The sequence below is a fragment of the Spermophilus citellus genome (assembly GCF_964194105.1).
Source record: "Spermophilus citellus genome assembly, chromosome: 15".
Lineage (NCBI taxonomy): Eukaryota > Metazoa > Chordata > Mammalia > Rodentia > Sciuridae > Spermophilus > Spermophilus citellus.
Window position 1 is genome coordinate 43303310 of NC_138195.1, and position 118748 is coordinate 43422057.

Genomic DNA, 118748 nt, shown 5'->3' on the forward strand with positions numbered 1-118748 from the left:
CAAGTGCAGAGCATTTCATTAAAGTCAGAAGAGAAGCAATTGATTCCAGCAGTAGATGCTATGGTTTTGGATAGGGGTTGGCTTATATTCTGTTACTCTTTTGTGGGGACTAAAAGTAAAAAATTTTTAACTTTTTGGTGGGGATTAAAAGTTACCAGGAGAGGGGCTGGGGATGTGGCTCAAGCGGTAGCGCACTCGCCTGGCATGCGTGCGGCCCGGGTTCGAGCCTCAGCACCACATACAAACAAAGATATTGGGGCTGGGGATGTGGCTCAAGTGGTAGCGTGCTCGCCTAGCGTGCATGCGGCCCGGGTTGGATCCTCAGCACCACATACAAACGAAGATGTTGTGTCCGCCGAGAACTAAGAAAAAATAAATAAATGTTAAAATTCTCTCTCTCTCTCTCTCTCTCTCTCTCTCTCTCTCTCTCTCTGTCCCCCCTCTCTCTCACTCTCTCTAAAAAAAAAAAAACAAAGATATTGTGTCCGCCGAAAACTAAAAAAAAAAATTAATAAATATTAAAATTCTCTCTCTCTCTCTCTCTCTCTCTCTCTCTCGCTCTCTTTCTCTCTCGTCTCTCACTTAAAAAAATAATAATTTACACCTATCATTCAAAGTTCTTTAAAAAAAAAAAGTTACCAGGAGACAAATTTAGAGTCTCAAAGCCATGAAGCTTCAAAATAGCATCTCACTAAGTGATTCTGTTCATTTTTCATGTTTTGACCAAGACCCTCCCACCACCAAAAAAATGCTTTAAGTCCAGTAAAAAATGAGAACCAGGCTGGGCACAGTAGCTCACACCTGTAATCCCAGCCCCTCAGGAATCTGAGGCAGGAGGACTGGGAGTTCAAAGCCAACTTCAGCAAAAGCGAGGTGCTAAGAAACTCAGCAAGACTCTATCTCTAACTAACATAGAAAATAGGGCTGGAGATGTGGCTCCGTGGTCGAGTCCCTGAGTTCAATCCCTAGTATTAAAAACTAAATAAATAATAAGAACCAACAACCTGGTTCAGTGGCACATGCCTGTAATCCCAGTGGTTTGAGAGGCCGAGGTAAGAGTATCACAAGTTCAAAGCCAGAACCAGCTACTTACTGAGAGCCTAAGCAATTTAGTGAGATCCTATCTCAAAATAAAAAATAAGAAAAAAGAAAAAGGACCAACAAATATGTAGTAACCTAATTGGTCAATGTGGTCAGCCCCCAGAGATGGAAATGAAGAGGCCATTGAAGATCTGGTGTTGATGGTCAGTGGTTACAAATGAAGGGGCAAGAATGTCGCTCTTCCCTAGTGAGAGATAACCTCAAATATAATGATGGGAAAGAAGTAGCCTAGGAAATGTTGTCCATGAGTTTGGGAACTTGGACTTTTTGTTCCAGAGGGAATTTAAGAGTATTGAGGTGGTAGAATTGATGGATGAGTTATAGGATTTGCTGGACTCAACAACCAAATTAGTTCCGGGGGCATCGATGGGGCCACATAGTACCACAGGCAGAGTATAAAAGCCACAAAGGGAGATAAAGGGAGTAGGGTGTGCCACTTTGAATTACCAAAGCAGGACATGGCTGCATGACAGCCGTGACAAGGTGACAAGGGATTGATCCTTTCTTTACATTTCTTCTTGTAATTCCTCAGCTGTCCTTACTATTTTTTTTTTATTTCAAAAAGATAATTAACTAGAGATATATAAAAATAATTGCAGAATAGCATTGATGGTGTAGCCCAGGAAAAAGGTAAGATCTCAGAAACCAAATAAAGACCACTTTTCTTTTCTAAGGGCCTAGTTTCCCCTCCCCCCACCTTCACTCCGGATCCCTTATGTGTGAAATTTACCCTTAGAGATTGGTTTCTAATATATTTGACTTGTGAAAGTATTCCCAAGAGAAGTTGCATATTCCCCTGTTTCCAGTTATTTATGTCAATAATATTCAGCAAGTGACTCTTCCATTGTAACGTTTAGCTCTTTGAATCCCTATGATTTTGGAATTGTGATTTCATACTTTACTAGACCCAAGTTTTTTTTATGCTTTTGTCCCTTTTTTTTTGTTTGTTGTTGTTGTTATCAGAGATTGAATCCAGGGGTACTTAAACATTGAGCCAGGCTGGGGATGTGGCGCGCTTGCCTGGCATGTGTGCGACCCAGGTTCGATCCTCAGCACCACATACCAACAAAGATGTTGTGTCCGCCGAGAACTAAAAAATAAATATTAAAAATTCTCTCTTCAAAAAAAAAAAATAAAAAAATAAAAAATAAATAACATTGAGCCACATGCCCTGCCAGTTATTTTTTCATTTTTTATTTAGAGACAGGGTCTTGATAAGTTGCTAAGAGTCTTTGCTAAGTTGCTGAGGCTGGCTTTGAACTTGTGATCTTCCTGCCTCAGCCTCCCAAACCACTGGTATTATGGGCATGTGCAACTGCATCCAGCTATGCCCCCTACCCTTTTTTTTTAATAGACTTTAAAAAATTATTTTAAACAGCAGTTTTCGAGGAGCCACATGGCCCAGCAGGGGACGCCCTTGAAAATGTGTCCACTCCCAGGGTACCCCTCTATGGTGCCTGTTCATTGTTTCTTGGTAAGGAGACCATGGACAAAATGGGAGCTGTCCCACTGGGCCAAGGCATCAGGATACTTTTTTATCTTGACTATGGTCTCCCCATACACTAAGGGAGAGCAGATGGGAAAGAGGAGAGAACAGAAAGAATGGGAAACTTCAAGGTGCCTGAGATCCTTTAATAGATGAGTCATCTTCTTTATTTTCTCTACTGCCCTGCTAATCAGGAGATGTTTTCAAGAACACCCTTTCATAATATGATTATCTATCTATCTATCTATCTATCTATCTATCTATCTCTATCTATCTATCTTTATGATACTGGGGATTGAACCCAGCAGGGATCTACCACTGAGCTATATCCCCAGTTCTTTTTCTCTTTCATTTTGAGACAGGATCTCCCTGAATTGCTAAGACTGGGCTCGAACTTGTGATCCTCTTGTTTCAGCCTCTGAAGTCATTGGGGTTACAGGTGTAAGCCACCATGCCTGGCTACATTTCCCTTGTAAGACCACCCTGAAATGAACAGGGAGTAAAAATTAATGTTTGTATTGCTTTTAGGAGTTACTTTTTTAGATTAGAAGGAATTAAATTGTCATGTTCAAGATATCTTAGTTTGTATTCTGATGTTGTCATTGAATTCCTAAGATTAGGTATAGGAAAATAAATTTATTTCTTATAGTTCTGGAGGCTGGAAAGTTGAGAAATGGAACTGGCATCTGCTCGGCATCTGGTGAGGGCCTTGTGCTGCATCGTAACATGGCGGAGGGCAGCACATGGTGAGACAGGGCAAGCATGCTGGCTTGGGTCTCTCTTCCTCTTCTTTTTTTTTTTTTTCTCTGATCTCTTCCTCTTCTTATAAAACCACCTATGCCATCATGGGTGCCTCACACTCATGTTATTTAATCCTAATTAATCCCAAAGGGCCCATCTGTAAATACCATGACTTCAGAGATTGAAGTTTCCAATACATGACTTTTGGGAGACATATTCAAACCACAGCTCAGGGTGCTTGTTAAGGAATAAGACTACTTACTTTATATGGAACTTAACTATCTGTGAAATAAAGTAGGTACTTTTAAGATTGCCTAGTAAATGCTGGGTGTAGTGGTGCACACCTGTAATACCAGCTACTTAGGATGCTGAGGCAGGAGGATCTCAAGTTTGAGGCCAATGTAGGCAACTCAGTATGTCTCAAAATAAAATGATAACAAAAACAAGGACTGGAGATGTAGCTCGATGGCAGAGCAATTGCCTAGCATGTCAGAGGCCCTGGGTTCAATGCCCAGAAACCCTCAGCCCCAGCAAAAAGAAAAAAAATATTGCCTGAGCCAGGCTCAGGGATGCATGTGTATAATTCAGGAGGCTGAAACAGGAAGATCACAAGTTTGAGGCCAGTCTCAGCAACTGTGTGAAACCCTGCCTCAAAATAAAAATAAAAAGGGGCTGAGGATGGGCTAGGGTTATGGCTCAGTGGTAGAGAGCTTGCCTAGCACATGTGAAGCCCTGGGTTCCATCCTTAGCACTACATAAATACAAATAAATAAAAATAAAGGTATTGTGTCCAACTACAACTAAAAAAAAAAAAGGGCTGAGGATATTGCTCAGTGGTAGAGTGCCCTTGGGTTAAATACCCAACACCAAAAAACAAAAACGAAAACCTGGCAAATAAAGGATTAAGTTTGGAGTACCTTTTGCCTTTTAAAATTGTGAAAAACATGTTTACTGCAGAAGTTGAGGTTTAGGAAGAGACACAGGTTCTCTTTAGTTAATGGAGGAAGCTTCAGGCAAGAAGATGGCCAGGGCCGAGAGAAGCACTGTCAGTGTGGACCCCCATACGCTCTCATGGACGCCCTCTAATTGGTTGCCCACACTGTCATCAGACCAAAAATGATTCTACTTAGCCCAGGCTGAGGCAGGAGGACAGCAAGTTCAAGGCCAACCTGGCCAATTTAGCCAGACCTTGTCTCAAACTTTTTTTTTTTTTTAAGGATTAGCTGGGCTGGGGATGTAGCTCAGTTGGTAGAGTGCATGCCTACCCTGCACAAGGCCCTGGTTCAATCCCTAGCACCACAAAAGAAAAAAAAAAAAGGGTTAGCTGGGCAGGGTGGCTCACACCTATAATCCCAGCAGTTTAGGAGGCAGAGGCAGCAGGGTTGCAAGTTCAAAGCCAGCCAAAGCAAAAAGTGAGGTGCTAAGCAACTCAGTAAGACCCTGTCTCTAAATAAAATACAAAATAGGGCTGGGGATGGGGTTCAGGGGTTCAGTGCCCCTGAGTTCAATCCCTTGTACCCTCAGCCCCAAAAAGGGGCTGGGTATTTATCTCAATCTCCAGTACTGGGAGCTGGGGGAGGGGAAGAACTCAAATGATAGAGATACAAAAAGAAAGAGTAAGTGACCAGCATCGCTCAGCTGGTAGGTAGGGTCATGAGCATTTGTCCTAGTCCTGTCTATCGCCTGAAAAGAAAATGACTAGAGAAATGAACTGGAGGAAGGCTCTTTGGAACAAGGAACCGTGGGCTGTCATGAACCAAGAGGAGAACAACTGCTTATGAACACTGCAGGTGTCTTTTTTAAAATCACCATGGCCCCAAAGGGGAAAAAGAATATCCAAAGAGAAAAGCCCCCCCAAATTACCATTTTCAGGCACAAATTCTAATGTTGCTCAGAGGCTCTGCAGAAAACTTGTTGAAGCTATTGACAGAACTATTGTTTTGGTGCCAAGGTTTTAAATTGGGAATTACAATGAAAAGGAACTACAGAGGATGACTAAAACTTCAAGCTGAAGCCAGAATTCCCTGGTGAAGAACTTGCTGGTGTGTGAGTTTGGGGGCTGATGACTATATTCTGAGGAACCCTGGGCTGCAGGACCCACTTCTGGCTGATTCTGACGAAAGTCAGACGTGCAGGCTTTTGTTCTTGAACCCCAGCTACACAGCGGTTAGATTCAAGGCCCAGTCCTTAGCAGGAAATGGTAAGGAATCAGCAGGAAACTCAAAACAAGGGAAGGGAAGCTCCTCCCTCTGTCACAGGACAGGCAGGGTGAGCAGGGAAGGGAAAGTGGGACCCGTGCTTTAAAGTGTCTGGGGAATGTTAGGGACAGGATACATGTTCCTAGGGTGACAATATGTCAGAAAACACTGTGGCTGTAATAAGGAGTCTCAGTCCTCCAGAAATCTGCACAGCATCCCCAGGACCAGGGAAAAATTCTACCCCTAATATGCCCAGGGCAGGGGTGGGGACAGTGGCTTACATGTTTTTACAGGCAATACCCAAGGCCGGGACAACCACCCCTTGTTCCTGATTTCTGGCTTATTCAAGGCCAGGAGACCCAAAAGCAAGTTGAACATTTTTACTTGGAGAAAAGATAAGGGTATGCATGGAACCAAATCATAATTGTTGGTATAAAGGAGCCAAGGAATGCAAGATAATTTTTTGTTTTGTTTTGTTTATTTAGCCAAGTTCTTTTTTTTTTTTTTGGTGTGTGTGTGTGTGTGTGTGTGTGTGTGTGTAATAAAAAATCCTCACCATACTTTTGGGGCAGAAGGGAAGCCAATGCAAAAACGGAGTGAAGAAGAGACTTCATCTGAATGAAACAACTCATTGTGGTGGATGAGGACCCAACGTGGAAGTTACACTTCTTGAGCTTGGCTCACGAGTTAGGCTGCTCCTTGATGAAACAGAAAATCGAGAACATTTTGTGTGGAAGGCACTTAGTGATGAGAAGGCAACACCTGGCTCTCTCCTCTCATCATTGGTGGCTCACTCCTACAGTCATCAACCTGTGTTTAGATTGTCACCTGAAGAAAGGAAAAACAAACCGTCCTGGATGTTGATTCTGCTGTTTTGATGGAAAAAGAAAAAAAAAATTTTTTTTAAAGGCAAATGGCAAACAACAAAACTTTAGAGAATGCAGGCGTGGGGAGAGCCCAGTGCAGTTTCATAATGGGTATGAATAGTTATTTTTGCTGCTTTCCTTTTCTTTCTTTCTGGGTTTTGATGTGGATCTCTTTCTATTTGTTCAGGAAACTGTGACGTGTGTTCTGGGCAGGGTTTGAGGTTTTGGAACCTTTTCTAAAAGGGACAGAGAGCACCCTGCTGCATTTCCTAATCGTGGGCTGGCGTGTTGGAGTAAGCTGGTCATGATGCAGAAGGTCCTCAAGTGCAGTAGCCTGGCCCTGGCTCTCGCCCTCATCCTGGTTTTGGAATCTCCAGTCCAAGGTAAGACCCAGGACACTTGTTCCCCTGTAACCTTTTCCATAAGCCCCAGGGACCATGCAAATGATAATGACTATTTTAATACAAGGTACTGACGGTATTATATTGTGGGAAAGGAGGCAAAGACTTGAACGTGACCAAACTCCTTTGTGTAAGTTCAGTTGAATCTGGCACCAAGAAAAATTAAACTCTGAGGCAGGTGCAGCCATATAAACTCTTACAACGATTGAAATGTGCTGTTTGTTTTTGGATGAAAATGTGTGGTTTATTAATTTTTTTTTAAAAGAGAGAGAGAGAGAGAGAGAGAGAGAGAGAGAATTTTTAATATTTATTTTTTAGTTCTCGGCGGACACAACATCTTTGTTGGTATGTGGTGCTGAGGATCGAACCCGGGCCGCACGCATGCCAGGCGAGCGCGCTACCGCTTGAGCCACATCCCCAGCCCTGGTTTATTAATTTTTAAAGCTCAGGAAAGGAATAAGGAAAAGGACTCACATGCCTGATCCATAGAGATGGCACCTTGGAATGTTCTGGAATTTCTACCTATTCCTGGATGTCAACACAAACCCCAAGTTGGAATGCACTGTGGTGGTGTCATCATTTTAACATTGGGAGATACTATTTTTTAATTAGGGTAAATTTGACAGTGTGTATTTTTTTTCTTTTTCTAATTTGTCACTGTAAATTCGATTATAGGTAGACATAGTTAATGTAAACCTTAGGTTTTAAAGAAAGCCCAAAGAATGTTAGGATTTGAGCTATTGCTCAGAGAAACATCACATTTGGAAATATCTTCTTAGTTTGATCTATCATTTGGGGCTCTTTAGTCGGACTGAAACAACTTCAAATCTTTTAATGACTAAGAAAACGAAAATGCTCAGTTTATAAGAAAAAGGCAATTTCTTTTGCTTTTGGTAAATAAAAAAAATCATAATAAGGAGAATGTCCCAGCCTAATAAGTAGATGACAGAATTTATAGTAGGAAAACATTAGGTTCCCCCAAATGGTAAAGGAAATGTTGAGTCACAGTGACATGCTTGTCCTGGATTTGTTTCTTCGAAGTGACTTCTAACTGTCATGTTCTTACTTCCTGTGGAAATGAAATCTTACCAATGATCTCAAAGAAATTCCTCAGATATTGGAAATTCATAAAGTTATCATCTTCTAGTTATTGCATTAGAGGAAAACCAGCAAGTAATGCTACTGCAACAGTTTCATTCATCTTCTTAGTTTTAAAGTGTAAAAGTAGAGAACGAGCTTTTCTTGGATCCTTTTGGGAAAAGCTACAGCCTGATGTAATGATTCCCTAACACCCGTGTGCTTTGACAAGATTAAACACAGTGAGGTTCATATTTGTGGCACAAACTTGGGTGAGTAGATCCCTACCTAAGTTTTTCTATCTTCAAAATTTCCCCAAAGTGTCACATTTTGCACTGACTCAATGGGTAAGACCAGAACAAAAAAAACGAAAACTTTCCTTTTATGTGTATGCAGAAGAAAGAAACCATCTTGAAATTGTTGAAAATACTAACATTTATGTAGATTTCGCTCTTCGTTAGAAAAGGAAACCAAAAAGAAGACAAATGAATGAACTGAAAAATGAGGCTATTTCTGAGGGGAACTTGGGCTTCGGCTCAAGGACGCGTGCTCACATTGAACTTGAGGGGAAAAGAGATGCCTTGTGCGTGTTAGTGATGCAATAAGAGGCCAAGGGCAGAGCCAGGACTCCATTTCACCACACCCCACCTGATGCCAGAGAGAGGAGATAACATCCTCCCCCAGCTTAAAAAAAAAAAAAAAAAAATTTACCATGCCCTGCGCATGCCTGTAATCCCAGCGGCTTGGGAGGCTGAGGCAGGAGGATTGCAAGTTCAAGGCCTGTCTCAGCAATTTAGTGAGGCCCTAAGCAATTTAGTGAGAGCCTGTCTCAAAATTTAAAAATATAAAGAGGGCTGGGGATGTGGTTCAGTGGTTAAGTTTAATCCCTGGTACAAAAAAAGAAAAGAAAAGAAAAAAAAGTTTACTGAATTTACTGGTTTCAGATTAGCAAGGCTTTTGGTGTGCTTTTGCTGAGCACCTTCAACCCCTCTTAGGTTCCTGCATTCCTCTGCTTGGCCCACCATAACAAAGTAACACAGACCACATGACTTACACAACAGAAATTAATTTCCTCACAGTTCTGGAGTCTAGCATCCAAGATCAAGGTATTGCTAGGTTGGTTTCCTTCTGACGCCTTTCTCTTTGGCTTATAGATGCTGCCTTCCCCTTTGGTCTTCACGTGGCCTCTCTCGCGCACATCTGTGTTCTAACGGTCTATTTTGATAAGCACACCAGTCATATTGGATTGGGGTCACCCTAATGACTTCATCTGAACCACATCTGCAATGATCCTCTTTCCAAATTATGTCACGTTATGAAGTTAGGACTTGAACATATGAATTCTGCAAGGGATATACTTCAGCTATCACATAATTGTTTTTAAAAACCCAATACACACATGAATGTAAAACTGTCCACTGAGTGGAAAGAAATGAAAGTGCCGTGACGTGGTGACAGAGGATGGAGAGCACAGACGGCTAATCTAGTTCATGTAGGCCTCCAGGGAGTTATTGATGAGGTCTGAATCCTAGCGTTGTGTTATAGCCTTTCTTTTCAAAGATGCCCGTAAATAAAGAAAATGGAACATTCGTGAGCAGGTGTGACCAAGGGACCAGGGCTAGCCCGTGTGTTCCCACTGCACTGTCTCCTAGAGCACAGTACTGATCCCACCCACATGTGCAGCTGTTTGTAAAGGGCATTCACACCCATTCTCTGGTAATGATCATCACATTCCTTGGGAGGAGGAATTAGCACCAATTGGTAGAGAAGAAAAACTGGACCTAAAATTCATCATCTCATTTGCTCTTTACATCAGCCTCTTGCAAAATATGTGTGGGTTTTGCCCAAGGCCCATTGCAACTGACTAATGGCAGAAGTAGTCATTCCAACGTCAAGTCTAGCATTAACTTGCTGTTGATTAGAGGTTTTTTTAAAATTTAAAACAAAAAAAGTATCACTGGGCATCATGGCGCCTGCCTGTCATCCTGGTAGGTTGGGAGGCTGAGACAGGAGAATTGAAAGTTCAAAGCCAGCCTCAGCAATTTAGTGAGGTCTTTTTTTTTTTTTTTTTTTTTTCAGAGTAGAAATTAGAAGTTTATTAGAGGACAGCAGAAAAGACTTCTCCCGGAGGAAGAAGGGGACCCAAGAGGTGGAATCCCTTAGTGAGGTCTTAAGCAACTTAGGGAGACCCTGTCTCTAAATAAAAAGGGGCTGGGGGAGGGGCTGGGGTCGTATCAAGGGTAGAGTGCTCACCTAGCACATGCAAGGCGCTGGGTTTGATCCTCAGTACCACATAAAAATAAATAAATAAAATAAAGGAATTGTGTCCATCTACAACTAATCTATATACGTGTGTGTGTGTGTGTGTGTGTGTGTGTGTGTGTGTGTGAGAAGGGGGGTGCTGGGGATGTGGCTCAGTGGCTGAGTGCCTCTGGGTTCAATCCCTAGTATTAAAACAAAAACAAAAAACAATCAAAAACACCAAAACCCTTTCTTTGACTATCACCCTTGCTGTGTTTACTACTGACTTGAGGGAGAAATTGAAACTAAACTTGGAGTTTTTTATAACTTGTCAAATCATGCAAGAGTCGGAAGTTTATCCATCTTGTGGAATTGTAGACCAGTAGGAAGTAACGTCAACTTAGATAATGACAGTTGCTTAAATGCACCCATTTTGAGTGAAGCAAATACCCCCCCTTTATGACAGTTTCTGCTTAAGCTTCTGTAACACACTTGCAATAGGTTTCCATTAAGAATAGGAAGTTAGTAAATTGTGATTATGTGAGGGGAAAAAGTGTTACTATCATATAAAAAAATATGGAGGAACTACTGGAGAAAGTTGCTTGATAACATTTACTCATAGAAAGTATGTTGATCAAGCAGAGCTAGTGAGGGTATGTGTGTGGGTGTGGGGGAAGTGGAGGACAGTGAGGGAACGGATTTTTTCTGTTTTTTTTTTTGCCGGTGGTACAGGGGATTGAACCCTTTTTATTTTTTGAGACAGGTCTCACTAAGTTGCTGAGGCTGGCCTCGAACTTGTAATCCTCCTTCCTCAGCCTCCTGAGTTGCTAGGACAAGGTGTGCACCACCTTGTCCAGCTGGAAGGAATTCTTAATAAAAATCATACCTTTCCCTGGAATCCACTACACAATGAACCAGCAGATCCTCTGTGAAGCAGATCCTTCTATGAAGATGTTTCTGACTAGGAAAGCATTTTATTTTTAAGATTATGATAATCGTAAGAAATTTATCTCAAGTAAAAGAAAGTCAAGGTACTCTCACAACTTCAGGAGTTAGAACCTTGACTTTTTACATCCTGCCAGCACCTGTGGATAACTATGTCAGGAATTTTGTGTCTATAACTGCTCCCTCTTTATTTTTTTAATTGTAGTCGGACACAATGCCTTTGTTTTATTTATTTACTTTTATGTGGTGCTGAGGATCGAACCCAGGGCCTTGCACGTGCTAAGTGAGCACTCTACTGCTGAGCCACAACCCCAGCCCTTGTTCTTTATTTTAAAATATCTTCAACAAATTCAATAGACTTTTGGAGTGGGAGACTTCTATCTCTGATTTTGTTTTTAATGTTTATTTTTTAGTTTTAGGTGGGCACAATATCTTTATTTATTTATTTATTATGTGGTGCTGATAATCGAACCCAGTGCCTCATGCATGCTAGGCGAGTGCGCTACCACTGAGCCACAACCCCAGTCCTATCTCTGATTTTTAACAGCTTTACTAAGAAGGAGTTCATATACCATACAATTCACATTTTAGGGTATATAGTTTAAGCCAGGGATGTGTCTTAGCAGTAGAGCACTTGCCTAGCATATAGAAGCCCTATGTTCAATCCCCAGCACTGCAAAAAAAAAAAAGTAAGGTCTATAATTCAGTTATTTTTAGTGTATTCACAGAACTGTGCAACCATCACCATAGTTGATTTTTAGAACATCTTCTAATCTGGGCACAGTCATGCATGCCTGTCATCCCAGCGGCTCTGGAGGCTGAGGCAGGAGGATCCAGAGTTCAAAGCCATCCTCAGCAACAGGGAGGAGGAGTTAAGCAACTCAAAGTTCTGAACTTGGGGGCTAATTTTGTATTTTAGAAATATATGTTGGGGGGGATTGGGGTTGTGGCTCAGCAGTAGAGCGCTGACTCGCACGTGCAAGACCCTGGGTTCGATCTTCAGCAACACATAAAAATAAATAAGTGAAATAAAGGTATTGTTTCCAACTACAACTAAAAAATAAATTAAAAAAATAAAAAAGAAATATATGTTATCAATTTGTCAAAGTTAGAGCTGCTCTACTAGTGAAAAGATGCAATATTTCACAGGGGTACCCCCTCAAAGCATTCATTTAGGGGTACGGGGGGAGTGCTTGCCTAGCATGCATAAGGCCTGGAGTCTGATCCCCAGCACCAGAAAAATAAATAAACTAAATAAATGTAATTTTTCTGTTTAACTTCCTATCCAAGAAAATATTTTCTCACCTTGCTATTCAATGTATTTCAAACTCTTGAAATATGACAAGTCCAAATTGACACATGTTGTGAATATGAAGTATATTTTATTTTGAAGACTTAGTTTGAAAAATAAAAATGTAAAATTCCCCGGTAATAACTGTTATCCTGGGGCTGGGGTGGAGCTTAGTGACCGAGCACTTGCCTAGCATATTCAAGTCCTTGGGTTCAGCCCCCAGTATTGAAAAAACAAAACAAAACAAAAAAACAACTTTTATATTGATTATGTGTTAAGTGATAATATCCTAAAACATGCGTTAAATAGACTATATTAAAATTAATTTTACCTGTTTTTAAAACATCTGTGTTAGCTGGCTTCATGTTTCAATTGGATAGTGAGGTCTGGACCCCATAGGTGTGAAGACATCGCCCTCTGCTGGGGGAGATGTTTGATTTTTTTTTTTTTTTTTGTCTCACCAACTAGGAGTTTCCTAAGCCCTAATTAGATGCCAAATTATTACTGCCTCAGGAAAGAATCAGAAAAGGAGATAAAATATATTCAATATCTATTATGTGCAAAAGCTTGTGTTAGATGCTTCACATAATTTTATTTCACAAACAGAAACTCGTATTTTTATTTATTTATTTATTTATTTTTAATTTTTGGTGTTGAGGATTGAGCTCAGGGACTCTTTACCATGGGAGCGATATCTGCAGTCCTTTTTATTTTTGAGACATGATCTTGCTAAATTGCTGAGGCTGGCCTTGAACCCGAGGTCCTCTGCCTCAGCCTCCCAAGTTGCTGGGATTACAGGTGTGCACCACCATGCTCAGCTAACTGGGAACTCTTTGCTGTGGTATTTCTCATATTTTTGTGTAATTTTCCCCAATATCTGTTTGAAAGCTGATAATTTGAGAATTTGAAAGGTACTAAGTTGTAGAATAGTAACTCAGATTCAAATTCTGGTCTCTCTACAAGTTGTCTACTATCAGAGGTAGGTTGTTGTAATTTTCATCAGAGAAACTAGCATTTGAAAAGCTCTGCCATGGTGCTAGTTGCCATTCTAAGAACCTAACATTCATATCTCACTGTTACATCCATGATGGTTCCCATTTTACAGATGAGGAAGTTGAGGTGTGGAGAGGTTAAGTTGGCCACCGTCATATGGCCAGTAATGGGCAGACTTCATGATGTCATCTTGCCTGCCTTATCCCCAGAGTGTTTTGGACAATTAGTTCCCACACCAGACTCTGTAAGCTCTACTTAGGAACCACGGGGAAGATTGTGATCGAATAGAGAAGAGAGAGGAAGCAAACTGGCTAACTAAATGTAGAATATTTACTCTCTTTCCAAGTCAGTCTTTTAAATGTTTATGTTTTAGAGGAATGTTATCTATTACAGCAAGTTAGAAAAGAAAAAAATCATCAAAGAGTCTACCACCAGTTATTTTTGTGTAATTTCTCCCATTTTCCACAGTATCTTTTCACTCATTTTTATTTATTTATTTGCTTACTTATTTATTTATTTTGGTACTTCAAATTGAACCCAGGGGTGCTCAACCACCAAGCCACATCCACAGTCCCTTTTTATTTTTATTTTGAGACAGTGTCTTCCTAAGGTGCTGAGGATCTTGCTAAATTCCTGGCTTTGAATTTACAATCCTCCTACCTCAGCCTCCGGGATTATAGGCACCTCAGCTCCTGGCAACAACTACTGTTTAGCTGTTTGGTTAGTGAGCACCTTGTCATTTTTCCAAGCATTTATATTGTTTTGTGCTGGGCTTTTCTGCTTTGCAAGAATTGCAGCCATGCTTCTTCTTGCTAGGTGATTACTAGTGCTCGAAGCACTTGTTTGAATAAAATGTGCGCTGGGGCGGGGAGATGAACTGTTTGCAGGATGGCGTGGTATTTCTCACCATCAAGCTTCTGTCCTTGCTAAACTGAGTCATGAAGAAGGTGTTTCATGAACTAATAAAGGGTCCCATATATAATATCACCTTAGAATACCAGATTTGTAGACTTTTCTATAGAAATTAAATTCAAAAGAAGCAGTGAGATATTTGACTATTGCAACCTCTCTGTTCCTCTGTGAATAGGCTAGTCTTCTTGTGAAATCTCTGAAGACAAAGAGTTTTGATTTACTTTTCATTCCCAAGAATCCTATATGGTCCTAAAACATAAGCGCCAGCACTCTCTAATGGTTTGGATACTTCTCAGTGCACTTCTTAACCTTTCTGAACCAGATTTAGCTCATCTCTCTAAAGAGGCTGACTTTGGGATTGGGTATAGGTTGGAATCCTGGATCTTCTACTAAGCTCCTTTGTGGCCTCAATTTTCCAATGTGAAAAGCGGAGATAATAGCACAAAAATAATAATAGTCCCAGGCATGATAGCACACACCTGGATTCCTAGCAACTTGGGAGGCTGAGGCAGGAGGATCACCAAGGTCAAGGCCAGCCTGGGGTACTTGGTGAGGCCCTAAGCAACTTAGTGAGACCCTGTCTCAAAATAAAAAATAAAAAGGATGGGGATGTGGCTCAGTGGTTGAGCACCTCTGGATTCAATCTCCAGTAAACCCTATACATAAATAATAATAATAATAATTAATGTTATCCATTGTTTACTATGTACCAGGCACTATGTTAAAGTTTTCTCATGATTGTTTTGATTTAATTTTTATTTTGGGGTGTACCAGGGATTGAACCCAGGGGCACTCAACCACTGAGCCACATCCCTAGCCCTATTTTATATTTTATTTAGAGACAGGGTCTCACTGAGTTACTTAGCATCTTGCTTTTGCTGTAGTTGGCTTTGAACTCACGATTCTCCTGCCTCAGTTTCCTGAGCTGCTGGGATTACAGGCATGCACCACTGCACCTGGCTTCAATTTATTTTTTGTGACAAGCTTATGATACTATTAAGACCTGCATTTTACAGTAGGGGTTCCAGGAAGTTTAGGTTTCATAACTGGCCAGTAGCAGAGCCGAGATTTGCTTGCAGGCAGCTGACATCAATATTAAGCTCTTTGCTACTTTATGGGAATGCTGTGGGGACAAAAAACATTTACAAAAGGCTAGTGCAGAGTGGGAGCTGCTATTTTGTTAATGGACATTAAACCTGTCTGTGCTGCACCTTCTACCAAATTTAGAATCCATTTAACTTAAAAACTTCTGGGTTTTAATCTATTTAATTAACAGCAGAGCAATTAAAAGCTGTGGAAGAGATACTTATATCTCACGGGTTCCTTGTTCGGGCAGGTTATCCTATGCGGAGAGCCAGGTACCAGTGGGTACGCTGCAGTCCTGACAGTAATTCTGCAAACTGCATCGATGAAAAGGGACCCCTGTTCAACCTTCCTCCAGGCGAATCTAACAGGATCCTCCCTGCAAGGACTGACCCTTTTCCGTAAGTGAACTTTGATTTTACAAAGGTTATAGTTTCACAATGTCTAGTGAAATCTTGAAGTGGAGGTTGGAGGACCTCCACACCAAGCTTTAAGCTTCTGCTTTGGAAGTTTGGATTTTACTGTGCAGTTTGGATTTTGCTGTGCAGTACTTGGTAGAACTGTACCATATATGTGGTATACGAGATGAGCAAGTATTTTGTCTTTTTGCAAGGTTTTGTTGTGGGTGACAGACAAGCATTGTGCTTTTCACCAACAGATATTAAAAATGACTAAAGATTGTTTTATTTATGTACATAGAGTATATTATATTAAAATTCAATTGGAGTCCATCAGGTATTCTAATAAATAAACAATGTGCTACATCAGTAAAATAGAATATTATTTAGCTATGAAAGAATGAAATACTGATATATGGCTGGGTGCAGTGATACATGCCTGTAATCCTATGGCTCAGGAGGCTGAGGCAGGAGGGTCACAAGTTCAAAGCCAGCCTCAACAGCTTAGTGAGGCCCTAAGCAATTCAGCAAGACCCTGTCTCTAAATAAAATATTAAAAAAAAAGGCTGGGGATGTGGTCAGTCGTTGAGCACCCCTGGGTTCAATCCCCAGTACCATAAATAAATAAATAAACAAACCGGGAAGTACCAATATCTGCTACAACATAGGTGAGCCTTGAAAACATTAAACAAAAGAAAGAAGCCAGTTACAAAAAGCCACATATTATATGATACTATTTACATGAAATGTCCAGAATAGGTAAATCCCTAGAGACAGGAAGTAGATTGCTGGTTGCCAGGGGCTGGGGAAAGGGATGACTAAGGAGTGATTGCTACTGGGTATGGTTTTGTGGGGGAGGATGATTAGAAATGTCCTGGAATTGGGGGTGATTAAAAAAATGGGAAAGAAAAAAATAAATGGCATGCCATGTAGAACAAAACCCAAACCGCTTCTTGATCAACGAATCCTGCTTAAACTTGCAAACAGTGCCAATAGGAATTCATAAGTAACCAAACGTTGAATTACATAAGTCATTTACTTTAGTGAATATCAAAATTATATAGTTTATAGCAAAGATGGATGAAAAAAATGATTATCATCAAAGTTTAAATCTTCAGGCTCAAACCTAGATCAGAATGAAACTTTGTAGTCCTGCCCTGTGTTCTTACTTTAAGTTTATAGCATGAAGTCTGAACTTAATATTGTAGCATCCTCCATTTCTTTAAGTCATAGGTTTCACTAATAATTCATTTAAATCTAAAATATTAGAAGAATAACTTAAATTCTCCAAAATAACAACTCTTCTTCTTCTTCTTCTTCTTCTTCTTCTTCTTCTTCTTCTTCTTCTTCTTCTTCTTCTTCTTCCTCTTCCTCTTCCTCTTCCTCTTCCTCTTCTTCCTCTTCCTCCTCCTCCTCCTCTTCTTCTTCCTCTTCTTCTTCCTCTTCTTCTTCTCCTCCTCCTCCTCCTCCTCCTCCTCCTCCTCCTCCTCCTCCTCCTCCTCCTCCTCCTTCTTTTCTTTCCCTTTAACTGGGAAAGGAACCAGGGCCTTACATGTGCCAGGCAACCATTCTACCGTTGAGCTACTTCTAGCCTCCTGCTTTTTAAAAATTTTGAGACAGGGTCTCCCTAAGTTGCTGAGGCTGCCCTTCCATTTGCAATCCTCCTGCCTCGGCCTCTCCAGTAGCTGGGACTACAGGTGTGAGCCACAACACCGAGCTCCAAAACCTCTCTTCACATCATTTCTTCTCTCCTATAACCTCTGTGATCTTCCCTTTCTGAAGCCAGTAACTTTGCTTCTCATTCCAACACTCTGATTTTCCTCCTGTCATTATGGATGAATGGTCTCTGCTTCTGTGCCTAACGCAGGCCCCTTGCCTTCTGATCTAGCCCTTGTCCTTCCTGGTCCTGCTCTGTGTGTGGGTGGGGGAGGGCTGATCCCTGTGGTCTGCTTTCCTGAAGCATTCAGGTTTGTGGCTGACTGTGGCCAATGGGAGGCACAAAAGAGAGATGGGGGAGGCCAGCAGGAAGAGAACTCAAGAGGCACCTCTGGCATGGGTTTGTCATATAGTGGCTTCATTTCCCACTGGATGCCCCTGGTCTCTGGGCTCAGATAATATCAGTCTTCCGCTATCCCTCTAACTCACTAGGAAAGTACTTTCTTGCTGTTGCTAATCTCTGAATTACCACATCATCCTCTATTTGGCTTCACTTCTCCTTGAACACATGCATAAGCAGTGCCCTTTGTATTAAATATTTAGAGAAGTTTCCCGATTGGGCCTTGGTTGTTGCAACTTCTAAGGTCAACCCTCTCTGTGTCTGGTATCCTATCCCCATTCATACCCATCTTCTCTACAACTTAAATTCTGCAGTTACCTCTCTGAACCCAGTATCTTCTTCCCAGCAGGCTTCAGGCATACTTTAGTGTCTCCTGTTTAGGCATCTTCTCTCTCTCTCTCTCTCTCTCTCTCTCTTTCTCTCGCTCTCTCTCTGGTACCAAAGGCTGAACCCAGTGGGACTTAACACCTGAGCCACATTCCCAGCCCTTTTATATATTTTTCATTTAGAGACAAGGTTTCACTAAGTTGCTGAGGCTGGCTTTGAACTCATGATCCTCCCGCTTCAGTCTCCTGAGCTGCTGGGATTACAGACGTGCACCGCCGCACCCAGCATCTTCTTTTGAAATTCTTGCTTCTCTTTGCTTCCATACCCTACCTTATCATGGTTTCCTCCTGCCTTCCCTGGCTGTTTTCTCTTATGCTGAATTTTTTATATACTGGTGTGGCCCCGGCTGTTGTGGGTCCTCCTCTCAATCTACATGTTTTCGCTAGGTGACCTCCTACTGTTACCTGGCTTTTAACACCATTTATATGTCAATAACTACCAAATCTGATCCCCCAGGCTGAAGTAGCCACATGGCATCCTCTGTGACATTACTCTATTTCATTTCTCTGCACCACTTAATGTTTTCTTGATTTTTAATTCACTTTTTGTTGTCTTTCCACTAAGTTAAAAGTTTCTTGAGTCAGGTGCACACCTGTAATCCCAGTGACTTGGGAGGCTAAATCAGGAGGATTGCAACTTCAAAGGCAGCCTCAGCAATTTATTAAGGACCCAAGCAACTTAGTGAGACCCTTTCTCTAGATAAAATATAAAAAAGGACTGGGGATGTGGCTCCATGGTTAAGTGCCTTTGGGTTCAATCCCCGGTACAAAAAAAAAAAAAAAAAAAGAAAAGAAAAAGAAAGAAAGAAAGTTTCTTGATCAGGGACCTCATCTATCTATTCCTGTTCTTTCCCAGACACTCAGAACAGGGATCTCTTCTATGGTTCTTATTCAACAGATATATTTATCAAATCCATGAATGATGAAAACTCCAATTGATTGTGACCTGGGTTTATTATTTTCATGGTGAAAATGATCCGCAGGATGTGATGCTCAACTTTAGTCTCTGATGCCATGCCCTGATCTCCTAAGGAGAGATGGCACCATTGCTTTGATCTTTGGTTGCTCACTTGACTTCTAAGGGGCACATTCAGATGCATAAGCCCCCACCCTTCAGCACCTTCAGCTCATGAATGCAGGTTGGAGGCAGATTAATTTGGGGATATACTGGGGGGTGATAAGTTGAATGTGAAGGATGGGCATGGTGGCACATGCCTGTTATCCCAGAAGCTCAGGAGGCTGAGGCAGGAGAATCAGAAGTTCAAGGCCATCCTCACTCAATAACTTAGCAAGACCCTGAGCCACTTAGTGAGACCCTGTGTCTAATAAAATATAAAAAAGGGCTGGGAATATAACTCAGTAATTAAACACCCTGTTTGACATGGTTTTTTGTTTTATAGCATTCAATAATTTAGAGACTTAAAGAGCTAAACTCTTAATTTGAGCTACTGGGTGGCTACATTTATTTCTTTATCATATAAATATTATGATTATATTCCCTATGAAACAAACTTTACTCTGTTTTTTTTTCTTTCATATTTCAGAATGAAAAGATTCCAGAACTTGAATGATGTTTTCCCCCTTTCTGAGGACTATTCTGGATCAGGCTCTGGGTCTGGTTCTGGATCTGGATCAGGATCTGGAAGTGGCTCTGGAAATGGTTTCCAAAATGAAGTGGAACAGGAATACCAACCAGTTGTTGAAAATGATGCTTTCTATTACAACTTCAGGTCTTTCGAGAGCAATCAGCCCTCAGACAACCACAACTTGGGTCAAGAAGGATTAGAAGAGGATTTCATTATATAAAAATGAGGGTTTCCCCACCTTGATGCCAGGCAATGTATTCAGTGTATTTTGTGTACCATGGTTAAATGATCAGTCTTGGGACAAAGAGTTTTATGGAAATTTTAAAACATCTGATAAAGAACCTTAAACTTTATCACCTTTATTTCTCATGAATTCTTAAAGGATTATGCTTTAATGCTGTTATCGGTCTTATTTTTCTGAAAAATATCTTCTTTTTTGGCACTGGGTATCACACATGAGAGGCAACTACTTTACCACTAAGCTACATCCCAGCCTAATACTTGCATTTTTTTGGTTATCTTGTTCAACCAACATCATTATGAAATGAACTAGACTCCCATTACATGAAGTTACTTTAAAGAAAAATAATTATACTGTTTTTAAAAAAATTCAGTCTGTGAAGCAAATTGATAGGCAATATTTCATACCTCAATCTTCAGGGCACCTGACTCTGATTATGAATTATAGATCTATCCCTTTTATTATGGGAAAAAAAAGATGAAACAGTACATTTATAGAGTTGATATTTGACATGGAGTACAGTGTTAAGGGTGGTATTGTACTGTTACTGTTGGGTGTGTTGCAAAGCTAGAGGACATTGTTCAGCTGAAGTGTGATTGTTATGATTAAAAACTTAGGACCCCAGTTAAAGCACAGTTGTGCTTCTCAGTATCGCATCCTGCTTTACCTTTTACCACTGGATATCTTCATTTTCAAATGTTATTCTATTAAAGCAGAAGTATAACCAAAGGGTTAAGCTGTCTGGGATCTCTTGTTGTAAACTGGGGAAATAATTATTTTTGATCAGATGTTTCTCTAAAAGTCTTAGATTTAAACTTTCAATCATGGCTTCCCTGTTGATGGGGGTGGATGATGGTCAGGTACTCAAATGGAATCTTGACCCAGGTCTGGCTCACAGGGATCATTTTTCCAATCCTTAAACATATCATTAAATGGATATGCTTGGTAGTTAACACAACCCCCACGCTGGTTTCTTTCTTTCTTTTTTCTTTTTTTTCTGTCAATAGAATTTATTTATTTATTTATTTTCGGTGCTAGGAATTGAACCCAGTGCCTCACTCATGCTAGGCGAGCCCTCTACCACTGAGCCACAACCCCAGCCCCCACACTGGTTGCTTGACCTGTGTAATAGGAGAAGACCAACAAGAAACTCCTGAAGCTGTCTCTCTCCCTGTATGCCAATAAATCAAAAACAGTCCTAGGGGAATGTCAGAGGTTAGTAGCATCTTTAAAAACCTAAAGAGTAAAGGAATGCTGGTCTCCAATGCGTTTCCATTTAATTCATCAGTCTGGGCCATGAAGAATCCAGGTGCATCCTGGAGGGTGACAGTAGGCTATCACAAGTCCAGGCAGATATGAGCTCTACTGTAGCAGCTGTGCCAGCTAGAGCAGTGGTACAGCTGCAGGAATGTGGTTGGCAGTCACTGATCTGGCAAATGCTTTTCTATCCCATAAATCTCCAAAAAAGAGGATCAGAAAGAGTTGACCTACTCTTAGAACCAGCCCCAGAGTACATTTACAGTCTCTTCCAAATGGTTGCTAATACTTCCACCCTGTCATAACATGAACTAAAAAGACCCGGACTGGCAGGACATTTCCCAGAATGTCACATCACAGTGGTCCATTGTATCAGTGGATCAGGAGTCCCTGACCAGACCTGTGTCATCACCCATGATGTGCCAACACCTCCCTCTCAGCTTACATCCATGGCCACCCATGGGGTTCCTTATGACCAACCATCAGAGTAGGATTGAGCTCAGGCTTTGTTCACATGGATTGGACTAGGATGTAGAAACAAGCCAAAAAGGGATGGCAGCTGTGCTACTGTTCCCATTAGGAGTGATTTTGAAAAACAGTCAAGGGAGGAAGTCTCCCGGTGGCCAAGTTTCAGGAATTATTCCAGGTCATCTCCTAATGTGGAAAGAAGAGCAGCTGGAGGTTGGGATACCTATGCAGTTTCATGGACAGTGGTGAACGTTTGTGTCAGTTGGTCAGGAGCCTTGAACAGAAAGAAGTCTGGGTTAAAGACATGTGTATGCGTCACTGAGTAAAGTCACAACGTGTGAAGACTTTTGTATTGGATGTTAATGCCTATCAGAAAATATCCACTGCAGAAAAGGCAGTAAGCTATTGGGTAGATAAGATGACTTGACAGACATCAGTCTCTGACATGGGTCACAATGAGCTCATGGAAATGGCAGGAATGGAGTCTCCCACTGACCGTCTAGCTATTGATGCTGCCAAATGTCCAATATACTAGCAACAGAGGTCACCTTGAGCCACTGATATGGTATAATCTCTGAAAGCCCTAGGTGGCAAGTTGACTATAACAGATCCCTACTCTCCTGGAGGTTCAAGGGATTTGTACATAGGGACAGACCTGTATTTCAGGTACAGGTTTGCCTTTCCTGCCCTAGGGGGTCTCTGGCGCATTACTACCTAAATGATTACAGAGTGATTCACTAACAGGATTTTTCATAGAACATTGCATCATGACATTACAAAAGGAGATGCAGCCCTGGGCATATGACTGTGGGACCCACTGGTTTCATCACATACCACATCACCTGACTTGGAACACCAACCTCCAGAATGCAGAGTATATATTAAATCAAAAATTTTACTGTGTCCTTAATAGATAGACTATGTGGGTCCAAGAACTAAGGAGTGAAAGTCGGAGAGGTTCACTTTGCATCAAACCTCACTTCCCATCACTGCAATGTTTTGCAGATTTAGATGTTATGGTTCTTTGGGGTATATATTTCCACCGGGGGGCACCATAAGAGTCCTACTGAATTCTAGGGACTCCGGAGGCTGAAGAAGGAGGATCACAAGTTCAAAGCCAGCCTCAGAAACTTAGTGAGGTCCTAAGCAACTCAGCGAGACCCTATCTTTAAATAAAATATAAAAAAGGGCTCAGTGGTTAAGCTTAAAGTATGGCACTTTAAACTCTTGTGTGCCAATGAATGAGTCAAGGAAAGTCACTATCTTGGTGGGGTTATAGACCTGATCATGAGTGGGAAATAAGGCCACTGCTACATGGTAGGAACAGAATGGACTGGGTTTACACTCAGGTGATGACTGAAGCTTCCTTTAGTACTTCCTTACCCAGTTCAGGTGATAAATGGGTAAATTCAGCAGCCAGGTCTGAGAAGAACCATCAGCTTAGATCCTCATGTTTGAAGATCTGGGTCAGCCCTCCAACCAAACAGAGGTGATAACCAAAGATGAGAAACAAAAACAGGTCATTTAAAATAGAGGAGAAATTTGATGAGTATCAGCTGTAGCTTTTTTTTCCAGAGGGGGTCACTAAGGATGGAAACCCAGGAGTGTTTTACAACTGACACACATCCTTAGCCTTTTAATATTTTGAGACAGAATCTGAGGGCCTCACTAAATTGCCAAGGCTGTTCTGAAATTTTCGATCCTCCTGCCTCAGCCTCCTGCATCACTGGGATTGTAGGCATGTGTCACAAGGCACACAACTATCAACTGTAGTCTTTTTTTTTTTTTTTTTTTTTTTTTTTGGTGAGGGCTGGGGATTCAACTCAGGGGCACTAGCCTACTGAGCCACATCCCCAGCCCTATTTTGTATTTTATTTAGAGACAGGGTGTCACTGAGTTGCTTAGTGCCTCACTTTTGCTGAGGCTGGCTTTGAACCATAATCCTTCTGCCTCTGCCTCCCAAACTGCTGGGATTACAGGTGTGCACCACATGCCCAGCTTAACTGTAGTCTTGATAGGAGCTGCAAAGGTAGCAGCCTTCACTGCCTTCCACTAAGCTTCCCCTCATTAAGTTTTTCCCAGGAAAAGAGTCCTCTAGTGTCTTGAAGGAGCTGAACTTATATGAAGCAAATAGTTTGGAGTGGCACAGGGATGAACTTGTATGGATGCTGGACTGTGTTGCTCAGATTCCCTCTTCAGGACTGGAGGACTTATTCCTCCAGCTTCTGGGAAGGTTGGCTGATGAAGAGAGCCACCTCATCCAATGTCATGGTCCCTTCTCTGGATAGCTCGAAGTTGCAGTCGAAGATTCATCAATGTAGGGGTAATAAAGGCTCAGAATTCATGCTCCAATTACAACAACTCTGAAGGGATAGCTCAGCTTCCAAACTCTTTATGGCATCAGCTGAAGCCTTGTTGTGATTATACTACAGCTCAATTTATTCCTGCCTAATCCTTCTTCCTTCTAATACTGCTTGGGTGTTGACCCTAAGACCACACCCTAATAAACATCCCCATGTTATTCTTCATCTGAGTTTGCCTCTCATAAAACCCAACTCATAGAAATTATCTTTATAACACCTTATTTATAGTGACAGGTGTTAAATTCTTTTTTTAAAATTTATTTTATTTTTTATTTTTTTAATATTTTGTTTTTAGTTGTAGATGGGCACAATACCTTTATTTTATTTATTTATTTTTATGTGGTGCTGAGGATTGAACCCAGTGCCTCACATGTACTAGACAAGCGTTCTACCACTGAGCTACAACCCCAGCCCCTAAATTCTTTTTTTTAATAATTATTTTTTTAGTTGACACAATACCTTTATTTATTTATATGTGGTGCTGGGGATTGAACCCAGGACCTTGCACATGCTAGGTGAGCACTCCACTGCTGAGCCCCATCCCCAGCTGACAGTTGTTAAATTCTATCCTGATCTTTCCATTAGTAAATCTGTTGTTGTTGTTATTATTTTGGGGTGTGGGGGATTGAACTTAGGGGCACTTGACCATTGAGCCACATCCCCAGCCCTATTTTATATTTACTTAGAGACAGGGTCTCTAGGAGTTGCTGAAGGTCTTGCTAAATTGCTGAGGTTGTCTTTGAACTTGCAATCCTCCTGTCTCAGCCTCCTGGCTGCTGGGATTATAGGCATGCGCCATTGCTCCCAGCTTACCCTGATTTTAAGAATTCTCTTTTTAGGGGCTGAGATGTAATTCAGTGACAATTGTCTCACATTCACAAAGCCCTGGGATCCATTGCCAGTTCCAAAAAAGACAAAAAAATAATTATTCTTTTGGGGGGGGGGTGGGAGGTGTTGGGTTGGCGGTGTCTTTCAATTTGTACTTTTTAAGTAACTCTAATTCATAGTCAGTTTTCTTCTCTGATATTTTATAATCAACAAAACCCCACTGAAGACCAAGCCACCAGGAATGAACTGTCCAGACTACTCACCATTTAATGGAAGAAAAACAAATAACTGCAATACATTTTATGTTATAGATATTTTTCAAATCTGTAATAATTATAAACAAAAACGCCAAGGCAGCAAAGAGAAGGGAATGATTGATTGTACAGGAATGTTTTGTCTTTCTTTCCTCAGCATGTTGTTGGTTTTACTGTTTGAGTCACTATTTAAAATATTAATACAATTGATCTTTCAGAACTCTATTTGTCTTCTCAGATTTTTACTGAACCAGGGCTTCTTAGCCTAGTCATTATTGGCATTTTGGACAGGATATTCCTTTGTTGTACAGGACTGCCCTGTTTCTTTTTTTCTTTTCTTTCTTTTCTTTTTCCTTTTTCTTTTCTTTTTTTTTTTTTTTTTTTTTTTTTTGTGTGTGTGTGTGTGTGTGTGGAATGTCTAACAACATTCCTGATCTCTACACTCATTCAAAGCTGCTCGGTTGCACCCTGCCCCTAGATCTGACAATCAGGATGTCTCCAGATGTTGCCAAACATCTACTAAGGAGAAGACTCTTCCCTCTTGAGAACTACTTGCACCAAACTTATGATTATTTTTGGACTGAAGTCCTATCAATTGTAAGTCCTATTACCATAAAATGGTATAGTGTGATCTATCATTAATCTATGGGAAGTAGGAACTTGATTTATTTATGTTTTTAGTATGGGGGATCAAACCCAGGGGCGCTTAGCCACTGAACCACATCCCCAGCCCCTTTTAGTTTTTATTCAGAGACAGGATCTGGCTAAGTTGCTGAGGCTGGTTTTGAACTTGCAATCCTCTTGCCTCAGTTTCTTGAACCACTGGGATTACAAGCATGCACCACTGCACCCGGCTAGGAACTTTATTATCAAAATATCTCAGCTGGCTGGGGTTGGAGCTCAGTGGTTGAGCGCTTGCCTGGCATGCATGAGGCACTGGGTTCAATCCTCAGCACCACATTAAAAAAAAATAAAGATATCGTTAAAAAAAAATCTCAGCTACTTATATAATTTGTTATCAGTGGCTTATGTACAAATCTACATTTTTAGATGTTTGTATGTCAATTATTGGATATTTTGTTTCTTTATATTCACATGGACAAAATGTTAATTAAATAGGACTTTCAGAGAATAAGAAAGAACTCTGGGAAATTTAAAATGTAAAAATATGCATTAGTTAACATGCTCTGTGCAATAAATTACCAAAAATCTTAGTGGCTTAAAACAGTAAACTTTTTTTTTTTTTAATTTCATACTTTCTGTGGATCTGAAGTTGGGGAGATTACTTGGGTGGTTCTGTTAAGGTGGTCTTTCATGGAATGTCAATCAGGATGTCAGCCGGGGTTTTGGTTATCTGAAGACACCATTAGGGAGGGAGGTCAGTTTCTAAGACGGTGCACTCATGTTACTTGCTATTCACAGGAGGTCTCAGTTCTTACTTGGACCTCTCCATTGGGCCATATGACCTGGGCTACTTGACTTCTCTAGGAATGAGTGATCCAAGAGAAAGTAAGCCAGAAGCTGCCTTAGAAGTTGCACATCATCCCTTCCACCTTATTCTGTTGGTTACATAAAGCAACCCTGACAGAATTTGAGAAGCGATTATATGATGGTATAAATACTGGAAGGCAAAGTCATTGAGGACCATATTAGAAGAGGGCTATCATAATACAGAATAAAAGTCATTACAGGGTTTGGATCATGAAATTAGAAAAATCATGTAGAAGGGAGAATAAAAAGACAGAAAATAGGAAAAATAAGAAACTAATAATTCAGAAAAACCAATATGTGACTAGCAGAAGATTGAAGAAAAAACCAGGCATGGTGGCACATACCTGTAATCTCAGTGACTCAGAAGGCTGAGGCAGGAGGACAGCAAGTTTAAGACTAGCCTTCGTGAGGTGCTAAGCAACTTAGTGAGATTGTGTTTCAAAATAAAAAATAACAAGGGCTGGGGATGTGGCTTAGTGATTAAGGGCCCTTGGTTTCAATCCCCAGTACCTAAATAAATAAAATTTAAAAAATAAAGATGATTCAAGAAAAGAGGGGAGAGAAAAACCACACATACACAAATACACACATAAGCTCAAACAATGAACAATTGAAAAATAGAAAATTTAAATTCCATTTATGAGTATCAAAAATACAAATGCTTAGAGATAAATTTAGCAAAAGATATATAAGGCACTGAAAACTACAAAATGTTGCTGAGAGAAACTTAAAAAGACCTAAATAAATACAGAAATAGACAATATTCATGGATTGGTAGGTCCACCATTGTTAAGGTACCGATTTTCATTTTAAGAACTCCAGTGAAGCCATGGACTCAACTCAATCCCAACCAAACTCACAGCAGATATTTTTTTCTTTTCTTTTTTTTGGGGGTGGTGGTGGTGGAGGTAGAAGTGTACTGACAATTCAAAAATGTATAATGACATACAAAGAACTTAGAATAACCAAATCATTCTTGAAAAAGAATAAGTTGGAGTAGTTACATTTCCTAAGTACAAAGCTTACTACAAAACTTTACTTATCAAGAGAGTATGACATTGCATAAAGAAACAAAAAGATCAATGTAACAGAATCAAAGTCCAGAAATAGACCCATCATTATATATTCAATAGATTTTTGACAGACATCAAGCAATTAAATGGGAAAGGAAAGTATTTTAAACAAATGGTGCTAAGCTGAGCACAGTGGCACATGGTAGTAATCCTGGCCACTTGAGAGGCGGGAGGCAGCGGGATCCCAAGTTTGAGGATGGCTTGGGCAATTTAGTGAGAACTTGTTTCAAAATAAAAAGTAAAAAGGGATAGGGATGTAGCTTAGTGGCAAAGCACACACCTGGGTTTAATCTTCAGTACCGGAAACAAAAACAAAAAATATGGGCTGGGGTTGTAGCTCAGTGGTAGAGTGCTTGCCTAGCACATGTGAGGCACTGGGTTTGATCCTCAGCACCACATTAAAAAAAATAAATAAATAAAATAAAGGTATTGTGAAAAAAATAGATGATTCATTAAAACAACAACAACAAACCCTCCTAAAACAAAAACAAAACAAACAACAAAACAACAACAAAAATGGTTTTGGAACCACTTGGACTCAAGCCCTCAAATATTATTTTACACTATTTGCAAAATTTAATTTGGGATGGATCACACACCTAAATGTAAAAGTCAAAATTCTTGAGTCATCAATAAATATTGTTAGGAAAACAAACAGGTGAGCGACAGACTAGGAGAAAATATTTGCAATTAATACATGATATAGGACTTGTATCAAAAATACTTAATAAACTATAACTCAATAACAAGAAAACAAATATCCCAAATAAAAATTGTCAAAGGGAGGTTCATAAGCATGAAAAAGAGCTCAATATCATTGATTATTAAGAAAATGCAAATTAAAATCACAGCAAGATAATTATATCAAGAATGGATGATATTGAAAATATTGACAACACTAAATGCAGATGTAGAGATACTTAATTTTCATACACTGCTGATTGGGGGTAAATTGGCACAACCTTTTGAAAAATAATGATTGATTGTTTCGTTCTTTTTTTCCCCTAATACTGGGGATTGAACCCAGATGGTTGTGCATGCTAGGCAAGCACCCATCACTGTGCTACCTCCCCTGTAAAATTTCTTATAAAATTAAATGTATTCCTATCCTACCCAGAAATTCCACTTTGTTATATTGAAGAAACATTTGTACATGAATGTTAATAGCCATTTATTCACAATAGGGAAAAAAAACTGGTGAAAACAGATGTCCATTAATAAGAAAATAGGTAAATGTTCTGTGGTTGGTTCACACAGTAGGATACTCCTAAGCAATGAAAAGGACCAAAGTATTGATACATAGAACAAAATAAATACATTTCAAATTCATGATTGGGCTGGAGCACTCACCCAGCATGTGTGAGGCCCTGAGAGATAGTTCCTAGGTAACACACACACACACACACACACACACACACACTAAAAGAAAAACAAAAAACAACATTATGATTAATGAATGAAATGAGACACAGAAGAGTTCCTTACATATAAGTATATAAAAAAATATATGTACAATTTCTCTTTCCTATTCCATAAGTTGCCTTTTCATTCTGTTGATTAGTGTCCTTTTAAATTTTTTTTAAAAATTTGTTTGTTCCAGTTATACCTGACAGCAGAATGCTTCGATTCACTGTACACAAATAGATCACAATTTTTCACTTCTCTGATTGTACACAAAGCAGGGTCACACCATTCATGCAATCATACATGAACCTAGGGTAATGATGTCGGTCTCATTCCACCAACTTTCCTATCTTGCTCAGCCCTCCCTATCCCTCTTTCCCCTCTGCCCCATCCAAATTTCTTCCACTCATCACATGCCCCCCACCCCTACAGATTAGCATCCATTTATCAGAGAAAACACTCAGCCTTTGGTTTTTTGGGATTGGCTTACTTGGCTTGATTGTGTCTTTGATGCACAAAAGTTTTAAACTTTTATGTTGTCCTACTTGGCTGTTTTTGCTTTTATTGGCTTGTGCATATGGTGTCATATCCAAGAAATCATTTAAGTCCAAAGTCACGAGGCCAAGGCTTTCCTCCTGTGTTATTATAGGAGCTTTTTGGTTTAGAAATGATGTTTGTGGATTTAATCTATTTAATTATTTGTACATAGTGCAAAATAAGAGTCTAAGTTTATTCTTTTCCATATGAATATTCAGTTTTCCCAGCATTACTTTTGAGGAAACTATCATTTCCTCAGTGTTTTGGAACTCTTGTCAAAGCCCTCGGATGAAAGAGATTTTCTTAAAAAAAAAAAAAGATGTTATATATAGATTTTATATATAGACTGCACTGTGGTGGTTCAACAGTTTTGAGACTCTGAACATCTTTCCATTCATCTGGAGATGTTCCAGGCTTACTTTATAATGACCAGGACACAGTTAAAGCCAGAGAAGTCTTCCGCAGCCTCGCTGCAATTTAGGAAGCAACGGATGTTGTACTCAAGATTTTTCCCCTATTGGTCTCTTCAGAGGCAAGAAATTAATAAGTTATCAAAACTCAGAAGCCCGGGGGTAGGATGGGGAGCTGGGTTGTTCCAGAAGTCCCGGTCAAATCTACATTCAGACAGCACGTGTCTTGCGAGGCCTAGGGAAGCGGGGTCTCGGGTAACATTTCTCCTTGGCCTCGGCGGCCCAGCACCCAGTGAAGGAAAACGCCAGGCACGAAGCCTCCCGAGTCTCTCAAACTTCCACAAGGGAAAGGAACTGGGTGTGCCCAAGCAGTCCGACCGCTCACTGCCAGTCATGTGATGCAACAGCGAGCAAGGAGGACCGGGAAACCTACCCTCAACCGGGCCCCGCCCACACGACGTCATCCGCGGTGGCCCCGCCCCACCCTCTGGAAGAAGGAGCACCAGGCCCCGCCTTCAAACGGCCTCTCCTGGAGGGCCAGGCCGGCCAGCGGGGCGGAGGGAGGCCGGGAAAGGCGCCGGTGCAGGGGGAGGGGAGTAAAGGAAGGGGGTGGTCACGTGTGGCGGGCGGCTGGAGGTCACGTGACGGGGCGCCGGGCGGAGGGAGCCGGGGCTGGGAGTTCTCCTGAGAGAAGAGGAGTGAAGTGGCGGGGACGCGGCGGCGGCAGTGCTGACAATGGTGAGTGCGCGGCGGCCGGTGCGCTAGTCTCCCGCCTTCAGCCCGGAGCGCGCGGCGCGACGGCCAATGGCGGGCGCGGCGTCGCGTAAGGAAGGGGCGGGCGGGGAGCAGGGAGCAGGTTAGGCCTGTCCGGCTACCCCGGGTTCGGGGGAGTGCGAGCGGCGCCGCCTCTTCCCGGTCTCGACGAGGCCCGAGGACCGGCAGGCGGCCGTGCCTCTCCTGGTCATGTCGGAGCCTCTGCCGGCGTTCCTCGACCGGCTGTGGGGGCCCTGGCTGGGCACCCGGACCCCGCCCCTGCGGGGGCCCGCGGCCGCCTCCCCGCCCAAGGTAGCGGGTCCCTGCGCTCCTCCCCGGCAACCTCGCTTCCATGCAGGTTGGGTGACCCAGCGTCCCCCAGTTCCGGACTCTGGTGGACTTGGTCACTCTCCCTGTGTTATGAGCTTGATAAACTCCCCTATTTTTTATCCTGGATACGGTGACTGTGATATCATGATCCTACTTGAGGGTGGAGGTTGACACTTGTAGAATGGGAGAGAAAGGGGTGTCTGAATGGGGTGACGTTTTTAACTCCGAACACTTGAGTTTCGTGTCCGCGGATTTCAGCGTTGACTTCGTTTCCTTCCCTAAGCCGTTTCTTTAACTTAACGCTTCGGGATGTTGAAATGGCCTAGGAAGCAGAGAAGGGAGGGAAATCAGTTTTCTAACCCCAGTTTGTGGGAAGCACAAGCGTGGGCACGGTGGTGGTTAACTTTGAGTGTCGGCAGCCTCCTCTAGATTGGATCTCATTGGGCTCATTTTACGGTAGCATTCGTTTATTCGTTTCATTTGCTCTGCATGCTTTGAGTGTCTACTGTGTGCTTTCCATGTCCTACCTCCTTTCCCAAAGCTTGCCTTTTAAATAAACTGAAACTTTTGGCTAACGGTCAAGCCAGTTTTTTTTTTTTTTAAGTTACTTTGAATAAATAACTTCTAAAGTCAGAAATTGCTTTGCTTTCATGTAAAGAAAAAAAAAAGATGTATTCATTTTTGGAGTTTTTTCCTTTCATTTATTGTCCAGGGGCCATAAACAAAACTGCTTGCTTTCTTTTAGCATACAGTCTAAGGATAAACATTAATTTGTATAAACTGATTGTGTAACGTGGAAATTACAATTGTGATAAATACTGAGAAGGAATTACTGGAGGACTTCACCTAGTCAGGGAGTTGGGGAAGCCTTCTCTGATTATAATTTGAAAAGAAACTTTATAAAGCTCTCCAATTTTTTGCTTATATGTGTAATTAGTGCTTTTACTAAGCTTTCTGCGATATGTTAAAGAACGGGTTTATTTTCAAGTTACTTGTCAAACAAATGAAATTGTAAAACTTTGAAACGTTGAAATGGCACAAATGTATGTGTGAAAATATGCTGTTTCATTGTGTGTAGGCTAAGCAAATAAATTTTGAGAGTCTCCCTTCCACCTCACCTTGATCTACATTTCATCCACTGGTTTTGGTGCACTTTGTTCTATTAGGACTAAAAAATGTCTTTTATGTATCCACATGTAATTTTGCTACATGATAATGCTTAATGTGGGGTTTACACATTGTATGAAAAATCTTAAATTAACCCAAAGTTAGTGATTAATATGAGGTTTAGGCCAAGATTAGAAAACAGAAAACAATCGCTATAATGTTTTACTAAGAACATATTGCAGTCTAGTTATTTAAAAGTGACCTAGAAGTTTTATTATTTTCTTTTTTGTTTTGCTGATACTGGGGATTGAGCCCAGGGCCTCACATGTACTAGGCAAGCCTCTACCATTGAGCTACATTACTAGCCCTAAGAGTTTTTTTTTTTTGTTTTTAATATTTTTTTAATTGTCATTGGAGTTTATTTTATTTATTTATATATGATGCTGAGAATCGAACTCCAGTGCCTAGGCAAGCGCTCTACCACTGAACCACAACCCCAGCCTTAGCCCTAAGAGTTTTAACTTGTATTATTAATTGTGTAGTATTGTTTTTGAACATTCTTTTTTGGGGATACTTGTAAAGACAAGTGCTCTGCCACTGAGCCATATCCCCAACCTAAAAATCTCATACTCCTATTGCTCACTTGAAGTTGTCTTTGAAAAGAAGATCTCAATAGTATTCTTTCAAAACTGCCTTCTGTTATTTCAGCAAGTCTAAAGTATCCTTTTTATTACATTGTCTTTTTCCTATTTTTATACTGGGGATTGAGCCACATCCCCTGCCGTTTGTTTTTAAAGTTTTTTTATTTTGAAACAGGGTCTTGCTAAGTTACCTAGGGCCTCCCTAAGTTGCTGAGGCTGGCTTTGAACTTTCAATCTGCTTGCCTCAGCCTCCCTAAAGTTTTGGGATTACATGTGTGCACCACTGCATTGGGCTGTTTTTACAATTTTTATTCCCTTCCTTTCTTGTATTTTACTTTCTCTTTAACATATCAGAAGTATTATAATTTGATTGTGAATAATTAGAATTAAATATCATGACTTTTTATTTGAAATGTGAGAATATATAATCTTGAAATAAAATAAAACCAAGACCTTGGGTAAAGAATCTTTTACTTTCAACTGCTTTTAGAAAACAAAAAAGACAAATTCTTTTCTCAGTTTTTTTTTTTTCTGTTGTTGACTTGTGAAATATAACACTTTTTTGGAGTGTTCTTTTGAGTAAAACTATAGGTTCATTTTTGATATGTCTCAATATTAAAAAAAAAAAAGCTGTATGTTAACCCAATGCTAAAATCTTATGGCATGGTTAACTTGTTAAAATGCTATAGTTTATTACTCAACCTAACTCTTTGGCATATGCTATTTTTTGTTATACTTTTTTTTTTTAGTTGTAGTTGGACACAATACCTTTATTTCACTTATTTATTTTTATGTGGTGCTAAGGATCGAACCCAGGGTCTCACAAATGTGAGGTGAGCGCTCTACCACTGAGCCACAACCCCAGCCCCTTGTTATACCTTCTGATTCCTCACCATTTTAACTTTAAAAAAATGTTTTATTAATTATTGATGGACCTTTATTTATTTATTTGTTTAAATGTGGTGCTGAGGATTGCACTCAGTGCCTTACACATGCGAGGCAAGTGCTTTACCACTGAGCCACAACCCCATCCCCATTTTAACTTTTTTTTATTGTATTGAGAAGGAAGTCTGTTTTTTTTTTTTTTTCCATTTTTAGTTCTGAAATAGTTAATGCATACAGAAAATAATGTAGTACATAACACCTAGGTTTTTCTTTTTCTTCTTTTGGTATTGGAAATGCACTCAGGATTGTTTAACCACTGAGCCACATCCACAGATATTTTTATTTTTATTTTATTTTTTAAATTTTGAGACAGGATGTCACTAAATCCTGAGAGCCTCAATAATTTGCTAAGGCTGGTCTTGAACTTGCAATCCTCCCGTCTCACCCTCCCAAACTGGGATTACAGGTGTATGATACCATGCCTAGCCACATGTATTTTTAATGCCTAGGAATTTTTAATTTTTAAGAATTGGTATCAGGACAAGACTTTTTGTGTATGATTATTAATTGTGTAGTTTTCTAAAACTAAGTCTTTTGGCAATTTTAATTAGTGCTGATTTTAATTTTGCCAAAATTGTTTTTATTTATTTTGGGAGGGGGAACTGGGGATAGTACTCAGGGACACTTGATCACTGAGCCACGTCCCCAGACATTTTTTTTTTTTTTTTTTAGAGAGGGGGGGAATTTTAATATTTATTTATTTATTTTTTAGTTATTGGCGGACACAACATTTTTGTATGTGGTGCTGAGGATCGAACCTGGGCCACACGCATGCCAGGCGAGCGCGCTACTGCTTGAGCCACATCCCCAGCCCCCCCAGCCATATTTTGTATTTTATTTAGAGACAGGGTTTCACCAAGTTGCTTAATGCCCCACTTTTGCTGAGGCTGGCTTTGAACTCATATCCTCTCTTCTCAGCCTCCCGAGCTGCTGGGATTACAAGCATGTGAAACGGTGCCCAGCCAAAATTGTATTTAATTTTTGATTATTTGATTTTTGTTATTTTTCAAATGCCAAGTGCAGCTCTGTTAAATATTATAATAATATATAATGATATAAAAAACTGTTAGAAAACAGTTTTTATAGTTTTTACAATTTATTTTTCCTTGAAGTAGCTTTGGTAAGTGTCGGGTTAAAAATTAATATTTCTGCCTTAATTTTGTAACTCAAATGAATTGATGTTGTGGGTGTCACAAGGGAGAAGAACTCATTTTCTTCTTACCCTCACTGTCAATTGGTGTTCTCTTTTTCTGCACCTGACTTTGTTTCCCCAATTAAAATAGCTACTTGGAGATGTTGCTTTTATCCTTTCATAAGTGATCTATCCTCAGTAGTCTCCTCTCTTGTTGGCTCAGTGGTTTGCACATAGTTAATAATTAGTGGATTGATTTTGAACTGTTGTACATCTTTTTTAAAAAAAATTTTTAGTTGTTGATGGACCTTTATTTATTTTTTATTTATTTATATGTGGTGCTGAGAATCAAACCAAGTGCCTCATGCATGCTAGGCAAGCTCTCTACCACTGAGCCACAACCCCAGCCCCCCCCCCCCCCCCCCGAACTGTTGTACATCTTATCTGTAGTTTTCTCTTAGGAGAACATGTAGAACATGTAGTATTTTAAAATTTGCCATTTTTGAGTAGATTTTGAGTTTTAAGACTTGGAGTGTGAACACTAACTAGGAATAGATAATGCAGGTAACCTATCATTGAAGTTTTTCTCTAGATTAGTTCATTGTAGTTTTCTGATAAAAATTTTGAGTTTGTTGTTCTCAGAAAAGACTAAAACATCACGTCAAAAAGAAAATTTGGGGGGATGGGAGTTGTAGCTTAGTGGTAGGGGGCTTGCCTAGCGTGTGTGAGGCACTGGGTTCAATCCTCAGCACCACATAAAGATAAATAAATAAAGGTATTGTGTTCATCTAAAGCTAAAAAAATATTAAAAAAAAGAAAATTTGCTATTTGGAATATATCAAAAACACTAATTTGGCAATTCTTGTAGTTTCTTGAAATTATAAGCCCACCCATTTAATATAGGAGTAATGAAAACAAAGAAGCAAGTCCACATTTTGGGAAAACACTGTCTCATCTGATCATAGTATCATTTGTGACCTACAAAGCCTTTTGGAGGCTCATTATCTTGCTTGCCATTCCCTGGCCACCTCAGGACAGAGCTGACCTTGTCTGTGCTTAAGTTCCATGCTCTAGGCTTCGCTATTACACCAGTGCTAATTTGCTGGGAAAGGGCTGGCATTACCACCTATTCTAGATATCATCCAACTTCTTTTGTATAGTCAGTTTTTTCCCTATTATTAGAATGGTATGTGTATGTTTAAATTTAACATTCCAATAGGTATTTCAGTGCCTTCTATTAAATGCCACTACTGCTCTAGGTCCTGTCTCTTCAGTGAGGAATAAAGGATATGTTGTCCTCACATAGTTTACAGTGTAGTAGGAGTGTCAGGCAGTAAGATCAGCCTTGCGACACCTAACTTTGAAGAATCCAGTTTGGATTAGGGAGTTAGGGAGAGTCTTATGAAAATGACTCAAACTTAAATGGATGAGTTAGGTTAAGGTACTTTGCTTGACTCTAGGACAAAGAATTTGGCAAATGTGATGAACTTTTGCAGAAAAATCTTAAGATCATTTGAGGCTGATGTAACTCAAGAGATGTATAGAGCTAGATATATGTAAGATGTTATAGAATGCAGTGTGTGTGTGTGTACTATTGAAGTTAACATTATGTATAAGGATATAGCTTGATGAATTTCATAAAGTGTACATGCCTGTGTGTCAAGTGCTCAGAACAGAGAACAGTACTAGCACCCCACTTATTTTATTCTTCCTCCCACTTCTTAAATTCTAATATTACAATGTACATTACATGTTTTTGACTTATATGTATATGAGATCGAAACAGAATGTATTCTCCTGTGTGGCCTCTTGGACTCTTTCATTCAACTTTTTTTGTTGTTGTTGTTGATAGATATTTGGATTGTTTCCATTGGAGGCTGTTATAAACATATTTGTCTCCTGTAAGTTTCTGTTTAGGAATATATCCAGGGATGGAATTGTTGGGTTATGGGATGTATACATCTTCAGCTTTACTAGATCATGCCAAACTATTTCCTAAAGTAGTTCCAATTTATAAGTTCACCAGCCCATGGAAATATTTTATAAACAGGAAATTATATGATCAAATTTTATGTTTTTTAAAGACTACCCTGCTTGTTGTATAGGGTAAGTTAAGAAGGGATATAGTACATGATAGAAGACTATTATCTTGTAAATTAAAAAAAACCAAAAAACCAAAAATAGACTAGAAGACTGGCTTTCCTTAGTGACAAAATAATTTTTGGCTTGTTTTGGTACTGGGGAATTGAACCTAGGGGTGCTTTATCACTGAACTACATCCCTAGTCTTTTTCTTTTTTCTTTTGAGACAAGGTCTTTCTAAGTTGCTAAGGGTCTTGCTGTGTTTCTGATGCTTCCCTTGAGCTTGTGAACCCACTGCCTCAGCCTGTCAAGTCACTGAGGGTAGAGGCCTTCACCAATATGCCTGGTGACAAAAATAATTTTTAATTATATCCTATACTATAGTTGCTAATGGTTTCTGTTCATATTACTTGATTATTACCAACTAATATGTTTTGGCATTGATAAGCAATTGATTTTTGTTCTTTATAGTTCTGTCATATCGAGGATTTACAGATTAAGGCTTGTATAAATTGGAGAAATTTCATTGGTTTCCTCAGAGCCAGCTTTTGCGCGCGCACACACACACACACACACACACACACACACACATTTTTAGTAGTAGGTGGACACAATTCCTTTATTTTATTTGTTTTTATTTTTATGTGGTGCCAGGGATCGACCCCAGTGCCTCACACATGCTAGGCAAGCTCTTTACCACTGAGCCACAACCCCAGCCCCTAGGGCCAGTTTTACTCAAAGGGCTTATATAATGTAACACATCCTGTTTAGACCTAATATAGCAGTAGATTTTATAGTAAGCAGTGCATTATAATAATTCATTTCAGCTTTTTAGAAGTAATTTGGATTATGCAAATTCTGCTCTCATGAAAACTCCTCATAGAGGTTCAATAAAAGTTAATTTTTCAAACTTAAGATGTTAAGATGGCTGGGCTCCTGGCGCATGCCTATAACTGCAGCAGCTCAGGAGGCTGAGAAAGGAGAATCTCAGGTTCAAAGCCAGCCTCAGCAATGGTGAAGCTAAGCAACTCAGTGAGACCCTATCTCTAAATAAAATACAATATAGGGCTGGGGATATGGCTCAGTGGTCAAGTGTCCCTGAGTTCAATCCCTGGTACTCCACCCCCACCCTGCCAAAAAAAGAATTCTTACAGTTCTAGTATGCTAGTATTTGATTATTTATAATGGTTACCTATGGAAATGATTGAAATTATAACATTTAATTGTTTATTTTTTTCCCTTTTTGGTGATAAAAAACCTATAAAATGAAATCTTTTAATCTAACTTAAAAAAGTGTATAGTACTGTACTGTTCACTATTTACCCATTATTATATTCAGTTTGTAAAGTTTTGATGTAAGCTTGTGAACTCACAGATTTGTAGTCTAACTGTAGGTCAATGGTGTAATAAAATTTGAATTTAAAATGTTGTGACTGGCTGCATACGATAATTATGAGCATTTTTATTTTATTTCAGAGTTTTCTTGGAGGCTTTTTTGGTCCCATTTGTGAGATTGATATTGTCCTTAATGATGGAGAAACCAGGAAAATGGCAGAAATGAAAACTGAAGATGGCAAGGTGGAAAAACACTATCTCTTCTATGATGGAGAATCAGTTTCAGGAAAGGTAAATGTTTTGTTTGGCAGAATTATCTAGTTGTAGGATATTAGAATTACTCATCAAAATGATCTTCACTGTGTCTAAATTTGAGCTCCAGATGAATTATTACAGTGATTTAAAAAATTATTTGGTTTAATTAGTTATACATGAAAGTAGAATGCATTTATGCATTTTGATATTCTATACATAGATGGAATATAATTTCTCATTTTTCTGAGTGTACATGTTGCAGAATCATATTGGTCATGTAGTCACATATATACATACATAAAGTATTAGAGATGGAATTTTTTTCTCCAAAGGTCAGCTAAAATCTTTGATTAGAACATTTAGAAAGACTTTTAACCCTGGAAGAATTCTAAATTACACAAAATAATTCTCTTTTTTTTTTTTTTTTTTAAATTGTGAATTTGTTTAGCTTTGGAAAGTTTGTTTAGCTTTGGAAAGTTTGTCTAGCTTTGGAGAGTTTCTCCAGAATAGAGTTGTGATCCTCTCAACATTTGCTTCCCTTTCAACATACAGTTGAATTGTAGAGATTGAGTAACTCTGTTGTGTGCCGTTCTAAAGGTTTCTCATTCTTTGTAACTTACCTCTCTGTATTATTCTTGTGTCTGTTGATCTTATTTTTGGTACTCCCATTGAAGACCTAAGTACTTTTGGAATGTGTTTGTGTGAAGGCATCTGTATGTCAGATTCTGTAAGATTTCACTTTTCCCCCTTTTCCTTATACACTGATATGTAAGATTATTCTTTTTTTTTTTATTGGTTGTTCACAACATTACAAAGCTCTTGACATATCATATTTCATACATTAGATTGAAGTGGGTTATGAACCCCCAATTTTACCCCAAATGCAGATTGCAGAATCACGTCGGTTACACATCCACAATTTTACATAATGCCCTATTAGTAATTGTTGTATTCTGCTACCTTTCCTATCCCCTACTATCCCCCTTCCCCTCCCCTCCCATCTTCTCTCTCTACCCCATCTACTGTAATTCATTTCTCTCCTTGTTTATTTTCCCATTCCCCTCACAACCTCTTATATGTAATTTTGTATAGCAATGAGGGTCTCCCTTCATTTCCATGCAATTTCCCTTTTCTCTCCCTTTCCCTCCCATCTCATGTCTCTGTTTAATGTTAATCTTTTCGTCCTACTCTTCCTCCCTGCTCTGTTCATAGTTGCTCTCATTATATCAAAGAAGACATTTGGTATTTGTTTTTTAGGGATTGGCTAGCTTCACTAAGCATAATCTGCTCTAGTGCCATCCATTTCCCTGCAAATTCTATGATTTTGTCATTTTTTTATTGCTGCATAGTACTCCATTGTGTATAGATGCCACATTTTTTTTATCCATTCATCTATTGAAGGGCATCTGGGTTGGTTCCACAGTCTAGCTATTGTGAATTGTGCTGCTATGAACATCGATGTGGCAGTATCCCTGTAGCATGCTCTTTTAAGGTCTTCAGGGAATAGTCCGAGAAGGGCAATAGCAGGGTCAAATGGTGGTTCCATTCCCATCTTTCCCAGGAATCTCCAAACTGCTTTCCAAATTGGCCGCACCAATTTGCAGTCCCACCAGCAATGTACAAGTGTACCCTTTTCTCCACATCCTCGCCAGCACTTGTTGTTGTTTGACTTCATAGTGGCTGCCAATCTTACTGGAGTGAGATGGTATCTTAGCGTGGTTTTGATTTGCATTTCTCTGACTGCTAGAGATGGAGAGCATTTTTTCATGTACTTGTTGATTGATTGTATATCCTCCTCTGAGAAGTGTCTGTTCAGGTCCTTGGCCCATTTGTTGATTGGGTTATTTGTTATCTTATTGTCTAATTTTTTGAGTTCTTTGTATACTCTGGATATTAGGGCTCTATCTGAAGTGTGAGGAGTAAAAATTTGTTCCCAGGATGTAGGCTCCCTATTTACCTCTCTTATTGTTTCTTTTGCTGAGAAAAAACTTTTAAGTTTAATTAAGTCCCATTTGTTGATTCTTGTTATTAACTCTTGTGCTATGGGTGTCCTATTAAGGAATTTGGAGCCCGACCCCACAATATGTAGATCAGAGCCAACTTTTTCTTCTATCAGACGCAGAGTCTCTGATTTGATATCAAGCTCCTTGATCCATTTTGAGTTAACTTTTGTGCATGGCGAGAGAAAGGGATTCAGTTTCATTTTGTTGCATATGGATTTCCAGTTTTCCCAACACCATTTGTTGAAGATGCTATCCTTCCTCCATTGCATGCTTTTAGCCCCTTTATCAAATATAAGATAGTTGTAACTTTGTGGATTAGTCTCTGTGTCCTCTATTCTATACCATTGGTCCACCCGCCTGTTTTGGTACCAGTAACATGCTGTTTTTGTCACTATTGCTCTGTAATATAGTTTGAAATCTGGTATCGCTATACTGCCTGATTCACACTTCCTGCTTAGAATTGCTTTTGCTATTCTGGGTCTTTTATTTTTCCATATGAATTTCATGATTGCTTTATCTATTTCTACAAGAAATGCCGTTGGGATTTTGATTGGCATTGCGTTAAATCTATAGAGAACTTTTGGTAATATCGCCATTTTGATAATGTTAGTTCTGCCTATCCATGAACAGGGTATATTTTTCCATCTTCTAAGATCTTCTTCTACTTCTCTCTTTAGGGTTCTGTAGTTTTCATTGTATAAATCTTTCACCTCTTTTGTTAGGTTGATTCCCAAATATTTTATTTTTTTTGAGGATATTGTGAATGGAGTGTTTTTCCTCATTTCCGTTTCAGAAGTTTTGTCGCTGATATACAGAAATGCCTTTGATTTATGCGTGTTGATTTTATATCCTGCCACTTTGCTGAATTCATTTATTAGTTCTAGTAGTTTCTTTGTAGACCCTTTTGGGTCTTCTAGGTATAGAATCATGTCATCTGCAAATAGTGATAATTTAAGTTCTTCTTTTCCTATTTTTATGCCTTTAATTTCTTTCGTCTGTCTAATTGCTCTGGCCAGTGTTTCGAGGACTATGTTGAACAGAAGTGGTGATAGAGGGCATCCCTGTCTTGTTCCGGATTTTAGAGGGAATGCCTTTAACTTTTGTCCATTCAGAATGATGCTAGCCTGAGGCTTAGCATAGATAGCTTTTACAATGTCAAGGTAAGTTCCTGTTATCCCTAGTTTTTCTAATGTTTTGAACATAAAGGGATGCTGTACTTTGTCGAATGCTTTCTCTGCGTCTATCGAGATGATCATATGGTTCTTATCTTTAAGTCTATTGATGTGGTGAATAACATTTATTGATTTCCGTATATTGAACCATCCTTGCATCCCAGGGATGAATCCTACTTGATCATGGTGCACAATTTTTTGGATGTGTTTTTGTATTCGATTTGCCAGAATTTTATTGAGGATTTTTGCATCTAGGTTCATTAGAGATATTGGTCTGTAGTTTTCTTTCTTTGAGGTGTCTTTGTCTGGTTTCGGAATCAGGGTGATGTTGGCCTCATAGAATGAATTTGGAAGAGCTCCCTCTTTTTCTATTTCCTGAAATAACTTGAAAAGTATTGGTATTAATTCTTCTTTAAAGGTTTTGTAAAACTCCGTTGTATACCCATCCGGTCCTGGGCTTTTCTTGGTTGGTAGTCTTTTGATGGCTTCTTCAATTTCATCCATTGATATTGGTCTGTTCAAATTGTGTGTATCCTCCTGACTCAGTCTGGGCAAATCATATGACTTAAGAAATTTATCGATGTCTTCACTATCTTCTATTTTATTGGAATATAGGTTTTCAAAATAATTTCTAATTGTCTTCTGTATTTCTGTAGCATCTGTTGTGATAGTGCCTTTTTCATCCCGTATGTTAGTAATTTGAGTTCTCTCTCTTCTTCTCTTCGTTAGCATGGCTAAAGGTCTGTCGATCTTATTTATTTTTTCGAAGAACCAACTTTTAGTTTTGTTAATTTTTTCAATAGTTTCTTTTGTTTCAATTTCATTGATTTCCGCTCTGATTTTAATTATTTCTTGCCTTCTGCTACATTTGCTGTTGTTTTGCTCTTCCTTTTCTAGGGCTTTGAGATGAAGTGTGAGCTCATTTATTTGTTGGTTTTTTCTGTTTTTGAGGAATGACCACCAGGCGATGAATTTTCCTCTTAAAACTGCTTTCATTGTGTCCCATAGATTCCGATATGTTGTGTCTGTAGTTTCATTTATCTCTAAGAATTTTTTGATTTCCTCCTTTGTGTCTTCTGTAACCCATTGATCATTCAGTAACATATTGTTCATTTTCCATGTGATGTAGGATTTTTCCTTCCTTCTTTTATCATTGATTTCCAGTTTCATTCCATTATGATCAGATAAAATGCATGGTATTATCTCCACCCCTTTATATTTACTGAGGGTTGCCCTATGGCATAATATATGGTCTATTTTTGAGAAGGATCCATGTGCTGCTGAGAAAAAAGTATATCCATTTGATGATGGTTGATATATTCTATATATGTCAGTTAAGTCTAGGTTATTGATTGTGATATTGAGTTCTATAGTTTCTATATTCAACTTTTGTTTGGAGGATCTGTCCAATGGTGAGAGAGGTGTGTTGAAGTCACCCATAATTATTGTGTTGTGGTCTATTTGATTCTTGAACTTGAGGAGAATTTGTTTTATGAATGTCGCAGCACCAGTATTTGGTGCATAAATATTGATAATTGTTATGTCTTGTTGGTGAATGGTTCCTTTTAACAGTACATAATGTCCTTCTTTATCCCTTTTGATTAACTTAGTCTTGAAGTCGATTTTATTCGATATGAGGATGGCCACCCCTGCTTGCTTACGAGGACTGTGTGCGTGGTATATTTTTTCCCATCCTTTCACCTTCAGCCTGTGTATGTCTTTTCCAATCAGATGTGTCTCCTGGAGGCAGCATATTGTTGGATTTGTTTTTTTAATCCAAGATACCAGCCTATGTCGCTTTATTGGAGAGTTTAAGCCATTAACATTCAGAGTTACTATTGATATATGGTTTGTACTTCCATCCATGTTTGATTATTTATCCTTTTTTTAAAAAAATTTAGTTTGTTTCTCCATTATTATCTTTCCCCTCGCCCTCTGTCTTTACCGAGGCACTTCCCACTGATGGTTTTGGTTATTGTTTTTCATTTCTTCCTCGTGTAGTGTTTTGCTCAAAATGCTTTGCAATGCTGGTTTTCTGGCTGCAAATTCTTTTAACTTTTGTTTATCATGAAAGATTTTTATTTCGTTGTCATACCTGAAGCTTAATTTTGCTGGATACAGAATTCTTGGTTGGCATCCATTGTCTTTCAGTGTTTGAAATACATTGTTCCATGACCTTCTTGCTTTCAGTGTCTGTGATGAAAAATCTGTTGTTAACCTTATTGGTTTACCCCTGAATGTAATCTGTCTCCTTTCTCTTGTAGCTTTTAATATTTTCTCTTTGTGGGCTGGGGATGTGGCTCAAGCGGTAGCGCGCTCGCCTGGCATGCGTGCGGCCCGGGTTCGATCCTCAGCACCACATACCAACAAAGATGTTGTGTCCGCCGAGAACTAAAAAATAAATATTAAAAATTCTCTCTCTCTCCTCTCTCACTCTCTCTTTTAAAAAAAAATATTTTCTCTTTGTTCTGTATATTGGATATCTTCATAACAATGTGTCTTGGCGTTGGTCTACTGTGATTTTGTGTGCTCGGTGTCCTGTATGCATCTTCAATTTGTATATCTGTTTCCTTTTTTATTTCTGGAAAGTTTTCTGTAATTATTTCTGTAATCATTCAGCAGGTTACTAATTCCCTTGGTTTGAATCTCTGTACCTTCTTCTATCCCAATGACTCGTAAGTTTGGTTTTTTTATGTTATCCCATAACTCTTGGATGTTTTTCTTGTGATTTTTTACCAGCCTTTCTGAGTTGGCTAGACTCTTTTCAAGATGATATATTTTGTCTTCATTATCTGACGTTCTGGCTTCTACTTCCTCCACTCTGTTAATGATACTCTCAATTGAGTTTTTAATTTGGTTTATCGTTTCCTTCATTTCTAGAATTATTGTTTGATTATTTTTTATAATCTCTATCTCCTGATAAAGATGCTTAACTACTTCTTTTATCTGTTTATGTAATTCATTCTCAATGTGTTCTTTTGCTGCTTGAATTTGCTGTCTTGTATCCTCTTTAAGGTTCCATTCCATCTGTCTAAGGTGTTCCTTGAGTTCTTTATATGACCATTTTTCTGATGACTCTAGGTCCTCCTGAATATTTAGGCTGTCCTGCATTGTTTGTACTCCTTTTCTTCCTTGCTTTTTGAAGCTGCTCATGTTACTTCTTGTTCTGTTTGACTGCTGAGTTACTGTTTACTCCTATAAATTTATTTGATGCTTGGGAGGAAAGGTATTAGAAGGGAAGGGAAGAAGTCACTAAAGAGAATGAGAGTAAGCAGGTAGAATTCAAGGAAGGGGGGATAAGAGAAATGAAAAGACAAAAGAAGAAAAAAATAGGAAATAAAAAAAGAAAAAAAATTAAAAAAATAATAAAAAAATTAAAATTAAAATTAGAAGAAAAAAATTTAAAAAAATTGTAAAAAAAATTTAAAAAAACAATAAGAAAGAAAAATGAAAATGAAAGAAAAACCCAAATCAAAAAAAAAGAGAAAAGAAATAAAGAAAAAAAAACTAATAAATGCAGTCTTAGAGTTTGATTAACTTCTCTTCCAGTAGGTGGCGCTGTGCCCACCAGGCCAAGTTTCTCCTGTTAATATGCGGGAACCAATCACTGTGCAGCAGCTCCTCCCAGACTGGGCGAGTCTCCAATCCTGAGTGCCTAGGGCCTCCTCTTGTGTCTAGTTACTTCCCACTTTTCCTCTAGCCAGGCTCCTCTCACGGGTGCCGCTCACCACAATACTGGCTACACTCCAGGTCTGTTACTCCCGGGAGCCCTGTTTTCATGAATGACTGGGCACACTCTTCCAGTTTGCCATTCCCTCAGACCCTAAGTTTGTAGAGCTTGGGGCTGAGAATCCTCAGCGAATTTTACTTGCCTTCCGGTAGCCACGCCCCCGGTAGCTGGTGCAAGAGGCCTCAGCAGTCAGCCTTGGTGGGAGCGGTAGTTCCGCGGGTCCCGCGCCATCTCTGATTCCCTCGGGCTGGCTATCGCGCTCATGGGAGAGCTGGGAGGGGCCCTTACGGGAGAGCTGGGAGGGGCCCTTAAGGTTTCCCCATGTGTGGAGAGGGAAGGCTAGGGAATTACACACCTGTAACCGCAGGTTTCAATGAAGTTATCTCCTCCGCTGCAGTCTGATGACGTCAGTTCTCTGCCATGGTGGTGTCTCTTGCAAATGGCGACAGTTCGTTTCCCTTTGCCGGGCGACCAATGCAACGGCTGGGTCCTTACTGTCTCTCCCAAGCCCCGTTTCAAACCTGTGGCCACTACCTATGAAGGCTCGGTTGGCATTTACCTCCGTAGGATCAGAAGGGCTGACCAGTTGTTTCAGCCGGATGGATTAGTGCTGAGTCACAGCTGTTTGTCTGCAGGAAGCTGGCAAACGGGAGCTTGAATTCAGCCGATCCGGGCTCAGTGTGTGTTCTGAGAGGCCCAGACTGTTCGCCCCAGATCCATGTCAGCTCAGCATTGCCTAGTGATCCTGAGCAAACAGATTTAGGTTGTTTACGACTCCCTATGCCCGCACAGCTGAAGAGGTCAGAGACTTGATCTCTCCGCGCCCGCCGCCATGTTGGAATCCCCCCCGTAAGATTATTCTTAAACCTTAGGGAATAGGATCAATACTCATTAGCTTGAGATACTAGGGAATGGTAATATCATAGACAAAAGCAAGCTACAAAACATTTGAAATAATTTTTAAAATATAAACTGTTACGATTTTTCTTGCTTCTTCAATTAATTTATTTTTATTTTTATTTTATTTTATTTTTTTGGTGCTGGGGATTGAACCCAGGGCCTTGTGCATGCAAGGCAAGCACTCTACCAACTGAGCTATACCCCCAGCCCTCTTCAATTAATTTATACATGTGGTAGGCATATAAAATGTTAGGATTTTTCTTTCTTCTTCAATTAATTTATACATGTGGTAGGCAGTTTGGGAAAATAAGGTATAATTCTATTATGGAAATAATTCACAGTTAAATTTGAATGTGTCTTCTCTAAGTTTCCCTGCATTTGTTGTTTATATATTTGTAGTACAGTCTTATGTCACTTAATGACAGAGATATGTTTTTGACAGATGTGTCTTTATAGCCTTTTTTTTTTTATGGTGGTGCTGGGGATTTTACCTAGGGCCTTGTGCATGCAAGGCAAGCACTCTACCCACAGAGCTATATCCCCAGCTTGACAGATGTGTCTTTAGGTGATTTTGGCATTGTGTGAGCATAATAGAATGTATGTGCACAAACCTAGTGGTGTGAAGTTCTACATACCTAGGCTATATGGTATAGGCTACTTAATTTTTTTTCACTTTTTAAGCTTTTTTATTGTTGAAAACTAAGACACAAATATATTAGCCTAGGCTTACGCAGAATCAGAATTATCAACATCATTCATTGTCTTTCATTTCCCCATCTTGTCCCACTGGAAGGTCTTCAGGGGCAATAACATAGTTGGAACTGTCATCTCCTATTATAACAAGTGCCTTCTGGAATCCCTCCTTAAGGACCTGCCTGTTTTACAGTTATCATTATTTTTTTTAATAAGTAGAAGGAGTATACTCTAATAAGTATAGAAAATATGAACCAGTAAATAGTCATTTATTATTATTATCATCAGTTTTTATATACTATGTATAATTGTATATGCAGTAGGTTTGTTTACTGCAGTATTACTAAAAGCATGTACGTAATAATTTGCAGCATCATAATGGCTACTCAGTTACTAGGTGATAGAAATTTATTCACTTTATTATAATCTTATGGTACCACCATATGCAGTTTATCCTTGATCAAATTGTCATGTGGTACATGAAAGTAGTTTGTAGTTTTGTTTTTTTTGGCAGAGCTGGAGATTGAACCCAGGGCCTTGTGCATGCAAGGCAAGCACTGTACCAACTGAACTATATCCCTAGCCCCATTAGTTTCTAGTTTTTAAGATAGCTTTTAGTATATGATATCATCTTTGATAATATGGACATCATATGCATACATTTTTCTCCAGATTCTACAGGACAAGATTGTTTACTTAGAATAGATTCCTGGAAAAAGTTGGTGGGCCAAAAGACATGAATATTTGCAGGGTCGTAATACATATTAATCTGGAAAATTTATGTGCGTTAAAACATGATCTACATATATTGTCTTGTTTCATTCATGGAAGCATTGAATATGATCACTTTATTTACACAATATATTTATTTTGTTTATTTGTTTTATGTTATGCTGGGAATTGAACCCAGTGCCTTGTGCATGCTAGGCAAGCACTCTACCACTGAGCCACAACCCCAGCCCGAATATGAGCACTTTATAATGTAATGTGGTTCAGTGGTTAAGTGCCTCTGGGTTCAATCCCTCCCCGCCCCCCCCCCCCATTTATGGAATATAATAACCTTGCGTACATTTTCATTTTTTAGTTATAGGTGGACACAATATATTTATTTTATTTTTATGTGGTGCTGAGGATTGAACCCCAGTTCCTCACACGCTAGGCAAGTAAGTGCTCTACCTCTGAGCTAGGACCTCAGCTCCCATTTTCTGTTTTTTAATATTTCAGATTTATTGTCTTTGGTATAAAGTCTTTTTTTTTTTTTTTTTTTTTTTTTTTAAAGAGAGAGTGAGAGGAGAGAGAGAGAGAGAATTTTTAATATTTATTTTTTAGTTCTCGGCGGACACAACATCTTTGTTGGTATGTGATGCTGAGGATCGAACCCGGGCTGCACGCATGCCAGGCGAGCGCGCTACTGCTTGAGCCACATCCCCAGCCCTTTGGTATAAAGTCTTGCTGACAAAGCCTAATTTTACTTCACTTAAATGTTGTAATGCCCTTTTTGCCTTGATACCCAAAGGATATCTTTTTCGCTCTTATTTTTTTGTGGTGCTGGGCCTCATACATGGTAGGTAAGTACTCTACCACTGATCTACAGTTCAAGCCAACATTCTCCCCCCTCCTTTCTTTCTTTCTCTGGGGATTGAACCCAGGGGCGTTTTAACCACTGAGCCATATCCCAGCTCTTTTTACTTTTTATTTTGAGACAGGGTCTTGCTTAATTGCTGAGGCTGGCATTAAATTTGTATCCTCCTGCCTCAGCCTCCCAGGTAGTTGGGACTACAGGTATGTGCCACCATGTCTTGCTAATATTTTTGTTTATAGATGAGGAAATAGTGGCTCATAGGTTGACTAGCATGTTTGAAAATGTACAATCATTGGTGTGAGTAAAACAGGTTACAGGATAATATACTATACTATTTTTTTTTCCTTTTTTACAGTATTGAGGATTAAATCCAGGAGTGCTTTACTACTGAGCTCTATCACCAGTCCTTTTTTTATTTTTTATTTTTTTGAGACAGGGTATTGTCTAGTTGCTGAGGCTGACCTGGAACTTGTAATCCTCCTGCCTTTGAAGTACCTGGAATTACAGGTATACACGATTATACCTGGCAGGAAAACATTTTACATTTAGAATAAGAAAATAAATAAGGGGGGCTGGGGATGTGGCTCAAGCGGTAGCGCGCTCGCCTGGCATGTGTGCGGCCCGGGTTCGATCCTCAGCACCACATACCAACAAAGATGTGTCCGCCGAGAACTAAAAAATAAATATTAAAAATTCTCTCTCTCTCTCTCTCTCTCTCTCTCTCTCTCGCTCTCTCTCGCTCCTCTCTCACTCTCTCTTTAAAAAAAAAAAAAGAAAATAAATAAGGAAAGAATATGCTTGGCATGTCATTTATTGTAATATAACAAATGCAAAAGAGAGTTAATATTTTGCTTTTTTTTAACATCTAAATTGTTTTTTAATTGGAAAAGGTAGAATCATTAGAGTAAAAGCTAATTATAATTATGAAAAGTAAAAATAATCTAGTTTTAAAACATTCTGGTGGCTAGATCAGATGAATGTTATGCTATATATAGTACAGAGAGAATTTTGTAGAACTGATTGCAGAAATCCCTCAGTAATTCTGGAAAATGAGAAAAGTTTTAGAATATAGGAAGATACTATATTATATATTTAAAATGAGGTAAACAATTTATATTAGTTAAACTTAATATTGATTCCTAGTATAACTGTAGAATGGATGATTTATGAGCAGTTTGAAATGAAAACTTAAAGCAAGCATTCATTATATGTGATCCAGTATGTGTAAGAACAGGTCTTATCTCACAAGTGTGCTAGTGTAATAAAAAGATGATTGGGATACAGTTGTAATATTTAGCCTTTACTTGTCCACTCTTTTAGTAGGAATTCTGGATAATCATTTAACTTCCTGGATTTCACCAATAAATTGTGGAAGTTAAACTGGATCATTGGTTTCCAAACTTGGCTTTGCATCTCTGTGGTATCTTCATATAGTTAGTATTATCTTGGATCTTAGAGGTTTGACATGCACCCAAAGGAAGAATAATTTCCTTTTATAGTATTCCTGATTTGTTAGTTTCCGTATGCTCACTTTTCAGGGTGGGAATTCTATTATTCTGAAATCACTATCCACCCTGCTGTTTAGAAATATACATAATAAATCTTTCTCTTTTTTTCTGAACCACTGTCTTGTTTATCATAAGTCTTCTCTAAATTAAATATGCTATTTTCCATTTCCTTTATTCCTGAAGAAATATGGATTTTGAGTCTTAATCATCCTGATTGCTTTCTTTTAGGAGGATTGAGTTATCTGGCATTCCCGTGTTTCCAGAGCCTGAAACCATATTTAATTCAGCAACAATGGAACTGTTGATTTTTTAAAACATTTAAGTCAGTTCTACATCCTTGTAAGCATTCCACAGCTCTCCCCATAAAATGACTGGGCTACCATTTGCATTAGTATTTCTAAAATGAAATACTTAGGTGTAAATCTAACAAAATATGTACAGTGTCTGTATGAGGAAAACTATAAAACTTTGATGGGCTGGGGCTATAGCTCAGTGGCAAAGCGCTTGCCTCGCATGTGGGAGGCACTGGGTTCTATTCTCAGTACAACATAAAAAAATACAAAAATAAAATAAAAGTATGCTGTCCATCTACAACTACAAAAAAACAAACTATAAACTTTGATGAAAGAAATCAAAGATAAATAAACAGAAAGATAGTCTATGTTAATAGATAAGAAGACATAATATTAAGATATTTGTTTCCCACCTAATCTATAGATTCAACTCTATCCCCATAAAAAATTGGACACATTACTTTGTAGTTATCAATAAACAGATTCTAAAATTTAAAGACAAAAGTATATGTAAATAGTAAGTAATATTGAAGAACAAAGTTGGAGAACTGACATTACCGAGTTTCAAGACTTACTACACACAGTATCAAGACAGTCTGGTATTGGTGAGAGAAGAGAGAAATAAATCAAAGGGATGAAGTAGAGTCCAGAAAGACCCACACAAATATAGTGAACTGCTCTTTGATAAAGGAGCAAAGAGAATTCAGTGGAAAACAAATACTTTTTTTTTTAACAAATGGTGCTGGAACAGATAGTTTTTAGATATAACACCAAAGGCATGGTCCATGAAAACAGACTGTAAGGTGGACTTTGTGAAAATTTAAAGACTTCTGCTTTGAGAAACACAGTTGAAGATGAAAAGATAAGCCATATTTACAAAACACATCCCATAAAGAACTTTTATCTAGCTAGGCACTGTGGTGCACACTGTTAATCCCACCTACTTGGAAAGTGGTGACAGGAGGATGGCAGATTTAAGCCCATCCTCAGCAAGTTAGAATACCCTGCCTCAACATAAAATAAAAAAGGCTGGGGGTATAGCTCAGTGATAAAGTGCCTCTCTAGCATATGCAAGGCCTTGGGTTCAATCCTTAGTTATCTCAGAAGGAGAGGCTGGTGGTGGTATTTGGGGGGACACTTGTATCCAAAATACACAAAGAACTCTTAAAACTCAACAATCCAGTTAAAATGTGGGCAAAATATCTGAACAGACACCTTACCAAAAATGATATACATATGACAAATACATGTGGAATGATATTTAACACTATAGCATAAGGGAATTGCAAATTCAAACAGTAAAGAGATACCTGTTGAAATGGCAAAATTCCAACATTGAGAAGATCAAATTATGGTGATGATGTGAACCAACAGGAACTTACTCACAGGCAGTGAACAAATGTAGAATGGCATAGCCAGCTGGGTGTGGTGGTGCTCACCTGTAATCCCAGCTACTCAGGCTGAAGCAGGAAGATTGAAAGTTTAAGGCCAGTCTGGACCTTGTCTCAAAAACTAAAAAGGGTTGGGGATCATGCTTCTTAGGATTCACCCAAATTGAAAACACATGTCTGCACATGTGTGCTTATAACAGCTTTATTTAAATTACCAAAACTTGGAAACAATCAAGATGTCCTTCAGAAAGGGAAAAAAAGTCATTTAAAAAAATAAGTACTTGGGGCTGAGGTTGTGGCTCAGTGATAGAGTACCTGTCTAGCACGCGCGAGGCATCGTGTTCTATCCTCAGCACCACATAAAAATACATAAGTAAAATAAAGGTATTGTGTCCAACTGTGACTAAAAAAAAAAAAAGTACTTGATTTTGTCATAGAAGTTGATTAGTTGTTTTTCATTTGGATATCCAATTGACTCAGGCATTTATTGAAAAACTATCCTTTATCACTTCACCATAATGCCACCTTTGTCACACATAGAAGTCATTTGGGGTCTGTTCTGGCCTCTGTTCCATAGGCCCATTTGTGGCATATACTTTTCACTTTTGTAACTTTTTTTTTTTTTTTTTTTTTTTGAGATGGAGTGTTGCTAAAGTTAGTCTTGAACTTGAGATCCTCTTGCCTTAGCCTTCTGAGGTGCTGGGATTACAGGCATGTGCCACAATGTCTGGTTTTCTTTTCTTTCTTTTTTTTTTATTAGTTGTTCAAAACATTACAAAGCTCTTGACATATCATATTTCATACATTTGATTCAAGTGGGTTATGAACTCCCATTTTTACCCCGTATACAGATTGCAGAATCACATTGGTTACACATCCACATTTATACATACTCTGCCATACTAGTGTCTGTTGTATTTTGCTGCCTTTCCTATCCCCTACTATCCCCCCTCCCCTCCCCTCCCCTCCCCTCTCCTCCCATCTTCTCTCTCTACCCTATCTGCTGTAATTCATTTCTCTCTCTCTTTTTTTTTTCCCCTTTCCCCTCACCTCCTCTTATATGTAATTTTGTATAACAATGAGGGTCTCCTTCCATTTCCATGGAATTTCCCTTCTCTCTCCCTTTTTCTTAAAAAAAAAATTTCTCCCTTTTCTTAAAACAATAAAAAAGAAAAGAAAAAAGTAGTCTTATTGAGAGTGGTAAGTCACATAACATAAAATTCATCTTGTGGAGGTTAGTGGTATTTACTATGTTGGCAGACTTATGTAACATCACTACTATCTAATTTCAAAAAGAAACTTCATACAATTAGCAGTCACTCCCTGTGAACTCTGCAAATCTACTTTCTCAATTTTTGTCTATTCTGGATATTTCATGAATGGACGCATACTCTGTGGCCTTGTCTGGTTCCTTTCACTTAGTATAATCTTTTGAAGGTTCATCAGGGTGTAGTAAATACAGTATGAAGTACTATATATTTTTTTTTACTATGAAGTAAAAAAAAAAAATAACATGTACCATTTTACCACCTTAAAGTATACAAATTCAGTAACATTAATTATGTTAATAATTTGGCATTCATAGTTGCTATTTTCCAAGGGTTTTTCATTACCCCAAACAGAAACTTTGTATCCAATTAATTGTCCCCCATATCCCCCTTCTCCCAACTTCTGGTAACCTTTAATCCACTTTGTCTATTCTAGATATTTTGTAAAAGTGGTCATATTTATCCTTTAGAGCTTGGATTATTTCATGTAGCATATTTCCAGGGATCACCCATATTATAGCATGTATCAGAATGCCATTTTTTTTTTGACTGAATGGTTTTCCAGTATACCATACTCATGTGTAAAAAAATATACCACATTTTATGTGTTCATTTACTAGCTGAGGATATTTGGGCTTTTACTTTTTGGATATTGAGAATAAGCTGCTATGGACATTGAAGTACAAATTTTGTGTAAACATATATATTCACTTCTCTTGGTTTTAACTTAAGAGTGGAATTGCTAGGTCATATTTCAAGTCTGTGTTTCACTTTCCCAAAGCAGCTGCACCATTTTGCATTCCCTCCTGCAATGTATGAAGGTTCTATTTCTCCACTTTCTTGGCAATACTTTTTTTTAAAATTAAGGTCATCTAAAGTGGATGTAAAGTGGTATCTCATGGTTGTGACTTGCATTTCTGAATTAACTGGTAACATTGAGTATTTTTTTTTTCTTGTGCTTTGTGTCATTCATATATCTTCTTTGAAGAAAAGTCTGTTCAAATCCTTTGACCTTTTTTTTTTTCTTTTGGTGGTACTGGGGATTGAACCCACTACCACTGAGCTATATCCCTAGCCCTTTTTATTTTTATTTTATGACAGTTTGTCTTGCTAAAAAGTTGCTGAGTCTGGCTTGGAACCTGAGATCCTCCTGCCTTTGCCTCCTGAGCCTCCATACCTGGCATTAACCATTTGAATTAATGCTTGTGTAGAGTTCTTTTTTTTTTTTAAATTTTTTTAGTTGTTGATGGACCTTTATTTTATTCATGCGGTGCTGAGAATCCAACCCAGTGCCTCATACATGTGAAGCAAGCGCTCTACACTGAGGCACGACCCCAGTCCTTGTGTGGGGTTTTAACTTCATTCTTTTAAATGTTGATATTTATTTGTCCTGGCATCACTTATTGGAAAGAATATTCTTACTCCATTGAATTGTTTTGGCACCTTTGTGGTAAATGCTTTTTAAAGTTAAAAACTGATAATGTTGTCTGTCAAAAGTCTTTTGGAGTATTTTTGAAGCATTCTTTAAGATAATTAGAATTTTTTTTAGATTATTAAAAAATAAGAAAATTATTAAAAGCTACTTATTCAGGTTCTTTTTATCCTTACTTTGGATATTTACTGCTTTGGTTCATGTCAAATGGCAATTGGACTGTACCCAATTTTTTTTATGCTTTAAGAAATACAGTTGAGGGGCTGGGGTTGTGGCTCAGTGGTAGAGTGCTTCCCTAGCATGTGTGAGGCACTGGGTCCGATTCTCAACACCACATATAAACAAATAAATTAATAAAGGTCCATCAATAACTAATAAAAATTAAAAAAAGAAATACAGTTGAACAGGCAAATAATGGTAGAGTTCTTACTTAGGCTTCTTTATTTTGAAGTGCTAAAGCCAGAATTGAACTGAAAGTTACAGGTTTATTTCTTTGAGATATACATGGTACCTCAATATTAACTTGCTTTCTGAGACACAATTATACTTTTAATTATTTTTGAAATGTGTTAAGCCACATAAGATTAAGATATGATTATTTTGGATAAAATGTTACTTTGACCAGGAAAACTTTTATCCAAATGATTTTACAGGTTCAAATGGATTAAAGAAATTTCCTGTAAATCTACAATATTTCCCTCTAAATTACACAAAAGAGTTATCCCCATTCTAAGTTTCTGTGTAGGGATTTTTTAAGACTAGCCATTGCACAGTTCTCTATATTAATTCATGTTCTGAAGGGATTCACTTTTCCTTGACTTCATATGACAGCTGATCAAGAACAGGTATTATTTTCCCCTCCCCTTTTTACATTTTAAATTTGAAACTGAATAAAGAAAAAAAAATATTTTGAGTAAGTTATTTACTTATTTAGGAATCGAACCCAGGGACACTTAACCACTGAACCACATCCCCAGTCCTTTATATTTTTTCTTTTGAGACATGGTCTTTTTTTTTTTTAATATTTGTTTTTTAGTTCTCGGCGGACACAACATCTTTGTTGGTATGTGGTGCTGAGGATCGAACCCGGGCCGCAAGCATGCCAGGCGAGCGCGCTACCGCTTGAGCCACATCCCCAGCCCAAGACATGGTCTTGCTCAGTTGCTTAGGGCCTCACTAAGTTGCTGTGACTGGCATTGAACTTGATATTCTCCTGTCTCAGCCTTCCCAGTTGCTGGAATTACAGGTGTGTGCCACCACATCTAGTCATATAAGTTATTTAAAAAACAAAAAAGAGGGGGCTGGGGATGTGGCTCAAGCGGTAGCGCGCTCGCCTGGCATGCATGCGGCCCGGGTTCGATCCTCGGCACCACATGCCAACAAAGATGTTGTGTCCGCCGAGAACTAAAAAAATAAAAACAACAAAGAAATACATTTGGCTAAGGTTTCCTTTTTATTTTTTTAAAATTCTTTAGTCATAGATGGACACAATACCTTTTATTTATTTAGTTTTATGTGGTGCTGAGGATCAAACCCAGTGCCTCGGCTTGTGCTAGGCAAGCACTTTACCACTGAGCCACAGCCTCAGCTGGCAAGGTTTCCCCTTTATAATACAGCTTGTGTTCATCTGAGTAATTTTGAGATAACTGTTTAATTGATTATTGATGTACATTTATTATTTTTTAATTATAAAAATTTTGGTGAGTAGTTTATCTGGGTTTTATTTGGGAGGGGGATGATATTCATAAGTTAGGATTCCTTAATTGGGATATTCTTTGAAAAGGCAAAAAAAGCCACAAAATATTAATATTCAAGTTCTTGACTTGTCTACAGTTTAATTCCTTTTGTGTTCTGTTCTTTGCTGTGAATTTTTGAAGTGAAAAAAGCAAAAATTCACTTTGAACCAAGAAGACGACTCCTCTCTCTCTGTTTATGCAGTTTCTAGATGGCAGCTTTAAGAGAGAACTGTTGTGCTGAGTGTGGTGACACACACTTGTAATCCCAGCTACTCAGGAGGCTAAGGCAGGAGAATGGCAAGTTTGAAGCCTGTCTGAGAAATTTAGTAAGACCCTTGTCTCAAAATAAAAAGGGTTGGGGGTATAGCTCAGTGGAAGAGCCCTTGCCTAACATTCACAAGCCCCTTGGTTCAGTCCCTGGGTACTGAGAAGAAAGAAAAACAAGGAATTATTTTCCTTCTCCATTGTTTTTGAATGTGAAAAGAATCCTTGTCAAACTGTTTGGGTAGTGCTGAGAAGTTATTCATTCTATGGCTTTTAAAAAAAAGGTACACAGTACCTTTATTTATTTATTTATTTTTATGTGGTGCTGAGGATCGAACTCAGTGCCTCACACATGCCAGGAAGGTATTTTACCACTGAGCCCCAGCCCCAGCCTCTATAAATAATGCCTTGAAGTAGTACAAGTGTCAGGCCACCTTCACTGAACTGTATCTGTTGCCTGTTGCAAAAATGATCAAAGGTATATGTTTAGTCTTGAGATTATAGGCATTTATAGTTTAATTTTTAAAGCAAAGAAGAGTTTCATAGTATCTTTTCATCAACATAGATATAGACCGTGTTCTTCTGGCAGTAGGTGGAAATTAATCTTGGATAACCATAGTATCTAGCAACAATAATGTTCAGATACTTTGATGCTTCACTGTGAATAACCAAGTAAATGGAGTGTAAAACATCAATTTTATGTTTGTCTTGAGCACAATGTAGAATTTCACTCCTTATATATATTCTGAAGGTATCATTATTTGAAGCATTTACAGAAGACCTCAAATAATGATATCTGAGCTTTCAGACTGGTTTATTGGAGCAGTGAATATGTTTTACATATAGATTAGGTTTCTCTGTATGGTCTTGTAAACATATATACACATTCTCAAGTATATCCACAGAAAGAAATTACTTAATAATATCAAAAGGAAAATAGTAATTTTAAATTGGAGAAACCTGGTGGATTGCTTTAACCAAGTGATCAGAGTTGAATCACCAATATTGGGACAAACTGTATCTTGTACTTCCTAATTTTGATACTCTGAGAACACAGGTATTCTTGCCAAAAATGCATGAGTTTAATCTACTTGATTCTATAAATCAACTGATTTGTATTCTTAAAAAAAAACCCTCAAGGTCAAGCTGGGTGTGGTGGCCTATAATCCCAGTAACTCCAGAGACTGAGGCAGGAAGATGGCAGGTTTGAGACCAGTCTGGGCAACTTAGTGAGACCCTATCCCAAAATAAAATTTTAAAGATTTTTTTTTTTTTAAGAGAGAGTGAGAGAGGAGGGGGGGAGAGAGAGAGAATTTTTAATATTTATTTTTTAGTTCTCGGCGGACACAACATTCCTTGTTGGTATGTGGTGCTGAGGATCGAACCCGGGCCGCACGCATGCCAGTCGCGCTACCGCTTGAGCCACATCCCCAGCCCCCAAAATAAAATTTTATAAAGGGCTGGGGATGTAGCCCAGTGATAGGGCACTCCTGGGTGCTGTTTAAAAAAAAAAAAAAAAGTCAAGAAGGGGAATGATTGAGGAATGTTGTAGGTTAAAGGCGACTGATACACATCACAACTATATGTGTGAACCTGGAGTGAATCCTGAACAGGAAATGGTATAAAGTACATTATTGGGACAGTTTGGTAATTTAACATTGTGTTTATGTAAAAATGTTCTTTTCCTTAGGAAATACACATGCAGTATAATGGAACATGCTGTCTCCAACTAATTTTTGGTTATGAAAAAAAAGTGATGGATGCATGCATGTACATGTATATGTTGAGAGAAGATAATGAAGCAGATGAGGAAAAATAAACATAGGGTGAATCTGGGTAAAGATTATGTGGGATTTCCTAGTGCTGTTCTTGCAACTTTTTTGCAAGTTTGAAATTGTAATAAAAATCCATGTAAATATAACTGAGTGGTGTTAAAATTCTTTGATCCAGTTCATCATTGTGGTTTCAATTATTTTTCTATGTTCCTTTGCAGAATAGCCTTTAAATGAAAATGCTTTGGCTGGGGATATGGCTCAGTAGTAGAGCCCCTTGCCTAGCATGCGTGAGGCCCTGGGGTTCAGTCTCTGGTACTGCAAAACAACAAAAACAAAAATGGAAATGCTTAATTATGCCTTTCAATTCTGGGCTTCTTCACGTTGCAGAATAGCATGCATTAGGCTTAAAGCAGCTGTATATTAAAATCAGTGGGAGATCAAGGAAAAATAAGAGAGTTCAGGCAGGTGGTGAGAAAACTGAATAGATATACATTTCTACTTTAATAGTGTGATTTCATAATATTCTTTGGGAAAACTGTAAATTTTTAAAATATCAGACATGGCCATGTTCAAGCAAAGACATTATCAAAAACTGCCAAATGGACTTTTTTTTTTTTGCGTGTGTGATGCTGGGGATTGAACCCAGGGCCTTATGCATGTGAGGCAAGCACTCTACCAACTGAACTATATCCCCAGCTCCCCAAATGAACATATTTTTTAAAATATATTTTTAGATGTTGATGGACCTTTATTTTTATTCATTTATTTATATGCGGTGCTGAGGATTGAACCCAGTGCCTCCTCACACATGCTAGGCAAGTGCTCTACCACTGAGCCACAGCCCCAGGCCAAAATAGACATTTTTTAAAGTACAGGATGAATTATTTCTTAGCTTGAGACCTGAAGTGTTTCAGATTTTGGAATTTTTTGGGTTTTAGAATATTGATATAGATTTTTATCATTTGAACATATGCTCAAAAGTTTTAAGATTTTGGAGTAGTCTGAATTTTGGATTTTATCTAACCTGTTTTTATCTATCAATCGATCTATATCTATCTGTGCTGGGAACTGAATCCAGGGGCACTCTGCCACTGAGCTACATCCCCGGCCCTTTTTACTTATTGAGAAAGGGTCTCTCTAAGTTGCCCAGGCTGGTCTTGAAGTTGAAATCCTCCTGCCTCAGCTTCTGAGTTGTTGGGATTCCAGATGCGCACCACTGATTGAAGAAAAGCATTGTTTAAAGAGAAGCTTTTTAGAGTCATATTGCCAGTATTTGTTATAGTAAAGAAACCTGGGGCTGAGGATGTAGCTCAGTGGGAAGTCATGTGGGAGGTCTTGCTCCCACAGGTCTTGCTCAGTGGGAAGTCTTGCTTAGCATGTGCAAGACCTGAGTTCAGTCCCCAGAATCACACCCTGTATATATATTCTCTGTGTGCTTTATTGGTACAAAGTAGTGAATAGTCTAATTACTGCCTGGCTTATGAAACAGCTAGGAGTTGCACTTGTTTTTAGTATTTGTGATTTGAACCTAATATTTTTAGTGTGTGTGTGAAGCTTGTCTAAGTACTTTTTGTTCTTTTTCTTTTTTTTTTTTTTACTTTGACAGTATTGTTAGCCCATTGTAAAAACAAAATTTGAAAACTATAAAAAAAGAAAAAAATGACCCATAATCAGTCTTTCTAAAAGTAACTGCTGTTAAGAATATTTTCTTGGGCTGGGGATGTGGCTCAAGCGGCGCTCGCCTGGCATGTGTGTGGCCCAGGTTCGATCCTCAGCACCACATACAAACAAAGATGTTGTGTCTGCCGAAAACTGAAAAATAAATATTAGAAATTTAAAAAAAGAATGTTTTCTTTTTGTAGTTTCAAAAAACATAATGGGCATTATACTTGTATACAATTTGACCATGCTTCCTTCATGTAACATATCATGCACATTGTCCCTCATTATTAAAAATTCTTTGACACTGTTATTTTTAAACTTTTAATAATAATCCATTATATGATGAACTACAATTTACTTCTTTGTTCTGAGATAATAATTTTGAAGGCAAATAACATTGGTTATGAGATATGCATATGGATGAATATTTTAGTCCATATACTCTGTTTTTCTTGATTTTTATTCTTTTGAGAAGCATTGTTTGAAGAAAAGCTTTTAAGAGTCATATTGCCAGTATTTGTTATAGTAAAGAAACTTGGGGGCTGAGGATGTAGTTCAGTGGGAGGTCATGTGCTTATTAGCATGCGAAAGACCCTGGGTTCAATCCCCAGCATCCCCGCCCCCCCCCCCAAAAAAAAAAAGGAACCTGGAGGAAATTTTTTTTTATAAAAATATTCTTTTGTTAGTTAATTCTTAAACATTTGGCAATTTATTTCTGATATATGTATTATGCAGATGTTTTTCAAATTAATAATTAATTTAATGTTTCTACTTGGCAGATATGAATTTAAGAACTTTGAGACTATCTATTTACCTCAAAATTATGTAAGATAAATTACAATTTAGATCTTAAGACATTCTAATTTTAGGATGAGTTGCAGACTGAAGGCAGTAAGCATTACCTTTAATGTCAGGAAGCATAGTAGTATATTCTTGATTTAAAACACTTAAAGTGATCTTTCACATTAATTCTTGGAATTAGTGATTATTTTCACATTAAAATATTATTTTATTAGTCTTAGAATTACTTATTTGACCAGAAAATACACATGAATAGTTGAAGGTCTTCCCTTTCTTTGAGTCTTTTTGCATTTCTTCAGCAATAACGAGGGATTCCTTCCTAATAAAGCAGACACTTTTAAGTGTATGTGTAAGTAATAGGTTCATTAGTGATTGTGTATGAATAAATCACATCTCCTCTGGTGCTTAAGGTCATCCTGATTTAGGTATGTGGTGGCGTCTCATATTTCATAAATGAGTACCTGAAATATATATTGCATTTATCTGGAAGGAGTCTAATAGACCCACTTAAAGTACTGTTAACATCTCTTATAATTTCATGTTTTGGCAGGTAAACCTAGCCTTTAAGCAACCTGGAAAGAGGCTAGAGCACCAAGGAATTAGAATTGAATTTGTAGGTCAAATTGGTGAGTTTTAAAATAGTATTACTTTTTCTTTTGATAACTTGAGTTTGAAGAGGGTTGGATTTGGCACTTAAATAAATAAAGTTAAACTTGGTGGAAGGAAGGAATTGATTTTGCATAATAAAAGAGAGGACTTAATATATTAAATCAGAATGTTTCTTTTAATTGTATTAAATTGCCTTTGACTCATTCTGCCTGTATTATTGGATTTCACTACTAAAAATGAAAGATATTATATAAACTACTAGCCTTGAAAAATCAATTGGCTCACTCACCAAAATTTCCATCTGTCTACATTTTCACCAACCTTACAACTACCAGCTTCACCTTCATTTTTCATTCTCTAATTATCCATGCCATTTGTCTTCCTGACCTAGTGTGTGCCTGTAGCCAGACTCACCTGGTAACAGAAAATTCCATGTGAAAAGGAAAGGGATGATTTATTCTTAGATCAAATTGTGTACATTTCCATATATGTATTTTAGAGACATTCTTGATTTAGCTGGGAGTTAAATTGTATATAAATCTTTTATACTATATATTCAGAAAAAAGAGGGTTAGGAGTATGTATGGCTCAGAGGTAGAGTGCTTGCCTAAGCATGTGCAAGACCCTAGGATCAGATCCCCCCCATACCATAGATAGAAAAGAAAGTAGGTCTTTTCAATACTGTCTACAAAGCTAGGTTTTTAAATCTAGTTTTCTAAGTTTTACTGTACATTTTTAAAGCATCAAAAATGGAATGGGTAGATATTTGTTTACATATATATTCTGAATGAGATTGTACTTAAGGGGCAAATTGTAATAATTAACTGATAGTTGGTTTTATTCTTTTGTGTATTACAGTTTTATCAAGGTAATATATTTGTCCAAAACAAAACAACAAAACAGAATTTTTGCCTTAAAGGGAAGAAGTTCAAATAATTGCTGGTAATGTGTCAAACAGCTTTATATTGGGGGAAATCCCTAACTACATCAAAAGGAATGAACTCATTTCTGATAGGAATTTTCATTGTGCTATGCTTCTTGAATTTAGTGATGCCTAGGTGGAGCATAATAATGGGGATGATAAAATTCAGATCATAGTTCTAGTTTATTAGAGACAAATCCAACTAATTCTTTTGGTAAAAATTATTTGCTTTGGAGGTAGAAGTTTGGGTTTTATTGAAATGGACATTAAAATATAATTAGTCTTTTACTGTTTTAAATTTCTTAGAACTCTTCAATGACAAGAGTAATACTCATGAATTTGTAAACCTAGTGAAAGAACTAGCCTTACCTGGAGAACTGACTCAGAGCAGAAGTTATGATTTTGAATTTATGCAAGTTGAAAAGCCATATGAATCTTACATCGGTGCCAATGTCCGCTTAAGGTATGAATGTATTACAAACTATAAGCAGAGTCAAAACCAGAAAGTAATGGCTCTAATGTCTTATTTAACTCCTAGTTGTAATTCTGTACTGAAGATTTAAGGTTGGAAAATGTTCTGCACATTATTTTGTTTGGCTGGGACTGATCTGAAGAGCTTTTTTCTTTGGTACCAGGGATTGAACTCAGGGGCACTCCACCACTGAGCCACATCCCCAGCCCTAATTTGTATTTTATTTAGAGACAGGGTCTCTCTGAGTTGCTTAGCGCCTCACTTTTACTGATGCTGGCTGTGAACTCATGAGCCTCCTGTCTCGGCCTCCCAAGTTGCTGGGATTATAGGCATTCACCATCAATGCCCAGTGACTAGAAGAGCTTTTTAACATAGATTCAGAGAAAACATATGAAAAGTTTCAGTTATATATTTCCTTTGTGTAATTATCTTTTAAGTACTTCATTTGTGAAGAAGTACATAAAATTTCCATCTGTCCACATTTTGAACTGAATTACTCTCCAAATATATTTATTTTCTAATGAATCTTATTCAATATATGGTTAAGAAGTGATCTGGAACTCCAAAGAGGCTGACTTATCTTAAAGTACAAAAGAAGCAAATGGCAGAACTGAAGTAGGAACCCAGTTTTCTAAATTCTCAATCCAGTATCCTTTCCCTAGGTCTTCTTGCAGGAAGCCATGAATGCTTCAGGGACCAGGGCAATTAAAGCTACTAATCTGAATGCGTCAGGTCTAAGAACTTGCTTTCCTAGCTTACTTGGCATTGTCCATCTGGTACTGGATTTGACAGCCCAAATGCCAAACAGCAGTACTTTAACTAGATATAGATTTCCTTACATAGGTTTGACAATTTCCCTGCAAACTTATCTGAAAAGTATTTATTCTTAAAATTGAATTTTCCTCCCCCATATGTGGAACAGTTTTTTTATTTTTGTTTTTTATTAAGAGGGCTAGGAGTATAGCTTAGTGATAGAATGCATACCTAGCATTTGTGTGGCCCTGCACCAAGAAAAAAAAAATTAGAACACTTACTAAGTTGACCCCAAAGGAATTCCAGCCAAGAAAAAACTGAGGTAATGTTTGCATATTTAGAATATTTAAATTTATCATAGGTGATTTATCTCATTTCCGCTATTTTATAGGTATTTTCTTAAGGTGACAATAGTGAGAAGACTGACAGACTTGGTGAAAGAGTATGATCTTATTGTTCACCAGCTTGCCACCTATCCTGATGTTAACAACTCTATTAAGATGGAAGTGGGCATTGAAGATTGTCTGCATATAGAATTTGAATACAATAAGTCAAAGTAAGTACCTTTCACAGATGAATGTTCAGGGAAAATTTAAAAATCTTTTCAGGCCTTTGTAAATTGATCACCATAAGGATAGAATTAACATTAATCTGATGTTAACAGACTGACAGTCTCTGAGCTACAAGAAATTTGAGGAGTTTGGTCTTGCTTCCACCCCAGGGAAAGTGTCTTTTATATTCTATTCCTGATAAGATTCTGCTTGATCACTTTATGTAGAGGATCTTAACATCTCAGAAGTAGCCAGTTTCATTTGTCTGTAAAATTTACTAGCTTGATATCACTTCATCCTGGCTATCTATTTAAACTGAAACAAAAATCCTTTTTTTCTGACTACATAAACAGTACATTTTCATTATTGAAAATTTGGAGGATGTAAAAAGTGAAAGGAAGTAAAAACGTCACATATGTTCACCTTTACTATTTAACCACTAATAATATTCTCTTGTGTGTCTGTTTTGGGGGTGTGGTGTATATATATATATATTTTCAAAATGGGTTCATACTTATTATTTAATACCTTTTAAAATTTTATTATGGAAGATTTCAAACAATGCTAAAGTACATGAATATTGAATAATACAATGAATCTTCATGTACCCATTGCCCAGCTCCAACAGTTACTAGCTGCTTTGTTTTGTCTGTATTTAGCTCCCACACTTCTTTTTTTTTTTTTAGATTTTTTTTTCTTATTGGTTGTTCACAACATTACAAAGCTCTTAACATATCATATTTCATACATTAGATTCAAGTGGGTTATGAACTCCCAATTTTTACCCCAAATGCAGATTGCAGAATCACGTCGGTTACACATCCACAATTTTACATAAAGCCCTATTAGTAACTGTTGTATTCTGATACCTTTCCTATCCTCCACTATCCCCCCTCCCCTTCCCTCACATCTTCTCTCTCTACCCCATCTACTGTAATTCATTTCTCTCCTTGTTTATTTTCCCATTCCCCTCACAACCTCTTATATGTAATTTTGTATAGCAATGAGGGTCTCCCTTCATTTCCATGCAATTTCCCTTTTCTCTGCCTTTCCCCTCCCTTTCCCTCCCATCTCATGTCTCTGTTTAATGTTAATCTTTTCTTCCTGCTCTTCCTCCCTGCTCTGTTCATAGTTGCTCTCATTATATCAAAGAAGACATTTGGTATTTGTTTTTTAGGGATAGCTCCCACACTTCTCATAGACTATATTGAAACAAATTCTAGACACATGATTTAGTCTAAAAAAGTATACATTATTTTAGTGTAACTACAATACTATTCAAAAATATTAACTCCTTAATATTTCTATAAATATAGTCAGCATTCACATAACCCAAATTGACTCAGTTTTGTCTCTTTTTTTCACATGATTTGTTCAAATCTGTATCCAAACAAGATCCACAAATTTCATTGGATTTTTTTGACTCTTAAATCTCATAATTTTATATTTTTCCCATTTTTTTATTAAAGTTTTAATTTGTTGAAGAAATAGATGGCTTGTTTTATCTCTCTTCTACATATTATTCTCTTGCATAATCTTTTATTGTCACTGCCAACTTTATAGCATTTAAAATTTGATAATGTGTCTATAGAATCTTAAATTGTTGATAAATTATCAGATACTTGGAAACCTAAACACTTGTCACTGGAGTTTCCTTTCAGACTCATGTGGTTGTATTCCCAGATTTGTTAGCACCTTATTTCAAAGAATTTAGCAAGGGTCTTTGGTTATTAAATAATATACAACAAAATCAGATCTGTGGAGGTAGCCCCAATTAATCTCTCTTTGAGGTCAGATTTATTAGTTGTATTATTGTAGCATTTATAATGATGCTGTTATATAGAACTTTTAATGTTGAAAATATCTTCAACTGGAGGCCAGTCTGGGCAACTTAAGGAAGACCATCTCTCAAAATAAAAAGAACAATAAAAAGGGCTGGGGGTATAGGTCAGTGATAAAGTGTCCTGGTTCCATTTCCATTACAGTTGATCAGTCAATCAGTAAAATGAAAATATATTCATTCATTTGAAACAAATATTTCAAGCATAAAGAATCTAATTTTCTATTTGGTTAACTGCTTAGATTCTCTAGGCAGTAAGTCCTAAGTAGGACCAACAATTCATCAGGCTAATTGTTCCCTCCAAGATATTGAAGGTCAAGTAAAAGTTTGATAGCATACTTTATCATAGTGAAATGAAAAGGGACCTGAACATTATGAATAGTCAAAATGGTATTCTTAACGTTGTTATCTTAAAGATACCTATTAAAGCCTTCCATGGCTTATTTCACTCTTTTTCTTGTTTTCAAAATATACTTAGTGATATGTATTCTCTCCCAATAGATATCATTTAAAGGATGTGATTGTTGGAAAAATTTACTTCTTATTGGTAAGAATAAAAATACAACACATGGAGTTACAACTGATTAAAAAAGAGATCACAGGAATTGGTAAGTTGAAGAAAGTATTTGAATTAAAATTTCCTTCTTTTAGTTGAAATTTTAGAAATCTTGAAATTTTATTTCAACATAAAATCAATTTGATATCCACATTGGAAACTGACTTTGCTTCTTAATATTGCTACCCATAGGAAATCCACTTAATGCTTTTTTAAAAACTGGTTTTTGAGCTGGGTGCAGTGACATCCATCTGTAGTAGGACCACCTGTTCTGAAGACTGAGGCAGGAGACTGTCTTGAGCTCAGGAGTTCAAGGCCAGCCAGGACTACACAGCAAGACCACATCTCTTTTTTTTTTTTTTTTTTTTAGAGAGAGAGAGAGAGAGAGAGAGAGAATTTTCAATATTTATCTTTTAGTTCTCGGCGGACACAACATCTTTGTTGGTATGTGGTGCTGAGGATCGAACCCGGGCCGCACGCATGCCAGGCGAGCGCGCTACCGCTTGAGCCACATCCCCAGCCCACATCTCTTAAAAATATAAAGAAATACATAAAAATTTGAATAGGTGGCAATTTCACTTTGCTCAACAAGTATGAAAGACTATATGGTAGCCAGGCATGGTGGCACATGCCTATAATCCTAGTGACTAGGGAGGTTGTTACAAGAGGATCACAAGTTCAAGACCAGTATGGGTAATTTAGCGAGAACCTGTCTCAAAGAATAAAAAAGGGCCGGGGGTGTGACTCAGTGGTAAAGTGCTCCTGGGTTCAGTCCCCAGTACCGAAAAAAATAATAAATAAATAGGGCTGGAAATGTACCTCAGTGGTTGCCTAGCATATATGAGGTCCTGGATTCAATCCCTGGTACAAAAAATAAATAAAAATTAAAAAAACAGTAAAAAGTATCATATTTCAATACTTAAGTAATTAATAGGTAATACATTTATAAGTTTTTAAATCCTCCTAGAAGCTGGGCGCAGCAGCATGTGCTGTAGTGCCAGCTACTTTGGAGGCTGAGGAAAGAGAATTACTTGAGCCCAGGAGTTCAGGGTCAACCTGGGAAACAGTGAAACCATGTCTTTTTTGATAAAAGGTGAAAGATTTATACAACCTAAAGAGAAACCAGAGTGTGAGACCCTATCTCTTAAAAAATATTTATAATTGGTTATCAAAATAATAAATATCTGGGGCTATAGTTGTGGCTCAGTGTTAGAGTGCCTAATGTGCGAGGCACTGGGTTCGATTCTCAGCACTGCATATAAATAAATAAAGGTCCATCAACAACTTAAAAAATATATGTTTAAAAAAATGAGAAACATCTGTGATTTCTTAATCTCCATTTTTTCACATGCTAGCAAAAAGTAAGTGATTTTAAGATATTAAAACACAACTTGAGCCAGGAGTGTTGGTGCTCACCTATAATCCCAGTGCCTCAGAGTATTGCAAGTTCAACGCCAGCCTCAGCAACTTAAGGAGGCCCTAAGCAAGTTAGTGAGACCCTGACTCAAAATAAAAAACAAAATGGGCTGGGGATATGATACCAAAAGAAAAACAAACAAACAAAAAAACCCCAACAATAACACAAAAACGTTACTTGAGTTTCTCATTTGTTGTTTAAAAAGAAATTGTTTTGTTTTTTTTTTTTGGTAGTTATATATTTTTTTTTATTGGTTGTTCACAACATTACAAAGCTCTTGACATATCATATTTCATACATTAGATTGAAGTGGGTTATGAACCTCCAATTTTACCCCAAATGCAGATTGCAGAAACACGTCGGTTACACAAGGAAATTGTTTTTTAATATTTATTTTTTAGTCGTAGTTGTACACAATACCTTTATTTATTTATTTTTATGTGGTGCTGAGGATTGAACCCAGGGCCTCGCACATGCTAGGCAAGCGCTCTACTACTGAGCTACAACCCCAACCCCTAAACTTTTTTCTTGATAAAAAGAATTATGTTCTAGTATAGAAAATTTTTAGTTTTTGATACTGAGGGATTGAACCCAGGGGAACTTTACCACTGAGTAACATCCCCAGTTCTTTTTTATTTTGAGGCAAGGCCTTGCTAAATTGCTGAGACTGACCTCAAACTTGCAATCCTTCTGCCTCAGCCTATTGAGTCACTGGGATTACAACTGTGAGCCACCACTCCCAGCAATTGCAGAAAATTTTAAATGAGGCGTTGTTCCCTCATCCAGCTCTCCACCCTCTTAACCACTTCCACGGCTTCGGACTTGGGCAGCTTTATCACCAGAGTCCCTGAACTCCAGCTTTCTTTTTAACCTACTGCATTGCATCACCAGTGTGTCCCCCCATGTCACACGCTGCCATGGACACTAGCTCCGAGATCACTACAGAAGACTTAGAGGAGAAGAAGTTGTGGAGGAGGCAGCTATTGAAAGGATCCCCCTGCTAATGGGAATGCTAATGAGGAAAAGGGGGAGCAGGAAGCTGACAATGAGGTAGATGAAAGAGAGGAAGAGGAGGAGACCATGGCAGCTGCCAAAAAATGGGCAGCTGAAGATGGAAGATGTCGAGAATAATGATATATTGATGCCAAGAAGCAGAAGACTGATGAGGATGACTAGACAGCAAAGAATGAAAAGTTAAACTGATTAAGGAATAAAGAAAGTCCACTGTGAATTATTCACCCTCCACTTCCCATCTCAGAATCTAAACATGGTTACCTTTGGGTAGAGAGTGCTCCTGTCTGCCCACCTTGGGCACCACCTGCAGATGATGTACTTTCCACCACCCAATCAAAACCACAGTGTGAATATTGAAGACGGGAGGTGAAAAAGAACCAAAACTTCAAGACCCTGAATTTTTTTCTTAAAAGTACTTTAAGAAAGGAAAATTTGTTCGCATTTTTTATTTACATTTTAATTTTTGTACATATTATTAGTAGTCAGCCATTTTTTTTTAAAGAGAGAGAGAGAAAAAAAATTTTAATATTTATTTTTTTATTTTTTTAGTCTTCGGCGGACACAACATCTTTGTTTGTATGTGGTGCTGAGGATCGAACCCAGGCCGCACACATGCCAGGCGAGCGCGCTACCGCTTGAGCCACATCCCCAGCCCAGTAGCCAGCCATTTTTAATGATTTTGAACAGACAAGACTTTGGAGCGTTTTCTGTCCTACTTGTGATTTTATTTATGTTATTACCATGTTCATTATAATCTCAAAGGAGAAAAAAAAAAAACAGAAAAAAATAATCTTTTTTTGTACCAGGGATTGACCAAGGGGCACTCAATCACTGAGCCACATCCTCAGCCCTTTTTTTATATTTTATCTGACAGGATCTCGCTAGGCTGCTTTGTGCCTTGCTAAGTTGCTGAGGCTGGCTTTGCGATCCTCTTACCTCAGCCTCCCAAGCAGCTGGGATCACATGTTTGTGCCACCACACCTGGCTAAAAAAATAAAAAAAATAAAAAAAATAAAAAAAATAAAAATCTTATCCCAAGCATTCCAGTAACTTTTTTTTTTTTTTTTTTGGTATACTTACTTTCTTTTTAAATATTTTTTTTAGTTGTGGATAGACCTTTATTTTATTTATTTATATGTGGTACTGAAAATCAAACCCAGTGCCTCACACATGCTAGGCAAGTGGGCTACCACACTGAGCCCGAGCCCGAGCCCGAGCCCCAGCCTTGTATATATACTTTAGCTATACTATAAGTAGTTGGTTTGTATGAGGTGGTTAAAAAGGCCAAAGATAGGGCTGGTGATATAGCTCAGTTGGTATAGTGCTTGCTTTGCATGCATAAGGCCCAGCGTTCAATCCCCAGCACTACACACACACACACACACACACACACACACACACACACACAAAAGGCCAAAGATAAAAATGGTCCCCCCCTCCTTTATTTGTATATGAAGTTGCTATTTATTTTTTTGGCCTGTTTGATATATATGTGAAACAATGTTGTCCAATAATAAATCAGAATTTTATTTTGCTGATTTGTTCTAACAAAGGAAAAAGAAAATTTTAAATACAAAAAATATACTCATCAGCAACAACAGCCTTTAATCTTTAATACTAAGAGTAAGAGTAGATCAAGCCAGGTGCGGTGGCGCATACCTGTAATCCCAGCAGCTTGGGAGGCTGAGGCAGGAAGATTTCCAGTTCAAAGCCAGCCTCAGCAAAAGCGAGGTGCTAAGCAACTCACTGAGACCCTGTCTCTAAATAAAATATAAAACAGGACTGGGGATCTCGCTCAGATCCAGTACCCCCCACCCCCAAAAAAAACCCAGTACCAAAAAAAAGAGTAGATCAAGAACTATAAATGAATGAGGAACATTTTCATAAAATGGGGAAAAATAATAGTAAAATAATGTGGTTGGAAATAGAAGAAGGTATAAGGCTGGGGATTATATTCTGGAAGTATTTAAATTAACGCCATTTACATTATTACATTTACCAGGACCTAGTACCACAACAGAAACAGAAACAATCGCCAAATATGAAATAATGGATGGTGCACCAGTAAAAGGTAACACTCTTCCCATTTACTTCTGTGTACGGCAAACAGAAGTGTTTTGGTCAGTTTAGTTTGTGAATATTCATTCATTATAAAAGTATTTATGAATTTCTTTTTCCCACGTTTTTGTTGTTGCATTATAACTGTACATACTAACGGGATTTCTTGTTATATTTATGAATTCTTAAAATGGTTCTTATGATGATTTTTTATTTTTAAGGATCTCTGTATAGCTGCTGAGAAGACTAATAATACTTCCTAGTCGGAAATAAATTTGGTTAAATATTTCACTCAGTTCAAATTTAGAATTCAGAAGAGACAATTTTGTGCATCTCCTTTCTGGTTCTGAATTTGTAATTTTTTTATTGTTTTCTGTTATAATAGTTCATCTTTGTATATCTTTTTATTCTCACATTGACCATAAGATGCAGTATAACTGAGCATTAATTCCTGTCAGATTTTGGAGTCGTCATAGTCTCAAAAAAAAAAAAAAAAAAAAAAAAGAGCAGTTAGTTCCCTAACTAGATAACCTTTAGTGTCTGAGACAATGAAACCAGTACTTATCAACCTCCTGAGCTGATTTCAGGTGTGCCCCACCACATTCAGCTCTAAAACTTACTTTTTATATGAAGTATTTATCATAAAACTTGTTCTTATTTGAAAATCAGCCTTTGGTGAGTTTTGAATGAAGATTTATATAACAGAAAACTTAAATGATAGTTAAATAGTAATTTAGAAGAGAAAGTTCACTCCATTAAGGTGGCCATAATGCTGTATAATTCAACATATGTAATTTATAATTTTAAAATAAGTTACATGATATTTGCAATTTCCAAATCAGTTGCACGTTATGGCACTACTGGAGAAAGTGTTTTGTTTCCCACAGGCATTCATTTGAAAGACTGTTGTATGTGTAGGTTTAAAAAAAAAAAAATTATGTCTGAATTTTTTTCACTTTGGAATTACTTCAAAAAGTAGCTACCATTTATGGAGTGCAGGTTGTGGATGAGGCATTGCAGGTGAGGTGCTCTAAAGCTCCCTACCACTGTTCAAGTTAGGTGCTTATATCCTGTATTTTACACCTTGAAATTAAGGTGCGAAGGTTCAAAACTATACTAAAGGTGGGGGAGCTAATCATTACAGAGGAGAGGTTTGAACCTAGACCTTTTTGACTCTAAACCCATATGTTTGTACTTAGGTTATACAACATTACTTGCAAAATTTCACCAACCATACATTTTTATGAAGTGATGGGTTTTATACCTTTCAACAAATAAATGTGCATAAAAAATACTACATAAAATATTAAAAAGAGAACATGCAAATAATTACTGTCCTTAGGAAAACAGAAGCCATGTGAACTTTTTGGTAATGAAGGCATGTTGTCATTCTGTACATGTTTGTTTTAGATGGATGAGTAAAAAGTTTTTAACATTGTACACATGGTTAGAAATTAGGTAAACTTGTGAAAGTAGAAAAATAAAGTAAACTACTGGCTGGCACTGTTGTAAAGTCTATGTATTTTAACCCACATAGCTCTTATAAATTCCCTATTGGAGGAGTATTGCTTGTCTTCATTTTACAGTGAGGAATTCGAAACAGAATAAGTCCCCAAAGCCATGGTCTTATAGCCAGTAAGTGGTGGAACTGAAATTTGACATAGGCATTTTGACTCTAGAGCACTGATTCTCATCAAGGGGCAACTTTGTCCTCCAAGTGACATTTGGTATTGTCTGGAGACATTTTTAGCTGTCATAGTTGGGGAGTGCTCCTGGCTTCTGGTGGGTACAGGTCAAGGATGCTGCCAAGTGCATAGGACCTTCCCCATAACAACCAATTATCCAGCCCAAAATGTCAGTAGTGCCTATTGCTGCATCTCATGAGGAAGAGGAATTAAAGCATTAGTGTCTCCCCTGTAATGCTTAGTCCTAGGTTTTATGTGACTAATCATCTTTTAGAATTAAACGGAAATTGCTTTTATTTCAGGTGAATCCATTCCAATAAGACTGTTTTTAGCAGGCTATGATCCAACACCAACAATGAGAGATGTGAACAAAAAATTTTCAGTAAGGTACTTCTTGAATCTAGTGCTTGTTGATGAGGAAGACAGAAGGTACTTCAAGCAGCAGGTATGGTTCCACCCACGCTAGTCATTTTAGATGTAAAATCACCGAGAAAGCACTCTCTTTTCTAAGCATCATACAGGGCAGGTCGGGTGGGGGAGGTTCTAAGTAATTTAAAATACTGAGGGTATAATAAAGAGTAGGTATTGTGATAGACCTCTCCCCAGTCATTCTGTAGGATTCTGAAATGAACTGTAATTTTTCAAGGCTTTTATTTTTTTCTCTTAAAAAGCTTTTTTTTTTTTTTAAAGTAGAAACAATATAGCAGTACTTGCTGTTCAAAAAAATTCAAGAAATTAAGAACAAAGAAGGTGAGGCTGAGGCTGTTGCTCAGTGGTAGAGCATTTGCCTAGCATGTGTGAGGCACTGGGTTTGATCCTTGGCACCACATAAAAATAAATAAATAAAATAAAGGTGTTGTGTCCATCAACAAATGGAAAAAAAAAAAAAGAACAAGGAAGTAAAGGCCAACAAAATTCCTTTTAAAAAATCAATAGTTTCTTGAATATTTTTCTCATCAATTATTATAGATCTCCATGGTCACTTTTTTTTTTGGTGGTGGTGGTACTGCAGACTGAACTCATGGCTTTACCTGGGCTTAGGCAAGTACTCTACTACCTAGCTACATCCTAGCCCTTTATTTATTTTAAAGAGAGAGAGAGAGAAAGAGAGATTTTTAAATATTTATTTTTCAGTTTTCGGTGGACACAACATCTTTATTTTATTTTTATGTGGTGCTGAGGATCAAACCCAGTGCCCCTGCGCGTTACCACCTGAGCCACATCCCCAGCCCCCCTAGCCCTTTATTTTAAGATAGGGTTTTGCTAAGTTGCTTAAGCTAATCTTGAACTTTTGATCCTCCTGTCTCAGCCTTTTGCGCCTAGGTTGTTGTATTTTTTTTTTGTTGTTGTTGTAGTTGTTATTTTGGTGCTGGGGATTGAACCCAGAGCCCCATAACTACTGAGCCATATCCCCAGCCCATTTTATTTTTTATTTTGAGACAGAGACTGGTAAGTTGCTTAGGGCCTTGCCAAGTTGCTGAGACTGGCTTTGAAGTTGTGATCCTCCTGCCTCAGTCTCCTGAGCCACTGGGATTACAGGCATACGCCACCACACCCAGGATTGTTTCTTAATGAAGGCTACATTTGAAGGATTTGGGGGTTTTCATTTTTCCCTTATTAAGCAGTTTTGTTACAAATGTACGCGTGTTGACTCAGCCCTGATACTTCTTTTTTTTTGGTATTGGGGATTGAATCTAGGGGTGCTTAACTACTGAGCCACATCCCAGCCCTTTATTTTATTTAGAGACAGGCTCTCCCTAAGTTGCTGAGGCTGGCTTTTAAACTCGTGATCCTATTGCCTTAACCTCCTGAGCCACTGGGATTTCAGGTGTGCACCACCACATTCAGCTCTAAAACTTACTTTTTATATGAAGTATCTATCATAAAACTTGTTCTTATTTGAAAATCAGCCTTTGGTGAGTTTTGAATGAAGATTTATATAACAGAAAACTTAAATCAGTTAAATAGTAATTTAGAAGAGAAAGTTCACTCCATTAAGGTGGCCATAGTGCTGTATAATTCAACGTATGTAATTTATAATTTTAAAATAAGTTACATGACATTTGGAATTTCCAAATCAGTTGCACGTTATGGCACTGTTGGAGGAAGTGTTTTGTTTCCCACAGGCATTCATTTGGAAGGCTGTTTTATGTGTTGGTTTAAAAAAACAAAAAAAAACACTAGCTAGTCATCACTTGATGAAGGAGATTATGTTAGGAATTGGTTAGAGTTAGGATTTAGGCAGAGTAACAAGGATTTGATTATGTAAGGGAACTGCTAGGACATTTGGCATGCATTACAGGTAGAGAGTGATTGATTTTGACTGGTAGGGGAGAAGCATGTATGGAGGGAAGCCGGTCGTGTTTTAGATTTAGGGTATGGAGGGCCCTGAATATGTTTGGAGATTTATCCTGAGGCACTGATAACTATTGAAGAGTAATTCAAACAATGTTTTACAAGATTAATCTGGTAGTGATATGAAGGATGAATTAGAAAGGGGTCTCAGGCAAGAGCCATCTATGAGGAAGTTGGTTTAGTATCTAAGGTTGAAATGACAAAGAGTTTGAACTTGGATGAGGGCAGTGTAACAAAAAGCCACAGGATAGATTTTAGGACTTTCTTTAAAGCAGTAATAGCCAGGACTTTGTTCCAGATTTGACTGGCAATATTGTGCCTGGTGCTGGTTCAGGGAGCAGGGAGGCATAAGATACAGTCCAGGATTGAAATCAGAAGAAAGTGGCTTAGTCAGGAAAGATTTTATTTATTTATTTATTTTTTAAATTTATGTATGTGGTGCCGGGGATCAAATCCAGGGCCTTGTGCATGCAAGGCAAGCATTCTACCAATTGAGCTGCATCCCCAGCCCAGTCAGGAAAGATTTTGTAGAGAGAAATTTAATTATGTTAAAATTGAAGTAGCAGTCAGTATTTCCATGGTGAAAATTGAAGACATAATGGAAAACATTAATTTGTTGCTATCTTGCACTTACTTTTGTAGGAAATCATTTTATGGAGAAAAGCTCCTGAAAAACTGAGGAAACAGAGAACAAACTTTCACCAGCGATTTGAGTCTCCGGAGTCACAGGCATCTGCTGAACAGCCTGAAATGTGAACTGAAAAGAAGGAAAAAAAAAAAAAACTGTAACTGTTGAAATTAAGTTCAGCAGGTTAAAGATGGTTGCAGCTTGTAGGGGCGGGGTGGGGGGAAGCCAAAACTCCATGCCTAACAGTCTTCCTTTATCTTACAGTGCTGCATTTACTTTACAGTATAACTAAATGTATGTACCTACATTTTACAAAGTGCTTTCTTTGAGACACTGGAGATTTCTTAGGCTGCCCTTATTTTTTTTTTAACTGCACACTTTAATGATGAGTACTCAGATATGCATCAGCATAAACATTAAAGATTTTCATGCAGGTAGGCTGGGATTTGTAATTTTGCTTTCTTTCTACATAATGTTGATTATAAATCTTTTTCTCCTTTTTTTTTCTTTTGTGCTAATGATTACCTCTTACTCTCTCCATGCAAAAAATTAAATATTTTGTGTTCAAATAAAACTAGAAAACCCGATTAGCCCTTACATCCTGCAAAGACTTAAAATATAGCATCTCGGTATTTTTGAGAATTCCATTTGTTTTTATGTATGTATTTGAGAAATGTACATGAATTTTTTCATTGTAGGTGTTTCTGGGTCTGCCATTTCATGGCTTCTTGTGTTTTATCCTCTTTGAAGTCTTTTATAGTATGAATGTAAAATTTTTTCCCAAGGGATGAGGTGGCTTTTCATTTTGGCACTTGTGTCCCACTGCCTCATATTAAGTAACCATTTTGCTACAACTTTCCAGCAGTACTACCATATGTGTTCTGCAGTGTGGAGTTGATGTATGTTGGCATTTTAGAACTTGCTAAAACTATATGAATTTTTCCATAAATACTTTGAAACGTATGTGTATATATATATATTTTTAAATTTAAAGAGTCTTTTTGCCACATTTATGCAAATATCATTTTCTTGACTTTACAAATTTGTTCTTTTCACTTTTCAGTGGAAAATTTGGGGGACTCAGGAGGAACTTGTGAAGCATGTAGCTAACCCAGATATGCACAGTTTCATGTTTGTTAAACTGGAGCTTTGGATAGTTCAAACTCCATTAAACTTCACCAGTCTGTTTTAATTTTTTTTTTTTTTAAACACTAAAGTCATTTGTTCAACATCTCTTAAAAGAAGGTTGCAGATATCTGATCATATGTATGGGATCTGATCTCAGATACACTAAATGTGGAGTGTGGGAACCAAAACAAAGCCTCCTATGTGAAAACTATTTTCACTTATGGTTCATTGGTTTTTGTACCAATATTTTGTACCAATATTTAAAAATACTTCAGTGCAAGTTTTGTCAGTTAACCTTACTTTATGAGTAAGCTAAATAATCCAAATTACATTTCTTTAAACCTGTTTTACTACTATGGCACTTTGATAAAATGGTCAGTAACCAACTTTATTTCCTGGCCAAAGGTTCCATGTACCATGTGTGGAGCATCTATTTTAAACGGGGGTATCTATGAATGGTAATGTTTTCCTTCATGTAAGTGCCTGTTCAGAGTTTCAAAATTTAAAAATGCCAAATATTTTCATGGTCACTTGCATGTAATAATCTAGAAAATATTCAAAGATTTTGAAATCCTAGTTGTATTTAACCAGCCTCAAATTGTGCAACCATGTATAATAAAGAATTTGAAACAGAAACTGAGCTTGCAGTTTGATTAAAATAGCTTTATTTTCAAAGTCTTCTCATTGTCAGAATTAATGTTGAGGATCGGATCACTCAATAGTTTAGGAAGCTACAATTGAGACAAGTTTTCATAAGTAATACCAGTTTGTTTTACATAGTTACATAAGGCTTTTAATTAAGTTGACTTAAAATACTTGTCATATACAAGATGCTTTTTCACTTTTCGGAGACTTTTTGTTGCATAACCAACTTGAAAAGTAATCTGAATTCAGAATTTGATAATTTGAGTCCAAAGTGGTCAGTAACTGGGCTTGTGGAGCACACCTGTAATGCCAGCAACTCAGGAAGCTGAGGCAGAAGGATCACAAGTTCAAGGCCAGCCTCAGCAATTTAGTGAGGCCCTAAGCAACTTAGACCCTGTCTCAAAATAAAAAAAGGGCTGGTGATGTAACTCAGCATCATATGTATTCAAACCCTAGTACCAAAAAAAAAAAAAAAAAAAAAAAAAAAAAAAGTGGCCAGCTAGAAATAATAAACTGAAAAAGAAATCTGTGTTTTTAGTAAAGAATACAATGCCTAATAAACAGTTCAGTGATTCTCATTATGGCTGCATGTTAAAATCATCTTAGTAGCTTTTAAAAATAACCATGGTTGCTGAGTACTGTGGTGTACACCTGTAATCCCAGCAGCTCGCGAGGCTAAGGCAGGAGGATCATGAGTTCAAAGCCAGTCTCAGCAATTTAGCGAGGCTCTAAGCAACTTAGTTGAGACCCTATCTCTAAATAAAAGATAGAAAAGGACTGGGGATGTGACTCAGTGATTAAGCACCCCTTGGTTCAATCTCTGTTACCAAAATAAATAAATAAACAAACCATGGCCGGATCTCACTGAGACTACTAAAACCAGTACCTCAGAGACTAGGACATTAAAAAAAAAAAAAAGGGTTGAGAAACACTGATTTAGACCTTCAAGTGGTTATTTCCTCTCATTAGTGAAAAATTTTCTTGTTTTGATACAGGTGAGGAACAAACACTTTTCCTCTATACTGTTACACTAAGTGCTTGGAGACGGTGCATTAAATTGACAAAAAAAAAAAAAATACACAAAAGAAAGAACCCATTTTATAACATGAGGGTTCACAAAAATGTGATTCAAAGAAGTGGGTAGGATTTGGGGTTTATTACATGCCATCTTAATAGAGGAAGTGTGGGGAGAAAGGATATTTTAGAAGATAAATGGGTCCTTAGAATACCAAGAGGATAATTTGTGATACTCTATTTTTGGTGTGGTGCCCACTTACTGTCTCTGGGGATAAAAGTCAGTTTTCCCTAACTGCTCTTGGGGAAGGGATTTGTGGTAACTAAGTTCTTTTGAGAAGTTCAGCTTTTAAGCAGATTGTGATTTCAGGAATACCAAATGCCTTCTCAAAATATTATTTATGCCTTAGAGGCCTATTCTGGACCCTTTCAATATGGATCAATTCTAATTACAATTTGATAAGTTCTTTGCTTTCCATTTATATTCAATTGAATCTTTTTAGTATGCATAAAGACACCCTCCAGTGACTATACCAGTCAGTATGAGAACTTAATATTTTAAGTTTCAAACCACATATAAAAGCCAAGCATGGTGCCGTGCACATCTATAATCCCAGTGGCTTGGGAGGCTGAGGCAGGAGGATAGCAAGTTCAGAGCCCCTCAGCAAAAGCAAAGCATTAAGCAAGTCAGTGAGACCTGTCTCTAAATAAAGCACAAAAGAGGGCTGGGGATGTGGCTCAGTGGTCGAGTGCCCCTGAGTTCAATCCCCATTTACCCCCACCCTCTCTCTCTCACACACACACACACACACACACACACACACACACACACACAACATTGAGGAAAATGTGCATCCTTCAATACAACCCTATTTTTAAGGCTTGAGGTCCTATAAGCATTATTCTATGTCATTTTACCCAAAGTCTTTTAGTGATTGAGTTACAACCAGGATAAAATTGGAATTCTACACTGCAGAACATACCTTCAGCTGCAGTTATGCCAGACTTCTAGGAGACGGCCTACTCCTGCATGCTAAGTTTCAGTAATGCTGTCCTAGCAAATCTTGCCTGACCCATCCTAGCAAAATTTGTCCTAGCAAATCTTCACCTCCAAGTCAAAGAGTTGTCTCTTTATTCTGCCAAGACATGCTGTGTACCCCTCTGAGACTAAATGACACTTTTAAAAAGACATTTTTTTTTTTTGTGGTGGGGGGGGAGTACCTGGGATTGAACTCAGGGGCACTCAACCACTGAGCCAAGTCCCCAGTCCTATTTTGTATTTTATTTAGAGACAGGATCTCACCGAGTTGATTAGCACCTTGTAGTTGCTGAGGCTACCTTTGAACTTTCGATCCTCCTGCCTTAGCCTCCTGAGCGGCTGGAATTACAGGTGTGCACCACCAAGCCTGGTCTGAAAGGACATTTTGATGTCTTTTTAATGGTTCAAGTCTGTGGATTTTAAGCCTCTTGAGGGCTCATGCTATTTTGTCTTGGTGTACTCTGCTCATCACGATATTTGAATAAATAGATGAAGCTTATTTTCTTGCAGATTATAAAATTAAAAGTGCTCACCTTTAGGAAAAATGTAGGTCCAATGTACAATTAAATTATGGATAAGAACAATTTTTCGGGCTGGGGATGTGGCTCAAGCGGTAGCGCGCTCACCTGGCATGCGTGCGGCCCGGGTTCGATCCTCAGCACCACATACAAAGGTGTTGTGTCTGCCGAAAACTAAAAAATAAATAAATAAAATTCTCTCTCTCTTTAAAAAAAAAAAAAAAGAACAATTTTTCTTCTCTATTAGAATAAAGAAATGAACTGGGTTCTCTAGCAGTGTTGTCAGGTCCTAAAGAGAAAGCAAGACAGAGCACAGCAGGACCTTGTGGGTACTTTGTAGAACTTCCTGTATAAATTCTACAGACAAATCTGGTGGATGGCCTCCCCCTAGGTGTAGGGGAAATGGGCCAAACAGCCTCTAAGACTCCCTTCCTGCTCTAACATACCATGATTCAATCAATAAATCTTAAAAATTCACTTAGGATTATAGGTGTCTAGATCACAAATAGCCTTTGTCTAGGAAAATACTATAAACTTCAAATTACAGAATTTTATAAGCAATGTGTGAGGAGTGGAAATCTACAAGATGTTCTTTTGTGAGGTCTTCAATACCTGGTTTTGTTAATACAAAAAGCAGAAAAGAGAAAACTACATTTATTTTTATTCATGCATGTGTTCAGCTCATTTACAAAGAATCTGTTAGTGCATTCTCATTTACGGTACCCTAAGGAATTAAAATTCATAGAATAGTGGGTCTCAAAGCATAGGCCCCTAGACCATCAGAGTTGTATCACCTGGAAATGTTAGAAATGCAAACTCTTAAACCCCAACCTAGGCCTGCTGAATCAGGAATTTCAGAGGTGGGCCCAACAATATTTTTTAAAACAAGCTTTCCTAGATTCTGATGCACCCTAATGTTTGAGAACCACTGGTTTAGAGATACATTCTTAGTTTTAGTGCTATGGTGGAGGCCATACAGCTCCCTATGGCATATTAGAGACGAACCCAATGTGTTTAGACCTGACAGCAAAGGTATAACAGATGTGTACTTCTGGCATGAATAGAATGGTACCTGTGCAGTAGAGAGATGAGGCTAGAAGAGGCATATAGAGAAAGCCAATTCAGGACTGAGCTTGAGTGCCCGCCCTACAAATGAATGGAGTGTGGGCTTTATCTGAACACTTAAATTGAGAACCACTGAAGGATATAAAAAGCCAGATTAGTGTTTTCAAAAGAGCATATGAAGCCTCTGCCAAGTATGGAGGAAAGGTTGACAAGGACATCAGTTATATGATCATTCATTCAATAAGCAAAACACGTATGGAGGTTCTAATGTGTGCTAGGTATTCATTATACATACTTGGTGTTAGGAATCTCTCTCCAAAGAGAGTGGCATGTTTCTGTTTCATAAAGGCAAAAGTTTCATGCTTTTTAAATTTAATATTTACAGTAGAATTCCATGAATGAAATGAAGAGGAAACCCTGTATGTATTATAAAATTCTGGCTACACTTTTATAAACTGCAAGGAGGTACAAAGTTATTATTGGACTAGTCTGGCCCAATAATTAGTATCCTGTTCCTGTCCAAAAAGTCCAATGGTTTGGAATGACACTGTAACAACAACCGCACCCCCCTTCAACCCCACAAAAAAACATGCCAAAAGCCATGCAGTATTCATCCGTAAGTATAACTGAACACTACTCCCCCTCTGGAGTATTTCCACTAGTGTTGTGGTGAGAATATGTACTTACAAGCCAAAAAGATTTAGATTAGCATCTGACTCTGCCACTTAATAAACTATTTTGGGGGCAGGTTACTACCCTAATGAATTCTATCTGTAAAACTGATGGCAGTATCTCTAAATGGTTGTCAGGAATATGAATAGACTTAAAGGGAACATCATCACTCTGGCTTCAGTTGTGTTTTAAATGTTAGTTTTCGGATTTAAACGTTACGTAAGCCTCATTTTTGGTTTCCATACCTAATAATGCAATTTTTAAATGCCTTTTTCTATTTCCCTTCCCCTTTTCTACAGGGGATTGAACCCAGCCAGGGGTGCTTAACCACTGAACCACATCCCCAGCCAGGGGTGCTTAACCACTGAACCACATCCCCAGCATTTTTTTTTTTTTTTGGAGACAGGGTCTCACTCAAGTTGGGTAGGGCCTCGCTAAATTGCTGAGGCTGGCTTTGAACTCCCGGTCCTCTTGCCTCAAGCCTCCCGAGCCGCAATATCTCAACGTTATAGGGGAGGTGAAACATTTTAACAACTTGTTTTGAGCTTCTGTTGCAGCCTCATGAGAATACAGTATCCAATTAACACAAATGAAACTAAACTTTGGCCCTGTGCGGCTTACACCTTTGCTATGTGGTTGTGACACACCAGATACTAGGATAACGTATATATATACAGTTCACATGGAGGCACCAGTTGCTGTACTTACACGCGTGTCTTACAGGGGCTTTACCTATATCAGTACAACCAAACTTCTCCGCAATCCTTCTGAACAGCGGATCAAGTTATGTTCTCCAGCGTTAATTGCCCTATTAGGAAACGAAGATTAACAATGCAATAAACTTTGGGGAAATGCTCTTTAGTGTACGAGTCTGCAGGACACGCTCGTGCACGCTCAGCATCCTCCTACCCACGTGCTTCTGGAGCTTAAGGACCCAACCGACCTGTTTGCGTCACGTGACCCAGCTGGCAGGCCCCCGCCTCCCATCTGTGACATCCACAATGATGCCTGATTATGTCCCCTTCTTGGGCAAAGCTGCTTCCGACTGCCAAGGAAAGAGAGAAAGTACAAGCATCTTGATGGTTTTCCCCGCAGCGCTCCTCCCTCCCTGAAGAGCGATCCTACGGAATCCCTTTCCTTTACTGATCAGGCCTTACCTCGGGCAGCTCCCCGCTCGGTCTGGGTCTTTCCGGACCGCAGGCGCTGGCAGCTCGCGTCATTGCCCGTCGCGGTGTCGGGGGGCTGCTCAGGCTCCCCGGAGCCTGCGGCCTCGATGTCCTTCCCCAGGTGTGCCCTGCTGTGGGCTCGGCTCCCGGCGGGGGGTCAGGCTGGTCACCGGGCGGCCGTCTGCTCTGCACTTCGTGTCCACTGCGGGCCCTCCCCTGCGGTTCTGGGGCGCGTTCCTGCCCTTGCCGCCTCGTCTGCCTCCGGTGGCTCCAAAGCCCCGAACACGTCTTTGTTCGTGCCGCTGACTGTGAAACCTCAGGGCCCCAGCGCCGATGGCGACGTCGGGGCCGAGCTCACGCGGCCTCTGGACAAGAGTGAGTGCGGGAGCCAGCGAAGGCGGCGGGCGATGTCTGCCGGGCCCTGGCGGCCCGGGGGCAGCTGTCCCTCTTCCCCTTGGTGACCCGAGTCCCCTCGAGGGTTGTCGTTGTGCCTGGCAGTTTCTGCCTCCCTCGCTGCTTTGAGAGTCCTCTGACTCTTGGGATTGTGTCTAATTCATCCTTAACGGTCCGCCCAGAGTGACCTTTTCCCCTTTGACCTCCCTCTTCTCCGACTGGTTTAGAACCTCTTGTATTGGGACGTCTTGGCTCCCTCCGCCTCCCGCCGGGTGTCCTTCTCTGTTCCTCCCCTGCCACAGAACTATCGCCTTCGAGATGGGGCAAAGGGATGAGTAGTGAAAAGCCAGAGGAGGAGTTCTTTCAGGATTCTTTGTCATTGGTCGAGGTCGTAGTGTTGGGCTGCATGGTGGGTGAAGGGAGGAACGAGACAGATTCTGATAATCTGCTGTCATACAAGACGCAGCTTGATAAAGGGGTCCACGCTAAAAGAGGGACCATAATCATCCAGGAGCCAGAGAGAAAGTAAAAGTGTAGCATCAGTGAGTGGCAGTAGGTTTTGTCACCAAAACTAATTTTGATGGATTTGACAGCGAGATCTGTAAATATTTTCGAGGGGAGTTTAGCGTTATATAGCCGCACTTTGGCTTTTGGCTGATGAAGAAGATGAGAGGTTTCCTCTGACCAAGGAGATCCAGGGGATGCCACAACTCTGCTGGGCACTAGCTTTCCAGACTGTCTTCAGGGAGTTACTCCGACCAGCAACAGTACGTCCCCTATTGTAATTTGAGAATACAAATTTCAGCCGGATGCAGTGCACACTGTAATCCCAGGGACTCCGGAGGCTGAGGCGGGAAAATCTCAAGTTTGAGACCAGCCTCAGCAACTTAGCCAGGTCCCCAGCAACTTAGTCAGGTCCCCAGCAACTTAGTGAGAACGACTCAAAATTTATAAAAGGTGGGGATGTAGATCAGTGGTAAAGCACCCTGAGTTCAATCCTCAGTACCAAATAAATAAAACTAAAAGTAAAATATGGATTATAGCATGCTTTGGGTCAAATCTTGTTTTTCAGAGCAGTATAGTATATGATGCACCTTATGTCTATGTTATTTTTATTTCTTTCTTTTCCCTTTTTTTTTTTTTTTGGAGACAGTGTTATTATGTTGCCCAGGAGGCCTCAAACTTCTGGGTTCAAGTAATCATCCTGCCTTGTTGGCTCAGTAGTCCTCTGGAGCTGGGACTTCAAGCATATACCACCAGGCCAGTGCTCAGCAAGGCCTTTCACTTTACTTGGAGTTGGGGTCTATATCGTTTTAACAACAATTTTAATAATGTAATTGTATTATTTCTGCTTATTTTTAAATTGTAAAAACATAACATTTAACATCTTAATAATTCTTATGTGTATAGTTTAGTCATGTTAAGTTCATTCACATGTGAAAATGACCTCTAGGACATTTTCATCATGTAAAATTGAAACTTAGACAACAGTTAACCCATTAAACAACAATTTCCCATTTACTGGAGGCATACAGTAATTTGTGTGAGGTAATTTTTTTTTTCCAGCTCATATATTTTTTTTATTTTAATATATATATATATTTTTTTATTGATATATATATATATATATTTTTTTTTTATTGATTGTGTGAGGTAATTTGGCTAACTTTTTTATATTCGAATATTGATACATTTCCATCTCTTTTGCTTGCTTCTTTTTTTTTTTATATTTATTTATTTTAGTTCTTGGCAGGCGAACACAACAGCTTTATTTGTATGTGGTGCTGAGGTTCGAACCCGGGCCGCACGCATGCCAGGCGAGCGCGCTACCACTTGAGCCACATCCCCAGCCCCTGCTTGCTTCTTATCTGATAAGTTGATGTACTACTTCAAGGTTCTGTTCCACATCATTTTGCCATACTTCATACTTTTGCTATTAAGTGTCTCATTTTCTCCCTCTCCCCTAAAATCAGTACTCCTCTCCCCTAAAATCAGTACTCCTTTCTGACCATTGTCTCCGACATGGACCTCTCATTCATCCTTGATTTATATAGCTGCCTACCAGGTGGCTCCACTCAGATTGCTTACTCCTTATACTAGCATGTTCAAGACCTGCTCCTTGTCCAGGTGCTAAGATAAACAACTTGGTGGATTTGATTCTTCCCATTCCTCACCTCCCATATTTTAACAGAAGGTCCAGTTGACAAGTCTTGTTGATTCTGTCTGATAAATATTGAGTCCATTCACTTCTTCTTCACTGCAGCCAACTTAAATTTCTAGCTTCTATCTTGGACTGGACCATTGAAATAACTCCTTACATGTCTCCTGGAATACCTTTGATCTCTCTATTCTATTTTCTTTTTTTGGTACTAGGATTGAACCCCCTTAACCTCTGAGCCACATCCCCAGCCCTTTTTTGTATTTTGTTTAGAACAGGGTCTCACTGAGTTGCCTAGGGCCTCACTAAGTTGCTGAGGCTGGCTTTGAACTCTCGGTTCTCCTGCCTTAAGTCTCCCATGCTGCTGGGATTATAGGTGTGTACCACCATGCCTGGCTTCTAGTCTATTTTCTGCCTGCAATCAGAATGTTCTTTTAAAAAGATTGAACCTGTTGCTTTTCTGCTAAAAAAAATTGTATTATATTTTTTCATTGTCTGTAATTTAAAAGAGTCCCCAAGTCTTAATATGGCTGGTAAGACCCTGTCTGACCTGGCCTCTCTCTCAGCTTCATTGTCTCCCACTTTCCATCCTTAAGCCATATGTATGACATGTGCCTCTGCTCCAGGTGTACGAAACATACTACTGCTTCTGCTTGAGTACCCCTGTACTGCCTTCATTTCAGAGTTAAAAACAAAAAAACAAAAACTTTTGTAGTTGTAGATGGTCATCATGCCTTTATTTTATTTGTTTATTTTTATTCTGTGCTAAGGATTGAACCCAGTGCTTCACACATGTTAGACAAGCACTCTGCCACTGAGCTCCAGTCCCAGTCAGAATTTAACTTGAGAAACAGTTGTATATAGTTATGGTGTATAATGTGATATTTTGATATGTTTGTGTCATAGAATGATCAAATCAAGCTAATTAACAAATTCTTTACACACTTTAAAAAAAGAAAAGCATAAAAGATTTATTTAGTGAAATGGAATTGACACTCTAAGAGGCATGGAGCAGACCTCTTCCAGGAGAGGAAATGGCCCACACTTATTTTTTATGTGTGGTGATGACATTTAAAATCTACTCTTAGCAATTTTGAAACATATAATAACATTTATTATAGTTTCCTGTCTGGATAATAGATTGCTAAAACTTACTCCTTCTGTGTGTCTGAAATTTTGTACCCTTTGGCCAATGTCTTCACTTTCACCTTCAACCTACCCTGCCACTCCACTCTCTACTTCTCTGGCTTGGCTTTCTTAGGTTTCATGTATAAGTGATGCATTGAGTATAATGTCCTCCAGATTCTTCCATGTTGTCTCAAATAACAATTTCATTTTTAGGGCTGAATAATGTTTGTCATATGTGTGTGTGTGTGTGTGTGTGTATTTATATATATATATATGCATTACACATATATGTTTATATAACTACATAAAGCTATATGACTATATACAACTATATATGTATATGTATATACGCACATACGTACATAAATATAAATAGTTGTATATAGTTATGTACAATGGGATGTTTTTTGTTGTTTTGTTTGTTTTATTGAGAGAGACAGAGAGAAAGAATTTTTTAATATTTATTTTTTAGTTTTCGGTGGACACAACATCTTTATTTTATTTTTATGTGGTGCTGAGGATTGAACCCAGTGCCCTGCGCATGCCAGATGAGCACGCTTGAGCCTCATCCCCAGCCCCAATGTAATGTTTTGATATGTTTGTATATATAAATATGTTCCACATATAAAATAGGTATGGGCACCTAGATTGCTTCCATAGCTTAACTGTTGCAAATAGTACTGCAGTGAACATGGAAGCACAAATATGTCTTTGCATGCTGATTTAAATTCCTTTGGATATGTATATGGATCATAACATAATACTGCATATTAATCTCAGAAAATAGATTTGCTCCATCTGTAGTTTATAGTTAGCAGAATTTTTTCATGCAATTTCATATGCTTTTTTCTAACCTTTTTTTTTTTTTTTTTGGTCACTGATTCCCTCCCCTCCCCCCAAAGAAACTGTTGCCCCCCACTAGATACAAAGAAACAGAAGCCCAGAAATACCATGATAGTTGCCTGTGATCCACTCCAGGGAGTGAGTATGTACATGTGTGTGCATGTATCTGTGGATCTTATATTTAGGTGTGGGCAAATCTAGTGGCTAGACCAGCAATTTTGAAATTCGGTTATATAAAATACAGTTCTGTTAGTAGGATGCTGTGTTCAGGCTTAATTTCAGTGAGTGTTGAGTATGTCATGACTGCATGAAAATCTGGTTGGTACTTTTCTGGGAGGTAAAAATACAGGCCACTTGGCCTGTGTTTCATGGGCAGGAAACCATCCTCACTTTTGGCCTTTCTCAGAAATGTGTAGTGTGTGACTGGGTCAATAAAATGTTTATCTCTACAGAATGATACGATAGTATTTTAACATGTATGACCTTAATACAATCTCAGTGTAATAAATTTAAAATATTTTCTCCTATCAAGTTATTGATTTAGCCAGTCATTGTGGTGCATGCCTGTAGTCCCAGCTACTCTGCAAGCTAAGGCAGAAAGATCACAGGGTCTCTTCTCTTAGTGAGACCCTGCCTCAGAATGTAAAAATAGGCCAGTGCACAGCATGCTTGTAATCCCATTGATTTGAGAGAATGAGACAGGAGAATCAGTGCCAGCCTCAGCAACTTAGTGAATCTGTGTCTCAAAATAAAAAGGTCTAGGGCTGGAGATGTGGCTCAAGTGGTAGCGCACTCACCTGGCATGCGTGCGGCCTGGGTTCGATCCTCAGCACCACATACAAACAAAGATATTGTGTTCGCCGAAAACTAAAAAAATAAATATTAAAATTCTCTCTCTCTCTTAAAAAAAAGTTTAAAATACATAAATAAATAAAAAGGTCTAAGGATGTGACTGAGTGGTAAATTGTCCCTGGGCTAAATCCCCAGTACCATTAATTAATTTTAAAAGGGCTGGGGATGTGGCTTAGTTGTGGAGTGCCCTTGGGTTCAGGGTAAATTATTTATTCATAGTGGTATGTCACCCAGACAGGTGTCTAATTCAACCTCCCTGGTGTCACAGAAATTTCTGTTACTCTTTTATTTATTTATTTATTTATTGCAGTACTGGGGATGGAACCCAGAGCTACAAGGAACTTTCACTATTGTGAGGCAACCCCTTTTAAAAATTGTTCCAGGCCCCAGGCTCAGCTAATTCAGGTGGATGGGATATGGGCTTCCCCACTGATCCTGCCTCCCCGGCCCTGGGTAATTTAGAGCCAGGTGGAATGTCAGATGGCAAAGAAGCAATGCAAGGTGGATAGTATTAAGTCTGTGGGGCTCACTTCTGGTTTTGCAGCAACAGTGATTGCTGAGTGAAGAGTGCCTAGGATAGTTACCCAAAGTGATGAATATCAAAATCTTCAGCGCCACCTCCCATTGGGACTAATCCCAGAAAATTGCTGACCCCCTGGGCCTGGAGCTAGGCAAGGTGGTGACTAAGAAATTCAGCAATCAAGGGGATCTGTGTGGAAATTGGTGAAAGTATAAGTGGAGAAGATGTCTACGTTCAGAGTATCATGTTGAAATCCATGACAATCTAGTGGAGCTTTTGATCATGGTTAATGCCTGCAAGATCACTTCAGTCAGCTTAATTGCTGCAGTCATCCCATGTTTCCCTGATGACTGGCATGATAAGGAGGACAAGAAGTGGGCTCCACTCTCAGCCAAGCTTGTCAAAAATATGCTATCTGTAGCTGGTGCAGGTCATATTATCACCATGGATCTACGTGCTTCTCAAATTTAGGGCTTTTTAAATATCCCAGTGGACAATTTGTATGCAGAGCTGGGTATCCTGAATTGAATGAGGGAGAATATCTCTGAGTGGAGGAACTGCCCTATTGTGTCACCTGATGCTGATGGAGCCAAGAGTATGACCTTGCAGACTGGTTGAATGTGGACTTTGTCTAGATTCACTAGCAACAGAAGGCCAGTGATGTGGACTGCATGGTGCTAGTCGGTGGGAATGAAGAATCCAGTGGCTATCCTTGTGGATGACATGACTGACACTTGTGGCACAGTTTGCCTTGTGGCTGACAAACTTCTCAGCTGGAGCCACCAGAGTTTGTCTTGACTCATGGAATCTTTTCTGGCCCAGTCATTTCTCGCATCACAGTGCACGTTTTGAAGCAGTAGTGATTACCAATACCATACCCCGGGAGGTCAAGGTGAAGCATTGCTCCAAATTACAGGTGATTGACATCTCTATGATTCTTGCAGAAGCCATCAGGAGAGCTCTTAATGGAGAATTCTTTCCTACTGTTCAACTATGTCTCTTTATAATAGAATAAGTTTTGAGACATTTTTATTTATTTATTTTGAGGCATTTTTAAAAGTAAAAACAAACCCCGCTCCTTGTTTTTTTCCCTTGGCATTTGATGACAAACTCGCAGAAGACCCAGCTTGTTCCGCTGTAGATTTTTACATCCCACATCATGTAAATGGGGGTTTAAATTGGAGAAAGATGGAGATCAACTGCTGGAATTTCATTTTCCTTAAATGATTTTGTGAACCTTGCAGCTTTAACTAGAGTTCAGCTGCTGCAAGATTTCATACTTCTGAGGGTGTTGAGTAAGCCAGTTTGAATGGTTAGGGATGTTGAGACTCTGCATGCGATTGCTCTTGGAGATTTTTTTTGTCAGAACAGTTAGCAATGAAGCAGCTAGTTCTCCAAGGTCTAAATTAAAAGCAAGGATCCTGGGCAACCCCAAACCTGTTCTTTGTAGCTGAGCAAGCACCCTGTAAGGCAGGGGCATGGCAGCTCAGCCTGAAAAACTGTTTGGTGGGATCCTGAGGGCGGAAGAGGATAGCAGAGTGCAGCAAATGTTTCTTTGAAGAAAGAAGCCTGATTCATCATCATCTGCTTAACCATGTAATTTGGATTCCCCTTTGTATCTATTCCTTTCTATGGCTTTGCCTTTAGCCATCTTGACCTTTTCCTGGCCAAATATCCTCTTGGGCCCAAACAATTATTGTACTATAGTCTTCAGGAACACAAACCTGCTTTGTGCTATGTAATTGTTAACATTCGTATTAGATAATTTGCTTAACCTTCCTTAGCCTACCGTGGTCATAAGTTTTAGGTGGTATTATAGTACCTTTTAAGTATTTAATTTTCATTTTCCTTCCTGGAATCTGTTTGGCTTTTCCAGGGACCTGACATTCAGTCAAAAGATTGATGTTTTTGTCTCTTGTAGAGGAAATTAATAAAGTGTCTATGTTTGTGATTTTGGGTCTGAAAAATTATTCTAATTATTAGGAAGTTCTTATGTAAATTCCATTGAAATCAGCTTCCTTTACCTCCCACTGAGTTAACTTATGCCATCTAGAACAAAATGAGAGGAATGTGTTCTTCATAAAATCATCAACTTCAAACTAAAGATCATCCCTGTTCTTTAGTCTTTTGCATAAAAGCATGATGATCTGATCCTTGCCAAATTGGTTGTCTTTTCTGCATTTATTTTAGCTGTTTACTGTTTGTTGTTGTTGTTGTTATACATGGACACAATATCTTTATTTTGTTTATTTATTTTTATGTGGTGCTGAGGATCAAACCCTGTACTTACATGTTGGAGGCAAGTGCTCTACCACTGAGCTACAACCCCAGATCCCTGTTTACTATTTAATATGCAGAATGGTTGTAAGTAAATGAAACGGCATGGTTATCTAAAAATGGCTTGACAAAAATTAGAACCTAGTTCTGAGCCCATTACACCTTGCCCATTTCCTCTGCAGTATAACAGGAATATTGCCTGATTTGACTATTATTTTTTTCTAGATATTTCATTGCATATTAACCCATAAAGAGGATCAACTAAAATCTTCAACTTCTTACGTATCATGACTTCAAGTTTCTTCTGCCATTTGATCATTTCTCTAAAATATGAAATGAATGTTGAATTTTTATGTCTTTCTTCTAGACGAAGTAAAGAAGATCTTAGATAAGTTTTATAAGAGGAAAGAAATTCAGAAACTGGGTGCTGATTATGGACTTGATGGTAAGACATATAATATCTTTATAGAGATGTAGTATTACTTTGTGTAGCTTTGTATAGCTTTCTCAGTGTTCTATGGGACCTCTTATGCCCTGAAAGTAGGAGTACAGTTGTGGTCTGGAGAAAAGCCTCTGACCATTGCTTCTTCGAGGGCAGGAGGCTGGCAAGGTTCACCTGTTGAGCCAGACCACACAGCATAGGAGCTGCCTGGGCACCTTTCCTTCCTGTTGTGCTAGTTTTTCAGCTTTAGCCTAGATCAAATTAAACCAGCTGAATTATCCACATAGTAAAAATATAGAGATACTTTGAATTTGGTGTGGTGCATTTTGTGCTTTTAAAAGGAGAAGGATGTGTAACCGATGTGATTCTGCAACTTGTATTTGGGGTAAAAAAGGGGAGTTCATAACCCACTTGAATCAAATGTATGGAAGATGATGTGTCATGAGCTTTGTAATATTTTGAACAACCAATAAAAAAAAAAAGGAGAACTGAAATGAAAACTAAGCCTTACATATTTTGATTTTGTTTTCTGCAGCTCGTCTCTTCCACCAAGCTTTCATAAGCTTTAGAAATTATATTATGCAGTCTCATTCCCTGGATGTGGACATTCACATTGTTCTGAATGACATTTGCTTCAGTGCAGGCAAGTCTTTAGAGAATTTTGAAAATTCTATTGAATGTACTTTCTGTTTATTCCATACTTCATGTTTATTTCTCTAGCAGGGCTTATTTGTTTTAGAATATGTCTTGGTAATATCCTTTGTAAATATTTCAGTGCTTGGATAGGAAGCTTTGTAATCACTTGGCTTTTACATTGGGTCCCTCAGCTAGTCATGAGAATGTCTTAGACTGGGACCTTAATCTGTCATCTTCTTTCTGCTGTGTATTAACATGGGCCACAATGGAATGAGCTCTCACACAAGATAGGATTAGTTCATAGCATATTCTACCTGTTTCTGCCGCTGGCTTATTTCTCCATCATGTCAGGATAAAGTTCTTGCTATAAAAGAAAAAACAAAAAGTAAGAACATCATTTTATTCCATATATGGAATTATATAAATACTCACATATTATTATTATTTGGTGGTGCTTTGTATTAAACTCAGGGCTTTGTGCATGCCAGGCAAGGGCTCTACCACTGAGATACATCTCCAGCCGTTTTAATTTTATTGTGAGGTAGAGTCTCACCAAGTTGCTCTGGCTGACCTTGAAATTGCAATCCTTTTGCCTCAGCCTCCCAACTATCTGGGCTTATAGGCATGTGCCACCATATTTGGCTGGTTTTACACACACACACACACACACACACACACACACACACATAAAATAAAATGGATAATATTCCATTGGGATCCATCTATCTATCTATCTATCTATGTAATATTTATATAGTTTTATATATTTATCTTTTTGTACCAGGGATTGAACTACCCAGGGACACTCAACCAGTGAGCTACGTTCCCCCACCCCTTCTTTGTTTTGAGACAGGGCCTTGCTAAGTTGCTGAGACTGGCTTTGAATTGCTAAGACTGGCTTTGAATTTGAGATCCTCCTGCCTCAGCCTCCTGAGCTGCTGAGATTATAGGCTGGCAATACCATTCTTTATTCTTGTTAAATTAAGAAAAAAGAACAGTGCTAATCTTTGCCAGTTATACTGGGATAGTAGAATGTAGTTGTTGGCAACTACTTTTCTTCTTTTTTTTCCCTAAAAATATAAGTGAAATTTGGATGAAAAAATAAGAAAAAGAAAGTTCTAGAAAAGGATAGGGTCTCCTCTTTTAGGACTTCTCTTATCTTGGCCATGCTCCCCTAACTTACCTCAATAAGAAAAAAGATTTTGCTCCTTTTGGTTGTAGATAGCAAGTAGATTGCCCATTTTTAAAAAAAAAAAAAAAACATTTTTTTTCTTAGTTATAGGTGGACACAATATCTTTATTTTATATGTACGTGGTGTTAAGTATCAAACCCAGTGCCTCACGCATGCTAGGAGAGCCCTCTACCTCTGAGCCACACCCCAGCCCCAGATTGCCTATGTTAATCTGTGTTTTATTTTCTAGCTCATGTGGATGATTTATTTCCATTTTTCTTGAGACATGCCAAACAAATATTTCCTGTGTTGGAATGTAAGGATGATCTACGTAAGATCAGTGACTTGAGATTACCACCAAACTGGTTAGTTCCTTCATTTGTGGATTTGAAATTTTCTGTTTCTAATTTGGGAAGACTATTATTGTGTGCTTTTGTATCATATGCTAGAGGGCAAATTATAAGGAGTCTGAACAGTACTGTTCATTCTGTTAGGCTATTTCCCCTTGATCCTGTTCAAGTGTGGGCTTGTATTTTCCTAGGGCAGATCTGAAGCAGCATGAGTAGGGTGTTAGCCTTGCATCTGAGCTGTGGCCTTCCTGGAGTCAGCTGAATGCCAGGGTGTTAATACTGAATTCTCTCCCCTGTGGGTGGAACAGCAGCATCTTCTAGCACTTCAAGACCCCTCAGAAGCTTTCTGCTCAGACCCTTGCTAAGCGGCACTCTTGAAGGCCCTGCCAATTCTTACCTTCAGCCAGGCTGTGGCCAAGGACCCACATGAAACCATTGCAGAGACTTCAGGGCTCCCTACTTCCTTCACCCTTTCTGCTCTCCCACATTCTGCCCTTCAGATTCTAGGTGCTTCCGCAGCTCTGCATTGACTTCTATGCTCTGTTCTGTGGGACTTTCTTACTCTGCTCGGGGTCTACCTCCCTGTGCCCTGCTTCAATCATCTCCAGTGTCCCCCCCTTTCAGGGGTTGCACCTGTTCCACACATTTGTAAACAGTTGCTGCATATATTTTGCCCAGTTTTGTATTTGCTTATAGAGACAGCACAAGTCCACTCATTACCAGGCAGCCATCAGGACCAGAAGCAGGAGGCTCAATTATTATAATAGTTTATATTGAATTCAGAGATCTGGGAATGTTTGCTTTTAGGTTCGCATATTTAGAGCTGTGGGAATGATGTGAACATATCTGTGGAGCAGATAGCAATTTAAATTTAGTAACTCTGAAAGAAAAGAGGTTTATGCAGTGGGGAAAATACCCAAGACATTAATTTGTATTGGGGGTTTTCTGTCCTCCATTTAGTTAACATTGTTCTTGGAAATCGGTAATTATTTTAATGTGCATATGAAACCAGTTACTTAGTTTTTCAAAATATCTGTGAATGTTAGGAGGATGTTTTTGTGGGGTGTTATCTATTTATTTATTTAAATTAAAAAAATTTTTTTTTCAGTTGGTATCTTTGCTAGGTTTAATAAAATTAAACTGTTTACCCATTCATGTTTTAGGTACTCAGAAGCCAGAGCCATACGGCGGAAGATAATATTCCATTCGGGCCCCACAAACAGTGGAAAAACTTACCATGCAATTCAGAAATACTTGTCAGCAAAATCTGGAGTATATTGTGGCCCCTTGAAATTACTGGCACATGAGATCTTTGAAAAGAGTAATGCTGCTGTCAGTATATCACCAAATATTTGCTCTTTTTTTCTTGTTCCATTTTCTTTTGGGGTTGAAGTTGGACAAGGGGGAAAGAAAGATGTAGTAGTTTACTAGTAACAAATTATACCTTATTTCTTTGCATCTAGGAAACTATTGATTGTAAGAGGTGCCATTATTATATGTGTAATTAAGAAAGAAAAGATGCTCAGTGTGGCAGTATATACCTGTAATCCCAGTAGCTCAAGAGGCTGAGGCAGGAGGATCTCACATTTGAGGCTAGCCTCAACAACTGAGTGAGGCCCTAAGCAATTTAAAGAGACTCTGTCTCAGAATAAAACATAAACGGGCTGGGATGTGGCTCAATGGTTAAATACCTCTGAGTTCAATCTGTGGTACCAAAAAGAAGAAAACAAAAGAAAGGAGAAGATGCTGCTAATTGAGCTCTGGCATGCTCTCAGTGCTTAATATGCATCCTGATATTAGAGATAGTAAAATGCAGAAAAGTAAACATGATAGAAGGAATGAATAAAACATTGTAGAATATTTTATGCCTAGAGAGATGTACAGAGTGGCATATAAATAACCTTGAATTCAAGCTGTCAGATCCCAGCTTGCTTCATCTATTTATTTATTTATTTGGTACTGAGGATTAAACCTAGGGACACTTAATCACTGAGCATATCCCTAGTCCTTTTTATTTTTTATTTTGATACAGGATCTCACTAAGTAGCTTAGGGCCTCACTTAGTATTGCTGAGGCTGGCCTCAAACTTTCAATTCTCCTGCCTCAGCCTCCTGAGTCACTGCAATTATAGGTTTGCACCACCACAACTGGCTGAAACTACTTGTTCAAAACTGAAAGGACTAAACCCTATAATCACTGAGACATCATTTCACTAAATGGGTCACATTTTGACTCATTATTTTATTAAAACTTTACAATGTGAAATTAACCAGTTTTGGTTAGGTAATTTGTATTTTTTTTAATAATTTGGGTACATAATTCTTCTATCCATAAATATTTGAAAACGTATTTACTCAGAACAAAAACTTTTTTTAATATAACCACAGGATATTTATCTGAAGCAGGATAAATCATTTAATATGATAGAATACTATTATTTAATATACAGTCCATATTCAGAATCTGTCAGTTGTCCAGTAGCACCCTGTCGCTCCCCTCCAGGACTCCTTTTGAGGTTTCCCACTGTTCTAAATTGTCTCTAGTTTCCATTAATCAGGGATAATTCCTTTGTCTTCCTTTGTTTTTATAACTTTTGTACTTTTAGAAGACTACGGGTCAGTTTTGTTGCAAACTGTTGCTTAGTTTGTATCTGTCTGATATTCTCTTATAATTATTATGACTCAGATCACTTAGGGGTGGTGACCAACCCTCCAAGTTTGACTGAACTTTACTCAAAGTCCTTTGTTCTGGGGAACCCCTCAGTAGTGGGCAAGCCAGTTGTTTGAGCACTCTCTTATACCACAGCATTGGTATTTCCTTCTCAAGGAAGTATATTAGGAGGTCGTTACAGTCTTAAATTTTATTTTTAGTATTCTTTATAATTTTTTTATTTTTAGGAAAAAAAATATGTATATTTTGTTGTTGTTACAGGGATTGAACCCAGGGGCACCTAACCACTGAGCCACATCCCTAGCCAGTTTTTTTGGTACCTGGGATTGAACTCAAAGGGCAGTGAACTACTGAGCCACATCCCCAGCCCTATTTTATTTTATTTAGAGACAGGATCTCGCTGAGTTGCTTAGCATCTTGATATTGCTGAGGCTGCCTTTGAACTTGTGATCCTCTTGCCTCAGCCTCCCTAGCCACTGGGATTACAGGTGTGCGCCACTGTGCCTGGCTTCCTAGCCTTTTTTTTTTTTTTTTTAATTTTGAGACAGGATTTTGCTAAGTTACTTAGGACCTTGCTAAGTTGCTGAAGCTGGCTTTTAATTCATGATTCTCCTGCCTCAGCCTACCCAGTCACTGGGATTACAGGCATGTGCCACCACACCCAGCTAATTTTTAGTATTCTTTTTTTTTTTCCATTTTTAAAATATTTATTTATTTATTTATTTATTTTTAGTTCTCGGCGGACACAACATCTTTGTATGTGGTGCTGAGGATCGAACCCGGGCCGTACGCATGCCGGGCGAGCGTGCTACCGCTTGAGCCACATCCCCAGCCCCCATTTAGTATTCTTAAGTATAGAAACAATCATGTTCATTTTAACAACTCCAATAGTACAGAAACAAAGGTAAAAAGTTAAACTGTGGGCTGGGTTTGTGGCTCAGTGATAGAGTGCTTGCCTGGCATGAGTGAGGCACTGAGTTTGATTCTCAGCATCTCATATAAATAAATAAATAAAGGTCCATCAACAACTAAATACACACACACACACACACACACACACACACATATATAAATTTCTAAAAAATGAATGTGCTTCAGTTTCTCATGTTCTTATTAAGGATTTAACTGGTTGGAGATATTTCCAGTTTTACCTAAGTTATATAAGAAAGTATCTCTTATTTCATTTTCTATAAAAAGAAAAGAAAAAGGCATTGGGAATATTTCTATTTCAGCTGTTAAATAAATTCCTTGGTAATGAAGAGAATAGACACACAAAACTACTTTTTGCTGTTGTTTTCAAGGTAGAAATACGACTGGGTTTCTTTCTGTCATTTCAGGGTGTGCCATGTGACTTGGTGACAGGTGAAGAGCGTGTGACAGTTGAAGCAGATGGGAAACAGGCTGCCCATGTTGCTTGTACTGTTGAGATGTGCAGTATCACCACACCATGTATGTAAACACCATTGAAAAACTATGACTTGGTATTTTTTATTTTAAAATATGGTTGTACTTGTGAAATATGATTTTTTTTAATTAAAAAAAATTTCTGTAGTTGAAGATGGATAGAATGCCTTTGTTTATTTTTATGTGGTACTAAGGATCGAACCCAGTGCCTCACACATGCTAGGCAAGCACTCTGCCACTGAGCTACAGCCACAGCCCTGAAATATGATTCTTGTTGTGAAAAAACATTACATATCTGGAAAAAGAATAGTACAACAAATGCTACCTGCCACTAGTAATAAATATAAATATTGTCATGCTTACTTATAGAAGTTAGTTCCCTTTTTTCTTTTATGTATGTTTGGGGGTTTTTGCATTTTATTTTATTTGGTATTAGGGATTGAACTCAGGGACACTTTACTGCTGCGCTATCCCCAATGCTTTTTATTTTGAGATATATCTTGCTAAGTTGCCGAGGTTGCCTTGGACTTAGGATCCTCTTGCCTCAGCCTCCTGAGTACCTGGGATTACAGGCATGCGCCATCATACCCAGTCCCACCCTTTTTTTTCCGGGTGAGTGGGGGTGTAACCTTTGATTGAACTCAGGGACACTTAACCATTAAGCCAACATCCCCATCCCTTTTTCGTATTTTATTTAGAGACAGCGTCTTGCTGAGTTGCGTAGGGCCTTGCTAAATTGTTGGGGCTGGCCTGGAATGTGAGATCCTCCTGCCTCAAGCCCAGGCTGCTGGGATTACAGGTGTGCACCATTGAACCCAGCAATGTGGTGTTTTTTTTTTTTTTGTTGTTGTTGTTTTTGTTTTAGTTGTCAAATGGGCACAGTAAGTTTTTTTAATGTGGTGCTGAGGATTGAACCCACTGCCTCACATGTGCTAGGCAAGTGCTCTGCCACTGAGCCACAACCTCAGCCATGGTGGTTCTTTTTAGGCAGATTCTCAAGGCAGTCTCTGAGGTTGGTGAAAATAAGGTAAATGGAACTGCTTACTACAGAGAATGGTGTCTTCCAGTGGTTAAGAGTATGATCTTCAAAGCGAGATGACCTAAGTTTGAATTTCACTTACTGTCTAACTTTGGGCAAGTACTTAACTTCTCTGGGCCTCAGTTTACTCTTTTGTCTAATGGAGATAATGGAAGTACTTAACTTCCTAGAGTTGTTTTGAGAATTAAATGAGATACAATTATAAAATCCTTGGTACAAGCCAGCCCAAGAGACCCATAATGAAGGATGATGGTGATGTTGGTAGTGATGAAAGCTTGAATTTTGATGTTGGATTTGTTTATAATACTATTTAAGTAATTGTATTGCTCATGATAACTTTTTCATTTTAAGATGAAGTGGCTGTAATTGATGAAATTCAGATGATTCGAGATCCAGCCAGAGGATGGGCCTGGACCAGAGCACTTCTAGGTTGGTGGTCTTAGTGCATCAAGCCTGGGCTTTATGACATCTGCACTATTTGTATATCTGCTTGTCATTGCCAAGTAGTCTATTAGATCCCCTTTTTCTGACAAAAGTCTTCTATAAAAGTCAGTGAAGTGTGAGTTTTTGATTTTTGAAATACTATTTCAATAATGGGAAATCTACTTTTACTATTACAAAATAGGTATAGCTGTGTAATTAAAGTCAAAATGTTTAAGTCTCTTGGCTGGGGATGTAGCTCAGTGGAGGAGCGCTTGCCTAATATGCACAGAGCCCTGGGTTCAATTTGCAGTACCCCAAGGCAAAAAAAAAAAAAAAAAAAGTTCAAGTCTTACCACATTTACACAATCACTATTAATATTTTGTGCCATTTCTTTTTCTTATGTATGTGGTATTTTCAGAACATTTAATTTTGTTTCTTTCTCTTTTTCAGTTCTGTTATTTCATGGCCATTTTTTCATATTGTTAATGTAACTGCATCTCCTCCATTGAAGAGCTGTACCAGAATTTGTTCTTTAAAGTTGAACTTTTTTTTTTTTTTGGTACCAGGGATTGAATCTAAAGGCATTTTAACCACTGAGTCACATCCCCAGGCCATTTTATTTTTTGAGACAGGGTTTTGCTAAGTTGTTTATGGACTTGGTAAGTTGCTGAGCATGGCTTTGAATTTGTAATTCCCTGTTTTAGCTTCCAGGTCACTGGGATTACTGATGTGCATCACAAGATGGCAGAGTTGGAACATTTTTCCCTATTATTGATAATGCTGAAGTAAAAATCTTGTGGCCGTGGCTTTTTATTTTTTATTTATTCATTTAGGGTAGGGTCCTGGTAATATGGAATTCTTGATGTCCTTGGATGTGAATGATTATTCTACTACTTGATTTTGGAGTAAATTTTTGATCAGCATGTTGTAGGGCAGGTATTTTCAAATTTAAAAACAAATAACTGAACTCTTTCTTCAAATAATACTGATGCATTAGGCCTATAATAAAACAGGTGGAAATGGATCTGGCCAGGGGTAAGCAACTTGGACTTTCTTTTGCCCTCCAGCTCCTAACCTCTGTGATTCCATGGAGCCTAATTTGAAAAACACAAGTGTAAGACTAATGTTGAGCCCTAAGCGTCAGGATGCCACGTTCCAGTCCTGGCTGACTTCACCCTGATAGACTTGAAACCTTGGCCAGAGCAGTTTTAGAACTTTGAGATTTAGAAAAACAGGGATGATCTTAGCCCATTAGAAGGCAGTGGTGGTTTGACATTTGCATCAAAGAGACATTGCTGAAAACTTTGATACACTTGTAAAATAATAGGTAAGCTAATAAAGGTAAAGTATTTTTGTTTTGAGAATGTTATATACTTAATTATAAGTCTTTTTAAAAAAATCCCAATTGTGCATTTACAGGACTGTGTGCTGAAGAAATCCATTTATGTGGAGAATCTGCTGCTATCGATCTGGTCACTGAGCTTATGTATACAACTGGGGAGGAAGTGGAGGTACTACATTATATATTTCATTTTCAGCTGGCAAAGCAAATAGCTAAGAGTAGCTATACAGTGGCTTTAGACCCTAGGCAGTGGCAAAATTAGAACCTAACTAAAAAGAAAACTTCTTCTTTTTTTTTTTTAATAGTTGACTAGCTCATATATTTGGTTGAACCTCATGATGTGAAGTGTGAAGTTCCGACAGAGTAACAAGTGCATCCTGAGTCTTCCAAGAATAAGAGGCATTCTTTTTTTTTTTTCCCCCCAATGCTGGAGATCAAACCCAAGGCCTGGGTGATTCTTCATCTTCACAAAATTCTTTGGGATTTGAGCATATCAGTTTAGAATAAGTAAATTAGGACTTTTGTATCCCTTTTGCAAATTCCTAGAGTAGGAAGTAACTGGTTCCTTCTAACTCCTACTTTTCTTTTTCTTTACCTGAGTTTTATAATAAGATGAAGAAATATTTTTAATTGGCCATTGTTTTAGTTTTATGCTCAATTTCAGGGAGACATTCTGGAAAGTAGTGGAAGAAATTCTGGATTCCATTCTAAGTGTTGCTGTTTTTACCTTTGCATTTGGAGGCAGATCATAGTTAGAATTGGAAAAAGCTCTGACTCAGTCTTTTATTGGGCTCTATTTTACTCATTCATGAAATGGAAATAACAATTAATTCTTCTGAAGTTGCCATGTTTCCATGAAAATAATATATGTGAAAGTGCTTTGAAAATGTATGGAACACTGTATGATATTCTATTAATTTAGAAATGCCAATGAGAACTGATGGTAACACTTATAATGTTGAAGTGAATCCTTTCCTGTTTCCCTTGAAAAACGTTGGTACTTATCAGTTTTTAGCTACTGTTGATTGCTTGGCAAGTTTTTAATTTATTAGTCAGAGGAAGTTGTGTTGGTTAATGTTATTTTACCACTACATGTCTTTATTGTAGGTTCGAAACTATAAGAGGCTTACCCCCATTTCTGTGCTGGATCATGCATTGGAATCTTTAGACAACCTTCGGCCTGGGGACTGTGTTGTCTGTTTTAGCAAGAATGATATTTATTCTGTGAGTCGGCAGATTGAAATTCGAGGATTGGAATCAGCTGTTATATATGGCAGTCTCCCACCTGGTAATTATTGGCTTTTGTTGTGATAGGATATGAAATTTTTTATTTTTGCCAAATATGTTAAAATATGTATAGAAAACATAGTAAAAAAATTGAAATAAGCCTTTTGGTTTATTGGTAATTTTTTATAGATCATATGGAATAAATATTTTTTCTAGTTAACCTGGTGGGAAGTAGGAGTATTTTAATTACTTATAGCTCTTAAAATTTGCTGCTCTTATCATAGACTATATTTTAAATGGTGAGTTTATGATTTTTTTACAAAATGTCTTAAAATATGGACCCAGTAATTCCCTTCAAATTATTGTCCTGAAATCTAGTAAGAATCCTCAGAATAAGATTAGTATGCTGGGGAAGTGCGTTGCTGCATGAGGGGCAACTTAAAGGAATGGAGGTAAAGGATAGTGACTCTTTGAGGATATAAAGAAAGAAATTTTGAAATGATAAAAATTTTATTCATAAAAATAGAGCAGGGCAAGGGTTTCTAAGCATGCTTAGTATGATGTAGTAAGGCTGGACAGTGCTGATCTAACTGTTCCTGTTGCAGGAACCAAACTTGCTCAAGCAAAAAAGTTTAATGATCCCAGTGATCCGTGCAAAATCCTGGTTGCTACAGATGCAATTGGCATGGGACTTAATTTGTAAGTAATTTGTTTTTAATAAGCATCGATATTCAGTGAATTAGATGGCAGTGTTTGTTTTTGTTTTCAATTAAAAGAAATTTTTTTGTAGTTGTAGATGGACAGATGCCTTTATTTGTTTATTTTTATGTGGTGCTAAGAATTGAACCCAGTGCCTTACACATGCTGGGCAAGCTCTGTGCCACTGAGCTACAGCCCCAGCCCCTGTTTTCAATTTTTGAATTGGGATGAATGACCAAACACTTCACTTTAGAAGAATGGCCATTACAGTATAGATTTGAGTTTTATTTTGCTTATATATATTGAAGGGATAAAAAGAAAATATTATATAGTACTAGGACTTTGGTGTGCTGCCCCTTACTCTGCTAACCTGTCATTACCTCACTTTATTTTCAGTTTCTTGGCTAGCAGGTATCCAAGTGCCTATTCTGAATATGGGGCTGGCCATTCTCTCTAGTGATAACAATGTTAAGCCACAATATTCCATCGTAGGTAATGAAGGCACCTATATACCTTTAAGAATACAAAAAGTATTAATAGTTCTTAATAGCAGCTCTTTTTTTTCTTTTTCTTTTTTATTTTTGAGATGGGATCTCACTGTGTTGCCCAGACTGGCCTTAAACTCTTCTTGGGCTTTAGCAATCCTCTGGTCCCAGCCTCCTGAGTAGCTGGGACTACAGGTACATACCACTACACCTGGTATAGCTAACTTTTTAAAGCAGTATGAGAACACCTTGGGTTATTTATAAGAAAGTCATTCTCTGGGCTGGGGTTGTGGCTCAGAGGTAGAGTTATTATTGAAAAAAAGAAAGGAAGAAGCCAGGCACCTTGGCGTACACCTTTAATCCCAGCAGCTCTGGAAGTTGAGACAGGAAGATTGCGAGTTTAAAGCCAGCCTCAGGAATGGTGAGGCACTATGCAACTCAGTGAGACCCTGTCTCTAAATAAAATACAAAATAAGGCTGGGGATGCGGCTCAGTGGTTGAGTGTCCCTGAGTTCAATTCCCGGTACCCCCATCTCCCAAAGAAAGGAAGAAAAAGAATTACCAACAAACTTTTTTTTTTTTTTTTTTTGAGAGAGTGAGAGAGGGGGGAGAGAGAGAGAGAATTTTTAATATTTATTTTTTAGTTCTCGGCGGACACAACATCTTTGTTGGTATGTGGTGCTGAGGATCGAACCCGGGTCGCACGCACGCCAGGCGAGCGCGCTACCACTTGAGCCACATCCCCAGCCCCAACTTTTTTTTTTTTTTTTAAATATTTTTCGTTATAAATGGAGATGATACCTGATTTTGTTTATTATTATGTGGTGCTAGGGACTGAACCCAGTGCCTCACACATGCTAGGCAGTTGCTCTACTACTGAGCTACAACCCCAACCCCATCAACAAACTTTTTTCCTTGTTTATTTATTTTTATTAATAAAAATTTCACTTTGTATGTGGTACTGGTGATTGAACCCAGGGCTGCTCTACCACCAACCTACACCCTCAGTCCTTTTTATTTTTCATTTGGAGACTGGTCTCACTAAGTTGCCCATGCTGGCCTCAAACTTGTGACTCAGTCTCCTGAGTAGCTGGGATTACTAGTGTGCTCCATCACATCTGTCTTCTTTTTTTAAATGGCAGCAAAATGGCAAATAGGCCTTAATTAGAATCAAGTAACAGAGGCTTGTTTATGCATTCTGTGGGATCACTTTCATTTCTATTTCAGGAGCATAAGGAGAATCATTTTTTACTCTCTTATAAAGCCCAGTATCAATGAGAAGGGAGAGAAAGAACTAGAACCAATCACCACCTCCCAAGCCTTGCAGATTGCCGGCAGAGCTGGTAGATTCAGCTCACAGTACAAAGAAGGAGAGGTTACAACGATGAATCGCGAGGACCTCGGTTTATTAAAGGAAATTTTGAATAGGCCAGTGGATCCCATAAGGGTAAGGTATAACACATGAATTACTGCTTCTGTGGGGAGTTAAGTCATATCTTCCCTCTCCCACATCCATACTCCTGCCTGGAAGCAGAAATAAGCAAAAGAAAATTTTGTGCCTTTGAAACCTCATCAAGAAAGCCCCCTTGGGGCTGGGGTTGTAGCTCAATGGTAGAGTGCTCGCCTTGCGTGGGGAAGGCACTGGGTTCGATCCATAGCACCACGTAAAAATAAATAAAATAAAGGTATTGTCCATCTACAACTAAAAAAAAAAAAGAAAGAAAGCCCTCCTTTATTTTTTTGAAGAGACATAGAGACCCCTTGTTCAGAGAATGGTATGCAAGTGAAAGATACAGATTGAACAAGTTTAGTTGACCTGATTTTCCTTTAGTTCTTCCTAGAAATATAGCAGCAGGTGGGGGGAGAGGGGCAAAGTTGCTTCAGGTGACATTATCTATGTCAATGAACTGAAAAATCACCAGAAGTTTGATTCTAGAAGTATGGATCAGTAACAGCTCTGAGCATCACAACTTCAAGCCAGAAAAGACAGTGTTAAATTTTGGTCAACGTAGTTATTGAATCAGAAGTGTACACATTTTAAACAAATTAACTTTTAAAAATTAGTTTAATGTTGCCTGGAAAAATTCACTTACATGTGGCTCATTTAATTTGTCAGTAACACTAGATAAAGGGAACATATGTGAGATAATGCAAGACAAAAATTCCTGGAGGAAAGCAGTGGTTGAAACCACTTCTATAGTTTTTGCAGTGGAGTGTGGTTAGGTTCATAGGGGCTCCCACTGCAGCTGAAGTTTGACACACCCTCATTTCCCTCTGGGTTACCTTATTTCTTATATTCAGACTCTTCTTCCCTCCCTCAGGACCCATCTGTCTTCCTTCCTTTCTATTTTCTTTCTGTCTTTGCTTTCTTTATCCCTTATATTTACCTTGGGCATTTCTTAATGCTGCAATATATTGTTAAAGAGATAACTGGCCTCCTGTTTAGAAACTTTCTCTTGGTATGTGTGTGTATCATTTTTATTGCCCTGGTTAAATCAACTGGGTTTTTCTCTTTTACTTTTATTTAGTGGAGAGAATTGAGACCTGGAAAATTTTTATCCAGTAAAGCATTTTGGTACTCCATCAGCTCATAATAGGTTTTAGGAAAATGACTAAAATAAAAGCACAAGACTGTTTCCTTAATGAGAATTATCTGTTATTTTTATTAAATTATCTCATCAACTTTTCTAATTGGTAATAAGTAGTAAAATGATGATGATTTTTTTTGTTTTGTTTTCTGTTTTACTCAAATTCTTGTCATTTAACTCCTTTGGTGAGAGATAAGCCTGAATGTAGGACTTTAATTTGAAATAATTTAAGCAAATTTATCCTTTCAAAAAAACCCCAAACAATCAGCTCACGTTTATTTTATTTTTTTACTTTTCCTAAAGGCAGCAGGTCTTCATCCAACTGCTGAACAGATTGAAATGTTTGCTTACCACCTCCCTGATACAACACTTTCCAATCTCATTGTAAGTAGAAACTTTGAAGTCTCATCTAAAAATGGTGGTATGCTAGAGAGTTACTGGTCCACTTCAAGGGTCTGGGTGGATAGTCTGCCTTTGTAAAGTTGCTCTCCATGTAACTTATCTTGTAGACGAAGACTTTCTTTCAAAATCCTCTGGGAGTTTCTTGAGGAATGTTCTCTCTGAGTTTCAGGTTGGGAGGCTGTGGGGGAGATCTCTTAGCTTCGGGAGGCAGTGAATAAAGCAGTTCTTTCTGGAAGTCTCTTGTGGATTAAAGACATTGTCTTCTGTAGACTTTATTCCTGCCCATTGATGCAGTCCAGTAACTTCATATATTTTTCCTCCCCCAGGATATTTTTGTAGACTTCTCACAAGTTGATGGGCAGTATTTTGTCTGCAATATGGATGATTTTAAGTTTTCTGCAGAGTTAATCCAGCATATCCCATTAAGTCTCCGAGTGAGATACGTGTTCTGCACAGCCCCTATCAATAAGAAGCAGCCCTTTGTGTGCTCCTCATTGTTACAGGTGAGCCTTCATCTCTGCTATTTTGGCTTGTTTAAGGTGGACACCTTTTTTTCCAAATAATTGTTTGTTATTTGAAATTAAACATTTGGGAGAGTACCATATAATAAAGAGACTTTCTAAAAACTCTAATATTCTTGACTCTTTTTCTCACAGATAATTTTTTTCCCCCAGTATTGGGGATTGAACCCAGGGGGTGCTCTACAGCAAAGCTACATCCTTAGCTCTTTTTATTTATTTACTTCATATTTTGAGACAAGTTCTCACTAAGTTGCCCAGGATGACATCAAACTTGTCATCCTCCTGCCTCAGCCTTCCAAAATGCTGAGATTACAGGTGGGCACCACTATGCCTGGCTTTACAGATAATTTTTGAGGGAGGTAGAAACCTTGTCTTACATTTGGGCTTATATGGTAGCCACTGTGAAGAAGCTAAAACAAAGACTGGGGTTGTATCTCAGTGGCAGAGTGCTTGCCTCGAATGCGTGAGGCACTGGGTTTGATCTTTAGCACCACATAAAAATAAACAAAATAAAGATGTTGTGTCCATCTACAATTAAAAAAAAATTAAAAAGAGGCTAAAATAAAGATGATTTAAAAATATATTTTGAGGGAAGGCACTTTGCCTGATGGCAAACCTTTTCCTTATTGTTGTGGGGTAACTATTTCAAAGGGAGAGGGATTGCAGTAGTGGCAACAATATTCAGTTTTCTTAACTGTAAGGCACTGTGCTGGGTGGTTGTCTTGTGTGAGTATGGGGCCTAGGTTCCAGCCCCCTTCCTTTTAACCCGTTTGTGTAGGGATGTGAATCTGTGACTTCTGAGGAGCACAGGACTTTGTGGGAAAGGGCAGCGAGGGCAGGGGAACCCTACAGAGGCCTCTTCTTCCTCTGAAGACTCATTGTTGCCAACTCCTCTAGAGGCCTTTGTATTCTGTGCACTAGCTCTTTTAACCAAATCTATTTCTAAATATAAATATGTGTGTGGGGGGGTTTCTTTTTCTTTTGGTACCAGAGATTGAACCTAGGGGCACTTAACCACTGAGCCACATCCCCAGCCCTTTTTAGTATTTTATTTAGAAACAGGGTCTACTGAGTTCCTTAGGGTCTCACTAAGTTGCTGAGGCTGGCTTTGAACTCTAGGTCCTCCTGCCTCAGTCTCCCAAGCCACTGAGATTATAGGCGTGTGTTACCGTGCCTGGGTGTAAATTTATATTTTAAATTATAAAATGCATAAATACTTTCTTTTAGTATAACTTTAAAACATTGCAGGTGGATAAATTTGGCCACCTCCCCACTCTCGGTTCTCTGAAATGATTGCTGTGATGAGTTTGTGTGCATCTCTGCAGACCTTTTCCGTGGCGTCTGCCTGCATGCATGTGCACATAGGAATTCTAGTTTTGTCCTGTGGATGTGTTTCCCATAGATGTTATCATAGCAAGTTATTCTGCAAATGTTATCATAGCAAGTTATTCTGCCTTTTTTCCTTAACAATATGTCTTAGAGGTCTTCCATGTCTGGGTTTACCTAGAAAATATTTTTCCTGGAGCTGGCATTTGGGGGAAAGTTAGTACAAGGTCAGAGGTTAGAGAACAGTCTGAGACTGTGGAAGCTGACCTGTGGAGCTGGCATCAGCCTCATTTGCACTATCTCTTAAGCTCTTCTAACCAAGCAGGAGCTCTTTGCTAAGGAGTAAGGAATCTTTGGAGCTGTACAGTCAAACATACACACATATGTTTTCTGTTTAAAGATTACCCTGAAATCTAGAAGTTTTCCCTTTGCTCTTGATCTCCACCATCACTGAAGTATAAAGAGCTCAGTCCCATGATGGCCTCCCATGCCACTCAGGACAGTGGTTTTGAAACTGTTCTCCCCAGAGCTCCTTTAGGGCTGGCTGCAAGTGGAAGTATCTCAGTGGACAGGCTGCTCTCCCTGCCCTCTCCACTCAGCCCCTGAACTTGGACTTCTACTAGTTTTTGTGGCCAGAGTTCTTAAGGGCACTGCATTTATAAAGAGAGCCTGAGAACTCCTGCTTGTTGTGTCCTAACAGGTTAGCATGGTCACATTTCCATTCATCATGGCTGTCTGACTTGGCATTTATTAAAATTGGCAGAATGCACCAGACTAAATTTAACAAAATTAGAGTATTCTTTAGCCAAAGGAACCTAAAATGGCTCTGCCTCTCTGAAGTATTGGCCTTGCTTAGGTTAAGCATTGAGAGATAATTTGCCTTAATTAGGAAATGAATTATTTGAAATCAGTTTTGACTTGAAGCCAAAGAGTTTAAACTCTTTTTTTTTTTTTTCTTGTACCAAGGATTGAATCCAGAGTTGCTTAACCACTGAGCCACATCCCCAGCCCCTTTAATTTTTTATTTTGAGATAGGGTTTCTTCTGAGTTGCTTAGGGCCTCACTAAGTTACTGAGGCTGGCCTTGAATTTGTGATCTTCCTGCCTCAGCCTCCCAAGCTGCTGGGATTTCAGGTGTGCACCACTGCACCAAGCCCCTTTTTATTACTTTAAATGCAGACATTATTGCTCTAACTTTGGAAAAAGGTGAAAGTCATCTTTTTTTTTTTTTTCTTAAAAATTTAATTTTTTTATTTAAAGAACTAAGGGTTTTTTTTTTGTTTGTTTGTTTCTTTTGTGTGTGTGTTTTTAAAAATGTAAAAAAGCCAGGGCTGGGGATATAGCTCAGTTGGTAGAGTGCTTGCCTTGTATGCACAAGGCCCTGGGTTCAATCCCCAGTACCACCAAAAAAAAAGTAAAAAAGTATCAAGGAGCAAAGAAACCAGCCTGTCTACTGAAACACAACCACAGGTAATATTTTGTTGTGCTTTTTTCTAATTATAGACTTAAGGGAATTCTAATTCTTTTACCAAACTCTTCCTCAGTTTGCCAGGCAGTATAGCAGGAATGAGCCTTTGACCTTTGCGTGGTTACGCCGATACATCAAATGGCCTCTACAACCACCTAAGAACATTAAAGACCTCATGGATCTTGAGGCTGTCCATGACGTCTTGGATCTTTACCTGTGGCTAAGGTACTAATTTTCTCCTTTATGTGCTCTTGTTTCTAAGTAATAGGGCAAATCAAAGGTTTTATGAATGGTGGGGGGTTTTTTATTTGTTTGTTTTTTGTTTCAAACTCAGCACATATTTACAAGAAGCTCTATATTATGTTTATTGTCAGTAAAAGCATTTGAGCCTGGCCTATATTTCTTCCAAAAAAAGTCTTCAGGAGTTTTTGTGGTATCATTGAGACAGCCAAGTGAGAAGATCCACTACACCCTTGCTACTCAAAAGAGTGGTCCTTGGATCACAAGTGTTGGTATCACCTGGGAGCTTTAGAAATAAAGAATCTCAGGGCCATCCCAGACTTAATCACCTTACTGCAATTTAACACTATTAACACAATCTTCAGTTGGTTCACTTGTAGATTTTTGACATTTGAGAATCCCTGCTCTAGAGGGCTCGGCTTCTCAAAGGAGGGGTATGTATCCCTAGGGGAGCATATAAGGATCACTTGAGATAGCATACCAACCCACTTTCATCATGACATATTCCTCAGGTATGTTGGGGAAGAAGTAGAAGTTGAATAAAGATACTGGACAGTTTGCAAAAAGAAAACATTTGGAATTAACGTTGGTGTGCCACTTGAGAGATTAGTCCAGAGCTGTTGCTATAATATATCGTGTCCTTTTCCCAGCTACCGATTCATGGACATGTTTCCAGATACCAGCCTTGTGCGAGACCTGCAGAAGGAGCTGGATGGTGTTATCCAGGACGGTGTTCACAACATCACCAAACTGATTAAAATTTCCGAGACACGTAAGCTGTTGCATCTGGAAAGCTCATTAGCAGAGAGCCAGTCACGTTTGTCAGGAACCTTGAAGAGCCAAGCTAGAAGGGCACGTGGCACCAAAACTGCAGGGAGTAAAGCTGCTGAGCCACTTGGCACCAGCGCTGGGGAGCTGTCCCTCGCTTCCAGATTGGTGCAGCAAGGACTCCTCACTCCAGACATGTTGAAGCAGCTTGAAAAGGAGTGGATGACACAACAGACTGAACATGGCCAAGAGAGAACAGAGTCTGGGACTTACTCAAAAGGGACAAGAAGAAAGAAGAAGGAACACAATTCTGATTAGTTTTTGTTTTTATAATTTTGCAAATAAAAATCTATTTTAAGTCCAGTTTGTTTGAATGAGCATTTGCTGCTTGCTGTAGCATTGTGGCTATCTTGTACTGAGTTTTTGGGCAAAGAAAAATGAACTCAGTGTTTAAAAAATACTGAAATATCAGAGATTTTATTTAAATCTTTATATAATGGCCATTTGCAGGATAGCACTGAGTCACTGTACCATAAAGAACTCTGCCTGGGAACAAATCAGTTTGGTGAATTGTTTGACCCAATCAGTGCCTGAGCTGTTGCAGGGGATGTTGTGGGTGGGATTGTTTGACAGTTGTTATTGTCTGTTGTACCTATGTACCCAGGCTGTCCTAGGAGCTGGGAGTGTGGAAAACAAGGTGGATGCATGTTTTGGTAGGGGAGACCGAAACAAGTTAACAAATACCGGCAGCCCGCGAGGACAGGGACTTCTGTCTGTCTAGTTCCCTGTGGCATCACAGTGTTGGACTACAGTGGAAGCCATCAGTCTTTGTGAAATGAATGGATATGAATGTAGAGAAGAGTGATGAGAGCTGGTGCTGGGCTGATTTAGGTAGGGTGGTGTCCAAAGGCCAGGCTGATGCCTAGGAGCCTCAATTTATCTACCACAGTTTTTTTTTTTTTTTTTTTTTTCCTATTAAAATTTACTAGCAATGCTATTAGGAAAAAAATAGATTGCTTTTGGGAAAAAGCTGAGAAACACTGAATCAGAGGTTAATCTCTTGGTTATGTGCATTTCCCCTCACCACTGTCAATTGTTTTTTTTTTTGTTGTTGTTGTTTGATTTTTGGTTTTTTTTTTGGTACTAGGGATTAAACTCAGGGGCACTTGGCCACTGAGCCACACCCCCAGCCTTAGTTTATATTTTAATAGAGACAGGACAGGGTCTCACTGAATTTCTTAGCACCTTACTTTTACTAAGGCTGGCTTTGAACTCAAGATCCTCCTGTCTCAGCCTCCTGAGCTGCTAGGATTACAGGTGTGTGCCACTGAGCCTGGCTACCACTGTCATTCTCACATTAAAACATTCTTGGCAGTTCTGGTATCTGAAATTATTACAAGAACAAAGAATATCTCTAGGGCAGTAGTCCCAGAGTAAGAAATTTACCATCAGCTCTAAACACATTTCATCATGGTATCCAAATGTTATCCTTAGAAGCTGAGGAAAACTTAACATCTATCCAATCAAAAGTATAATTTTAACATCTTTTTAAAGAATTACATATACAGGTGCACACCTGTAATCCTAGCAGTTAAGGAGGGTGAGACAAGAGAATGGTGAGTTCAAAGCCAGCCTCAGCAAAAAGTGAAGCACTAAGCAACTTGGCGAGACCCGGTCTCTAAATAAAATACAAAATAGAGCTAGGGATGTGGCTCAGTGGTTGAGTGCCCCTGAGTTTAGTCCCTGGTACCAAAAATAAATAAATAAATAAATAATAACAAAAACCTGAACATAATATATAGTACACACTAGGTATTAAAATGGAATTTATAAAACAAAAACATAAGGATGTCCATCAAAGTTTTCAACCCTGGTTCAACACAGCTAAAAGGAGTTAAAGATCATCAGCTTTGAGTTGGACAGATGTGATTCAATTCTTCCCACCACTTCCAGCTTTGTGACCTTGCCCTCATGGAACATGGTCTCTATATCTGAAGAAGGTGGACCGTAGCACTTCTTAGAATTGTTGGGAGGTTAAATATGATGATGTCAAGTTCAAAGCAGCCTCAGCAACTTAGTGAATCCCTAAGTAACTTAGTAAGACTGTGTCTAAAAAAAAACAAAAAAACAAAAAAAACAATGAACTGGGGATGTGGCTCAGTGGTTAGCATCCCTGAGTTCAATCCCTGGTACCCAAAATGTGATGGTGTGCTGTTTAGGGCCTGGCACAAAGGAAGTGTCTTATAAATGAGCCTGAAGGTTTGGGCCCATTCTGGTTGTGAAGTGACCTCTTAGGTCATTTTGAGAACTGAACTAATTTGAGCAACTGCTGGATTGAGGCTAAATTTAGAGATTAAACCTGATGTGGCTCAAATTCGGCCAGGAAACAGAGCCGGATTTGCCAAAGTAATCATTGCTCTTAGCTTTGACCTCAGTAGTTAAGAATCAATATGATATTTTATTTAACTGAGATGACAGTCTTCATCTGACCTTTGCCTTCATGGGAATGAAGGCCAAACAGGTGGTGCGGACCATGTCTCCCTCACCTGTGGATAATGAAATGCCTGGAAGGACACATCCCTTTTTCTATTTTGCATTTGGACAACTCTTGCTTCAGGAGTTTGCTTTCCCCTGTGACTTACACCATTACATGCAGTCATCCAGTTGGTCTCAAGAAATGCCCATGAACTGAACTGGATTGAGGATTTGGTCCCATTATATTTTAGTGGTGAGGTACATCAATCACTTGGAGTGTTTTTAATTCTGCATTTTTCTCCAGGGGGCCAGAGTTGGCAAATGGGAGAAGACACTTAGGCAAGGCTCTTGCAGACTTGGGCAAGTTAAATATTTGCATTTAAAAAATGCTATCAGGCTGGGGATTTGGCTCAGTTGGTAGAGTGCTTGCCTTGCATGCACAAGGCCCTGGGTTCAATCCCCAGCACTACAAAAAAATAAAAAAATAAAGAAAGTTTTTTGGGCTGAGGATGTGGTTCAAGCGGTAGCGTGCTCACCTGGCATGCGTTCGGCCCAGGTTCGAACCTCAGCACCACATGCAAAGATGTTGTGTCCGCTGAAAACTAAAAAATAAATACTAAAAATTCTCTCTCTCTCTCCCTCTCTCTCCTCTCTCTCTCTCTTTAAAAAAAAATATTAAAAAATTAAAAATGCTATCAGGGAAGGGCTGCTTGAACGTTTAGCTGAAGAATGTTTATGAACAGTGATGGTTTGCCCTTTTACCTCTCCCTTCTTTTCTCGGGCAGAAAGGCACTGTGGTTAAGCAGAGGTGACCAAACTAAAAACACAACATCAGGGGAAGAAAATGAAAAATATTAGAGTAGATAATTAGGGTAGCCCTGGATAATTTTACAAAATACGCTGAAATGGTCACTATAAATCAAAGCCTGGTCTTCTTATTCCTTCTTTGCAAAAATTTGATTTGCCCCTTATCTTTTTGGTGGGCTTCTGGGCCAGTTAAGTTCAAGGTGTACATTACATCATAGTCATATTCCTCCTTTTCTAAAACACAGCTTTTATTTATTTTTTAAAAATTATTATGTAGTTTTCTAGTAGGTTCTCAAGTACTTGCCTGAAAGTCCTTCTTGGATTATTGTGGGTTCAGCAAAATGTCAGTCAACATGAGGTGTGGGTCAAGGCTTAGATGTTCATCTGTTCTGTCCCTATGACCCAAGGAATTTAGTGAAATGTGGTACGTGCATCACTGGCTGGGATTAATAACTAATGACTTGTACTTTGCACATTATGTCTGTAAAAGTGTGAAAATCTACACAACAACACTGGGTATTTTGGAAAATGTCTTGCTGTGAATCACAGATACACAAAATTATCATCGCAAACCATCAAAGTCTCTTATACTTGGAACAAGGAATCTGTAATTATAATGCAGCAATTTGTTCTCTGTGTCCAACTTCAAACAAGCCTATTAGGATATAATGAAAAGCTATAGTTTTCTAAGAGACAAGAACACGTTTCTGCATGACCACGGCTATCTATAACTATTTGTCATTTAAGATAATGGGGCAGTTTCACACGCAGACAAAAATAGTAGTTGTCTTTTGGGTAAAAAATGCTCGAGGAGGAAAAAAAAAAAGAAATAGGATGGAACTTTCTTTGAAGGTTGAATTTAAGAAGGTATGTTTGGCAAATTTGGTCAGATGGTCCCTTTAAGGCCATGCTCTTGGAACTAAAGATTCAAAGTCGTCTATCCCCTGGCAAAAGCACTTGGTTCATAGAGGCTTGGGGAAGGTTTATAACATAGTGACTAAGTGGAACCGCCATCTGACACAAGGGTAAGATACAGGAAAATTGATAATTCCCTGCTGGAAAATCTTTTTTCATAAGAGGCTGTAAATCAGGTAGCAATCTTATTTTTTTAAAAATGTTTAATCTCAGGAGACAGGAGGATTACGAGTTTGAGACCATTCTCAGTGACTCTGCAAGGCCATTCAGTAATTTAGTGAGAACCTGTCTCGAAAAATAAAAGGACTGGGGTTGTGGCTCAGTGGAAGAAGAACCCTGGGTTCAATCTCCAGTATCTAAATAAATAAACACAGATCTCACTGAAAATAAGAATTCTGCACATTAATTTTAATCTGTGCATAAACAGAAGCCATGTGTTTGTGAGGGGTTGTGGTGGGGTACTGGGCTGGCCTCAAACTTTGAACTTGCCATCTTCCTGCCTCCATAGTAGCTGGAATTACAGACTGAGGTAGTTTGTCAGGTTTCTCCACTATAAAGTTACTCTTTCCCTCTTTCTATTCTGAACTCTTGGGAAAGTAGTTACTATGTCCAGTTATATTCCATCTATTTATTTATTTGGTACTAGGGATTGAACCCAGGGGTACTCAATCACTGAGCCACATCCCCAGCCCCCCTTTTTTAATATTTATTTTTTAGTTTTAGGTGGACATAATATATTTATTTTATTTTTACATGGTACTGAGAATCAAACCCAGTGCCTTACGCATGCTAGGCGAGCGCGCTACCACTTGAGCCACATCCCCAGCCCCTTTTTTTTATTTAGACAGGGTCTTGCTGAGTTGCTTAGTGCCTCCGTAGGTTGATGAGGCTGGTTTTGAACTTGCGACCCTCCTACCTCCTCCCAAGCTGCTGAGATTATGGGTAAGCACCACCGTGCCTGGCTTTTCCATCTTTTTGAAGGTGAAGTATCTGATTAAATTATTAGAATTATCCTTCAAGGGAGTTTTTTTCCTCCCTCACTTATATAATTTGTTCAATGATTTATTTATATCAGTATTGGTTAATGGAAGTTTATTTTAGACTTTGGATCATAATACAATGATGCTTTATTTTCTTGCTGAGGTTCAAGCTGTGGTTATTGGGAATTTGTTCAGTTGGCTTTTGTGTCCCTTTGACATATCCCTGTCATTTTGGTGTTTGGCTTCTTTTTTTGTCATCACTTTCTTACTTTTGCAGGGGCAAAGGGAGAGCTTCACATTCCCCCTCTGAAGATTTGCTGGAACAAACTGGCAGTAGTAGACAGATCTGGAGATGGTAGGAGAAAAAGGCGTACAAACATGTCTGAAGTGCATGGGGACAATCACAGAAGTGTCACTACCCAGGAACCCAGTGTCCAGAGGCTTCTGTACCTTCTCAGGGAGAGGGAGATGGGGAGTGTGGAAATTTTGAGGGATGGTAAATTCTTTTAGGTAATGAATGGGCCTAATGCTCAGATAATAGTAAATGCTTCTTTTTGGGAGTCGAATGGGCCTAGCAGATGGCTTGTGGTCAATGGCTTGTGGTCAAAAGTTGTCCAGGTGTGGCTCATTCTTTGATCTTCCTTCCTGCAGATATGAGTTTATCTGATGAAAACTCAGAGACCAAAGATACTTGTTTTTTCCTTTGATGGGTTTAGTCTTTAAGCATCTAAGGGAATGTCCGAGGAAAGCCCTTTCCAGTATCTGCTGCTCTCCAGGGGCCTTTAACTGAACATGATCAGCAGACCAAGTGCCATTTTTGGGGGTGAAATCCTCTGACTCCTTCCCTTTTTAGCATTACAAGGTGCTCCAGGATCATCCTGTATATATCTGGTTCCTTTTTCTCTTTTTTAGAATATTAGAAACCAAGATCTAGACCCAGGCACAGGGGTGCATGCCCCTTGGGAGTCTGAGGCAGCAGGATGATAAGTTTGAGGTCAGCTCGGGAAATGGAGCAAGATTCTGTTTCAAAATAAAAAATTAAAAATGGTTGGAGATGTGGTTCACTGGTAAGTGCCTCTTGGTTCAATCTCCAGCACTGGAAAAGAAAAAATCTGGCCACTATGTGTTCTTTGCTACCAATGTCATTGCATCTACGGCCTCTCAGATGACAAAGCTAGGCAACACATGTGTGCCTGCTTTCCTATGTATGGACACATGTCTATAAATATTTATATAACACAAAACATCTGTGGCTATATTAAGCTAAACAGGGGTTTTGCCGGTGTCCAGTAACAGGAATGGGTTTAGCCTTCTCCTTTGCTTGATTGAAACCTCTCCCTTCAATGGTGAGAAACCACCTTTACCATCCACCATCCATTTACTTAATTAATTAATCAGTTCCAGTATGCATAGGCAGTGGTTTCAGAACTGCTAAGCCATGCTCTTGGGCATGTCCCCTGAGCCCAGCTGGGAATGACTTTTTAAAATACATTAACTTGGGGTCGGGGCTACAGTCACCATGTCCGGCCAGGAAGGTGGCAAGAAGCAGCCCCTGAGCAGCCTAAGGAGCAGGCCAAGGAGAGGATGAGGGAGAGAAGACTTTCAAACAAAACACAGAGAGGAGCAGAAGAAGCTTGAGGAGCTAAAAGTGAAGCCCGCAGGGAAGAGCCCCCTGCCCATGGGTGGAATTCAGAAATCTGGCAAAAAGTAAGCCTCTTCTTGTGCCTGAAATGGTGGTGACTGTTGATGTCATTCCTATTAAATATTAGATTCCCTGCTGTAACATCTTTTGCCACCTATAGCTAAAATGAAGTGTTGTGTTGGAGTCTGTTGTAAACTTAATAAACTTTTGTAAAATAATAATACACGCACGCACGCACGCACGCACGCACGCGCACACACACACACATGCACGGGCTCATTGTCTCTTGAGTCTCATTCAGCCATTCCTACCTCAGCTGAGAATTTCAAGTAGACCCATCCTAGAATCTCGCCAGAATTTGGATTCTGTATCACTTGGAATTAAACTAGTTCACCTGAAAAAAAAATACATTGACTCAACTTTAGTACATTAAAGTTCATCCTTTGCTCTGAGAATTTCTGTGGGTTTTGGCGGGAGTGTTATGCCAGGTATTCACCTTAAGGGCCTTCCCTGAGAAGGCCCCTGTGCTTCGCTTATTTGGTTCTCTCCAAATGGTTCTCTCCCTGGCAAGTATTACTTTGTTTGCTGCCTCTGATTTTTGCCTTGCCTTTCCTTCCTTCCTTCCTTCCTTCCTTCCTTCCTTCCTTCTTTTTTTTTTTTTTTTGGCAGGGGGCAGGGGCAGGGGTACCAGGGATTGAACTCAGGGGCACTCAGCCACTGAGCCACACCCCAGCCCTATTTTGTATTTTACATAGAGACAGGGTCTCACTGAGTTGCTTGGTGCCTCGCTTTTTTTTTTTTTTTTTTTTTTTTTTTTGAGGCTGGCTTTGAATTAACAATCCTCCTGTTTCAGCCTCTGAGCAGCAGGGATTACAGGCGTGTGCCACTGAGCCTCGCCTGGTTCTGACTATTCCACATGTGTGGTTTTTTTTTTTTCTTCTTCTTCTTTTTTTTTGGTGCTGGGGATCGAACTCAGGGCCTTGTGAACTGAGCTACATCCCAGCCCCAGCATGTGTGGGTTTTAAATGTTTCCTCTGAGGCCATTTAGTTTTACCAGAGGGAATTCAAGGTTCCCCATCTCCTCCAAGTGAGGAGGAAAGGAGCACACATGGGTCGGTGTCTTCTGGTCCAGGCTACAGGAGAGACCGGGTGGGGCCCTTGTGTCTGATTGGAGGGTTTCACTTAGTTGTCCTGTTTTCACTCTTGTGCCTCACCCCACATCCCATGGTGCCAGTGGTCTCAAGTCCAAGGACTGTTAGGCTCCATCTCTGCACAGAATGGAAGCCCAGTCTCTTGAAGGGGTGGGGCGGGGAGTTGGAGGGAGGGACACAGTTGGAAACTTTTTTATATAGAGATTTTTTGCGGTGGTGCTGGGGATTGAACCCAGGGCCTTGTGCATGCGAGGCAAGCACTCTACCCGCTGAGCTACACCCCCAGCTCCTATATATAGATTTTTAACCATTGTATTCAGCTCCATGTCCTGCCCCCTGTTTTTCTGAAGTAGCTGGACCTCAAATCCTGAGTATTTCTAGAATTTCACAAGTGTCATTAGTTCACTTAGCAGAATCAACCT

The 118748-nt window shown here is 38.7% G+C and overlaps 3 protein-coding genes and 1 pseudogene across 6 annotated transcripts; all 4 read left to right on the top strand.

Moving 5' to 3' along the window:
• Window positions 1-6600: 6600 nt before the first annotated feature.
• Window positions 6601-20951, top strand: SRGN (serglycin). Its single transcript, XM_081268142.1, has 3 exons — window positions 6601-6775; window positions 15589-15736; window positions 19720-20951. The coding sequence occupies exons 1-3, from the start codon at window positions 6697-6699 to the stop codon at window positions 19979-19981; spliced, it is 489 nt and encodes a 162-aa protein (XP_081124268.1). The 5' UTR covers window positions 6601-6696; the 3' UTR covers window positions 19982-20951.
• A 9724-nt stretch (window positions 20952-30675) lies between these two features.
• VPS26A (VPS26 retromer complex component A) lies at window positions 30676-77113 on the top strand. 3 transcript variants are annotated; one of them, XM_081268139.1, is made up of 9 exons: window positions 30676-30825; window positions 38553-38702; window positions 61427-61502; window positions 62714-62870; window positions 64024-64188; window positions 66525-66631; window positions 71013-71081; window positions 73056-73198; window positions 75751-77113. In XM_081268139.1, the coding sequence occupies exons 1-9, from the start codon at window positions 30823-30825 to the stop codon at window positions 75862-75864; spliced, it is 984 nt and encodes a 327-aa protein (XP_081124265.1). In that variant the 5' UTR covers window positions 30676-30822; the 3' UTR covers window positions 75865-77113. The 3 variants fall into 3 exon arrangements, with proteins under 3 accessions (XP_081124265.1, XP_081124267.1, XP_081124266.1); XM_081268141.1 differs by lacking the exon at window positions 30676-30825 and adding an exon at window positions 30956-31152; XM_081268140.1 differs by lacking the exons at window positions 30676-30825; window positions 61427-61502 and having other exon boundaries at window positions 38564-38702.
• Window positions 77114-83016: 5903 nt separating this feature from the next.
• SUPV3L1 (Suv3 like RNA helicase) lies at window positions 83017-110719 on the top strand. The gene is made up of 15 exons (XM_081268138.1): window positions 83017-83358; window positions 91522-91599; window positions 92132-92239; window positions 93655-93769; window positions 94918-95086; window positions 97762-97873; window positions 99219-99296; window positions 100711-100802; window positions 101741-101921; window positions 102466-102559; window positions 104272-104491; window positions 105936-106016; window positions 106361-106537; window positions 109425-109573; window positions 110239-110719. Exons 1-15 carry the CDS (start codon window positions 83091-83093, stop codon window positions 110672-110674), a joined length of 2358 nt encoding a protein of 785 aa, XP_081124264.1. The 5' UTR covers window positions 83017-83090; the 3' UTR covers window positions 110675-110719.
• On the top strand, window positions 83708-89892 carry LOC308634043 (ribose-phosphate pyrophosphokinase 1-like; annotated as a pseudogene). Its single transcript has 3 exons — window positions 83708-83901; window positions 88741-88810; window positions 88998-89892. The product of its transcript is annotated as a ribose-phosphate pyrophosphokinase 1-like (transcript).
• Window positions 110720-118748: the final 8029 nt, after the last annotated feature.

Bases quoted from the DNA above. Each gene is read 5' to 3' on its own strand.
- SUPV3L1 (XM_081268138.1), top strand. From the start codon at position 83,091: ATGTCCTTCCCCAGGTGTGCCCTGCTGTGGGCTCGGCTCCCGGCGGGG. The intron at 100,803-101,740 runs GTACTACATTAT...TCTTTATTGTAG, and splicing joins CAACTGGGGAGGAAGTGGAG to GTTCGAAACTATAAGAGGCT. The intron at 101,922-102,465 runs GTAATTATTGGC...TTCCTGTTGCAG, and splicing joins ATATGGCAGTCTCCCACCTG to GAACCAAACTTGCTCAAGCA.
- VPS26A (XM_081268141.1), top strand. From the start codon at position 31,051: ATGTCGGAGCCTCTGCCGGCGTTCCTCGACCGGCTGTGGGGGCCCTGG. The intron at 38,703-61,426 runs GTAAATGTTTTG...ATGTTTTGGCAG, and splicing joins GAGAATCAGTTTCAGGAAAG to GTAAACCTAGCCTTTAAGCA. The intron at 71,082-73,055 runs GTAACACTCTTC...CTTTTATTTCAG, and splicing joins GGATGGTGCACCAGTAAAAG to GTGAATCCATTCCAATAAGA.
- SRGN (XM_081268142.1), top strand. From the start codon at position 6,697: ATGATGCAGAAGGTCCTCAAGTGCAGTAGCCTGGCCCTGGCTCTCGCC. The intron at 6,776-15,588 runs GTAAGACCCAGG...TTGTTCGGGCAG, and splicing joins TTTGGAATCTCCAGTCCAAG to GTTATCCTATGCGGAGAGCC. The intron at 15,737-19,719 runs GTAAGTGAACTT...TTCATATTTCAG, and splicing joins GCAAGGACTGACCCTTTTCC to AATGAAAAGATTCCAGAACT.